This window comes from Pantherophis guttatus, chromosome 16 (assembly GCF_059756535.1).
Source record: "Pantherophis guttatus breed Tessera chromosome 16, ASM5975653v1, whole genome shotgun sequence".
NCBI lineage: Eukaryota > Metazoa > Chordata > Lepidosauria > Squamata > Colubridae > Pantherophis > Pantherophis guttatus.
In genome coordinates this window covers 3,256,000-3,396,534 of record NC_142078.1, presented here as the reverse complement: position 1 = coordinate 3,396,534, position 140,535 = coordinate 3,256,000, and the positions used below count along the sequence as shown (strand labels likewise).

The window sequence follows — 140,535 nt, the reverse complement described above, 5'->3', positions numbered from 1 at the left end:
AAGTGGAAGAGTGGAGCTAGAGAGAGAAAGAATTTCCATTTTATATAAAAGTCCACAACTGTGTAACATTCAAAATTTCTTTCTTGTGCACACTTAGTCTAACAGCTCTCTTTTCCAGAGCCGCTGTTATTTTCTTCTTTCCAGTTTTAATCGCCTTTCAACAATGCTTTTCTCAGCAAGACACCTGTATAAACAAACTGGTAGGCACTCTTTGATGTCCTTTTTAAATTTTATCTGTAAGTTAGCCAATTGACCTTGAAAAATAACACAGTTGCTACTTTTTTCCCTTTCCCCTCAGTTCAAAAAAACACCAAAAAGAAGATACAACGTTTCAATCCACTAGATGGCAGTCTCTTATTTCTTCCACTTTCACTTCTGCTTTCAATTAGCAATATAGCAAAAAGAATATTAAAAAAAATGAAGGTCTGCCAAAAACAAAAATGACAAATCTAATTCCAAAATTAGTGATCTCAGTCAACATCAAAAATTCAATAAAAAAGTAAGCCTCCTTTCCAGTCCAGTCCAGTCCAGTTAGGTTTAAAGTAAAACTTTCCGCAGATATCCACACATAGGAATAGTTTATATTTTAGGAAAATTAACTTAAATTCAGGCTCAATTCCGCCGCTAAATTACTTCTATATTAAATCCTAGTTGCATTTACTCTTCAGGGTGTTTGTAAAATCAAATTAGAAAAAAACTCTCACCAGATCGTAACATTTTCACTCATTCTCTTCCGTTCGGGGCTGTCCCAACTTCAGCAGCTTAATGGCTGCCTCTTCAGCGCTGGAAAAAAGAGCTTCTCCTGGATCAACCAGGGACTTTGCGGTGTCCCTAGGATCAACAGAATGTGCCCTCCTCTATCACTGTCTCAACAGGACAGTGAGATCCAATTTGGATCATCCCGCAGTGGAGATATCAGTGGTAGTTCCGGAGCCCCGAAAACTTCCCGCTGTCTCGTTGCGATGCCAGCCCCGCCCCCCACTTCAATCTGTAAACAAATTGATAGATAAAATAGGAGATTTTGGGAAAGTGGCTGGGTTGAAAATAAACAAAGACAAAACGAAGATGTTGACAAAAAATATGTTAAAAAAACAGAAAGAAGAATTGGCGGAAGTATCAAGGATGCAGGTCATGAATAAGGTTAAATATTTGGGAATACACTTGACAGCAAGATGTGGTACTCTTAAGGAGAATAATTATGATAAGCTTAAACAACAGATAGTGACAGACCTAACAAAATGGGAGAATTTGCAGTTATCATTAATAGGGAGAATTTCAACTATTAAAATGAATATACTGCCCAGACTTCTATACTTGTTTCAGACAATTCCAATTAAGTTGGGGAAAAAATATTTTGAAGATTTAAATAAAATGGTGTTAAAATATATATGGCAGGGCAAAAAGGCAAGGATAAAATTAAAATTGATGCAAGATGTTAGATTAAGAGAAGGTTTTGGTTTGCCGGATTGGGAATTGTATTATCAAGTTTGTAACTTGATGTGGATTAAAGAATGGATAACACTAAGGAATATTAGATCGTTGACCTTAGAAGGACATGACTTATTGTTGGGTTGGCACGCTTTTATGTGGTATAAAAGTACAAAAATACAGGGTTATTTTAGAAGACATATGATACGAGAGTCTTTGTTATTAAACTGGGAGAAGATCAAACAATGTTACTACTTAAAAATTCCAGTCTGGCTATCACCTATTGAAGCAGTCTCACACGCAGTAACGTTTAGGAAGGAACAAATTGTTAGATATGGTGAATTATTACATGAAAGGGGTGAACTTAAATCGAAGCAAGAATTAGAAGAACAAGAGCTTGAAATGGATTGGTTTTCATATATGCAAATACAGTCTAGATATGATGAAGATTCTGAAAAGGAGGGTTTTTATAGCACCTTGACAAACTTAGATAAAATTTTAATAGGTTCTGATGACCATGTGATTAAAAAATTGTATAGCCATTTATTAGAAGTAAAATTGGCAGAAGAACAAGTTAAAGAAACAATGATTGCATGGGGGAAAAATGTGGGTCATGGGATTGAGTTAGAGAAATGGGAAAAATTATGGTCACAGAATTATAAAATGACAATGTCAACAGCATATAAGGAAAACTTGTATAAGATGTTTTACAGGTGGCATCTACCCCCGGCGAGAATAGCCAGAATGTACAAGAACAAATCGGAGAAATGTTGGAAGTGTCATCAGTCTCCGGGCACATATTACCATATGTGGTGGACATGCGCAAAAGCTAAAAGATATTGGACTAAAATCCACAGGTGGTTGGAAAAAATGACAAAGAAACATATTGACTTTAAACCAGATATATTTTTATTGGGGATTTTACCAGAAATATATAACAGAGAAATGAGATATTTAATTGTGAATGTTTTAACGGCAGCTAGAATTGTATTTGCTAGAAACTGGAAAGGTGAGAAGATACCCACGGATGACGACGTTATCAAGAAAATCTTGGAGTGTGCTGAAATGAGTAAATTGACATTTGAAATTAGGGAACAAGAAGATTAACAATATTATTTGATATGGGATTTATTTTATCAATGGTTAGACAAGAAAGAATGGACATGAAATATAAAATGAAATGGATAAGATAATGAAATATATAAAGGGGTTTTTTTTCCCCCCTTACAGAGGATAATTTACTGTTAAATAATTGGTAAAGGAGAATAATAATGTAATAAACTGTTAAATAAGAAAATATGGGATAGAGGATTAAGCACAAAAGATTTGTAACCGATCAATACACTTTCTGTAATTGTAATGGATGACAATTGTTTTATGTTTTAAGTTTTGTTTAAAAATAAAAAAAAATTCAAAAAAATAAATAAATAAATGCCTGGAGTGTGGAAAGAGCTTCAGTCATAGCAGCGCCCTGTATACACATCAAAGGATCCTTTCAGGGGAGGGGAACCATATAAATGCCTGGAATGTGGAAAGAGTTTTAGATACAAGAGAAGCCTTAATAGGCATTAAAGAATCCATTCGTTAGTGGAACCAGTTGAAGTCCTAATGTATGAAAAGACATTCAATCACACTGGAAACTTTTATAAACATCAAAGGAGCCACACAAGAGAGAAACCACATAAATGCCTGGTAAGAAAGGTAATAAAATCCAATTAACGCTTTCACTTTTAATAAATTTAATATATTTTTTTCTTTTAATAAATTCCTTTAGTCTTCCAAGGCCATGCCCAGGGTCCCAGGCCTGAGTTTGACTGGGGATTGAGTTGAAATGCGAGTTGGAAACAGTGTGGGCAGTTGAACGGTTTTTCTACCAAATTGGGCTAGTTTTGCAGATTTGTTGCAGGAAAAAGTTTGACCTCTGTGGGTTCCAATTTGGAGGCTATTTTGGATTATTTTTAAAGCACTGTACAGATAGTCCTTGACGTACAACTATTTGCTAAGTGACTTAGTGAAGTTATAGCAACATTGAAAAAAGTGGCCTTGACCAGTTTTCACACTTACGACTGTTCCAGCATCCCTGTGGTCATGTGGTCAAAATCCAGGCGTTTAGTCACTGGCACGTATTTATGACGGCTGCGCTGTCCCAGGGTCACATCATCAGCATTTGTAACCTTCCCAGCTGGTGTCCCACAAACGCATTGGAGGATTCCCATAACAACTTCACAACTCACTTCACAACTGTAGGATATGACCTCCCAATTATGGCAAAAAATGGGGTGCAGCAACTGTCAAGAACAGAAATTTTTGTCTCAATTCTGATTGTAGATCTAGTTAGTACTACCTGTACAGTTTGGGGGCAATATATCCAACCGTCATGAACGATAACCGCAAAATACATCCCAGAGACACTAAGAGGATTAAGTCAGCCAGGCCCTCCCCCCCAGCTGCCTTGCCAGCCCCTCCACAGACCCCCCCCACACACATACACATACACACACACACATGGATTCATCTTCTCCTTTCTCATCCCTCCTCCTTTCTGAGGGGCCCCTTTGGAAAACTGCAGCAGAGGGGGAAATAACCTCCAATACTGACCCCTGCATATTTGGATTTTTCAACTTTTTTTGAGCCCTTGGATGCTCCATTTGACACACACATATATATTTTCCTCCTCCACCCCCTCCCCATTTGGAGGGGGCTCCTGCTGCTGCTGCCCAGGCCAGTGTGCCCTGCGATGTAGCCCTCCACCCACGGACTGGCACCTTTTAAATGGCTAACTTAAAATGACATATTAGCCCTTTTAACATGGCAGTCTATACCTCTTTTTTAAGGTTAAGAATGCTTGTTTTTTTCCCTTCTTGACGAAGGCTCTTTATTTGATATGAGAGAACTTGCTTTTTCAGCAACTACACAACAGAGTATTCCGAGTGTCTCTAAATACATCTGCAACTTCCAGGAAAGACACAAACCCAGCTGGGAAAGACTGACACAAAAATTGGTCACGTGTGGAATTTAATCCAGAATCAATGTTTTCTGTTTGCACTTCACAAGCACTCAATGTATTTTATGGTTTCATCATTTCTTTACTGACTTCTATGAGGAAATTCACCAGCAGGAACCATTGGCAGGAGGTTCTCCTCCTTAGCTCCTCTTTAACTGGAGATGGTCTCCTTTTCTGCATGAATTCCTAGTTCTTCTACCTAGGAACAAGAATTGTCCTGGATGAAATGGAGGCCATATAGATGCTTCTTAAAAACACATTTGCGAGTTGTAGGATCTTATTTATTAGAATCCTGCATTTATTTTTACAAATCGGGGGGATATTTTCCTTTGTTTCCAACAAAATAAAGGAATATTTGTAGCTCAGGGTTGAAATGCGGGGTCTTTTTAGCTCCCTGAGGTCCCCACACCCTTCCAGCAACTATGATGTTAGCTAGGAAGTAATGAGACGTGCAACGTGCCCTCCTCCTCTCTTCCCCCAACAACAACCCTGTGAGGTGGGCTGCACCGAAAGAGGGGCTTGAACTCCGGGTCTCTTGCTTTCTACCCTGGTGCCTTAATCAATGGACCAAACTGGGTTCCCTTTATAGTCTTCTTTAAGGTCGCAGCCCCAGAAGAGCCCCTGATCTCTGCCTGCCTCAATACAGAGCGGGGGGAGGGAGGGGAGATTGGATCCCAAATTTCAAGGGAAGCGGCTTGAATCGCCGAAAGAGGAGCCCGGATGATTCAGTTTGGTGCAGGGAATGTTGGGAGTTGCAGTCTTTGGGGGTCTCTTTTGGGTCCGCAAGAGGCGGGGTCTTGGGCCTGGGCCTCCCCTGTGGGGAAGGGGACGCAGCCGTGACCTTCTTCTCTTTCTCCCCTGCAGGAGGACGGAGGATGGCGGCGGATGCAGGAAAGAGGCGCCGCACGAGAGGAGGAGGAGGCGAGCAGGCCCTCAGAGCAGCAATGCCCGCTCCCGGCGTGGCTTCCCTGGGAGACAGCGGGGAAAGGCCAGGGGGCTCCGGGGCTGCAGGAGGGATGAGCCCAGGGGGAGCCTGGGAAAGGCAGCTGCCTAGAGGGCGATGCGGGGAGGAGGAAACGGGTGGAGACCCCGAGACGGGCCTGGAGGGCGGGGGCTCCTTCCGAAGACCCCGAAAGCCCCAGAGGATCCAGCCGGAAGGAAAGGAACATCAGTGCCTGGAATGTGGGAAAACCTTCAGAACAAATGGATGTTTTGAAAACCATCTAAAAAACCACTCAGTTGGAAACCGATATCAATTCCTTGAGTGTGGAAAGAAGTTCAATGGGAGAACAAATCTTGATCAACATCAAAGGATCCACTCATACGAATGCCTGGAGATTCAGTCTGAGGGGAAACCTTTCTAGCCATCAGAGGAGCCACACAGGAGAAAAACCTCATAAATGCCTGGAGTGTGGAAAGAGCTTCAGTCGGAGGAGCAGGCTTTATACACATCAAAGGATCCATTCTGGAGAGAAACTGAAGAAATGCCTGGAGGGCGGAGGGTCCTTCAGAAGACCTGGAGATCCCGAAAGGATCCAGGAGGGAGGAAAGAAACATCAGTGCCTGGAATGTGAAAAATCCTTCAGAACAAACTACCATCTTCAAAGCTACCTAAGAATCCACACAGGAGAAAAACCTCATAAATGCCTTGAGTGTGGAAAAAGATTCAGTCTGAGTGGAAATCTTTATAAACTTCAAAGGATCCACACAGGAGAAAAACCTCATAAATGCCTGGAGTGTGGAAAGAGCTTCAATCAGAGGGGAAACCTTTATACACATCAAAGGATCCATTCAGGGGGGAACCATATAAATGCCTGGAATGTGGAAAGAGTAATGTGGAAAGAGTGGAGACTAGATCCCAAATTTCAAGGGAAGTGGCTTGAATCGGCGAAAGAGGAGCCTGGATGTTGCAGTTTGGCGCAGGGAATGTTGGGAGTCGCAGTCTGTGGGGATCTATTTCGGGTCCGGAAGAGGTAGGGTCCTGGGCCTGGGCCTCCCCTGCAGGGAAGGGGATGCAGGCATCACCCTCTTCACTTTCTCCCCTGCAGGAGGACGGAGGATGGCGGCAGATAGAGGAAAGAGGTGCCGGCCGAGAGGAGGAGAGCGGGTCCCACGGAGCAGCCCTGCCCGGTCCCAGCACGGCTTCCCCTTGAGACGGCGGGGAAAGGCCGGGGGGCTCCGGAGCTGCAGGAGGGATGAGCCCAGGGGGAGCCCGGGAAAGGCGGCTGCCTGGAGGGCGATGAGGGGAGGAGGAAATGGGTGGAGTCCCAGAGATGGGCCTGGAAGGCGGAGGCCACACCTCCACCGGTAACCATAACAACAATCGACACCGCACAGGCGCCATCTGGCTGGTTGGTGGAAGAAGGACGGTGATTGGTCTCTCTGGGGCAGTTTGTCGATTGGCAGGAAGACTACTTGGGGCAGTCCCTGCGAAGGAAGAGGCGGAACTTATAGAGAAAAAACGGCATGAATCTTCCAATTCCGGAAACAAAACGGGCAATGAGGGAAGCTGCCTGAATTGGTGACAGAGAAACCAGGATGCTGGAGGTTGGCTGCAGGGAATGCTGGGAGTTGAAGTCCGGGAGGATCTTTCTGGAGAAGGCAGGCCCGGGCGCCCGAGTCCTAGTCTGGGGGGTGGGCAGGAGGCTAGGAGGGAGGCTGTGTCCGCCTGGAGCATCCCCGGGAGGCCCGTGGAAGGCAGGGGCTTGGGCCTGGGCCTCCCCTGTGGGGAAGGGGATGCAGCCATGACCCTCTTCTCTCTCTCCTTTGCAGGAGGACGGAGGATGGCGGCGGATGCAGGAAAGAGGCACCGCCCGAGAGGAGGAGGAGGATGAGAGCGGGCCCCGCGGAGCAAATGCATTGGTTACAATTGATGCTCCCCAACTTCGGATTCTTTTGCCTTTTGAACATCTCAGAAAGATTGGAAAAACCTCTCAAGAAACGCCAAGGTCCCCAGTGTATTTTCGATCCTCTCTAGTCTGGTCTCTTTGATGCCGCCCAGAACTGTCCCGAACTGCAGACCAAGACCACAGAAAAGGTTGAGAAGGGAGACCCCGATAACCCCATGGTCCTAGACCTGGACCAGATCAAGGAAGCCTTTGCCCAATGGGTGGGGCCCAAAGGCCTCGATGGGAACCAGTCCAGGCCATCTGCACAACTCAGTGAATCCAGCTGGCTGTGTTTTTAGGGTGCCTTTCCCCCCCAAAAAAACCTATGAGGGAGCCTCCCACTGTCGGGAGGAAAAGGGCCCTTCATGCAACCTGTATCTTGAGCCAAAGGATCCGGGCTCTTGGTGGAGGAGAAGCCCATCACTTGTGGTCATGGGAACCCAACTGCAGCAGCTCAGAAACCCTGATAACTACGGTGAAGGGCTGGCTCTGCTTCCCTGACTCCATCCCGTCCATCGAATGGCCAGCTTGATGAACGGAAGGGCCGAGGTGGGGGATTGTTCACCTTGCTGGTTGAGAATATCCAAAATTGTCTCCTCGCAAAAGCATCTTTGATCACATCCTACAAAGCCTCCAGTGGTAGAGGACGTGCCCTGAGGGTTCAGAGGGTCCCAATCCCCCTTTCTGGGCATAGCCACACCCGGAAAGCCTTTCTCCTCAGAGTCCGTGGGCAGTGAGGGAGGCATGGTGGCTGCTGGGGCAAACAGCCCCACCCTTTGCTTCATGCCACAGTAAGGGTCTCCGTGCCGCGAGGCCAAAGCCCCACTCCGCTTCTCTGCTGCAGAGGGGAAGGTCAGCTGGTGGAGAAGGCCAGGCCCTTCCCTTCCTCCAGGCTGGGGCAGAGCAGCAGAAGAAAAGCTGTTGCAGGGATCACCTTGGCTGCTATACTTGAAGGTATCGGTAATTTATTGTTTTTGAAGTGTGTCTTTTGTGATTTGTGGGAAGGACAGGTGGGGAAGGGAAGCAAAGAGTTTGAATTCTTTCCCTTCCCTCTGAGAAGTCAAAGAGCTGCCAAATTCATTCGAAAGAACAGAGATCTTGGAGTAGAGAGAGAAAATAAAGTTGTTGAATAAACTGTTTGTGAGCCAAGTTCTTTGGAAATTATTTTCTCAACCCTCCGGGACTAATGCAGGTGTAGGAAGGAAACGCAGGGAGAATAAAAAAGGGAGGAGATGCCTACACATCAACACCCAAAGTATGAAGAATAAACAGAGGGAACCTGACGTCCCAGAACATGAGAGCAAAGATGAGATTGCTGCCGTTACTGAAACATGGTGGGATGAAACTCAGGAGGATTTAATAAAAAGAGGTGGAGGTGGAGTTGCACTTAAACAGCTGCACCTTTGTAGAAATGCAAAAAGTAAAAAATGAAGAAAACCTCCTTGAATGCATTTGGGTTAATATGAAAGGAAAACGGAATGAGGTTGCCAGAGGTGTATACAATGGACTGCCCAATCGGAGGAACTAGATCAGGGGCGTCAAACTGAAGGGTGCTTGGATCTGGCCCGTGGGGAACAGATCGGACTGGCCCACAATGCCTCTGCCAGCGAAAACAGAGCTCGGGAGGGAAGCGTGTAGCCCTACCGGCCCCATTTTGAGCTGCAACGGTCGCCTGCACTCCTCTGCCAGCGAAAAGGTGGCCTCCACCCCCCAAGCTCCATTTTCACTGGCAGAGGATTAGAAAAAGAAACTAAAAGCAAAAGAAATGTTTCTCCTTTTGCATTTGAGCATCCAAGAAGGGACAGGAAAGTGGAAAGACAAAGAAGGAAAGGCAAGAAGGTAGGAAAGAAAAAGGAAAGAGGGAAGGAAAAAGAAAAGGGAGAGCAGGAGGAAGGAAGGAAGGTTATGAGGGAGGGAGGGTCTGAGGGAAATCCTGTCTTAGCACTTGGCCACCACAGGTGCCCACAAGAAGAGTGAAGATGAGCTGGCCACGCCTACCCAGGGACCCCCCCCTCAAACACAACACTTTTTTGAAACCTGAATGAAATAAGAGTTTGACACCACTGAGCTAGATGCACCTTTTGCTAAGCATTTAGCTGATGAACAGAAAGCAGAGGAATGGGGGACTTTCCCTATCCTGGCAACTGGGGAACACCCAGTCTCTGCACCTAGTGGGAGGACCAAACAGGTCCCCAATGAGTCTTCTTCATTTAAAACCTTCTTATAACTGCCCATCTTTCAGTCAACTCTGTGCAGCTCCCAAAAGGGTGTTTTCAAAAGTATCCAACACATTAAAACATAAAAGAAAACCATCAAAGAAAAACCTGGGGCCAATCCATGCCACCTTCTCCTTGTATGACCTCCCAGCGCCTGGGGAAAAGCCAGGGGTTTTAAGGCTAAAAGGGTGGGGGCTTTTTAAGAATATGGCTCATATCTCACAAAGCTTCCTTGGCCTTAGAGAGTCCCTTGTAGGGGTTTCTGCTGGAAGACAAGGGGACCATTCAGGGAATCCAACTGAGAGCTTCAGATGCTTGGGGATGGTCTTAATAGGTCCCCACATTTGGGAAATCCACATAGATTATATCAAACAATGACAGGGAGAAGCTCTTCAACAACCCCAACAATAAAGGCCAAATGAGTCCTAGATTCAGCCACAGCACACTTGCTCCAATGAGGATCTGAGTGGGAGGAGCATTCAAAGGCAATTTATTAGAATATTGTAGCAAAGAGATTTTCCTCAATGAAAAGAGGGAATCCAGGACACAAAGAGCGGCTGATTCAAACTCAGGGTCTCCGAAGGTCCCACAATAGACCCAACTGACTGCCCTTCATGGGCTGATATAAGGCTTCAACCCCTGACCTCCGCCGGCCTCAATACGGGGGGGGGGAGAGACCGGACCCCAAAATTCAAAGAAAGCCCCCCTCCCCTCCTGTCCTACCTCCGCCCCAGACCGTAACAAGCCACGGCACTGCGCAGATGCCATCTGCCTTGTCACAGGAAGAAAGACGCTGATTGGTCGCGCTCAGGATGTTGGCGATTGGCAAATGGACTCTGTGGGGCGGATCCTGCAAAGGAAAAGGCGGAACTAGTGGAGAAAAAGGGCGTGAAGCCTCCATTTCCAGAAACAAAACGGGCAAAGAGGGAAGCCGCCTGAATCGGCGACAGAAGAGGCCGTTTGATGCAGGTTTGCCGCAGGGGATGCTGGGAATCGTAGTCTGGGAGAGTCTCTTTCCGGTCCGCATGAGGGAGTGGGCTTGGGCCTGGGCCTCCCGTGCGGGGAAGGGAATGCTGGGTGTTGAAGTCCGGGAGGGTCTCTCCAGAGAAATGAGGCTTGGGATCCCGAGGCCTAGTCTTGAGGGTGGGGAGGGAGACGGGAGGCTTGGAGAGAGTCCGTGTCTGCCTGGAGAATGCCCGAAAGGCCCGTGGGAGGTTTGGCACAGCGGATGCTGGGAATCGTAGTCCGGGAGGGTCTCTTTCAGGTGCGCACAGGGGGGGGGGCTTGGACCTGGGCCTCCCCTGCGGGGAAGGGGACACAGCCGTGACCCTCTTCTCTTTTTCCCCTGCAGGAGGACGGAGGATGGCGGCGGATGCAGGAAAGAGGTGCCGCACGAGAGGAGGAGGAGGAGAGCGGGCCCCGCGGAGCAGCCCAGCCCGGTCCCTGTGAGGCTTCCCCAGGAGATGGCGAGGAAAGTCTGGGGGGCTCCAGGGCCACAGGAGGGAGGAGCCCAGGGGGAGCCCGGGAAAGGCGGCTGCCTGGAGGGCGATGCAGGGAGGAGGAAATGGGCGGAGACCCCAAGATGGGCCTGGAGGGCGGAGTCTCCTTCGGAAGACCCCGAAAGCCCCAAAGGATCCAGGAGGAAGCAAAGGAACATCAGTGCCCGGAATGTGGGAAATCCTTCAGAACAAATGGACGTTTTGAAAACCATCTAAAAAACCACTCAGTTGGCAACCCATATCAGTGCCTTGAGTGTGGAAAGAGCTTCAGTCATAGGAGCAACCTTTATAGACATCAAAGGATCCACACAGGAGAAAAACCTCATAAATGCCTGGAATGTGGAAAGAGCTTCAGTCAGAGGGGACATCTTTATAAACATCAAAGGAGCCACTCAGGAGAAAAACCACATAAATGCCTGGCAAGAAAGGTAATAACATCCAATTAAAAGTTTCGCTTTTAATAAATTTAATATATTTTTTTCTTTTAATAAATTCCTTTAGTCTTCCAGGGCCATGCCCAGGGTCCCAGGCCTGAGTTTGACTGCTGTCGGTCATCCTTATGGCAACTAGCAGAGCAGGCTGTCCTGGGAGGGGCGGGAGGCCTTGTATGAGTCTGGATGTCCATCTGTCAGTGGTTCGGGAAAGTTGGATTCTCAACTGGGCAGCTGTGGACGAGATCCCTGCCTGATCCCTGTCCAAGGGCTGCAGTTGAGGGCTGCTCCGATTGTTAGACTTTGAAGTTAAAGAATGGAATTCTGAGGCCTGCCCTCAAAAGAATATAGATATATATATATACCCATACATATGTACATACACATTAATCACAGCCCATTTAGATTACATAACAAGAGACTTGGGAGTTCACAAGGTGGATACTTCTTCATATGGAAGAAAACTGACTGAATCTAATGTGCTGCTTCGGATACCGCAGAGCCTCTTCCCAGCAGTTGTGGAGAGGATGTGTTGTGTCCCAGACAATCCTGCACAACCTGGTCAGGCATCGTTTCTAGCTGATTAGAAACCAGTTGAGTTTCTGGGACGGAAAGTTCTTCAGTGGGATGAGACATTTTATTGTGAATTTGAGAATTCCCATATTTATATCTTCTGAGTTTGCAAAACTTTATTGAACTTTATTGAGGAGAACATCAGGGTAAAGATCAAGAATGGCATTTTCTTTTCCTTGAAAAGCCAAACCGTGTCTAGGAGGAAAGTTTGGGGATTGAGTAGAAATGCGAGTGGGAAACAGTGTGGGCAGTTGAATGGTTTTTCTACCAAATTGGGCTAGTTTTGCAGATTTGTTGCAGGAAAAAGTTTGACCTCTGTGGGTTCCAATTTGGGGGCTATTTTGGATTATTTTTAAAGCACTGTACAGATAGTCCTTGACCTACAACTATTTGCTTAGTGACTTAGTGGAGTTATAGCTGCACTGAAAAAAGTGGCCTTGACCAGTTTTCACACCTACGACTGTTCCAGCATCCATGTGGTCAAAATCCAGGCGCTTAACCACTGGCATGTATTTGTGACGGCTTCGCTGTCCCAGGGTCACGCCATTAGATGGGTCCGCCCCAGGCGCCTGATGGATCCTGATAGGTTCCAGACGGAGCTTGGGCCTATTCCTGATGATCTGGCACACGACTCGGCTGAGGACCTAGTAGCTGCCTGGGATCGGGCGGCTGGTGGGGCCTTGGATCGAGTCGTGCCTTTGCGGCCTCTGACCCGGTGTCGATCCCTCGCGGCTCCTTGTTCACCGAGGAGCTGAGGGAGATGAAACGCCGGAAAAGACGCCTAGAGAGCAGTTGGAGGGCCAGTCACGCTGAATCTGACCGAACACTGGTAAGGTCGCATATTAAGACCTACCTAGTGGCGATAAAGACGGCAAAGTTTAATTACTTTTCCGCCTCTATTGCGTCATCAGGGAATCGTCCGGCTGCCCTGTTCAGGGTAACCCGCTCCCTGCTCCACCTGGGAGCGCGGGAGGTTCCCTTGGAAGGCAGGGCGGAGGATTTCGGACAATACCTGCATGACAAAATCGCTCAGATCCGGGGGGACTTGGATAGATCAGGGTAGGGTGACGAGGAATAGTCTTGAGAATGTTATCTGGGAGGAGTTTGATGCTGTGACTCCCGATGATGTGGACAGGATTTTGGGGAGACTTAGTGCGGCCACATGTTTACTGGACCCGTGTCCCTCCTGGTTGGTACTGGCCTCCCGGGAGGTTACACGAGGCTGGCTCCAGGGTGTTATCAACGCTTCGTTGAGTGAGGGTTACTTCCCCGCGGCCTTGAAAGAGGCGGTGGTGAGGCCTCTCCTCAAGAAGCCGTCCCTGGATCCGGCAATATTGGCCAACTACCGTCCTGTCTCCAACCTTCGCTTTCTGGCGAAGGTTGTTGAGAGTGTGGTCACGCGACAGTTCCCGCAATTCCTGGAGGAAACATCCTATCTGGATCCGTTCCAGTCTGGTTTCAGGCCTGGGCACAGCACGGAAACGGCATTGGTCGCGTTGGTTGATGATCTCTGGAGGGCTCGGGACAGGGGTTGCTCCTCTGTTCTGGTCCTGTTAGACCTCTCAGCGGCTTTTGATACCATCGACCATGGTATCATGCTGCATTGGTTGGAAGAGTTGGGGATGGGGGGCACTGTGTTACGGTGGTTCTCCTCCTTTCTCTCCGACCGGTCACAGTTCGTGTTGGCAGGGGGGCAGAGGTCGACCTCGAGGCCTCTTATATGTGGAGTGCCTCAGGGGTCGGTCCTCTCGCCCCTCCTGTTCAACATTTATGTGAAGCCGCTGGGCGAGATCATCCGTGGCTTTGGGGTGAGATACCATCAGTACGCTGATGATACTCAGCTGTACATCTCCACCCCAGGCCACCCCAATGATGCCCTTGAAGTGATGTCCCAGTGCCTGGAGGCTGTACGGATCTGGATGGGGAGGAACAGGCTCAGGCTCAACCCTTCCAAGACTGAGTGGCTGTGGCTCCCGGCATCCCGATATGGTCAGTTGACTCCATCACTGACTATTGGGGGCGAGTCTTTGGCCCCCACAGAGAGGGCTCGCAATCTGGGAGTCCTCCTGGATACGCAGCTGTCCTTGGAGGAACATCTGACGGCTGTAACCAGGGGGACCTTTTATCAGGTTCGCCTGATCCGCCAGTTGCGGCCCTTTCTTGATCGGGATTCCTTGTGCACAGTCACTCATGCCCTCGTAACCTCTCGCCTTGATTACTGCAATGCTCTCTACATGGGGCTCCCCTTGAAGAGCACCTGGAGGCTCCAACTGGTCCAGAACGCAGCAGCGCGGGTAGTGACGGGAGCAGCGTGGCGCTCCCATGTAACACCGCTCCTGTGTGAACTGCACTGGCTCCCGGTGGTCTTCCGGGTGCGCTTCAAGGTGTTGGTTATCACCTTTAAAGCGCTCCATGGCATAGGGCCTAGCTATCTTCGAGACCACCTACTGCCACCGACAACCTCCCACCGACCCATGCGCTCCCACAGAGAGGGCCTCCTCGGGGTGCCATCAGCCAAACAATGCAGGCTGGTGACCCCCAGGGGCAGGGCCTTCACTGTGGGGGCACCCACCCTCTGGAATCAGTTGCCCCCTGAGATAAGGAGAATCCATGACCTCAGTGCCTTCCGCCGTGCCCTTAAAACTTTCTTTTTTCAACAAGCCGGGCTGGCTTAATTTCTTTTTAAGGGTTTTTTAATTGTCTTGTTTTGTTTATCGTTTTAATTAATGGGGCCAAATCTATATATATATTTTAAATGTGTTTTAATATTTGTATTTGATGTTTTTATTTGGCTGTTCACCGCCCTGAGTCCTCAGGGAGAAGGGCGGTATACAAATTCAAAAATAAAATAAAATAAAAAATAAAATAAAATAAATCAGTATTGATATCTTTCACATCTGGTGTCTCACAAAGTCATTGGAGGATTCGCATAACAACTTCACAATTCACTTCACAACTGTAGGATATGACCTGCCAATTATGGCAAAAAATGGGGTGCAGTAACTGTCAAGAACAGAAATTTTTGTCTCAATTCTGATTGGAGATCTAGTTAGTACTACCTGGACAGTTTGGGGGCAATATATCCAACCGTCATGAACGATAACCGCAAAATACATCCCAGAGACAGTAAAAGGATTATGTCAGCCAGGCCCTCCCCACCCCCAGCTGCCTTGCCAGCCCCTCCACAGATCCCCCCACACACACACACATACACACACACACATGGATTCGTCTTCTCCTTTCTCATCCCTCCTCCTTTTTTTTTTTTTTTTTTTTTTTTTTTTTTAATTTTGATTTATATGCCGCCCTTCTCCGGAGACTCAGGGCGGCTTACAATGCGTTAAGCAATAGCCTTCATTCTTTTGTATGTTTTATACAAAGTCAGCTTATTGCCCCCACAAACTGGGTCCTCATTTCACCTACCTTAGAAAGGATGGAAGGCTGAGTCAACCTTGAGCCTTGGAGAGATTCGAACCGGCAGAAATTGCAGGCAGCTGTGTTAATTACAGGGTGCACTAAACCCCTGTACTATCAAGGCTTTCTGAAGGGCCCCTTTGGAAAACTGCAGCAGAGGGGGAAATCCCCTCCAATACTGACCCCTGCATATTTGGATTTTTCAATTTTTTTTCAGCCCTTGGAAACCTGATGCTCCAGTTGACACACACATATATTTTCCTCCTCCACCCCCTCCCCCTTTGGAGGGGGCTCCTGCTGCTGCTGCTGCCCAGGCCAGTGTGCCCTGCGATGTAGCCCTCCACCCACGGACTGGCAGCTTTTAAATGACTAACTTAAAATGACATATTAGCCCTTTTAACATGGCAGTCTATGCCTCTTTTTTAAGGTTAAGAATGCTTGTTTTTTTCCCTTCTTGACGAAGGCTCTTTATTTGGTATGTGAGAACTTGCTTTTTCAGCAACTACACAACAGAGTATTCCGAGTGTCTCTAAATACATCTGCAACTTCCAGGAAAGACACAAACCCAGCTGGGAAAGACTGACACAAAAATTGGTCCATGTGGAATTTTATCCAGAATCAATGTTTTCTGTTTGCGCTTCACAAGCACTCAATGTATTTTATGGTTTCATCATTTCTTTACTGACTTCTATGAGGAAATTCACTAGCAGGAACCATTGGCAGGAGGTTCTCATCCTTAGCTCCTCTTTAACTGGAGATGGTCTCCTTTTCTGCATAAATTCCTAGTTCTTCTACCTAGGAACAAGAATTGTCCTGGATGAAATGGAGGCTACATAGATGCTTCTTAAAAACACATTTGCGAGTTGTAGGATCTTATTTACTAGAATCCTGGATTTATTTTTACAAATCAGGGGGATATTTTCCTTTGTTTCCAACAAAATAGAAGAATATTGGTAGCTCAGGGTTGAAATGAGGGGTCTTTTTAGCTCCCTGAGGCCCCCACACCCTTCCAGCAACTATGATGTTAGCTAGGAAGTAATGAAACGTGCAACGCGCCCCCCTCCTCTCTTCCCCCAACAACAACCCTGTGAGGTGAGCTGCACCAAAAGAGGGACTTGAACTCAGGGTCCCTTGCTTTCTACCCTGGTGCCTTAATCCATGGACCAAACTGGGTCCCCTTTATAGTCTGCTATAAGCCCCAGAAGAACCCCTGACCTCCGCCTGCCTCAATACAGAGCTGGGGGGGGAGGGAGGGGAGACTGAATTCCAAATTTCAAGGGAAGCGGCTTGAATCGGCGAAAGAGGAGCCCGGATGATACAGTTTGGTGCAGGGAATGTTGGGACTCGCAGTCTTTGGGGGTCTCTTTCGGGTCCGCAAGAGGTGGGGTCTTGGGCCTGGGCCTCTCCTGTGGGGAAGGGGACGCAGCCGTGACCTTCTTCTCTTTCTCCCCTGCAGGAGGACGGAGGATGGCGGCGGATGCAGGAAAGAGGCGCCGCACGAGAGGAGGAGGAGGAGAGCGGGCCCCGCAGAGCAGCCCTGACCGGTCCCGGCGCGGCTTCCCGGGGAGACGGTGGGGAAAGGCCAGGGGGCTCCGGGGCTGCAGGAGGGAGGAGCCCAGGGGGAGCCCGGGAAAGGCGGTTGCCTGGAGGGCGATGCGGGGAGGAGAAAGCGGGCAGAGACCCCGAAACAGGCCTGGAGGGCGGAGGTTCCTTTGGAAGACCCAGGAGGCCGCAAAGGATCCAGGAGGAAGCAAAGGAACATCAGTGCCCGGAATGTAGAAAATCCTTCAAAAGAAACAGAGCTCTTCAAAGGCATCTAAGAATCCACACAGGAGAAAAACCTCATAAGTGTCTGGAGTGTGGAAAGAGCTTCGGTAGGAGAGAACGTCTGCACAGACATCAAAGGATCCATTCAGGAGAGAAACCGTATCAGTGCCTGGAGTGTGGAAAGAGCTTCAGTCAGAGAGGAAATCTTTCCGTGCATCAAAGAATCCATTTGAGAGAGAAACGATATCAGTGCCTGGAGTGTGGTGAGAGTTTCAGTCAGAGAAGAAAACTTTCCCAGCATCAAACAATCCATTTAGGAGAAAAAGCACATAAATGCCTGGAGTGTGGAAAGAGCTTCAGTACGAGAGGAAGTCTGCACATACATCAAACAATCCACTCAGGAGAGAAACCGTATCAGTGCCTGGAGTGTGGAAAGAGCTTCAGTCAGAGAGGAAATCTTTCCGTGCATCAAAGAATCCACTGGGGAAAGAAACCGTATCAGTGCCTGGAGTGTGGAGAGAGTTTCAGTCAGAGAAGAAAACTTTCCCAGCATCAAAGAATCCACACAGGAGAAAAACCTCATAAATGCCTGGAGTGTGGAAAGAGCTTCAGTCACAGCAGCAGCCTTTATATACATCAAAGGATCCACACAGGAGAGAAACCTCATAAATGCCTGGAGTGTGGAAAGAGCTTCAGTCAGAGGGGAGATCTTTATACACATCAAAGGATCCACACAGGAGAGAAACCTCATAAATGCCTGGAGTGTGGAAAGAGCTTCAGTCAGAGGGGAACTCTTTATAGACATCAAAGGATCCACTCAGGAGAAAAACCTCATAAATGCCTGGAGTGTGGAAAGAGCTTCAGTCAGAGGGGAGATCTTTATACACGTCAAAGGATCCACACAGGAGAGAAACCACATAAATGCCTGGAGTGTGGAAAGAGCTTCACTCTGAGGGGAAATCTTTATACACATCAAAGGGCCCACACAGGAGAAAAACCTCATAAATCCCTGGAGTGTGGAAAGAGCTTCAGTCAGAGGGGAGATCTTTATACACATCAAAGAATCCACACAGGAGAAAAACCTCATAAATGCCTGGAGTGTGGAAAGAGCTTCACTCTGAGGGGAAATCTTTATACACATCAAAGGATCCACACAGGAGAGAAACCTCATAAATGCCTGGAGTGTGGAAAGAGCTTCAGTCAGAGGGGAGATCTTTATACACATCAAAGGATCCACACAGGAGAGAAACCACATAAGTGTCTGGAGTGTGGAAAGAGCTTCAGTCAGAGGGGACATCTTTATGCACATCAAAGGATCCACACAGGAGAGAAACCACATAAGTGTCTGGAGTGTGGAAAGAGCTTCAGTCAGAGGGGACATCTTTATGCACATCAAAGGATCCACACAGGAGAGAAACCACATAAGTGTCTGGAGTGTGGAAAGAGCTTCAGTTGGAGGAACATCCTTTATGCACATCAAAGGATCCACACAGGAGAAAAACCACATAAATGTCTTGATTGTGGAAAGAGCTTCAGTAGGAGAGGAAATCTGCACATACATCAAAGGATCCACACAAGAGAGAAACCTCATAAATGCCTGGAATGTGGAAAGAGCTATACTAAGCATAGTAGCCTCAATCGACACCAAAGAATTCACATGGGAGAAAAATGATAAACACACCTGAGTGTGAGAAGACCTTCAGTCACGGTGTATCTCAGGAATTGAATTGAATTGTATATTTAATTTGGCCAAATGTGAATAGACACACTAGGAATTCACCTAGTGCATATTCATGATCATTATAATAATTCCAATAAGAGAAATTATTTATCTTTACTCCAAATGAGTAAAGAAGACAATAAGGGTAAATAATAACTGCCAAATAAGGGACTTTCTCAGGCTGAATAATAAAGGACTGTTTCAATTGTACATGCTAGATTTTTCAACTGGTCTAAATTGTACCTTTTCACAAGAGACATGGCATTTCCCATGTGAATGTTCTTTTAATGCAAGACCCATTTCAGTGGTTATGCTTAATATTATGGGATGTTACTGTGCATGTCTCTGATGTAACTGTAACTTGAGCAGGGTGATTTCTTCCATGCAATCAGCTCTTGTTTTTTATTTTTTTTCTACTGTATGGAGTATAAAATGAAACCCGATTCTGTGTCCTCGATTCCCTCTTTTCATTAAGGGAAATCTCTTTGCGACAATATTCTAATAAATTGTCTTTAAATTTACAGTCCCAGACTGTATCTCAGGAATTGAACTGAATTGAATTTTTAATTTCGCCAACTGCGAATAGATACACAAGGAATTTTTCTCCAGTTCACAAGCTCTCAGTGTATGTACAAAGGATCAGAATAATGATATAATTATAACAATTCGAATAAGAGGAATTATTTATCTTTTCTTCAATTAAGTAAAGAAGAGTTAATAATAACTGCCAAATAAGGGACTTTCTCAGGCTGAATAATAAAGGACTTTTTCTATTGTCCCTGCCATGATGGATCTGAAATGACAGGTGCTCTTTAATCGTATATTTATAAGCTGCTTAGAAGGTTTCACTTCCATTTTTACTGCTTGCCATTTCCCCTCACATTTAGAGGGTACAGATGCATTTCTTTCCAAAGAATCATACAGTTTGTAGTCTGCATACAGTATATTTGAAGAAAAATGGGGAAAAGGAATATTCCTGCCCTTGCTTTATGAGTTATCTCATGGTTACTGTGAAACTCTGTGGATGTATCAATGCAGTGCATGTTATTTCAGCTTGCGGTGCTTGGATTCATTGAATGAGTTTACCAAAAATGTAAATATTGCAGAATATACAGCTTCATGCTACATAACTAAGCTCCATTTCAACCTGAATAAACTAAATTATTAATGTATCTTAAATGGAAAATTATCTTTATGATTCTTGATGAACATATCTTTTCTTTTATGTACACTGAGAGCATATGCACCAAGAAAAATTCCTTGTGAGTCCGATCACACTTGGCCAATAAAAAATTCTATTCGAATTTATTCTAATAGAATAGAATAGAATAGAAATCCCAAGGGGATTTTTACACCAAAAGCACTTTATTAAAATAAATTTGATAAAAAATAACAAAAAAATCCCATTTAAATCAAAATTATTTTTTTTATTTATTTTTTTTAATCAATTTTTATCCACCCTTATTTCTTCCATGCAATCAACTCTTATTTTGTACTTTTTCTATTGTATGGAGTATAAAATGAAACCCGATTCTGTGTCCTGGATTCCCTCTTTTCATTAAGGGAAATCTCTTTGCTACAATATTCTAATAAATTGCCTTTAAATAGTCATCCCACTCAGTGCCTAAGTGAAGCAAGTGTGCTGTGGCTGAATCTAGGGCTAATTTGGCCTCCATTGTTGGGGGTGTGAACTGTCCATACCATGTAAGACCCTCCCCAGACATCAGAAACTCTTGTCAGTTGGATTCTCTCAACGGTCCCCTTGTCTTCCAGCAGAAACTGCTAAAGGGACTCTCTAAGGCCAAGGAAGCTTTGTGAGATACGAGCCAGATTCTCAAAGGGCCTCCAAAGGGCGACCAAACCAATCACTAAAGCTGCCCAGTTCTCATATTTTTGCACAAAAGGCAGACGGTTGTAGACTGCCTCTGTCAAGGGAAGCTCCACTTTTTTTTTTTGAGAAAAAAATTATTTTATTTTTAAAGAAACAATTCATCATTAATCAATCAGTGTAACATCTTGGTACAACATTTATTTAAAAATTTAAACAAAGTTTATCTTTGAACATTTTTGCCAATCTTTCCGGTGACATGTTTTATAGTTGGCAAATGTCACCGGAAATAGATTGGAAAAAATGTTCAAAGATAAATCAGCTAAATGTTGGAAATGCCACCAGACATCGGGATCGTACTGTCACATGTGGTGGACATGTCCAGAAGCGAGAAATTATTGGGCACAATAATCACAAAAACTGATACAGCAACACATTGATCTTAAACCGGAGCTGTTCCTGTTGGGTATCTTACCGGAGAAATTTAGTAGAGAAAATACATATTTGATTATACATGTAATAAAGGCAGCAAGAATGGTATTTGCACAAAATTGGGAAGCAGAAAAAATTCCTACAAAGGGAGAGCTAATTAAGAAAATATTAGAATGTGCAGAAATGAGTAGATTAATATTAGCAATTAGTGGGAAGGAAGAATCGGAGTGTACAGCATATGGGGGAAAATTTATCAATGGATAGAGACAATAGGCAATGTAAAAATAAGAAATATGGGGGAAATATATTTATTTCATACATTAAATTCACAATACATTAAATTCAAATGTAAGAAGAAAGATAATTATGTACTAAGAAAATGATGATACATGTTGAATATGATGACACGGAAGCTCCACTCATTAATGTAGCTCTGGATAAACTTCTCATCACACCCTTTGTGTTGTCATGTTGTTTTGTGCTTTTTTCCATCATCCCAGCTGAGCTCCCCCCATTATTTCTGCTTAGGTGAGGCATCTTTTTCTGAATCCCAAAGCAATACAGCAATCCAGAACAAAATCCTGTCTCCCTTGAACTACTTCTGCAAAAACAAAATATTGCATAGCTTTGAAGGGAAAAAATAATAAGGATATAATAAAGAATACTAGAATATGGTATACTGGTATACCAGATTCTGTAACCATTGAGGTTCCTGTAATACATATATGCCTTTGCATTTGTATATCACATATATTATGCCTTTATGTATCTCCTGTAACAAACACATTCTGTTATTAGGCCTCTGTAATGTCTCTGGTATTTGTCAAACATTTGTTCCTGCCATTTGATCTGAACCCATATCCATCTTCTTCCTGATTTTCTTTTTTTTTCTTGAAAAAGTTTTAAAACAAACACAATTTCCCCAGTTTAGTCTCTGCAACTGTACAGTCCGTAGTTATACCCAATAAGAACAACTGTGGAGTAAATTTCAGTCTCTTTTTAAGAATATTCTGCATTCTTCCTGTTTTTCTTGTGCCATCTAAGAGCATGGTAGGCATCTCAGCTGGAACTGCAGACATCATCATCCGAGGGATAATTTACACTTCAGCCCTAACTTACACCTTTGATCTGTTCCCTGCAGCCCAGGGGGCCAAATGAGCAATTGGGAGAACAAAGGAAGAGATAAGGCTAATTGGGAGGCTTCTATTCCCTTGCAGGGCAACAAGGAATACACAAAGCTAAACTAGGAGGCCAGAATTGGGTACTAAGCTGATGTCTCTGAGGGTGTAAAAGGACGCCATACTTTCCCCAAGGGGTGCCTATCTCCTCGCATGCATTGTATCTTATGTCCCGGATATAGTCCCACCCAGTATTTTGTTTTTGGCCATAAATAAAATCTGCTTTTTTTTGCAAGCCTCGTCTTGAGTCTCTGTCTTTTGCATTCTGGTGACTCAAGTATATTTTGGGACCTTACAGCTTAATGATGCTGAACCCACAAAGCACATGAGCCTTTTTTGGCCAAGTTCCAAATGTTGAGGGATCCAGCAGTTAAAGGGACCCAGAAAGAAACCAACTTGGATCCTATCAAAATTGCATGATTTCCTGCTCCCTTTTTCCCACAATAATGATTTGGAATGAGAGGAAATTGACCAGCAGGATCCATTGGCAGGAGGTTCTCATCCTTAGCTTGATTTTAACTGGAGTTGCTCTGCTTTTGTGCATGAATTCCTAGTTCTTCTACCTAGGAGCAAGAATTATCCTGGATCACACAGAGGCCATGTAGTTGCTTCTTAAAAACAAATTTGTCAGTTATTGAATCCATATAGAGAATTTATTAGAATCCTGGATTTATTTTTGCAAATAAGGCAGAGAAGACATGCAGACATGAAGGATTCTCCGCCCTCTAGGCCCATCTCGGGGTCTCCGCCTGTTTCCTTCTCCCTGCAGCTCCCTCCAGGCAGCCCCCTTTCCCAGGGTCCCGCTTGGCTCATCCCGCCTGCAGCCCTGGAGGTCCAGGCCTATCCCCGCGGTCTCCTGGGGAAGCGGTGCCGGGACTGGGCAGAACAGCTCCGCGGAGCCTCCTCTTCTCTCAGGTGGCGCTTCTTTCCTTCCTCCACCGGGCTCCTCCGTCTTCCTGAAGGGGCAAAAGAGAAGTGGGTCACGGCTTTGTCCCCTTCCCCAGAGGGCAGTTCCAGGTCCGCCTGGGAAGGAAGGCCGAAGCCTCCGCCTCTTCTGGACAGGCCAAGGCTGGCACAGCCTCCACCTCACCGTCTGCCCACCAGACCAGGCCTCGGGCTCCCTTCTCCGGGATCCTCTCTGACTGTGACTCCCAGCATCCCCTGCGCCCTGTCTAAGTCACAGAAGGTCAAATGAGCAGCAGTGAAGCCAATTTCAGAGTTGGCTGAGAGACCATATAGTACAATGATGGCTAACCTTTTTGCCATCATGTGCCAAAGGAAGGGGGCTGTCGTGCGAGTACGTGCCCACACCCATAATTCTATGTGGTCCACCACGCATACACACATGACCCCCCCGCTCTCCCCCCTCTTTTGACACATGATGGCACAGTGGGCCCAGTAGGGCTGTTTTTCACCCTCCCCAGGCTCCAGAGACTTTCTAGGAGCCTGGGGAGGGCGAAAATTGCCTTCCCCACCCCCACCCCGGAGTCCTTCCGGAGGCCAGAAATGTCCCATTTGCTGACTTCCGGTGAGACCGGAAGGCCCTTTTTTTGCTCTCCCCAGGCTCCAGAGCCTTTCTAGGGGAGGGGAAAAACGGTCTTCCCCACCCCCCCATGCTCCGTAGGCCAAAAACAATCTGCTTCCCTGCTTCCAGTGGGCCCAGAAGGCCCAAAAATCAGCTGGCCTGCACGCACATGCGTGCTGGAGCTGAGCTCACGTGCCCACCAATATGGCTCCACGTGCGAGGTAAGAAAGAAAGTGAGATAAGAAAGACGCAAAGAAAGCAGGAAAAGCCAATCATAAACAGAGGGCGAACATATTAATGAATGGAGATAAAACCCAGATATTTCAGATTCAAAACGGAGTGAGGCAGGGGTGTCCCCTATCCCCCTTACTTTATATTTTGGCGCTAGAGTTGCTACTTAGAAAGATCAGAGCCAATAAAGAAATTAAAGGATTAAAGATTAGGAAGGAAATATTTAAAACGCAAGCTTTTGCAGACGACGTAGCCCTCATAATAGAAGATCCATTAGAAACCGGTTTAAAATTAATGCAGGAAATACAGAAATATGGAGAAGTGGCGGGCCTTAAACTTAATAGGAAAAAAACTAAAATAATAGTGAAAAATATGACAGACACACAAAAAAGGAAGTGGAAGACTTATTAGGCCTCCAGGTAGTTAAGAAAATAAAATATTTGAGACTTCCGGCGGTGACGTAAGAGTCGTGGCGGCACAGAAGAGAAGCGCTCTCTCTCTGTTGCCGATTTTCCGAGCTTTGGTGCCTGTTTTTGGCGGAGACCGGTCCCGAAGAGACCGGGAATAAAGAGGGGAAGCTTTGGGGGAGGCGAGGAGAGGTGCGATCTCCCGCCGTACCGTAAAGAGCCCTCAATCCAGGCTCGGGAAGAAGTCGGCTGGCGCGGTGAGCACAGTCGGCCCGGAGACTCGAACGAGCCGATTGAGATCACTGGGAGTAAAGGAGGGAGTACAGTGCAGAACTACTGAGGTCGAACAGAAACAGAACTAATTTGGACTATTAATTTTGGCGCAAAACCGAGGAGAAAGTTTCTTTTCTTTCCGGAGGGACAGCGTGAAGAAGGAAGATCTCAAAGTGGAACCGGGCGGCAACTGAAAAGGCGAGCAAAGAGGAAGGGGCAAAATACGGAGCAGCGAAGAAAGTTTTAAAAACTTTAAAACAGACAAACGGAGGCGAGGAGAAATAACTTAAACAGAGGAGATTAAAAGAAGAATGGACTCTCTTTTTTTTTTTTTTTTTTACCCCCGCTGCTAGCTGCCTGAGCGGAAGGAGTGAGAAAATCTTGGCAAAGTAAGGATTACATACAGTGACTGTGCAGAATAGAGGCCGCCATACTGTAACCGGAAAAGACTTCAACAGTTGTAAAAGAACTTGTTTTTTGTTTTTTTTTTCCTCTTTATTGAAAACATACTGAGGCCAACAAAAACATTGAAAAGCACTGCTCCAACTTATTATTATTTTCTTTACTTAAGTATAGATGAATTAATATTAATGTTATTTATTGGAATTAATCAATTAAGAAATATAGAGTATACCTAATTAGTTTAGAAAATATTTATAATACATAGAGATTTAGAAGTATTATTATTAGAGCATTATATTACGATTAATTAATTAATTACTATAGATTAACTAGTATATATTATTAGAATATTTTATGTTTGTGGATTTTATTGAATAATTAATTACTAGATATTAAGATACTAAGAATTGATTAATTGTCTTTAATTGATTATAGTCTTTAATTAGATAAGATATTTATTTATATATATATTTATACTGGTAGCAATATTTATACTCATATTTATATTTATATTTATATTTATATCTATATTCTTATCACATTCTTAACTGAATTATATATAACTTTACATAGAGAGAATTAATTATTTAAAAGAATTTATCTATTTAAAGAAGGCTTATTGGATTGATCTTTTATAAGGAGAGGGGGGAAAAAGAGAAAAGAAAAGAAAGGAATTATAGAAATTATAGAAATTTGGATGGTGACTTGGGAGAAAGTTGATAAAATACTGGGAGAACAATACAAGATTTTGAAAGAAATGACTAGCACTACCACAACCACGTTGAAAACAGCTAAGAAGCCAACACCATTTTTAACAGGAACAACGGCCTCCCCAGTGACACAGAAAACCTTGGAGGGAATGTTTGCATCAGACAAGCAACCCAGCACACCTAATATGCCAACAATGCAGGCCACGCTCATAACAATTCAGGAAACTATGGCCAAAATGCAAGAGTGTATGACCAGAAACCATGAACAATCCAGAAAAGACATGGACGAGGTAAAGAGAGAAGTCAAGAATGACATTCAAAAGATTGATGGAAAAATGGACTTAATACAAGAAATCATTCAAAAAAATGACCAAAGGATAAAAGAAATAGAACAAAAAACTGAATTGACGGAAGAAAAACTAGAAGCATTAGATACAAAAATGACAGGATTAAATAAGGAACTTGAGAACACCGTGGCCCAATTAGAAATGGAGAAGGCAGCATTCTATTTGCGTTTTCAGAACGTAGCGGAAGACCGGGAGGAAGATCTGACGATGGTAATGGCTGAGATGATAGCAGAGGCACTCCAGAGAGAAAAAGACGAGATAATTAATGAACTAGACGAAGTTTACCGAGTCCACACTAACTATGCACGACAAAACAAACTCCCTCGAGAGGTACACATAAGATTTGTAAGAAGGAAGGTGAGGGATATTGTATATAAGATAACAAAGGATGAACCAATGTATTATAGAAATAAAGAAATAATCACCCTAAAGCAAGTACCTAAAAGAATACGAGATTTGCGAAGAGATTATTGGTTCCTGGCCACGTTACTAAACAGAAGATATATACCATTCAAATGGATAACCCCGGAAGGAATGTTAATAACGTGGCAGGGAAAGAAAATCAAGGTGGACTCGCACAGCAAAGCAAAAGAACTATATGACCAAATGATGGGTGCTGAAGCAACAAATGGTAATAGAGAAGAGGAAGGACGAAATATCAAAGGAAAACAGAAGAGAGATCGGGAAAGAACACTACAACAAGGAGGGAAAGTAGATGAAGAAGAGACCCAGGAAGAGGAAGGAGTGCAGACAAGAGGCAAAAAAAAGGAACAGGAAGAAATAAAGAAGAAACAACAGGAAAGTCAATAAAAAAAAAAAATGGAACGGACTTTAAAAATACTATCTGTAAATGTTAATGGACTCAACTCACCATCCAAACGACACCAAACTTACAAAAAAATTTTGAAACAAAAATCAGACATTGTGTGCCTCCAGGAGGTACATATAAGAAAACAGGATATTAAATATATACAATATAAAAAATTAGGTAAAGAATACGCTTCATTGGCAGAGGAAAAAAAAAAAGGAGTGGTGGTATATATTAAGGAAGGAATAGACAGTAATATGAGGTATGTGGATACAGAAGGTAGGATAGTCATGGTAGAGCTAAATCTTGACCTCAAAAAGATATTATTGGTAGTAATATACGCCCCAAATAGTCAACAATTAGAATTCTACAAAAAAGTGCATGAGAAAATTATAGAACAAAAAATGGAGAATGTCTGTTTGATTGGGGATTTTAATGCAATCTTAGATGTAAGAAAAGACTATGAATGTGGTCAGCAAAACAAAAATAAAAAAAATATATTACCTAAAACCTTTATGGATATGGTGGAAGAGTTAGATATGGTAGATAGTTGGAGATGTCTTAATCCCGAAGTAAGAAAGTATACATATTATTCGAATCCGCATAAATCATGGTCAAGGTTGGATATGGTTTGGGTAACTAAGATGTTAATAATGGAAATAGAAGAAGTATATATTTTACCAAATAATTGGGCTGACCACAACCCGATAACGATGAAGTGGAGAGGCCAGCAGAGAAAGAAGAATAGATGGACTATGAACACACAGACACTGCAAGAAAAAGAGTATAAGAATTATATAGAAAAGGAGCTAGAATGGTTTTATAAGGAAAACACAAAGCAACACACTTCCCTACAAAACCTATGGGATACAACCAAAGCATATGTAAGAGGCCTCACGATATCATATAATGTAAAACGGAGAAAAGAGAGAGAGAAAGAATATAATAAATTATTAGAAGAAATTCAAAATTGGGAATGTAATTTGCAAAGAAACCCAGGGGATGAAAAAACAAGGTTAAATTGGTTAACAGCAAAACATAACCTAAACATATTAGAGCAGGGGAATTATGTAACAGCATTGAAATATACAAGACAAAACTATTTCGAAAACGCAAACAAACCAGGGAGATGGCTGGCGTATAGGCTGAGGAAGGAAAGAGAAAAAAGAACAATTCAGAAATTACGAGATGATGAGGGAAGGATTCAATGGGCTCTAGAGGGAAAAAAAGACATAATAGTCCAATATTATCAAAAATTGTACGAAAAGGATATAGCAACAGAGGAGGAAATCGAATATTATTTAAAAGGGGAGGGATTGCAAATACTAACAGAGGAAGAAAGAGAATTATTAAATAAGGAGATTACGATGGGGGAATTAAAAGAGGCACTGAAGAGGCAAAAAAATAACAAAACCCCGGGGACAGACGGTTTACCAATAGAATTCTATAAGACATTTGGAGATCCATTAAATGGAATACTGTTAGAAATATATAATGAGGCCCTAATGGAGGCAAAGCTACCCAACACATGGAAAGAAGCATATATTTCCTTAATACCTAAAGAGGGGACAGATACCACATTAATAAAAAATTACAGGCCGATTTCTTTGTTGAATACCGATTATAAAGTTTTCATGAGTATAATTGCCAACAGGATGAAAATAATATTACAAAATAAAATACACCAGGACCAAAATGGTTTTCTGCCTACAAGGCAGATAAAAAACAATTTAAGAATAGCATTGGATGTTTTAGAATATTATGAGGTGCATCCAGAGAGACAGGTAGCACTGATCTTTCTGGATGCACAAAAAGCGTTTGACCAAGTCAACTGGCAATTTATGAAGCAACAAATCAAAAGTATGAATTTTGGAGAAAGATTCACTAAAATGATAACATCGATATATCAGAATCAGAAAGCATGTGTTTTGGTGAATGGTGACCCAACAAAATTTTTTGGAATAAATAAGGGAGTAAGGCAGGGATGTCCACTCTCCCCTTTACTATTTATTTTAACATTGGAAAATTTACTAATCAGAATTAGAGCAAATAAAGAAATTCAAGGACTAAAGATCAAGAGAGAGGATTACAAGGTCCAAGCATTTGCAGACGACCTTGTTTTTTTCGTAGAAAACCCATTAGAAAGAACACCAAAATTAATAAAAGAGATTGAAAAATTTGGAAAGGTAGCAGGTTTAAAAATTAATAAAGAAAAGACAAAAATGATAACAAAAAACATGACAACAAAACAGGTAGAGAAATTAGTAAAAGAATCCGGTCTGCAGACAGTTAAAAAAGTTAAATACCTAGGGATAAATTTGACGGCCAAAACGACAACAATAAAAGAAGACAATTATGATACTTTAGTCCAGAAAATAAAGGAAGATTTAGAAAAATGGGGGAAACTAAAATTGTCTTTATTGGGGAAAATAGCAGCAATAAAATCAAACATACTGCCAAGACTCCTTTATTTATTCCAAACAGTTCCAATAAAATTAGATAAGAAATTCTTTGATAATTTGGATAAAATAACAAAAAAATTCGTGTGGGGAGGGAAGAAATCAAGAATAAAATTGAATATACTACAAGATGATAAAAGTAGAGGTGGATTTGGACTCCCGGCATGGGATAAATATTACAAGGCCGCCAGTTTATTATGGATTAAAGATTGGATAACCTTAGATAATCAAAGATTGTTAAATTTAGAAGGGCATGATTTAATGAAGGGATGGCACGCTTTTATATGGAGTTCAGGAAATAAAATATATAAACATTTTAATAACCATACAATTAGGAGATCTTTAATTAACACATGGCTACAAATTAAACAAAAACACTACATGAAAATTCCTGGCTGGCTATCGACTATAGAAGCAATAACTCACCCCAACATATTATCAAAACAAAAGATTCTAAGATACAGAGAAATAGTAGATGTTCAGGGGAAATTGAAAACTAGGGAAGAGCTCAAAGAACAAGGAATAGGAATAGACTGGTGGCCCTACTCGCAAATAAAAGTAAGATTCAGAAAAGATCAAGAAGAAGAAGGAATAGATTTAAAACAAAATCGATTAGACAAACTATTAGAATCAAAAGAAGGGAAATTAATTTCAAAAATCTACAAATATTTACTCGAATTCGATCTGGCAGAAGAGTTGGTCAAAGGGCAGATGATAGCCTGGGCGAGGAACATAGGGCATAATATACAATTAGAAGATTGGGAAAGAGCATGGGAAGATAACTATAGAATGACAAAATCAGTATCATACAAAGAAAATCATTATAAAATGTGGTACCGATGGTATCTGCCACCCGCAAGGTTAGCAAAAATGTATCCAAATGTGAACCCGGCCTGCTGGAAATGTAAAAAAGCGCAGGGAACTTTTTACCATGCTTGGTGGCTTTGCCCAAAAATCAAAAAATACTGGAACAAAATAAAAACGTGGATATTAGAGATAACAAATCACGAAATTGAATTAACACCTGAAGTCTTTTTACTCGGTATGATCAATAAGAATATTAGGAAGGACATAAAATACCTAATACTCCACATTATAACAGCGGCAAGATTAGCGTTGGCACAACTTTGGAAAATAGACCGTTTGCCAACTGATCAGGAAGTAATACAGAAAATCTATGTATGCGCAGAGGTGGATAAATTAACCCTAAAATTACAGGATAAGGAAGATTCAAAATACTTTAAAATATGGAATAGCTGGTACCAGTGGATAAGTCAGAGAGAGGGAATGTTTAGAGATGAAAGTTAGGAGAAATTAATGTAAATAAACAACTGCACTGTCAGAGAGATATAGAAAGAAATAAGTCACCGTGTGTATATATATATATATATATATGTATATATAACATTAGAAAGTAGTTGATAGATGAAGTTGAGCATTATATATGTATAGTATATGTACTTGTAATTTGTGTGTTTGATTAAGAAAAACTTGTTCAGTTTTTCTTATAATTGTTTTAAATGTTCTTTTTTAAATACGAATAAAGTTTGTTTAAAAAAAAAAAAAAAGAAAATAAAATATTTAGGAATATGGATCACCGCGAGATTCTCATCACTAAAAGAAGACAATTATACCCCATTACTGCAAAAAATATATCAGGACCTAGAAAGATGGAAAAAGCTAAAACTCTCTCTGATTGGTAAAATAGCAGCAATCAAAATGAACATCCTACCTAAAATTCTGTATCTATTCCAAAATATTCCGATAACCTTAGATAAAAAATTCTTTCTGGACCTGAACAAACATATTAGAAACTTCTTATGGGAGGGTAAGAAATCGAGGATCTCCCTCAAGATACTGCAAGGAAAAAGAAATTTGGGAGGATTCGGGCTCCCCGATTGGGAAATATACCAAAAGGCGGTGAAAGTAATTTGGATTAAGGTGTGGATCACGTTACGAAATAGGAGAATCCTGACGTTAGAAGGACATGACCTATTAGAAGGATAGCACGCTCACCTGTGGGACACAAAGAACAAGCAAAAAATCCTACTTTCACAAACATAAAATTAGGGAGACACTCATACATACGTGGGAGGAAATTAGACAGAGGATTTATACTAAGGTACCTAACTGGCTTTCCATTATGGAAGCGTTGGCGGCCCCAAACAGGAGAGATGACTATAAATTGGGCACGTATAAAGATATTCTTGATGAAAAGGGGAAGCTCAAATCTTTGGATATATTGAGGGACCAGGGTTTTAACTTAGATTGGTGGAATTACTTGCAGATTAATTCAAGATTTCAGAAAGACAGAGACCAATTCGACATAGAATCTAAGTGTGGAAATTTTGATAAAATTATTTGGGGAGTAGACAAGAAAACGCTAGCAAAAATATATAACTTCTTACTAGATGAGGATAGGGCAGAGATTATAGCAAAAAATCAGCTAAATATCTGGAAAAAAATTTGGGATACAGATTAAATTTTAACGACTGGGAGGTAGCCTGGAATAGGAATTATAAAATGACGAAATCGGCAACATTCAGAGAAAACCATTATAAAATGCTACACAGGTGGTATTTAGCGCAAGCTAGGTTAGCGAAAATGTTTCCAAATCTCTCAGTCACGTGTTGGAAATGTGGAAAAGTGGTCGGCACCTTCCATCATCTATGGTGGACCTGTCCAGAGACAAAAAGGTTCTGGTCCAAAATTCGATATTGGCTATGTGAAATAACGGGACAGGAGATAGTTTTATCTCCAGAAATCTTCCTTCTGGGTATAATCGGAGACGGCTTTAACAACAACAAAACTCAACTCATAATCCAGATAACAGCAGCGGCTAGACTAGCCTTTGCGAAATACTGGAAAAATAAAATCATACCATCAGAAGAAATATTAATAAATAAAATCCTAGAGTGCGCAGAAATGGCAAAACTGACAAGTGAGATAAATAATGAGGAGACATCTAAATACTATGAAGTATGGGGAAACTGGTACAATTGGTTGAAGAACAAGACAAAAACATGATTTTAGGATATGATTTGTTACGCATTTGAAATACGAGCTATACTGTTTAGAATATTGAACAGCTAAGGATGAAGTTTATCTGATGTATGATTTCGTAAAATGTATAAACACTGTGCCTCTGATGGAGGTAGAGATTGTATATTCTTTCTTTATAACGGAAAAATTCAATAAAGTATATTTAAAAAAAAGAAAGAAAGAAAGTGAGGTAATAGGCAAAGAAAGCAGGAAAAGCCGAGCGGAAGGCTATCCTGTCGGCACAAGCTCTCAAAAGAGAAAGCGCCAGTAAGGGGGGAAAGGCAGAGGGGGGGATTGCAGAATAAATTAACCGAGGGGGGGGGATGGAACAGGCGTAGAGGCAGAGGAGAGCCAAGACAAAAAGAGCCAAAGGGGCAGGGAAACAAAAAAAGCAGGGCTGAGAGAGACCAGTGTGCTCCTTGTAAAAGGAACGGAAACTAAAAACGTGAATTGCCCCAACGCAAGACATCAACAGTCTGGAACCGCTGATCAGCAGGACTCAGCCTGAAGGGGACCAGAGGAACTTTTGAAGCGAGGAACGTCTTGCCCCCCCAAAAAACCCCGATTGACTAGTGGGGAGAATCCTGTCCCTTGTTTTGATAGATACTGTGTAGGGGACTGTCCTAGTCCTTCAAGGGCTACCCCCTCCCGAGGGACCCAGCGCTCTGCTTCATGATCCATGCATTCATTTAAGGACGGGGATAGGGCCAGTCATCAAGGGAACTGACAGAACCCAGGTCCTCTCTGTTCCTATCGTACAAAGTTAGCAGCCTCCCCTCTCCTAAAAGAAGGGAATACTTTGGAAGATATTTTTAAAAAGGCAGAATATTGTATTTCCCTAAAGGAGGAACATGCTCTTGGAGAGCAGCCCCCATCTTTCTTAATAGCCCCAGCAGGACTGGGCCAGCCTCTCTACAAGACAAAAGGCCCTCAGCTCCAGGGTGACGGGATTAGCCCTCACTCAAGATCCAAACCAGGACAAAGCCATTAAGACACAACAGGAATTGCCCCACACCCTTCCAGAGCACCAGCTTCTTCACTGCATTGCATCACCCAGCAAGCTTCAACCAAACCTCGGAGCTCAGACCACCTCAGCTGTAAGTCCTGCATTGCCCCATGGAAGTCTGACGGCAGCCAACAGAATACCTTGCACAGCAACAGGAAGCTCAGGTTCAAAGCCCAAGAGAAGATATCAATATGGAATTAGTTTTAAAATTATGGAATCTGCAGAAATGGACAAACTTACAAAGGAATTACAAGAAAAAGAGGAAAATGATTATAATTTAGTATGGGAGAAATGGTACACCTGGTTGGAGGGTAGAAAAGGAAAAAAGATAAGGAAATAAATGGAAAGATTTGAATCATAGATATGATTATAAAATACCAATTTATGTTAATAGTGAATTAAAAATGCTTGAATGCTCAAGGTTGACTCAGCCTTCCATCCTTTCTAAGGTAGGTAAATTGAGGAGCCAGTTTGTGGGGGCAATAAGCTGACTTTGTATAAAATATACAAAAGTATGAAGGCTATTGCTTAACGCACTGTAAGCCGCCATAAGTCTCCGAAGAAGGGCGGCATATAAATCAAATTAAATATATCTATCGAGTAAGAATATGTATAGAGATGATGTAGTAGGGATATAGATATGTTATAACAAGAAAGAATTAAAGGTATAAATAAGAATATAGAATACTGATGCGACAAGTTTGAAAAGAAGATGTATAGATGAATCTTTGTTTACTTGTTTTGTTTGTTTGTATTTTTCAAATATTTTTTTTGAAAAAAAATATGGAATTAGTTTCAAATTCTTCCTCTTCCTTCAACCTCAGGACTGTATATTCCCATCTCTACATCCCCCTTAGTGATGTCTTCTTCTTTTTTCTTCTTCTTTTAAGATGGACTCTAAATTCCTTCCAGGGCCATGCCCAGGGTCCCAGACCTAAGTTTGACTGCTTTTTTGGTCAATCACGAAGGGGTAGTAAAATTCTTGACAGAGAAGAATTTTACTACCCCTTCGTGATTGACCGAAAGCAGTGTTTAAACATTCCCCTTCCTGTGGCGTTTCAAGTAGCAATTCGCAAATCTTGGTTAGGTCTCTAAAGCTGCATCAAAAAGCTTTGTGGAGGGAAAGGTTGCATATGGCACTAGGAAACTACCAGAAAAGCAGCAGCTTTGGACACTGCAACCCGCATCTGGCTTCCTTGGCTTGTTGCCTACCAGCTGTGTTGGGACAGATGTGTTCCAGGCAAGACAGAAAGGCTGAGCCACCAGTGGCTTCTTCCAGGAAAAGGAGACAGAGGGACTGTCAGCTGCAGCTGCTCAGAGCTCAACCTCTGCTACTGAAAAGGAAAGACCGACTCTGGCCCACCTTGCTGAGTAATACTTTGAAATACAGCACTACTGACTGACTGAATTATTTATTTGTTCATTGATTGATTGATTGATTGGTTCGATTTATATGCCACCCTCAGGGCGTCTTACAATGCGTTAAGAAATAGCCTTCATACTTTTGTATATACCTGCTTAGTAGGGCTTTCGCCCCCCCCCCCAAAGCGGTGTTCTTTTTTTTTAATACAAAGTCAGCTTATTGCCCCCACAATCCGGGTCCTCATTTTACCTACCTCGGAAGGATGGAAGGCTGAGCCAACCTTGAGCCTGGTGAGATTTGAACTTGCAGTAATTGCAGGCAGCTAAGTGCTACTTTTACAGTACTTTAGTCCGCTGCACCACCAAGGCTCTTTAATTAAATTTGCCTTGGTGATATAGGAATGTACATTGAATACAGTCGAATTCACACCCCTTGCACAATTTCCAAAATGTGCACCCCTTGTAAGAAAACATGTGATCATGCAAAACAATTTTTAAATAATTTAAACAAGTTATACTATGAAGCAATAGAGAATAGCGCAATCACTAAAGAAACCATAATAAACAGTAAAATGGTCCTTTTCCTGAAGCAAGAGTAAACCTGAATCGATAGTTAACTGTGGTTATTGTTTTTTGCAGTCGAGGGGCTGTCCTACCTCGCAGGGTTGATTAATGGGGCAATAGGGAAGCCATGATCGTCTCCCGCAAAGCAGCCCAGGAAGAGACTCACCTGGGGGGAGGAGGGTCCTTTCGATGGCTCCCCAGCCGATTCCCCCCAAGATGCATCCCCCGGGAAGGGAAGCCCCCACGGCTGCATTTGCATGGCCTGCTCAGCTTGGCTGCTCTTAGGTTAACTTTGCTTGCAGGCAGCCTGTGAACCCAGCCGGGGCTCAGGATGCGCAAGGCCAGGAGTGGGAAGCATGTTGTGTGAACGGGGCCTCCGGTCCCACCGAGTCCTCTTTGAGGTCCTTTCAGGCGATGACCCAGTCCGCCTCTTTCCCAGTGGAAGGCCTGGGGCAACGATGCCTCCCTTGGCTTCCAGACTTCTCCTGCCGGCTGCAAGGATGGCACCGGGGGCTACTCTCCCTTCTGCTACAGAGACGGAGCCCTCCACCACTTCCACTCGTGGGCCTCTGGGGCCTTTCATGCGAGCCCTCCTTACGTGTGAACAGCTGCCAGGAGCCTTTGAGGCCTTTGCAAGCCAGTCTTCCCAATTGCTTCCGTACTTCTGGCCCCAGAGTCAAGGCTCATGGCCTGAAAATAGGGGCAGAGAATGATAAAGGAGAAGCTGTTGCCCCCCCCAACTGGCCACCCCCCCCTTGCCCCCAGTCTTCGGCTTCTCGGACCCCCAGAATTGAATACCTTATTTCTAGTGTGGGGAATGTATGTAAGTATGACATTTATACAACTACACGTGCTTTAATAAGAGTAGAAAAATAACATAAAGAGCCAATAAAGAGCATCCCAGATCCTCCAAAGGCAGCATATTCCCACTATCAGGCCTCCTGAAGGTCTCTGGAGCTTCTCCATCATCCAGGTCAGGGTTGTCCCGAAGGTGCTTTTTCAAGAGGCAGCTGGATTTCCTTTGAAGGCGTTTCGCTTCTCATCCAAGAAGCTTCTTTGGTGGTGAAGAACTGAAGAAGCTTCTTGGATGAGAAGTGAAACATCTTCCAGGAAAAATAAAGCCCAGTTCTCTTTTGAAAAAGCACCTTTGCGATGAGGCCTCCTGCTTGAGCAGGGGGTCAGACTAGAGGACCTCCGAGGCCCCTTCCCACTCGGTTGTTCTTATTCTGTTAGCTGACAAGGGAACTTCCTACATGCACCTAAAAACCCCTTGAGGACCTCACTGGGCTCCAGCATCACCTTACCCCAGGTATTTACTGCAAAAACAACATTAAAACCCCAGGTAAAGCAAGAACATTAAAATGATGTCATATCTTAAAAAGTTGCTCTTGGCCAGAGGGAGGGGGGGCATAAAACTTTAAAAACTTATGGAGTTGCTCAATCAGGATCCCCTCCCAGCCCAGGAGAAGCTGCAGTGCAAGAGGGGAGCAGGGCCAGGACCCCCTCCAGCCTTTGGGGCGCAGGATTTAAATAGGAAAAGCCCCCCCACCAACCCAAGGCGGTGGGGGTCCTCCAGCTATGGAGCATTTAAGGGGAGGGGGGCAGAGCTGGGGGGGCTGCAATGGGGGGGGAAAGGTGGGCCTTCCTGGAGGCTTCGACCTCAGGGGCTCAGCAGAGGCTGAGGGGGTCCACATATTAATGGGGGGGGTCCTGGGGGGATTTCCCCCCCTGCAGATTTGCAAAGGGGTCCTGGGGGGGGAGGCGGGAAAGGGGGGTCAGGAGCTGCAGGGAGGAGCCTCCTCGGTCTCTAAGCCTGGAGACCCCCAGGAGCCCCTTCAGCCCCGCCTGCCTGGGTGCCCCCCCATTTCCACTCCCCCCGCCTTGTCTAGGGAGAGACGCCGGTTGGGGGAGGGGAGGGAACGTCACAGCCCCAGAAGGGCCCCCAACCTCCGCCTGCCTGGATGGGGGGAGGGGGAGAACACCGGACCCCAAAGATCAAAGGGAGACCTCCCCCCCAGCCTCACCTTCGCGCAGGACCAGCAACCCCCTCGGCAGGGCGCAGGCGCCGTGGGCCTGATTGAAGGAAGGCGGACGCCGATTGGTCGCTCTGGGGAGGTTGGCGATTGGCAGGAGGACTCCGAGGGGCGGATCCCCCGAAGGAAAAAGCGGAACTAGTGGAGGAAAAAGGGCGCGAAGCCTCCACTTCCGGGAACAAAACGGGCAACGAGGGAAGCTGCTTCGATCTGTGACAAATGATGCAGGTTTGGCGCAGGGGATGCTGGGAGGGTCTCTTTCGGGTCCGCACAAGGGGGAGCTGGGCCTGGGTCTCCTCTGAGGGGAAGGGGAGGCAGCCTTGACCCTCTTCTCTCTCTCCCCTGCAGGAGGACGGAGGATGGCGGCGGATGCAGGAAAGAGGCGCCGCCGGAGAGGAGGAGGAGGAGGAGAGCGGGCCCCGCGGAGCAGCCCTGACCGGTCCCGGCGCGGCTTCCCCAGGAGACGGCGGGGAAAGGCCAGGGGGCTCCAGGGCTGCAGGAGGAAGGAGCCCAGGGCGAGCCCGGGAAAAGCGGCTGCCTGGAGGGCGATGCAGGGAAGAGGAAATGGGCGGAGACCCCGAGACGGGCCTGGAGGGCGGAGGCTCCTTCGGAAGACCCTCAAAGCCCCAAAGGATCCAGGAGGAAGCAAAGAAATATCACTGCCCGGAATGCGAAAAATCCTTCAAAAGAATTCACCATCTGAAAAGTCATTTAAAGATCCACACAGGAGAAAAACCTCATAAGTGCTTTGAGTGTGGAAAGAGCTTCAGTTGGAGGAGCAACCTTTATAAACATCAAAGGACCCATTGGGGAGACAAACCGAAGAAATGCCTGGAAGGCGAAGGGTCCTTAGGAAGAGCTGGGAGTCGCCAAAGGTTCCAGGAGGGAGGAAAGGAACATCAGTGCCTGGAATGTGGAAAAACCTTCAAAAGAAACGACCATCTTCAAAGGCATCTTAGCATCCACTCAGGAGAAAAACCTCATAAATGCCAGGAGTGTGGAAAGAGCTTCAGTCATAGGAGCAACCTTTATATACATCAAAGAATCCACACAGGAGAGAAACCTCAGAAATGCCTTGAGTGTGGAAAGCGATTCAGTCAGAGGGGACATCTTTATACACATCAAAGAATCCACTCAGGAGAAAAACCTCATAAGTGCCTGGAGTGTGGAAAGAGCTTCAGTCAGAGGGGACATCTTTATGTACATCAAAGGATCCACTCAGGAGAAAAACCTCATAAATGCCTGGAATGTGGAAAGAGCTTCAGTCAGAGTAGCCACCTGTATACACATCAAAGGATCCACTCAGGAGAAAAGCCTCATAAATGCCTGGAGTGTGGAAAGAGCTTCAGTCAGACGGGAGATCTTTCTAGACATCAAAGGATCCACTCAGGAGAAAAACCTCATAAGTGCCTGGAGTGTGGAAAGAGCTTCAGTCAGAGGAGCAGCCTTTATAGACATCAAAGGATCCACACAGGAGAAAAACCTCACAAGTGCCTGGAGTGTGGAAAGAGCTTCAGTCGGAGGAGCAACCTTTATAAACATCAAAGGACCCATTGGGGAGACAAACTGAAGAAATGCCTGGAAGGCGAAGGGTCCTTAGGAAGAGCTGGGAGTCACCAAAGGTTCCAGGAGGGAGGAAAGGAACATCAGTGCCTGGAATGTGGAAAATCCTTCAAAAGAAACGACCATCTTCAAAGGCATCTTAGCATCCACTCAGGAGAAAAACCTCATAAGTGTCTGGAGTGTGGAAAGAGCTTCAGTCAGAGGAGCGACCTTTATAAACATCAAAGGATCCACACAGGAGAGAAACCTCATAAATGCCTGGAGTGTGGAAAGAGCTTCAGTCAGAGGAGCGACCTTTATAAACATCAAAGGATCCATTCTGGAGAGAAACCTCATAAGTGCCTGGAGTGTGGAAAGAGCTTCAGTCAGAGGAAGGACGTTTTTAAACATCAAAGGATCCATTCTGGAGAAAAACCTCATAAGTGCCTGGAGTGTGGAAAGAGCTTCAGTCAGAGTAGCCACCTGTATACACATCAAAGGATCCACTCAGGAGAAAAGCCTCATAAATGCCTGGAGTGTGGAAAGAGCTTCAGTCAGACGGGAGATCTTTCTAGACATCAAAGGATCCACTCAGGAGAAAAACCTCATAAGTGCCTGGAGTGTGGAAAGAGCTTCAGTCAGAGGGGACATCTTTATAGACATCAAAGGATCCACACAGGAGAAAAACCTCATAAATGCTTTGAGTGTGGAAAGAGCTTCAGTCGGAGGAGCAACCTTTATAAACATCAAAGGACCCATTGGGGAGAGAAACCGAAGAAATGCCTGGAAGGCGAAGGGTCCTTAGGAAGAGCTGGGAGTCGCCAAAGGTTCCAGGAGGGAGGAAAGGAACATCAGTGCCTGGAATGTGGAAAATCCTTCAAAAGTAACGACCATCTTCAAAGGCATCTTAGCATCCACTCAGGAGAAAAACCTCATAAATGCCTGGAGTGTGGAAAGAGCGTCAGTCAAAGGGGAAACCTTTATGCACATCAAAGGATCCATTCTGGAGAAAAACCTCATAAGTGCCTGGAGTGTGGAAAGAGCTTCAGTCAGACGGGAGATCTTTATAAACATCAAAGGATCCACTCAGGAGAAAAACCTCATAAGTGCCTGGAGTGTGGAAAGAGCTTCAGTCAGAGGAGATATTTTTATAAACATCAAAGGATCCACTCAGGAGAAAAACCTCATAAATGACTGGAGTGTGGAAAAAGCTATACTGGGCGTAGTAGCCTCAATCGACACCAAAGAATTCACGTGGGAGAAAAATAAAAAACACACCTGAGTGTGAGAAGACTGAGTGTATATTTAATTTGGCCAAGTGTGAATAGACACCCTAGGAATTCACCTAGTGCATATTCATGATCATTATAATAATTCCAATAAGAGAAATTATTGCTCTTTACTCCAAATGTGTTAAAAATACAATAAGGGTAAATAATAACTGCCAAATAAGGGACTTTCAGGCTGAATAATAAAGGACTGTTTCAATTGTACATGCTAAATTTTTCAACTGGTCTAAATTGTACCTTTTCACAAGAGACATGCCATTTCCCATGTGAATGTCCTTTTAATGGTTATGCTTAATATTATGGGATGTTACTGTCCATGTCTCTGATGTAAGTGTAACTTGAGCAGAGTGATTTCTTCCATGCAATCAGCTCTTGTTTTGTATTTTTTTTTCTACTGTATGGAGTATAAAATGAAACCTGATTCTGGGTCCTGGATTCCATCTTTTCATTAAGGGAAATCTCTTTGCTACAATATTCTAATAAATTGCCTTTAAATAGTCATCTGACTCGGACCCAGACTGTATCTCAGGAATTGAACTGAATTGAACTTTTAATTTCGCCAACTGCGAATAGACACACAAGGAATTTTTCTCGGGTACACAAGCTCTCAGTGTATGTACAAAACATCAGAATAATGATATAATGATAACAATTCGAATAAGAGGAATTATTTATTTATCTTTTTTTCAATTGAGTAAAGAAGGGTTAATAATAACTGCCAAATAAGGGACTTTCTCAGGCTGAATAATAAAGGACTTTTTCTATTGTCCCTGCCATGATGAATCTGAAATGACAGGTGCTCTTTAATGTTATATTTATAAGCTGCTTAGAAGGTTTCACTTCCATTTTTACTGCTTGCCCTTCCCCCTCACATTTAGAGGCTGAGGGCACAGATGCATTTCTCTTCAAACAATCATACAGTTTGTAGTCTACATACAGTATATTTGAAGAAAAATGGGAAAAAGGAATATTTCTGCCCTTGCTTTATGAGTTATCTCATGGTTACTGTGAAACTCTGTGGATGTATCAATGCAGTGCATGTTATTTCAGCTTGCGGTGCTTGGATTCATTGAATGAGTTTAGCAGAAATGTAAATATTGCAGAATATACAGCTTCATGCTACACAACTAAGCTCCATTTCAACCTGAATAAACTACATTATTAATGTATCTTAAATGGAAAATTATCTTTATGATTCTTGATGAACATATCTTTTCTTTTATGTACACTGAGAGCATATGCACCAAGATAAATTCCTTGTGTGTCCAATCACACTTGGCCAATAAAAAATTCTATTCTATTCTATTCGAATATCCCAACTTTTTCTATTGTGTGGAGTATAAAAAGAAACCCGATTCTGTGTCCTAGATTCCCTCTTTTCATTAAGGGAAATCTCTTTGCCACAATATTCTAATAAGTTGCCTTTAAATAGTCATCCCACTCAGTGCCTAAGTGAAGCAAGTGTGCTGTGGCTGAATCTAGGGCTATTTGGCCTCCATTGTTGGGGGTGTGAACTGTCCATACCATGTAAGACCCTCCCCAGACACCAGAAACTCTTGTCAATTGGATTCTCTCAACGGTCCCCTTGTCTTCCAGCAGAAACTGCTAAAGGGACTCTCTAAGGCCAAGGAAGCTTTGTGAGATACGAGCCAGATTCTCAAAGGGCCTCCAGCCTTTCAGCCTTCAACACCCGGCTTTTCCCCAGGCGCTGGGAGATCAGACAAGGAGAAGTTGGCATGGATTGGCGCCTGGCTTTTCTTTGTTTTCATTTTCCATGTTTTAATGTGTTGTATTGTTTTTAAAACAGCTTTTGGGGAGCTGCAGTGAGTTGACTGAATGATGGGCAGCTAAAAGAATGTTTTAAATGACTCATTGGGGACCTCTTTGATCCCCCACTAGGTGCAGAGACTGGGTGTCCCCCAGTTGTCAGAATAAAGTCCCCCATTACTAGGCTTTCTCTTCATCAGCTAAATCGGCGTCCGCCTTCCTTCAAGCAGCCAGAGGGCGCCTGCACAAGTCCCGAGTCCCGCGTAGAGGTGAGACGGGGGGGCCCTCCCTTTGATCTTTGGGGTCCGGTCTCTCCTTTGGGGGGCCCCTCCCGCATTCTGACAGGCAGTGGTTGAGGGACTCTTCTGGGACTGGGACTCCCCCACCCCTTCCAGGCTCCCTTCCTAGGCAAGGTGGGGGGGGGAGGTTGGAGGGGCACCCAGGCAGGTAAGAGGCCAAATGGGCATTTTCACCCTTGCAATACAACTCTGGTAAATTGGCTGCAAATAGAGGGAAGATTTCCCAGAGTCCAGGAGCCCTTCAGAAACCAACCCACCTCTTGGAAGGCACCTTCACTCTGATAACTGACAGTAACTGGCAGTTGAGCCTGCATGGGTGAGGTCATGAAGCCCTCAGAATTCCCTCAGAGATGGCAGGCCTCCCTCGGCCTCCTCCCAAGGCTCACCTGCTCCGCCTTTTCCACACCCACCAGTGCCAGGCAAATATCTGAAGGAGGCGACCAAACCAATCACTCAAGCTGCCCAGTTCTCCTATTTTGGCACAAAAGGCAGACTGTTGGATATAGACTGCCTCTCTCAAGGGAAGCTCCACTCTCTCTCTCTTTTTTTTTTTTGAGAAAAAAAATATTTTTTTTTAAACAAACAATTCATCATTAATCAGTGTAACATCTTGGTACAACATTCATTTAAAAATTTAAACAAAGTTTATCTTTGAACATTTTTGCCAATCTTTCCGGTTACATGTTTTATAGTTGGCACATGTCACCGGAAATAGATTGGAAAAAATGTTCAAAGATAAATCAGCTTAATGTTGGAAATGCCACCAGACATCGGGATCGTACTATCACATGTGGTGGACATGTCCAGAAGCAAGAAATTATTGGGCACAATAATCACAATAATCACAAAAACTGATACAGCAGCACATCGAACTTAAACCGGAGCTGTTCCTGTTGGGTATCTTACCGGAAAAATTTAGTAGAGAAAATACATATTGGATTATACATGTAATAAAGGCAGCAAGAATGGTATCTGCACAAAATTGGGAAGCAGAAAAAATTCCTACAAAGGGAGAGCTAATTAAGAAAATATTAGAATGTGCAGAAATGAGTAGATTAATATTAGCAATTAGTGGGAAGGAAGAATCGGAGTGTACAGCATATGGGGGAAAATTTATCAATGGATAGAGACAATAGGCAATGTAAAAATAAGAAATATGGGGGAAATATATTTATTTCATACATTAAATTCACAATACATTAAATTCAAATGTAAGAAGAAAGATAATTATGTATTAAGAAAATGATGATACATGTTGAATATGATGACACAGAAGCTCCACTCATTAATGTAGCTCTGGATAAACTTCCCATCACACCCTTTGTGTTGTCATGTTGTTTTGTGCTTTTTTCCATCATCCCAGGTGAGCTCCCTCCATTATTTCTGCTTAGGTGAGGCATCTTTTCCTGAATCCTAAAGTAATACAGCAATCCAGAACAAAATCCTGTCTCCCTTGAACGAGTTCTACCAAAACAAAATATTGCATAGCTTTGAAGGGAAACAGGATATAATAAATAATATAATAATATAATAAAGAATACTAGAATATGACATACTGGTATACCAGATTCTGTAACCATGAGGTTCCTGTAATACATATATGTCTTTGCATTTGAATCACATATATTATGCCTTTATGTATCTCCTGTAACAAACACATTCTGTTATTAGGCCTCTGTAATGTCTCTGGTATTTGTCAAACATTTGTTCCTGCCATTTGATCTGAACCCATATCCATCTTCTTCCTGATTTTCTTTTTTTTTCTTGAAAAAGTTTTAAAACAAACACAATTTCCCCAGTTTAGTCTCTGCAACTGTACAGTCCGTAGTTATACCCAATAAGAACAACTGTGGAGTAAATTTCAGTCTCTTTTTAAGAATATTCTGCATTCTTCCTGTTTTTCTTGTGCCATCTAAGAGCATGGTAGGCATCTCAGCTGGAACTGCAGACATCATCATCCGAGGGATAATTTACACTTCAGCCCTAACTTACACCTTTGATCTGTTCCCTGCAGCCCAGGGGGCCAAATGAGCAATTGGGAGAACAAAGGAAGAGATAAGGCTAATTGGGAGGCTTCTATTCCCTTGCAGGGCAACAAGGAATACACAAAGCTAAACTAGGAGGCCAGAATTGGGTACTAAGCTGATGTCTCTGAGGGTGTAAAAGGACGCCATACCTTCCCCAAGGGGTGCCTATCTCCTCGCATGCATTGTATCTTATGTCCCGGATATAGTCCCACCCAGTATTTTGTTTTTGGCCATTAAAAAAATCTGCTTTTTTTTGCAAGCCTCGTCTTGAGTCTCTCTCTTTGGCATTCTGGTGACTCAAGTATATTTTGGGACCTTACAGCTTAATGATGCTGAACCCCCAAAGCACATGAGCCTCTTTTGGCCAAGTTCCAAATGTTGAGGGATCCAGCAGTTAAAGGGACCCAGAAAGAAACCAACTTGGATTTTATCAAAATTGCATGATTTCCTGTTTCCTTTTTCTAACAATAATGTATTGGAATGAGAGGAAATTCATTAGCAGGAACCATTGGCAGGAGGTTCTGACCCTCCAGTCCTGTAACTGGAGCTGGTCTGCTTTTATGCAGAGATTCTTATATCTAGGAACAAGAATTGTCCTGCATCAAATAGACTCCATGTAGTTGCTATTTAAAAGCACACTTCTGAGTCACACATAGCGACTTTATGTATTTATTTGGAGGATTTCCTGCCTCCTTTTTCCAAAGTTTTTGGAATGATAGCAGGAACCATTGGCAGGACGTTTTCATCCTTAGGTCCTCTTTAACTGGAGACGGTCTGCTTTTGTGCATGAATTCCGAATTAGAATAGAATCACAGAGTTGGAAGGGACCTTGGAGGTCTTCTAGTCCAACCCTCTGCTTAAGCAGGAAACCCTACAGCACTTCAGACAAATGGTTATGCAATCTCTTCTTTAAAACTTCCAGTGTTGGAGCGTTCACAACTTCTGGAGGCAAGTTCTTCCACTGGTTAATTGTCAGGAAATTTCTCCTTAGTTCTAAATTGTTTCTCTCCTTGATGAGTTTCCACCCATTGCTTCTTGTCCTGCCCTCAGGGGCTTTGGAGAATAGCTTGGCTCCCTCTTCTTCTATCTCGGAACAAGAATTCTCCTGGATCAAATAGAGGCCATGTAGTTGCTTCTTAAAAGCACATTTGTCAGTTATTGAATCCATATAGAGAATTTATTAGAATCCTGGATTTATTTTTACCAATAAGGCGGAGAAGACATGGAGCAAAATGAAGGGGAATATTTGGAGCTGAAGGTTGAACTGAGGGGTCTTTGGAGCTCTCTGAGCCCCCCTCCCTTCTAGCCATGAGGAAGGAAGCTACTTTGGGCAATGAAATGACTATACTCAAACTCATCTAAGAATCCACACAGGAGAAAAACCTCATAAGTGCCTGGAGTGTGGAAAGAGCTTTACTAACGGTGTAAATCTCCGTCGACATAAAATAATTCATACAGGAGAAAAACCACATAAATGTCTTGATTGTGGAAAGAGCTTCAATCGGAGAGGAAATCTTTACGTGCATCAAAGAATCCACTCAGGAGAGAAACCACATAAATGCCTTGAGTGTGGAAAGAGCTATATTGAGAGTAGTAGCCTCAATCGACACCAAAGAATTCACGTGGGAGAAAAATGATAAACGTGCCTGAGTGTGAGAAGTCACAGAAGGTGTCTCAGGAATTGAATTGAATTGCATATTTAATTTGGCCAAGTATGAATAGACACAGTAGGAATTTGTCTTGAGTGCAAAAGCTCTCAGTGTACCTACAAAGCAACAGAATAATGATATTCATGATAGTACTTATAATAATTCCAATAAGACGGTTGAATAAAGGTAATAAGGGTAAATAATAACTGCCAAATAAGGGACTTTCTCAGGCTGAATAACAAAGGACTTTTTCAATCGTACATGCTTGATGTTTCAACTGGCTGAAATTGTACCTTTTCACAACAGACTTTCGTGACTCATGATGCCATTTCCCATCTGAACATTCTGTTTTTAATTCAATGGTCATTTCGGTGGTTATCCTTAATATTATGGGATGTTACTGTCCTTGTCTGTAACTGACCAGGATGATTTCTTCCATACAATCAACTCTTCTTTTATACTTTTTCTACTGTATGGAATATAAAATGAAACCCAATTCTGTGTCCTGGATTCCCTCTTTTCAGTAAGGGAAAACTCTTTGCTACAATATTCGAATAAATTGCCTTTGAATAGTCATCCCACTCAGATCCTAATTGAAGCAAGTGTGCCCGTGGCTGAATCTAGGGCTAATTTGACCTGTAATGTTGTGGGCATGAAAGAGCTGCTCCCTGCCATTGTTTGATATAATCTATATGGGTTTTCCAAATGTCCGTGCCATGTAAGACCATCCCCAAGCATCTGAAAATTGGATTCTCTCAGTGGTCCTCTTGTCTTCCAGCAGAAGCCACTTAAGTCGAGACTGACTTAAGGCCAACAAAGGTTTGCGAGATACGAGCCAGATTCTCAAAGGGCCTCCATCCTTTCAGCCTTAAACACCTGGTGTCAGCCTTCCAGGAAACCCCAACTCCGAGTAAAGACGCAGAAGCAAGCATTTTCCAAAGTTCTCTTTACTAGAATAGGTACACTGGCACATCTGGGAAAACCCGAATCTGAAAGGCCCGGGTTTTCCCTCAGTAAGTCAAAGCCCCCCCCAAACCATCCCCTCACTCCCCAGTCGATCACATGCTCCAATCAACGTCCATCCCATCTCGACTCAGCCTCCTGACCTCTCCTTCTCCAGACGCTGGATCGTCCTGACCTTGACCGACAGGAAGAATGCTATTCTGTCTACTAACAACCCCTCTCCTGAATCCCCCCTCCTACTTTCCCACACAGGAGAAGGTGGCAGCATGGAAGCTTCCGGCCTAATATGGCTTCCAAAGCTGACACCTGGCTTTTCCCCAGGCGCTGCGAGATCGGACAATGAGAAGTTGGCATGGATTGGCGCCTGGCGTTTGTTTTTAAAATGGCTTTTGGGGAGCTGCAGTGAGTTGACTGAAAGATGGGCAGTTATAAGGACGTTTTAAATGAGTAAGTCTCATTAGGGACCTCTTTGATCTCCCACTAGGTGCAGAGACTGGGTGATCCCCAGTTGTCAGGATAATGAAAGTCCCCCATTTCTCTGCTTTCTGTTCATCAGCTAAATGATTAGCAAAAGGTGCATCTAGTTCCGTGATTTCAAATTTGATTTCATTCAGGGCCGCATCAGGATTGTTTGACCTGGGGGGGAGGGATTTCCGGGGTGGGCATGGCCAGCTCGTAGTCACTCCTGTTGGGGGGACCTGTGGTGGCCAAGTGCTAAGGCAGGACTTCTCTCAGACCCTCCCTCATTATAATCTTCCTTCCCTTTTCTTTTTCCTTCCCTCTTCCTTCCCCACTTTCCTCATTTTTCTTTCCTTGCTCTCTTCTTGTCTTTCCTTCTTTGTCTTTCTTCTTTCCCTTTCTCCTTTCCTGTCCATTCTTGGATGCTCAAAGACAAAAGAGGAAACATTTATTTTGCTTTTAGTTTCTTTTTCTAATCCTCTGCCAGTGAAAATGGAGCTTGGGGGGTGGAGGCCACATTTTCGCTGGCGGAGGAGTGCAGGCGGCCGTTGCAGCTGAAAACGGGGCCTGGTAGGGCTACACGCTTCCCTCCCGAGCTCTGTTTTCGCTGGCAGAGGCATTGTGGGCCAGTCCGATCTGTTCCCCACAGGCCAGATCCAAGCACCCTTCAGTTTGACGCCCCTGATCTAGTTCCTCCGATTGGGCAGTCCGTCGTATACACCTCTGGCAACCTCATTCCGTTTTCCTTTCATATTAACCCAAATGCATTCAAGGAGGTTTTCTTCATTTTTTTATTTTTTGCATTTCTACAAAGGTGCAGCTGCTTAAGTGCAACTCCACCTCCACCTCTTTTTATTAGGTGTTTTGAAAAATTTAAATCCTCCTGAATTTCATCCCACCAGTAACGGCAGAAATCTCATCTTTGCTCTCGTGTTCTGGGACGTCAGGTTCCCTCTGTTTCTTCTTCATACTTTGGGTGTTGATGTGTAGGCATCTCCTCCCTTTTTTATTCTCCCTGTGTTTCCTTCCTACACCTGCATTAGTCCCGGAGGGTTGAGAAAATAATTTCCAAAGAACTTGGCTCACAAACAGTTTATTCAACAACTTTATTTTCTCTCTCTACTCCAAGATCTCTGTTCTTTCGAATGAATTTGGCAGCTCTTTGACTTCTCAGAGGGAAGGGAAAGAATTCAAACTCTTTGCTTCCTTTCCCCACTTGCCCTTCCCACAAATCACAAGAGACACACTTCAAAAACAATAAATTAGCGATACCTTCAAGTATAGCAGCCAAGGTGATCCCTGCAACAGCTTTTCTTCTCCTGCTCTGCCCCATCCTGGAGGAAGGGAAGGGCCTGGCCTTCTCCACCAGCTGACCTTCCCCTCTGCAGCAGAGAAGCGGAGTGGGGCTTTGGCCTCGCGGCACGGAGACCCTTACTGTGGCATGAAGCAAAGGGTGGGGCTGTTTGCCCCAGCAGCCGCCACGTCTCCCTCACTGCCCACGGACTCTGAGGAGAAAGGCTTTCCGGGTGTGGCTATGCCCAGAAAGGGGGATTTGGGACCCTTTGAACCCTCAGGGCACGTCCTCTACCACTGGAGGCTTTGTAGGATGCGATCAAAGATGCTTTTGCTGAGAAGACAATTTGGGATATTCTCAACCAGCAAGGTGAACAATCCCCCATCTCGGTCCTTCCGTTCATCAAGCTGGCCATTCGATGGACGGGATGGAGACAGGGAAGCAGAGCCAGCCCTTCCCTGTAGTTGCCAGGGTTTCTGAGCTGCTGCAGTTGGGTTCCCATGACCACAAGTGATGGGTTTCTCCTCCACCAAGAGCCCGGATCCTTTGGCTCAAGATACAGGTTGCATGAAGGGCCCTTTTCCTCCCAACAGTGGGAGGCTCCCTCATAGGTTTATTTTTGGGGGAAAAGGCACCCTTAAAACACAGCCAGCTGGGTTCACTGAGTTGTGCAGATGGCCTGGACTGGTTCCCATTGAGGCCTTTGGGCCCCACACATTGGGCAAAGGCGTCCTTGATCTAGTCCAGGTCTAGGATCATGGGGTTATCGGGGTCTCCCTTCTCAACCTTTTCTGTGGTCTTGGTCTGCAGTTCGGGACAGTTCTGGGCGGCAGCAAAGAGACCAGACTAGAGAGGATCGAAAACACACTGGGGACCTTGGCGTTTCTTGAGAGGTTTTTCCAATCTTTCTGAGATGTTCAAAAGGCAAAAGAATCCGAAGTTGGGGAGCATCAATTGTAACCAATGCATTTGCTCCGCGGGGCCCGCTCTACTCCTCCTCCTCTTGGGCGGTGCCTCTTTCCTGCATCTGCCACCATCCTCCATCCTCCTGCAGGGGAGAAAGAGAAGACTGTCACGGCTGCATCCCCTTCCCCGCAGGGGAGGCCCAGGCCCAAGCCCCCGCCTTCCACGGGCCTCCCAGGCATGCTCCAGGCAGGCTCAGCCTCCTGTCTCCCTCCCCGCCCAATCCCCCAGACTAGGCCTTGGGCTCCCGGGCCTGCCTTCTCCAGAGAGACCCTCCCGGACTTCAACTCCCAGCATTCCCTGCGCCCAACCTGCATCATCCCAGCTTCTCTGTCACCGATTCAGGCAGCTTCCCTCGGTGACCGTTTTACTTCCGGAAGTGGAAGCTTCATAAGCTCCACCTTTTCCTTCGGAGGGACCGCCCCACGTAGTCTTCCTGCCAATCGACACCCGCCCCGCAGAGACCATTCAGCGTCCTTCTTCCTCCAACCAGCCAGATGGTGCCTGTGTGGTGTCGATAGTTATTATGGTTACCAGTGGAGGGGTGGCCTCCGCCTTTCAGGCCCGTCTCGGGGTCTCCGCCCTTTTCCTCCTCCCTGCATTGCCCTCCAGGCAGCCACCTTTCCCGGGCTCCCCCTGAGCTCATCCCTTCTGCAGCCCCGGAGCCCCCCGGCCTTTCCCCGCCGTCTCAAGGGGAAGCCGCGCAGGGACCGGGCATGGCTGCTCCGCGGGGCCTGCACTCCTCCTCTCGGGCGGCACCTCTTTCCTGCATCCGCCCCCATCCTCCGTCCTCCTGCCGGGGAGATAGAGAAGAGGGTGTCGCCTGCGTCCCCTTCCCTGCAGGGCAGGCCCAGGCCGAAGACCCCGCCTCTTGCGGACCCGAAAGAGACCCCCCCAGACTGCGACTCCCAACATTCCCTGCGCCAAACTGCAACATCCGGGCTCCTCTTTTGGCGATTCAAGCCGCTTCCCTTGAAATTTAAGATCCAGTCTCCCCCCCACCCCCCACCCTGTATTGCGGCAGGCGGAGAACAGGGGCTCTTCTGGGGCTGCGACCTTATAGCAGACTATAAAGGGGACCCAGTTTGGTCCATGGATTAAGGCACCAGGGTAGAAAGCAAGAGACCCGGAGTTCAAGTCCCTCTTTCGGTGCAGCCCACCTCACAGGGTTGTTGTTGGGGGAAGAGAGGAGGGGGGCGCGTTGCACGTTTCATTACTTCCTAGCTAACATCATAGTTGCTGGAAGGGTGTGGGGGCCTCAGGGAGCTAAAAAGTCCCCTCATTTGAACCCTGAGCTACAAATATTCTCCTATTTTGTTTTAAAACAAAGGAAAATATCTGCCTGATTTGTAAAAATCAGTCCAGGATTCTAGTAAATAACAGCCTACAACTCGCAAATGTGTTTTTAGGAAACATCTATATAGCCTCCATTTCATCCAGGACAATTCTTGTTCCTAGGCAGAAGAACTAGGAATTCATGAAGAAAAGGAGACCATCTCCAGTTAAAGAGGAGCTAAGGAGGAGAACCTCCTGCCAATGGTTCCTGCTAGTGAATTTCCTCATAGAAGTCAGTAAAGAAATGATGAAACCATGAAATACATTGAGTGCTTGTGAAGCGCAAACAGAAAACATTGATTCTGGATTAAATTCCACACGTGACCAATTTTTGTGTCAGTCTTTCCCAGCTGGGTTTGTGTCTTTCCTGAAAGTTGCAGATGTATTTAGAGACACTCGGAATATTCTGTTGTGTAGTTGCTGAAAAAGCAAGTTCTCACATACCAAATAAGGAGAATTCATCAAGAAGGGGAAAACAAGCATTCTTACCCTTTAAAAAAAGGTATAGACTGCCATGTTAATATGTCATTTTAAGTTAGCCATTTAAAAGGTGCCAGTCCGTGGGTGGAGGGCTACATCGCAGGGCACACTGGCCTGGGCAGCAGCAGCAGGAGGAGCCCCCTCCAAAGGGGGAGGGGGTGGAGGAGGAAAATATGTATGTGTGTCAACTGGAGCATCAGGTTTCCAAGGGCTGAAAAAAAGTCCAAATATGCAGGGGTCAGTATTGGAGGGGATTTCCCCCTCTGCTGCAGTTTTCCAAAGGGGCCCTTCAGAAAGGAGGAGGGATGAGAAAGGAGAAGATGAATCCATGTGTGTGTGTGTGTATGTGTGTGTGTGGGGGGGTCCTGTGGAGGGGCTGGCAAGGCAGCTGGGGGGGAGGGCCTGGCTGACTTAATCCTCTTACTGTCTCTACGATGTATTTTGCAGTTATCGTTCATGACAGTTGGATATATTGCCCCCAAACTGTACAGGTAGTACTAACTAGATCTACAATCAGAATTGAATCAAAAATTTCTGTTCTTGACAGTTGCTGCACCCCATTTTTTGCCATAATTGGCAGCTCATATCCTACAGTTGTGAAGTGAGTTGTGAAGTTGTTATGTGAATCCTCCAATGACTTTGTGGGACACCAGATGTGAAAGATACCAATACTGATGACGTGACTCTGGGACAGCGCAGCCGTCACAAATACATGCCAGTGGCTAAACGCCTGGATTTTGACCACATGGATGCTGGAACAGTTGTAAGTGTGAAAACTGGTCAAGGCCACTTTTTTTAGTGCTGCTATAACTTCACTAAGTCACTAAGCAAATAGTTGTAGGTCAAGGACTATTTGTACAGTGTTTTAAAAATAATCCAAAATAGCCCCCAAATTGGAACCCAGAGGTCAAACTTTTCCTGCAACAAATCTGCAAAACTAGCCCAATTTGGTAGAAAAATTGTTCACGTGTCCACACTGTTTCCCACTCGCATTTCAACTCAATCCCCAAACTGTCCTCCTAGACTCGGTTTGGCTTTTCAAGGAAAAGAAAATGCCATTGTTGATCTTTACCCTGATGTTCTCCTCAATAAAGTTCAATAAAGTTTTGCAAACTCAGAAGATATAAATATGGGAATTCTCAAATTCAAAATAAAATGTCTCATCCCACTGAAGAACTTTCCGTCCCAGAAACTCAACTGGTTTCTAATCAGCTAGAAACGATGCCTGACCAGGTTGTGCAGGATTGTCTGGGACACAACACATCCTCTCCACAACTGCTGGGAAGAGGCTCTGCGGTATCCGAAGCAGCACATTAGATTCAGTCAGTTTTCTTCCATATGAAGAAGTATCCACCTTGTGAACTCCCAAGTCTCTTGTTATGTAATCTAAATGGGCTGTGATTAATGTGTACGTAGCATATGTATGGGTATATCTATATTCTTTTGAGAGCAGGCCTCAGAATTCCATTCTTTAACTTCAGTCTAACAATCGGAGCAGCCCTCAACTGCAGCTCTTGGATCAGGGATCAGATGGACAGATGGACATCAGATGGACAGATGGACATCCAGACTCATACAAGGCCTCCCGCCCCTTCCAGGACAGCCTGCCCTGCTAGTTGCCATAAGAATGACCGACAGCAGTCAAACTCAGGCCTGGGACCCTGGGCATGGCCCTGGAAGACTAAAGGAATTTATTAAAAGAAAAAAATGTATTAAATTTATTAAAAGTGAAAGTTTTAATTAGATTTTATTACCTTTCTTACCAGGCATTTATGTGCTTCCTCTCCTGTGTGAATCCTTTGATGTTTATAAAGATGTCCCCTGTGACTGAAGCTCTTTCCACACTCCAGACATTTATGAGGTTTTTCTCCTGAGTGGATCCTTTGATGTGTATAAAGGTGGCTCCTCCGACTGAAGCTCTTTTCACACTCTAAGCATTTATGAGGTTTTTCTCCTGAGTGGATTCTTTGATGTGTATAAAGATCTCCACTCTGACTGAAGCTCTTTCCACACTCAAGGCATTTATGAGGTTTCTCTCCTGTGTGGATCCTTTGATGTCTATAAAGGTTTCCCCTCAGACTGAATCGCTTTCCACACTCAAGACATTTATGAGGTTTTTCTCCTGAGTGGATTCTTTGATGTGTATAAAGATTTCCCCTCTGATTGAAGCTCTTTCCACACTCAAGGCATTTATGAGGTTTTTCTCCTGTGTGGATCCTTTGATGTGTATAAAGAAGTCCCCTCTGACTGAAGCTCTTTCCACACTCCAGGCATTTATGAGGTTTTTCTCCTGTGTGGATTCTTTGATGTGTATAAAGATGTCCCCTCTTACTGAAGCCCTTTCCACACTCCAGGCACTTATGAGGTTTTTCTCCTGTGTGGATTCTTTGATGTGTATAAAGATTTCCCCTCAGACTGAAGCTCTTTCCACACTCCAGGCATTTATGAGGTTTTTCTCCTATGTGGCTCCTTTGATGTGTATAAAGATTTCCCCTCAGACTGAAGCTCTTTCCACACTCCAGGCATTTATGAGGTTTTTCTCCCGTGTGGATCCTTAGATGTGTATAAAGGCCGCTGCTATGAGTGAAGCTCTTTCCACACTCCAGGCATTTATAAGGTTTTTCTCCTGAGTGGATTCTTTGATGGTTATAAAGATGTCTCCTCTGACTGAAGCTCTTTCCACACTCCAGGCATTTATGATGTTTTTCTCCTGAGTGGATTCTTTGATGTTTATAAAGATCTCCCCTCTGACTGAAGCTCTTTCCACACTCAAGGCATTTATGAGGTGTTTCTCCTGAGTGGATTCTTTGATGTGTATAAAGATCTCCCCTCTGAGTGAATCTCTTTCCACACTCCAGGCATTTATGAGGTTTCTCTCCTGTGTGGATTCTTAGATGAGTTTGAAGGTTTCCGTTTCTTTTGAAGGTTTTTCCACATTCCGGGCACTGATGTTCCTTTCCTCCCTCCTGGATCCTTCGGTGCTTTGGGGGTCTTCCGAAGGAGCCTCCGCCTTCCAGGCCCGTCTCGGGGTCTCCGCCCGTTTCCTCCGCCCCGCATCGGGCTCCCCCTGGGCTCCTCCCTCCTACAGCCCTAGAGCCCCCCGGCCTTTCCCCGCCGTCTCCCGGGGAAGCTGTGCCGGGACGGGCTGGGCTGCTCCACGGGGCCCGCCCTCCTCCTCCTCCTCTCGGCTGGCGCCTCTTTCCTGCATCCGCCGCCATCCTCTGTCCTCCTGCAGGGAAGAAAGAGAAGAGGGTCATGGCTGTGTCCCCTTTCCCGCAGGGGAGGCCAGGCCCAAGCCCCCACCTCCCACGGGTCTCCCAGGTATGCTCCAGGGGGACACGGCCTCCTTCCCAGCTTCCTGTGTCCCTCCCCGCCCTCAAAACTAGGCCTCTGGCTCCCAGGCCTCTGGAGAGACCCTCCCGGACTTCAACTCCCAGCATCTCCTGCGCCCAACCTGCATCATGCTGGCTCTGTCACCAATTCAGGCGGCTCCCTCGTTGCCCTCTCTGTATTGATGCAGGCGGAGATCAGGGGCTCTTCTGGGGCTGCGACCTTATAGCAGTCTATGAAGGGGATCCAGTGATTAAGGCACCGGGTTGAAAGCAAGAGAGCAGAGTTCAAGTTTGAATCAGCCGCACTTTCAGTCTAGCCCACCTCACAGGGTTGTTGTTGGGAGAAAAGAGGAGGAAAGTGTCACCATTGGGAGAAGACCTTGTCTTCTTGCAGGCGTTCTCCTTTGTTTTGTTGCATATGTTCTCCACCTTATTTGTAAAAATAATAAAGGCAGGATCCCAATAAATACATAAACTCACTATGTGTGACTCACTCGTCTGTTTTAAATAGCAACTACATGGCCTCTATTTGATGCAGGAAAATTCTTGATCCTGGATGTCAAAATTCGGAATTCATGCAGAAAAGGAGACCATCTCCAGTTAGAGAGGAGCTAAGGAGGAGAACCTCCTGCCAATGGTTCCTGCTGGTGAATTTCCTCATAGAAGTCAGTAAAGAAATGATGAAACCATAAAATACATTGAGTGCTTGTGAAGCGCAAACAGAAAACATTGATTCTGGATAAAATTCCACACGTGACCAATTTTTGTGTCAGTCTTTCCCAGCTGGGTTTGTGTCTTTCCTGAAAGTTGCAGATATATTTAGAAACACTCGGAATACTCTGTTGTGTAGTTGCTGAAAAAGCAACTTCTCACATATCAAATAAGGAGCCTTTGTCAAGAAGGGAAAAACAAGCATTCTTAACCTTAAAAAAGAAGCATATACTGCCATGTTAAAAGGGCTAATATGTCATTTTAAGTTAGCCATTTAAAAGGTGCCAGTCTGTGGGTGGAGGGCTACATCGCAGGGCACACTGGCCTGGGCAACAGCAGCAGCAGGAGCCCCCTCCAAAGGGGGAGGGGGTGGAGGAGGAAAATATATATGTGTGTCAACTGGAGCATCCAAGGGCTCAAAATAAGTTGAAAAATACAGATATGCAGGGGTTAGTATTGGAGGGGATTTCATGTGAATCCGTCCGTGTTTGTGAGTGTGTGGGGTCTGTGGAGGGGCTGGTAAGGCAGTTGGGGGCAGGGCTGCGTGAATTAATCCTCTTACTGTCTTTGGGATGTATTTTGGGGTTATCGTTCATGACGGTTGGATATATTGCCCCCAAACTGTACAGGTAGTACCAACTAGATCTACAATCAGAATTGAGACAAAAATTTCTGTTCTTGACAGTTGCTGCACCCCATTTTTTGCCATAATTGGGAGGTCATATCCTACAGTTGTGAAGTGAGTTGTGAAGTTGTTATGGGAATCCTCCAATGCGTTTGTGGGACACCAGCTGGGAAGGTTACAAATGCTGATGATGTGACCCTGGGACAGCGCAGCCGTCATAAATACGTGCCAGTGACTAAACGCCTGGATTTTGACCACATGACCACAGGGATGCTGGAACAGTCGTAAGTGTGAAAACTGGTCAAGGCCACTTTTTTCAGTGTTGCTATAACTTCACTAAGTCACTTAGCAAATAGTTGTACGTCAAGGACTATCTGTACAGTGCTTTAAAAATAATCCAAAATAGCCTCCAAATTGGAACCCACAGAGGTCAAACTTTTTCCTGCAACAAATCTGCAAAACTAGCCCAATTTGGTAGAAAAACCGTTCAACTGCCCACACTGTTTCCAACTCGCATTTCAACTCAATCCCCAGTCAAACTCAGGCCTGGGACCCTGGGCATGGCCTTGGAAGACTAAAGGAATTTATTAAAAGAAAAAAATATATTAAATTTATTAAAAGTGAAAGTGTTAATTGGATTTTATTACCTTTCTTACCAGGCATTTATGTGGTTTCTCTCTTATGTGGCTCCTTTGATGTTTATAAAAGTTTCCAGTGTGATTGAATGTCTTTTCATACATTAGGACTTCAACTGGTTCCACTAACGAATGGATTCTTTAATGCCTATTAAGGCTTCTCTTGTATCTAAAACTCTTTCCACATTCCAGGCATTTATATGGTTCCCCTCCCCTGAAAGGATCCTTTGATGTGTATACAGGGCGCTGCTATGACTGAAGCTCTTTCCACACTCCAGGCATTTATTTATTTATTTTTTTGAATTTTTTTTTATTTTTAAACAAAACTTAAAACATAAAACAATTGTCATCCATTACAATTACAGAAAGTGTATTGATCCGTTACAAATCTTTTGTGCTTAATCCTCTATCCCATATTTTCTTATTTAACAGTTTATTACATTATTATTCTCCTTTACCAATTATTTAACAGTTGCTGCACCCCATTTTTTGCCATAATTGGCAGGTCATATCCTACAATTGTGAAATGAGTTGTGAAGTTGTTATGCGAATCCTCCAATGACTTTGTGGGACACCAGATGTGAAAGATACCAATACTGATGACGTGACCCTGCGACAGCACAGCCGTCATAAATACGTGCCAGTGGCTAAACGCCTGGATTTTGACCACATGGATGCTGGAACAGTCGTAAGTGCGAAAACTGGTCAAGGCCGCTTTTTTCAGTGCTGCTATAACTTTACTAAGTCACTAAGCAAATAGTTGTAGGTCAAGGACTATCTCTACAGAGCTTTAAAAATAATCCAAAATAGCCTCCAAATTGGAACCCACAGAGGTCAAACTTTTTCCTGCAACAAATCTGCAAAACTAGCCCAATTTGGTAGAAAAACCGTTCAACTGCCCACTCTGTTTCCAACTCGCATTTCAACTCAATCTCCAAAGTTTGAGAGGGTGGCTGAAGCCCCTGGAGGTTTATCTGTGTCCTCAGGGTCACCCGAGTGGTGCGAATGGTTCTTGCAGTCTGCAATTTTTCCCTCTGGAAATCCATTCACACCCCCACACCATGCAAAGGGGGTTCAGCCCAAATTGCATCGCTAAAAGTCTGTAGAGATTCTCCGTCATCCAGGTCAGGATTGTCCCAAAGGTGCTTTGCTCAGGAGGCAACTGGACTTTCGGGTTTTTTCTTTTTCTTTTGAAGGCGTTTCGCTTCTCATCCAAGAAGCTTCTTTGGTACTGAAGAACTGAAGAAGCTTCTTGGATGAGAAGTGAAACATCTTCAAAGAAAAGCAAATGAAGTCAAGTTGCCTCTTGAAAAAGCACCTTTGGGATGAGGCCTCCTGCATGAGCAGGGGGTCAGACTAGAAGACCTCCAAGGTCCCTTCCAGCTCGGTTGTTCTTATTCTGTTAGCCGAGAAGGGAACTTCCTACATACACCTAAAAACAGCTTGAGAAGCTCACTGGGCTCCAGCATCAGATCCCCTCAGGTCTTTGGTGCAAAACAAGAAGAACATTAAAAGGATGTCAAATTGCGGCCCCTTTAGCTCTCGCCTGCCTGAGCGTCCCTCTACTAGATCTCCACCCCCCACCTTCCCCAGGGAGGGACCCTGGATGGGGGGGAAAGCCAGAGACCCGGGGGGCCCCCAACCTCCAGAGGGCAACGGAGGGAAAGGTTTACCTTTGAGGGGGGTCAGCAAAGGCTGAGAGGCCCACATATTAATGGGGGGGGTCCTGGGGGGATTTCTCCCCCTCCTGCAGATTTGCAAAGGGGTCTTTTGGGGGGGAGCTCGAGGGGGGGTGTCGCTGCTTGGAGGCCACGGAGGAGCCTGGCTGGAGCCCCCCAGGAGGAAGGGGAGACCCCTCAGCCCCGCCTGCCTGGGTGCCCCCCCATATTTCCACCACCACCCCGCCTTGCCTAGGGAGAGACCCCGGTTGGGGGAAGGGTGGGAGAGTCAGAGACCCAGGGGGGCCCCCCAACCTCGGCCTGCCTGAATGCGGGGGGGAGGGGGCGGAGGGGGAGAAGAGGGACCCCAAAGATCAAAGGGAAAATCCCCCCCCAAGCCTCACCTGAGCGCGAGAACAGAAAGTGAGTCGGCACCGCGCAGGCGCACTCTCGGTGACTGAAAATGGAGGACGCCGATTGGTCGCTCTGGGGGACGGCGGCGATTGGCTGGAGGACTCCTTGGGGCGGTCCCTCCAAAGGAAGGGTGCCCCCCTCCCCCGCCCCTCGCTTATGGATAGACCTCCGATGGTGTGGGGGGGGGAAAGTCGCAGCCGCAGAAGGGCCCCCCAACCTCCGCTTGCCTGGATGCCGGGAGGGGGGAAAGCTGAACGGACCCCAAAATTTAAGCAGCCCACCTCCACGTGGAACCAGAACAACCCTGGGCAACGCGCAGGCGCACTCTGGTTCTTTGAAGAAAGGTGGACGCTGATTGGTTGCCCTGCGGAGGGCGGCGATAGGCAGGAAGACTCTTGGGGGGCGGTCCCTCCAAAGGAAGAGGAGGAGCCTCTGGCAAAAAGGGCGCGAAACCTCCACTTCCGGAAACCAATCGGGCAAGGAAGGAACTCCCTGTATCGGCGATAAGAGGAGCCCGGATGATGGAGGTTTGGCGCAGGGGATGCTGGGAGTCGCAGTCTGGGAGGGTCTCTTTCAGGTCCGCAAGAGCTGCCCCCCCCCCCCGGGGAGGATTAGGCGCCATCTAAGAAAATGAAATTGAAGGTTGAAAGAAAAAAAGGAGGTTCTACATTTAGGCAAGGAAAACAAAATGCTCAGGGAGAGTATAGGTGGCAGCTCACTCAACAGTGGTGACTCTGAGGGGGATCTTGGAGTCCTAGTGGACAGTCGCTGAAATAGGAGCCAGCCGTGTGCAGCAGCTGCCAAAAAGGCCAACACAGTTCTGGGCTGCATCAACAGAGGGAGAGAATCAAGATCACGCAAAGTGTTGACACCACTTTATGATGCCTTGGAAAGGCCACACTTGGAAGAATGGATCCAGTTTTGGTCGCCATGATGTAAAAAAGATGTGGAGACTCTAGAAAGAGTGCAGAGAAGAGCAACAGAGAGGATGAGGGGACTGGAGGCTAAAACGTATGACGAACGGTTGCAGGAACTGGGTATGTCTAGTCTGATGAAAAGAAGGACAAGGGGAGACAGGATAGGAGTCTTCCGATATCTCAGGGGCTGCCACAAAGAAGAGGGGGCCAAGCTATTCTCCAAAGCACCTGAGGGGGGCAGGACAAGAAGCAATGGGTGGAAACTAATCAAGGAGACCTCCAAGATCCCTTCCGACTCTTATTCTATTTTATTCCCGTGTGGGGAAGGGGATGGAGCCGTGACCCACCTCTCTTTCTCTCCTGCAGGAGGATGGAGGAGCCCGGTGGAGGAAGGAAGCGTCACCCAAGAGGAGGAGGAGAGCGGGCCACGCGGAGGAGCCCTACGTTGAGATGGCGGGGAAAGGCCAGGGGGCTCCAGGGCTGCAGAAGGGATGAGCCCAGGGGGACCCTGGGAAAGGCCGCTGCCTGGAGGGCAATGCGAGGAGGAGGAAACGGGCGGAGATCCTAAGACGGGCCTGGAGGGCGGAAGCTCCTTCAGAAGACTCGGGAGTTCCCAAATGGTCCAGAAGGGAGGAAAGGAATATCAGTGCCCGGAATGTGAAACATCCTTCACAAGAAATGGACATCTTCAAAGGCATATAAACACCCACACAGGAGAGAAGAAATACAAATGCCCAGAATGTGAAAAATCCTTCAGAACAAATGGCCTTCTTCAAAGCCATCTAAAAATCCATTCCGGAGAGAAACGTCATAAATGCCTGGAGTGTGGAAAGAGCTTCAGGCATTTGGGAAACCTTTATAGACATGAAAGGGCCCACTGGAGAGAGAAACTGAATAAATGCCCGGAGGGAGGAGAGTCCTTTGGAAGACTCAGGAATCTCCAAAGAATCCAGGAGAGAGAAAAAAAAGTTATCAGTGCCTGGAATGTGAGAAATCCTTAAAAACAAATGGACATTTTCAAAGGCATGTAAGGATCCACTTGGGAGAAAAGAAATTTGAATGCCCAGAATGTGAAAAATCTTTCAAAAGAAATGGACATCTTGTAAACCATCTAAGAATCTAAAAATGTTGATTGGATACCTCAATCAACATCAAATGATTCACTCAGGAGAGAAACCTTATAAATGCCTGGAGTGTGGGAATAGCTTCAATAGGAGGGGAAACCTTTATAAACATCAAAGAATCCACTCAGGAGAAAAACCATATAAATGCCTGGAATGTGGAAAGAGCTTCAGTCAGAGGGGAGACCTTTATACACCTCAAAGAATCCACACAAGAGAGAAACCTCATAAATGCCTGGAATGTGGAAAGAGCTTCAATAGGAGCGAACATGTTCATACACATCAAAGAATCCATTCATTAGAGGAACCAGATAAATCCCTGATGTATGGAAAGACATTCAATCACAGAGGAAACCTTTATACACATCAAAGATTCCACACAGGAGAGAAACCACATAAATGCCTGGACTGTGGCCAGAGTTTGTCTTCAAAGAGAAACCTTTATTCACATAAAAAAATCCACAGAAGAGAAAAACCATATAAATGCCTTGAGTGTGGAAACAGCTTTACCGAGGATGGAGACCTTCATTAACATCAAAGGATCCACATGGGGGGAAAACTACAAATGTGGCTGAGCATGGAAAGACGTTTAGTTACGATGTATGTCTGAGGAATTGAATTGAATAATTTGTTTAGCCAAATGTGGAATTTGTCTCCGGTGCAGAAGCTCTCAATGTACATGTAAAAAAACACAAAAATGATAACAGAAGGGACTTTGGAGGTCTTCTAGTCCAACCCCCTGCTAAAACAGGAGAATACTGCAATTTGAAAGAAGTGGCTGTCCACAGTCTATTCTTAAAAGCCTCCAGTGATAAAGCACCTACAATTTTTGGAAGGCAAGCTGTTCCACTGGTAGATTTCATATAATCATGTGATGGATATGGTGTCACTAAAAGAGCAACTATATTTAGGCTTATATACCTCCCCATAGTGTTTCCCAGTAGCTGGCGAGAAGCTTTCTGTAAGTGTTGGAAACTATCGTAATTTCACCGCAGCTGCACAGGAGCACTGCAGCACTAAAACAGGCACAACTTTCCAAATTTCGATCCCAAAGGAATATATGGGTCCTCTATTTTGGACGCATTCTATAGAGGTATATTGGTCCCAATCCAGGCTCACTGCTGTGTTTATTGAACGGTATGTACCACAGTGGCTGTCCTGCAAAAGAATAGTGGGAGACTCTGCTGCAGACCAATAGGTATATTTATACACTGCAGAAAAGAGGGGAAAATATCAGCGAAGGTGATGAGTACGTGTTCTTAAGTAATAAATCTCAGGTTGCTTTTCTGTTATCTACAGACGACTATGATTTTAGAAGAAACATTTGGATCTTGAGATTCAGGGGTTGCTACTGGAACCTTGTGGGGAAACTTACCAATTTCCATTTTGCCCACAGTTCTTTCCATGCACCTGGAAATTTCTCTCCTGGGTTCATTCTTCCCTTGAAAATAAGGCTCTTGACCCTCCTTCCATACATGCTCCTAGACTGGTGGGAGGGGGCTTAGGCTGTTCCTTCAGCCACAGGGGGGCTTCATTTTTAATATAATAAGAGTTTTGCCCAGGTGTACGTGTTTCTTCCTGTTTTATTTTTCCCTTTTGTAAGCCACCCAGCGTCATTAGCAGTTGGGCTGCTCTCCAAGTTTAATAGAAGGAGTCCTACCTAAATAACTGGGTACGTGTCTCAAATTTCCTGCCCTTGGATATCCCAGAGCACCACCCGAGAGGATCCTGGCTTCTCTTTCAGCTATGCATGACACGATCTGTAAAACTATTTCCAAGGTGGCTTCTCATCCTGGAGTCGTGATAGTGAAAAGCTTGGGGTGTAACCACCACTACGTGATTGCTGATAACTGGATTCCATCTTCTCCGGCGTAGATGGGAAAATGTAAGCATTCGGTTCTTTAGGGTTTGAGGCTTCAGCTGCTGACACTGGACTTAGTTTGTGGGAACTGTTCAGAAGTAAAATTAGTTGCGAGTCAAGGCAGCTGAAGTTTAGCCTGAAACCAGCACATGAAAATAGTCTTAAGAGTCTGCTTAATAGGTGGTTCTTACACTTCTAGGATAGAAGAAGGAAAGTGGTGTGTTTCATGTTAGGAACCAGAGTTTGATGGATTAAAAAAAAAAATTCCAGAAAATTGGGGTTTTATTTTGTTTCATATAAGCAACTTGGCCTCCTTACTAATGCCGATATCTTAATAATCCAGAGTTTGTTTCAGAGAACAGAAATCACTGACAAGTGATTTATAAGCTTGGCAGAATTCATAATCCACAAATTGTGCTTATTTTGAGCAATGTAAAGTGAGAATTCCTTCCCTGAGCAGAATGCCCTAGAAATCCTTTTATCACATTATTGTTGACTGAGTTCTTTTCTGAGGCTCATGAAGGGCTTGGCCTACGCTCCATCTCTGGGCAGCCTTGAATTTGGGAAGAGAAGAGACGTTCCTTCTCTATAAACCTCTCTGGTCGATTCCCTACTTTACCTCTCACAGTTCCCCATCACAGAGCAAAAGCTCTCCCAACCACAATGATCCAGGAATAGAAATAATAATTTTAGATATAAAGAATTGCTCTCTCTCCTTTGCTCTCTGTAGGGATTAGTATCCTGAACTCGGGACGTTGGTTCCTCTGGATAACTTTGAACATCAGGTCACAGATGTCCTACACAAGCCTCCTCCCCCCCATCTCCCCCCCTCCTCCTGCAAGAACCACCCCTGAGAAAAGGCCTAGAGCAGAGGAGGAGGAGACTGAGGCAAAGGCTAAGGAAGGAAGTGAATTCACAGCAAGTTTAACGGAAGTTAAACGCAAGTTTGCTTCATATTTTAGGCTTCATCACTAATTTAAAATGGCATATTTAGTCCTTTTAACATGGCATGTTACACCTCTTTTTTAAGTTTAAGATTGCTTGTTTTCCTCTTCTTAACCAAGGCTCTTCATCTGGTATGTGAGAATCAATGTTCTATGTGCACCAATGCCAGGCAAATATCTGTAGGAGGTGAACAAACCAATCACTCAAGCTGCCCATTTAGCACAAAAGGCAAAGCTCTTTGGATGTAGACTGCAATCTCTTAAGGGAAGTGTCATATCCCTAAAAGTGATACTGCCATTCAATCGGAGGAGGGGGGACACTTGGATTCGATTCCCTAGCATTGCCGGTGTCAACAGAGATTTTACAACCTATATCCTGGCGCCAAAGAGCCCTGAGATCTCCTTTACCTGCAGGGATTTTTAGGATAGCCATGTGGGTTTTTTCACTTTAAAGGATAATAGTGTGAATATATGTTTGTTCGGGTTCTCAGAGAAACTAGTAAAGAAAACATCTTCACACTTGTATATTGGCTTACATCTGCATTCTGACTTAAAGGGAGGGGTCTCTACCACTTTAATCCTACTGCCTTGCCTAAGGGTATTCAGATCTTGCTTTACCTGGATGGCTCTCACTTCTGCTTAATAAAAGAATCCTTTTGAACAACCACCTTTCAAGAGTTCTCACTTTCTTAAATTGGAAGGAGAGGCGAGCCTTACAGGAAGCACCACTCATTAACGTAGTTCTGGGTGAACTTCCCATCGCATTCCCTTTGGGTTGCCCTGCTGTTCGGTGTTTTGTTCCATCATCCCGGGTAAGCTCCCCCCATTATTTCTGCTTAGGTGAGGCACCTTTTCCTGACACCATATTGTTCGATGGTGCCAAGTTTAAGGACAGAAAGAGAGAGCGAAATTTTCTCCTCAAATTTTGAACTTGATTGAATTACCAGCAGGGTTGATCTCCTCTTGGGGCAGGCAGCACAGCAGCACTGGCTTTAGGCCGGGCGGAGGGAGGGCTGGATCCTGTGTCAGAGCAGCCCTCAACTACAGCCCTTGGACAGGGATCAGGCAGGGATATAAAATCCAATAAAATTGGATTTTATTACCTTTCTTGCCAGTTATATAAAGTTGAATCTGGTTTTCCCATTGACTTTTCTTGTAGGAAGGTCACAAAAGGTGACGAGACCTGGAACACTGCCGTCATAAAAAGGAGTCAATTTATAAGCGTCTGAATTTTGATCATGTGACATTAGTGTGAAAAAGAGCGTATGTCACTCTTTTCAGTGCCATTGTAACTTTGAACAGTCACTAAATGAAGTGCTGTAAGTCGAGTACTAACTATCTGGTTATTCTCCCATGTTGATTCGTTGATACTTATAAAGACTTCCGCTCTCCCAGAAACTTTCCATAGTCCAGTCACTGATATGGTTTTACTCTTGTGTGAAGCATTTGATGTCTATACAGAGAACCCCTCTGATTGAAGCTCTTTCCACATTCTAGGCACTTTTAATGTTTTTCTCCGGCATGGATCCTCTGATGTCTGTAAAGGCTGCTCCTATCACCAAAGCTCTTTCCACACTCCAGGCATTTATGAGGTTTTTCTCCTGTGTGGCTCCTCTGATGTCTAGAAAGGTTTGCCAACTGACTGAAGCTCTTTCCACATTCTAGGCACTTATTAGGTTTCTCTCCTGTGTGGATCCTCTGATGTCTAGAAAGGTTTGCCAACTGACTGAAGCTCTTTCCACATTCTAGGCACTTATAAGGTTTCTCTCCTGTGTGGATCCTCTGATGTCTAGAAAGGGTGCTCCTATCACCAAAGCTCTTTCCACACTCCAGGCATTTATGAGGTTTTTCTTCTGTGTGGATCCTTTGATGTTTATAAAGGTTTCCACTGTGATTGAATGTCTTTTCATACATCAGGACTTTATCTGGTTCCTCTAATGAATGGGTTCTTTGATGCCTATTAAGGCTTCTCTTGTATCTAAAACTCTTTCCACAAACCCGGCATTTATGAGGTTTTTCTCCTGTGTGGATCCTTTGATGTTTATAAAGGATGCTTCTACGACCAAAGCTCTTTCCACACTCCAGGCATTTATGTGGTTTTTCTCCTGTGTGGATTCTTTGATGTTTATAAAGGTTGCTTATATGACCAAAGCTCTTTCCACACTCCAGGCATTTATGAGGTTTTTCTCCTGTGTGGATTCTTAGGTGGCTTTGAAGATTGTAGTTTGTTCTGAAGGATTTTTCACATTCCAGGCACTGATGTTTCTTTCCTCCCTCCTGGATCCTTTGGGGATCTCCAGGTCTTCCAAAGGACTCTCCGCCCTTCAGGCATTTCTTCAGTTTCTCTCCAGAATGGATTCTTTGATGTTTATAAAGGGCGCTCCTATCACCAAAGCTCTTTCCACATTCTAGGCACTTATTAGGTTTCTCTCCTGTGTGGCTCCTCTGATGTCTAGAAAGGTTTGCCAACTGACTGAAGCTCTTTCCACATTCTAGGCACTTATAAGGTTTCTCTCCTGTGTGGATCCTCTGATGTTTATAAAAGTTTCCACTGTGATTGAATGTCTTTTCATACATCAGGACTTTATCTGGTTCCTCTAACGAATGGGTTCTTTGATGCCTATTAAGGCTTCTCTTATATCCAAAACTCTTTCCACATTCCAGGCATTTATATGGTTCCCCCCCCGAATGGATCCTTTGATGTGTATAAAGGCTGCTGCTATGACTGAAGTTCTTTCCACATTCCAAACACTTATAACGTTTTTCTCCGGAATGGATCCTCTGATGTCTATAAAGGCTGCTCCTATGACTGAAGCTCATTCCACACTCCAGGCATTTATTCAGTTTCTCTCCTGAGTGGATTCTTAGATGGCTTTCAAGATGGTCGTTTCTTTTGAAAGATTTTTCACATTCCGGGCACTGATATTTCTTTTCTCCTGTGTGGATGGTTAGATGCCTTTGAAGATCTCCGTTTTTTTGGAAGGATTTTTCACATTCGGGGCATTTGTGCCTCTTTCCTCTCCTGTCGATCCCTCCACCCTCCAGGCACTTATTGGATTCCTCTCCTGAGTGGATCCTTTGATGTTTATAAAGGTTTCCCCTCTGACTGAATCTCTTTCCACACTCAAGGCATTCGTATGGCTTCTCTCCGGAGTGGATCCTTTGATGTTGATCAAGATTTGATCTCCGATTGAACGTCTTTCCACACTCAAGGCATTGATATCGGTTTCCAACTGAGTGGTTTTTTAGATGGTTTTCAAAATATCCATTTGTTTTGAAGCATTTTTCACATTCCGGGCATTCGTATTTCTTCTCTCTTGAATGGATCGTTAGATGCCTTTGAAGATTTCCATTACTTTTGAAGCTTTTTCCACACTCCAGACATTTAAATGGATTCTTTCTTGCGTGGATCCTTAAGTGGCTGTGAAGATTTCCATTACTTTTGAAGGTTTTTCCATATTCTGGGCACTGATAGTTTCTTCCTTCCTCCTGGATCCTTTGGGGCTTTCGGGGTCTTCCGAAGGAGCCTCCGCCCTCCAGGCCCATCTCGGGGTCTCCGTCTGTTTCCTCCTCCCCGCATCGCCCTCCAGGCAGCTGCCTTTCCCGGGCTCCCCCTGGGCTCCTCCCTCCTGCAGCCCCGGAGCCCCCCGGCCTTTCCCCTCCGTCTGCCAGGGAAGCCACGCCGGGACCGGGCAGGGCTGCTCCATGGGGCCCGCTCTCCTCCTCCTCCTCTCGGGCGGCGCCTCTTTCCTGCATCCCCCGCAATCCTCCGTCCTCCTGCAGGGGCGAAAGAGAAGAGGGTCATGGCTGCGTCCCCTTCCCCACAGGGGAAGCCCAGGCCCAAGCCCCCGCCTCCCACGGGCCTCCCGGGCAGTCTCCAGGTGGACACAGCCTCCTTCCCAACATCCTGTCTCCCTCCCCGGCCACCCGGCCGCCCCCAGACTAGGCCTCGTGCTCCCAGGCCTCCGGAAAGAGCCTCCCGGACTTCAATTCCCAGCATCCCCTGCGCTAAATCTGCATCAAACGGCCTCCTCTGTCACCGATTCAGGCCGCTTCCCTCGTTTCCCGCTTTGTTTCGGGAAGTGGTGGCTTCACGCCCTTTTCTCTCCACTAATTCCGCCTTTTCCTTTGGAGGATCCGCCCCTCGGAGTCCATTTGCCCATTGCCGACATTCCAAGCGTAACCAATCAGCATCCTTCTTCCTGCAACAAGGCAGATGGCGCCTGCGCAGTGCTGCGGGTTTTTACGGTCCGGGGCGTAGGTGGGATGGGGGGGCATTCATATCAGCCCATGAAGGGCAGCCAGTTGGGGTCTGTTCTGGGACCTTTGGAGACCCTGAGTTTGAATCAGCCGCTCTTTGTGTCCTGGATTCCCTCTTTTCATTGAGGGAAATCTCTTTGCTACAATATTCTAATAAATTGCCTTTAAATGCTCATCCCACTCAGATCCTCATTGGAGCAATTGTGTTGTGGCTGAATCTATTGCTAATTTGAACTTTATTGTTGTGGGTGTTAAAGAGCTTCTCCCTGCCATTGTTGATAGAAAATTATCTTTAAATAGATTTTTACTCCAAAAGCATTTTATTAAAATAAATTTGATAAAAATAAAAAAAATGATTTAAGTTTTAAAAAAACTGATTTTCATATTTTAAAATTGATTTTTATCGACCCTGATTTTTTCCATGCAATCAACTTTTTACTTTTTCTACTGTTGTGGAGTATAAAATGAAACCTGATTCTGTGTCCTGGATTCCCTCTTTTCATTGAGCGAAATCTCGTTGTTACAATACTCTTAATAAATTGCCTTTAAATGGTCATCCCATTCAGAGCCTAATTGAAGCAAGTGTGTTGTGGCTGAATCTAGGGCTCATTTGGCCTTCATTGTTGGGGGTGCAAAGGAGCTTCTCCCTGCCATTGTTTGATATAATCTATGTGGATTTCCCAAATGTGGGGACCTATTACGACCATCCCCAAGCATCTGAAGCTGTCAGTTGGATTCCCTGAATGGTCCCCTTCTCTTCCAGCAGAAACTGCTAAAGGGATTCTCTAAGGCCAACGAACCTTTGTGTGATTGATATATATATATATGTATGTATGTATGTATGTATGTATGTATGTATGTATGTATATGATTATCAAATTTATATACCGCCCTTTTCCCGAAGGACTCAGCGCAGTGCACAGCCAAAGTAAAAACATAAATACAAACATTAAAATACAGTTAAATACGTTTGGCCCCAAAGTTAAAAAACAGTAACAAACCCATTAAAAACATTTTAAAAAATGTGTTAAGCCAGCCCGGCTTGCTGAAAAAGAAAGGTCTTAAGGGCACGGCGGAAGGCACTGAGGTCTAGGTTTCTTCGTATCTCTGGGGGCACCTGATTCCAGAGGACAGGTGCCCCCACAGAAAAGGCCTTTATTTTTAAGAATATGAGCCATATTCTTAAAAATCTCCCACCCTTTTAGCCTTTAAACACCTGGCTTTTCCCCAGGTGCTGGGAGGTCAGACAAGGAGAAGGTGGCATGGATTGGCACCAGGTTTTTCTTTGATGGTTTTTCTTTTATGTTTTAATGTGTTGGATACTTTTAAAAACACCCTTTTGGGAGCTGCATAGAGTTGACAGAAAGATGGGCAGTTACGAGAACGTTTTAAATGAAGAAGACTCATTGGGGACCTGTTTGGTCCTCCCACTAGGTGCAGAGACTGGGTGTTCCCCAGTTGCCAGGATAGGGAAAGTCCCCCATTCCTCTGCTTTCTGTTCATCAGCTAAATGTTTAGCAAAAGGTGCATCTAGCTCAGTGGTGTCAAACTCTTATTTCCTTCAGGGCTGCATCAGGGTTATGTTTGACCTGGGGAGGGGGGTCCCTGGGTAGGCATGGCCAGCTCATCTTCACTCTTCTTGTGGGCACCTGTGGTGGCCAAGTGCTAGGACAGGACTTCTCTCACATCCTCCCTCCCTCATAACCTTCCTTCCTTCCTCCTGCCCTCCCTTCCCTTTTCTTCTTTTTCCTTCCCTCTTTCCTTCTTTTTCCTTCCTTCCTCCCTTCTCGTCTTTCCTTCTTTGCCTTTCCTCTTTCCTGTCCCTTCTTGGATGCTCAAATGCAAAAGGAGAAACATTTCTTTTGCTTTTAGTTTGTTTTCCTAATCCTCTGCCCGTGAAAATGGAGCTGGGGGGGGGTGGAGGATACATTTTCGCTGGCGGAGGAGTGCAGGCGGCCATTGCAGCTGAAAACGGGGCCTGGTAGGGCTACACGCTTCTCTCCCGAGCTCTGTTTTCGCTGGCAGAGGCATTGTGGGCCAGTCCGATCTGTTCCCCATGGGCCAGATCCAAGCACCCTTCAGTTTGACGCCCCTGATCTAGTTCCTCCGATTGGGCAGTCCGTCGTATACACCTCTGGCAACCTCATTCCGTTTTCCTTTCATTTTAACCCAAATGCATTCAAGGAGGTTTTCTTCATTTTTTACTTTTTGCATTTCTACAAAGGTGCAGCTGTTTAAGTTAAGGTGATCAGACGTCCCGCTTTTGGCGGGACAGTCCCGATTTTTAGCAATTTGTCCCGCGATCCGCGGCGTTTTAAAAAAGTCCTGATTTTTCATTCTGCCTCCTTAGTCCCGGCTGCCTCCCGAGTCCCAGCTGATGGCTAGAGGGAAAAAAACTCTTTAAACTCTTGCCGCTGGGCTTCAAAGGGCCACCCTACAGGTGATCAGTGTAAAGAGTTCCTGGAGCAGATTTTTTTTCCCCTAGCTATGCTGAAAAAGCGAAAGCAGGGTCTTTGCTGCAAGGTGACAAAATGAGGCAGAGAGAGATTTCTTTTTCTTTTTCCTCACCAAAAAAGGTAGGTGCAAAACTGCAAACAATGGGAAATTTAGGAGGAGAGTTCAAGATTTTAAAAAACAAAAGAAAAAAAGCTCTATTTAACTAGGGAATTGTAATAATTGTGATACTATTAATTGTATATTGTGTTGAAAGCAGAAATGGTTAAGTTGTGGTTTGGAGGAATATATGGGGGAAATTATTTGGTTCATTATTATTGGTAAATATAATTAATTGATTTGTAAGAAATTGGAATGCATGGAAATAATTGGAATATTCATGTTCATATTGATATACAAAAAGGATAGTTATATAACTAATTGATTTATATTAAAATGTTGAATTTGTATTAAACAACTGTATTACATAATTACATAATTAACCAATGTGAGGATGGATATAAAAATAATGACAATGGGAAGGGGTATAATATAGAATAGAAGGGAAAAATTGAATTTGATTAAGATTAGAGATGAGGATGAAGGGTAATGTTGTTTTTTAAAAAAAATAGATGAGGAATAAATATGGCAAAAAGGAAATATAGAAATTGTAAATTTAATTGAAATGACTAAACACTGTTTAAATTTGTGAACCAGCCAAATATTCTGTTCAAAGAAAATACATTGTATGTTCGTATGTGTGTTTCTAATTATTGCTATTCATTCATATTTGTTCTCTTTTATTCTTTAAAGTTTAACAATTCATTCTTTATCTTAATATCTTAATATTTGTTTGGGGTTGGCTTTCTTCCCTTTCATCTTTTTTATTGTACAGCAATCTTTCTCCTCAAACCTACCACCTCTCTCTTTCCTTTCCTTCTTACTTTCTCTTCCTCTCCTTCTTCTTCTCCTCCCTACTTCTTCCTTTCTCCTTCTCCTCCTCTCTTCCTCCCTCTCTTACCCTCACTCCTACTCTAATTTCCCTTTCCTTCCTTCATCCTCTCTATTGCTGTATCCTTTTATGCATATGGACTACTCAGAGGGCTGAAAAACTTATTTCTGACTGGTCCTCACACTTTTGACCAGTCCTCGAACTTACGACTGTCCTCACATTTTACATTTTTGCCCTATCTTGTCACCATGGTGAAGAGAAGCAGTTGTGAAATGAGTGACACAGTTGTTAAGAATGCTGCACGGGCATAAATGATGACCAGTCATAACTGCGAAGACTGGTCAAAAGTGCGAGGACCTGTCAGAAATCACTTTTTTCAGCCCTATGGGTAGTCCTTTTGTGCACATGGACTACTCAGAGGGCTGAAAAAGTTATTTTTGACTGGTCCTCGCACTTTTGACCAGTCCTCAAACTTAAGACTGTCCTCACATTTTACTTTTTTTGCCCTATCTTATCACCATGGTGAAGAGAAGCAGTTGTGAAATGAGTTACATGGTTGTTAAGAATGCTGCACGGGCATAAATGTGAGGATGGTCACAAGTGTGAGGACCAGTCAAAAGTGCGAGGACCTGTCAGAAATGAGTTTTTTCAGCCCTCTGAGTAGTCCCTATACACATAGCCATGGCCACCCGGTCACATGACCAGCTAGCCACGCCCACCCAGTCACATGACCTCCAAACCATGCCCACAAAATAAGCCACGCCCACAATGGTGTCACTCTTTACCAATGTTAAAATCTGGTCACCTTAGTTTAAGTGCAACTCCACCTCCACCTCTTTTTATTAGGCGTTTTGAAAAATTTAAATTCTCCTGAGTTTCATCCCACCATGTTTCAGTAACGGCAGCAATCTCATCTTTGCTCTCGTGTTCTGGGACGTCAGGTTCCCTCTGTTTCTTCTTCATACTTTGGGTGTTGATGTGTAGGAGGAGGGATGAGAAAGGAGAAGATGAATCCGTGTAGGTGTGTGTATCTGTGTGTGGGGTCTGTGGAGGGGCTGGTAAGGCAGTTGGGGGCAGGGCTGCGTGAATTAATCCTCTTACTGTCTTTGGGATGTATTTTGGGGTTATCGTTCATGACGGTTGGATATATTGCCCCCAAACTGTACAGGTAGTACCAACTAGATCTACAATCAGAATTGAGACAAAAATTTCTGTTCTTGACAGTTGCTGCACCCCATTTTTTGCCATAATTGGCAGGTCATATCCTACAATTGTGAAATGAGTTGTGAAGTTGTTATGCGAATCCTCCAATGACTTTGTGGGACACCAGATGTGAAAGATACCAATACTGATGACGTGACCCTGGGACAGCACAGCCGTCATAAATACATGCCAGTGGCTAAACGCCTGGATTTTGACCACATGGATGCTGGAACAGTCGTAAGTGCGAAAACTGGTCAAGGCCGCTTTTTTCAGTGCTGCTATAACTTTACTAAGTCACTAAGCAAATAGTTGTAGGTCAAGGACTATCTCTACAGAGCTTTAAAAATAATCCAAAATAGCCTCCAAATTGGAACCCACAGAGGTCAAACTTTTTCCTGCAACAAATCTGCAAAACTAGCCCAATTTGGTAGAAAAACCGTTCAACTGCCCACTCTGTTTCCAACTCGCATTTCAACTCAATCCCCAAAGTGTCCTCCTAGAGAAAAAAAAAATAAAAAAAAATAAAAAATCCAAAATAGCCCCCAAATTGGAACGCAGAGGTCAAAATCTTTCCTGCAACAATTCAGCAAAACTAGCCCATTTTGGTAGAAAAGCTGTCCAGCTGCCCACAACTGTTTCCAACTCACATTTCCACTCAATCTCCAAAGTTTGAGAGGGTGGCTGAAGCCCCTGGAGGTTTATCTGTGTCCTCAGGGTCACCCGAGTGGTGCGAATGGTTCTTGCAGTCTGCAATTTTTCCCTCTGGAAATCCATTCACACCCCCACACCATGCAAAGGGGGTTCAGCCCAAATTGCATCGCTAAAAGTCTGTAGAGATTCTCCGTCATCCAGGTCAGGATTGTCCCAAAGGTGCTTTGCTCAGGAGGCAACTGGACTTTCTGGTTTTTTCTTTTTCTTTTGAAGGCGTTTCGCTTCTCATCCAAGAAGCTTCTTTGGTACTGAAGAACTGAAGAAGCTTCTTGGATGAGAAGTGAAACATCTTCAAAGAAAAGCAAATGAAGTCAAGTTGCCTCTTGAAAAAGCACCTTTGGGATGAGGCCTCCTGCATGAGCAGGGGGTCAGACTAGAAGACCTCCAAGGTCCCTTCCAGCTCGGTTGTTCTTATTCTGTTAGCCGAGAAGGGAACTTCCTACATACACCTAAAAACAGCTTGAGAAGCTCACTGGGCTCCAGCATCAGATCCCCTCAGGTCTTTGGTGCAAAACAAGAAGAACATTAAAAGGATGTCAAATTGCGGCCCCTTTAGCTCTCGCCTGCCTGAGCGTCCCTCTACTAGATCTCCACCCCCCACCTTCCCCAGGGAGGGACCCTGGATGGGGGGGAAAGCCAGAGACCCGGGGGGGCCCCCAACCTCCAGAGGGCAACGGAGGGAAAGGTTTACCTTTGAGGGGGGTCAGCAAAGGCTGAGAGGCCCACATATTAATGGGGGGGGTGTCCTGGGGGGATTTCTCCCCCTCCTGCAGATTTGCAAAGGGGTCTTTTGGCGGGGAGGGAGCTTGAGGGGGGGTGTCGCTGCTTGGAGGCCACGGAGGAGCCTGGCTGGAGCCCCCCAGGAGGAAGGGGAGACCCCTCAGCCCCGCCTGCCTGGGTGCCCCCCCCATATTTCCACCCCCCCGCCTTGCCTAGGGAGAGACCCCGGTTGGGGGAAGGGTGGGAGAGTCAGAGACCCAGGGGGGCCCCCCAACCTCGGCCTGCCTGAATGCGGGGGGGAGGGGGCGGAGGGGGAGAAGAGGGACCCCAAAGATCAAAGGGAAAATCCCCCCCCCCCAGCCTCACCTCCGCACGAGAACAGAAAGTGAGTCGGCACCGCGCAGGCGCACTCTCGGTGACTGAAAATGGAGGACGCCGATTGGTCGCTCTGGGGGACGGCGGCGATTGGCTGGAGGACTCCTTGGGGCGGTCCCTCCAAAGGAAGGGTGCCCCCCTCCCCCGCCCCTCGCTTATGGATAGACCTCCGATGGTGTGGGGGGGGGAAAGTCGCAGCCGCAGAAGGGCCCCCCAACCTCCGCTTGCCTGGATGCCGGGAGGGGGGAAAGCTGAACGGACCCCAAAATTTAAGCGGCCCACCTCCACGTGGAACCATAACAACCCTGGGCAACGCGCAGGCGCACTCTGGTTCTTTGAAGAAAGGTGGACGCTGATTGGTTGCCCTGCGGAGGGCGGCGATAGGCAGGAAGACTCCTGGGGGGCGGTCCCTCCAAAGGAAGAGGAGGAGCCTCTGGCAAAAAGGGCGCGAAACCTCCACTTCCGGAAACCAATCGGGCAAAGAAGGAACTCCCTGTATCGGCGATAAGAGGAGCCCGGATGATGGAGGTTTGGCGCAGGGGATGCTGGGAGTCGCAGTCTGGGAGGGTCTCTTTCGGGTCCGCAAGAGCTGCCCCCTGCCCCCGGGGAGGATTAGGCGCCATCTAAGAAAATGAAATTGAAGGTTGAAAGAAAAAAAGGAGGTTCCACATTTAGGCAAGGAAAACAAAATGCTCAGGGAGAGTATAGGTGGCAGCTCACTCAACAGTGGTGACTCTGAGGGGGATCTTGGAGTCCTAGTGGACAGTCGCTGAAATAGGAGCCAGCCGTGTGCAGCAGCTGCCAAAAAGGCCAACACAGTTCTGGGCTGCATCAACAGAGGGAGAGAATCAAGATCACGCAAAGTGTTGATACCACTTTATGAGGCCTTGGAAAGGCCACACTTGGAATAATGGATCCAGTTTTGGTCGCCATGATGTAAAAAAGATGTGGAGACTCTAGAAAGAGTGCAGAGAAGAGCAACAGAGAGGATGAGGGGACTGGCGGCTAAAACGTATGATGAACGGTTGCAGGAACTGGGTATGTCTAGTCTGATGAAAAGAAGGACGAGGGGAGACAGGATAGGAGTCTTCCGATATCTCAGGGGCTGCCACAAAGAAGAGGGGGCCAAGCTATTCTCCAAAGCACCTGAGGGGGGCAGGACAAGAAGCAATGAGTGGAAACTAATCAAGGAGACCTCCAAGATCCCTTCCGACTCTTATTCTATTCTGTTCCCATGCGGGGAAGGGCATGGAGCCGTGACCCACCTTTCTTTCTCTCCTGCAGGAGGATGGAGGAGCCCGGCGGAGGAAGGAAGGAAGCGTCGCCCGAGAGGAGGAGGAGAGCGGGCCCCGCAGAGCAGCTCTGCCTGGTGACAGCGGGGAAAGGCCGGGGGGTTCTGGGACTGCAGGAGGGATGAGCCCAGGGGGAGCCTGGGAAAGGCCGCTGCCTGGAGGGCGATGCGGGAAAGAGGAGACGGGCCTGGAGGGTGGAGGCTTCTTCGGAAGTCCCCGAAAGCTCCGAAGGATCCAGGAGGAAGCAAAGGAATATCAGTGCCCGGAATGTGAAACATTCTTCACAAGAAATGGACATCTTCAAAGGCATATCAGCATCCACACAGGAGAGAAGAAATACGAATTTGATTTTGATTCACACCCCTCTGCTCAGGCAGGAAATCCTCTACCGTTTCAGACAAATGGTTGCCCAATCTCTTTTGAAAAGACTTTAGTGATTGAGCACAACAACTTCTCTAGGCAAGCAGTTCCACTGCTTAATTTTTCTCACTGTCAGGAAATTTCTCCTGAATTCCAGGCTACTTGTCTCCCTGGTTATTTTCCATCCATTATTTCTTGTCTTCCCTTCTGGTGCTTTGGAAAATAGGCTGACCCCTCCCCTCTTCCTTGTGGCAGCCCCTCAAGAATTGGAACAGTGCTATCGTGTCACTGCTGCTCCTTTTTTTCACTATCGTCAGGATAGAGAATCAGAGCTGGAAGGGACCTTGGAGGTCTTCTAGTCCAACCCCCTGCTTAAACAGGAGACACTGCAATTTGAAAGAAGTGGCTGTCCAGTCTATTCTTAAAAGCCTCCAGTGATAAAGCACCTACAATTTTTGGAAGGCAAGCTGTCCCACTGGTAGATTTCATATAATCATGCGATGGATACGGTGTCACTAAAATAGCAATTGGATTTAGGCTTATATACCTCCCCATAGTGTTTCCCGGTAGCTGGCGATTAGCTTTCTGTAAGTGTTTGAAACTATCCAACTTTCACTGCAGCTGCACAGGAGCACTGCAGTGCTAAAACTTTCCAAATTTTGATCCCAAAGGAATATATGGGTCCTCTATTTTGGACGCATTCTATAGAGGTATATTGGTCCCAAGAATTGTCCTATTGTGCACTGTTTTGCCCAGTGTGAATCAAAAGGCACAACCGAAAGCAAATAATCCAGGTGTCAGGTTCCGATGTTATCTCAAATAAATTTCATTCTCAAACACAAAGTCTTTGATGAAATCTCTTATTTATTGAAGAATAACGATCTAGTCCTGAACTCATTTGCAGCCGAAACTGACCCTCTGATCCCAAACCCCTCCCTTTCCGGTCCTCAAATCTCAGTGTCTCATTGGCCATCTTCCAAGTCCATCTTTCATTTCAGTTACTTCAAGTCACAGGAATTCCCCCCTCTTCTCATCACCTAGGTGTCGTTATCTGCCGGAGTGGGGGGTGGGGGGGAGAACTGGGTGAAAAGTCAAGCTACTACTTCTAACAGGCTCTTTCCCACTCATTCATGTCAGCGCTGGGGAAATCATAGTTTGGAACACTGACACCAGGCTCACTGCTGTGTTTATTGAACGGTATGTACCGCAGTGGCTGTCCTGAAAAAGAATAGTGGGAGACTCCCCTGCAGACCAATAGGTATATTTGAGAAATGTGGTGGTACGAAAACTACCCCGATACCTGGATGAAGTTGTCTATCTGGATCCGTTCCAGTTGGGCTTCAGGTCATGATACAGCACGGAAACGGCATTGGTCGCATTGGTGCATGATCTCTGGAGGGCTCGGGACAGAGGTTGCTCCTCTATCCTGGTCCTATTAGATCTCTCAGTGGCTTTTGATACCATTGACCATGGTATCTTAATGCACCGGCTGGAGGGGTTTATTTATTTATTTATTTATTAATCAAATTTCTATACCGCCCTACTCCCGAAGGACTCAGGGCGGTGAACAGCCAAGATAAAATACAGATAATACAAATATTAAAAGTCCCTTACAATTATTAAATATTTTGGCCGAAACACAGATTAAAACACCGAATTTATAAAATCAAACGAATTAAAAATTTAAAAGAGGAGAGTTAGGCCAGGCCAGCCTGCTGGGTTAGGAATAGGGGGCACGGTGTTTCGGTGGTTCTCCTCCTTCCTCTCTGACCGTTTGCAGTTTGTGTTGGCAGGGGGGCAGAGGACGACCTCGAGGCACCTTATTTGTGGGGTGCCGCAAGGGTCAGTCCTCTCACCCCTTCTGTTCAACATTTATGTAAAACCGCTAGGCGAGATCATCCGTGGTTTCGGGGTGAGTGTTCATCAGTATGCTGATGACACACAGCTATACATCTCCACCCCAGACCACCCCAATGATGCCCTTGCTGTGATGTCCAGTTGCCTGGAGGCTGTGCAGATCTGGATGGAGAGAAATAAGCTCAGACTCAACCCCTCCAAGACCGAGTGGCTGTGGCTTCCAGCGTCCCGGTATAGTCAACTGGTACCATCACTGACAATTGGGGATGAGATCTTGCTCCTCACAGAGAGGATCTGCAACTTGGGTGTCCTCCTGGATTCACGGCTATCTTTAGAAGATCATTTGACGGCCGTGGCCAGGGGTGCCTTTTATCAGGTTCGCCTGATCCACCAGTTGCGTCCCTTTCTGGATCGGGACACCTTGCGCACGGTCACTCATGCCCTAGTTACCTCCCGTATGGACTACTGTAATGCTCTCTACATGGGGCTCCCCTTGAAAAGCACCCGGAGGCTCCAACTGGTCCAGAATGTAGCCATGCGGGTGATTATTGGTGCAGCTCGTTGCGCCCATGTAACACCTCTCCTACGCAAGCTGCACTGGCTCCCGGTGGTCTTCCAGGTGCGATTCAAGGTGTTAGTTATCACCTTTAAAGCGCTCCATGGCTTAGGACCTGGGTACCTACGAGACTGTCTTTTGCCACCAATAGCCTCCCACCGACCAGTTCGTTCTCACAGGGAGGGACTACTCAGGGTACCATCAGTCAAATGATGCCGACTGGCGACTCCGAGGGGGAGGGCCTTCTCTGTGAGGGCTCCAGCCTTTTGGAGTGAAGTGCCCCCGGAGATACGGAATATCCCCGATCTCCGTGCTTTCTGCCGTGCCCTCAAGACCCTGATGTTCCAACAGGCGGGGCTAAACATGTGAATGATTTTTAAAATGTTATCTAATTCTGGGTTTTTAATTTAATTGGGCCAAATAATAATAATTTTAATTTAGCAATTTTATGATGTTTGTGTATCTATATTTTTCTTGACTGTACACCGCCTTGAGTCCTACGGGAGAAAGGCGATATAGAAATATAATAAATAAATAAATAAATAAATAAATAAATAAATAAATAAATATTTATACACTGCAGAAAAGAGGGGATGACAAGTACGTGTTCTTAAGTAATGGATCTCAGGTTGCTTTTCTGTTATCTACTATGTTCGTAGAAGAAGAAACACTTGGATCTTGAGATTCAGGGGTTGCTACTGGAACCTTGTGGGGAAACTTACCAATTTCCATTTTGCCCACAGTTCTTTCCATGCGCCTGGAAATTTCTCTCCTGGGTTCATTCTTCCCTTGAAAATAAGGCTCTTGACCCTCCTTCCATACATGCTCCTAGGCTGGTGGGAGGGGGGTTAGGCTGTTCCTTCAGCCACGGGGGGGGGGGTTCATTTTTAATATAATAAGAGTTTTGCCCAGTTTTTTCCTCTTTTATTTTTTCCTTTTGTAAGCCACCCAGCGTCATTAGCAGTTGGGCTGCTCTCCAAGTTTAATAAAAGGAGTCCTACCTAAATAAATGGGTACGTGTCCCAAATTTCCTGCCCTTGGATATCCCAGAGCACCACCCGAGAGGATCCTGGCTTCTCTTACAGGAATGCAGGACACGATCTGTAAAACTATTTCCAAGGTGGCTTCTCATCCTGGAGTCGTGATAGTGAAATGCTTGGGGTGTAACCACCACTTCGTGATTGCTGATAACTTGATTCCATCTTCTCCGGCGTAGATGGAAAAATTAAGCATTCGGTTCTTTAGGGTTTGATGCTTCAGCTGCTGAAGGTGGACTTAGTTTGTGGGAACAGTTCAGAAGTAAAATTAGTTGCGAGTCAAGGCAGCTGAAGTTTAGCTTGAAACCAGCACCTGAAAATAGTCTTAAGAGTCTGCTTAATACGTGGCTCTTACGCTTCTAGGATACAAGAAGGAAACTGATGTGTTTCATGTTAGGAACCAGAGTTATATGGATTAAAAAAAAAAAAATTCCAGAAAATTGGGGTTTTATTTTGTTTCATATAAGCAACTTGGCTTCCTTACTAATGCCGATAGCTTAATAATCCAGAGTTTGTTTCAGAGAACAGAAATCACTGACAAGTGATTTATAAGCTTGGCAGAATTCATAATCCAGAAATTGTGCTTATTTTAAGCAACTTGCAAAGTGAGAATTCCTTCCCTGAGCAGAATGTCCCAGAAATCCTTTTATCACACTATTGTTGACTGAGTTCTTTTCTGAGGCTCATGAAGGGCTTGGCCTACGCTCCGTCTCTGGGCAGCCTTGAATTTGGGAAGAGAAGAGACGTTCCTTCTCTATAAACCTCTCTGATCGATTCCCTACTTTACCTCTCACAGTTCCCCATCACAGAGCAAAAGCTCTCCCAACCACAATGATCCAGGAATAGAAATAATAATTTTAGATATAAAGAATTGTTTTCTCTCCTTTGCTCTCTGTAGGGATTAGTATCCTGAACTCGGGACGTTGGTTCCTCTGGATAACTTTGAACATCAGCTCACGGATGTCCTACACAACAAGCCTCCTCCCCCCATCTCCCCCCCTCCTCCTGCAAGACCAACCCTTGAGAAAAGGCCTAGAGCAGAGGAGGAGGAGACTGAGGCAAAGTCTAAGGAAGGAAGTGAATTCACAGCAAGTTAAATGGACTGTGTGATGCTGTTGCTTCATATTGTTTCATCATTTGTTTCCTGACACTGAATGTATGCACCATTTGTTTCTGTGCCCTCTTAAAAACATGAACCCCCCTCCCTTAGTAAATGTTTTTGCTTGGCTTGGATTATTTGAGGATCTGTATTTTCAGGTGGACAAAGAAACCCCTTTGCTTCTCTTGAAGTCTCTCAAATCAGGTCATCAAGTTCTTTTCAGCTCCACACCAAACTTGGTGCCTGAATTTGGAGATGAAGACATGATTTAAATCCATCAGCCAACAATAAAAAGTAACAGGGAAAATGGCTGGGTGTTCTCACTTGCTCTCTGCTTCCCTTTCCTAAGAAGGGGCCAAATGAGCGTTTTCGTCCTTGCAATACAACTCTGATAAATTGGCTGCAAATAGAAGGAAGATTTCCCAGAGTCCAGGAGCCCTTCTGAAGACTGACGAACCTCTTGAAGGCACCTTCACTCTGACAACTGACAGTAACTGGCAGTTTAGCCTGCATGGATGAGGTCATAAAGCCCTCAGAGTTCCCTAAGAGATGGCAGGTTCCCTATGAAACTTCACCTGCTCCACCTTTTCTATGTGCACCAATGCCAGGCAAATGTCTGTAGGAGGCGACCAAACCAACACTCAAGCTGCCCGTTTCTAACCTTTTTGCACAAAAGGCAAAGCTCTTTGGATGTAGGCTGCATTCTGTTCAGGGAAGCGCCACTCATTAACGTAGCTCTGGGTGAACTTCCCATCGCATTCCCTTTGGGTTGCCCTGCTGTTTTGTGTTTTCTTCCATCATCCCGGGTGAGCTCCCTCCATTATTTCTGCTTAGGTGAGGCACCTTTTCCTGACACCATGTTGTTAGATGGTGCCAAGTTTAAGGACAGAAAGAGAGAGCGAAATTTTCTCCTCGAATTTTGAACTTGATTGAATTACCAGCAGGGTTGATCTCCTCTTGGGGCAGGCAGCACTGCAGCACTGGCTTTAGGCCAGGCAGAGGGAGGGCTGGATCCTGTGTCAGAGCAGCCCTCAACTGCAGCCCTTGGACAGGGATCAGGCAGGGATCTCGTCCACAGCTGCCCAGTTGAGAATCCAACACTCCTGAACCACTGACAGATGGACATCCAGACTCATACAAGGCCTCCCGCCCCTCCCAGGACAGCCTGCTCTGCTGGTTGCCATAAGAATGACCGACAGCAGTCAAACTCAGGCCTGGGACCCTGGGCATGGCCCTGGAAGACTAAAGGAATTTATTAAAAGAAAAATATATATTGAATTTATTAAAAGTGAAAGTTTTAATTGGATTTTATTACCTTTCTTACCAGACATTTATGTGGTTTTTCTCTTGTGTGGATTCTTTGATGTGCATAAAGGTTGCTGCTCTGACTGAATCTCTTTCCACACTCCAGGCATTCGTATGGCTTCTCTCCCGAGTGGATCCTTTGATGTTGATCAAGATGTGATCTCCGATTGAAGTTCTTTCCACACTCAAGGCATTTATGAGGTTTTTCTCCTGTGTGGATCCTTTGATGTCTATAAAGATGTCCCCTCAGACTGAATCTCTTTCCACACTCCAGGCATTTATGTGGTTTTTCTCCTGAGTGGATCCTTTGATGTGTATAAAGGTTTCCCCTCAGACTGAATCTCTTTCCACACTCCAGGCATTTATGTGGTTTTTCTCCTGAATGGATACTTTGATGTGTATAAAGGTTTCCCTTCTGACTGAATCTCTTTCCACACTCCAGGCATTCGTATGGCTTCTCTCCCGAGTGGATCCTTTGATGTTTACAGAGGGTGCTCCTATCATGAAAGCTCTTTCCACACTCCAGGCATTTATGAGGTTTTTCTCCTGAGTGGATAATTAGGTGGCTTTGAAGATTTCCTTTTCTTTTGAAGGATTTTTTGCATTCTGGGCACTGATGTTCCTTTGCTTCCTCCTGGATCCTTCGGGGCTTTCGGGGTTTTCCGAAGGAGCCTCCACCCCCCAGGCATTTTTTCAGATGGATCCTTTGATGTCTGTAAAGGTTGCTGGTATGACTAAAGTTCTTTCCACACTCCAGGCACTTATAAGGTTTTTCTCCCGTGTGGATCCTTAGATGACTTTGAAGATGGTCATTTCTTTTGAAGGTTTTCCTACATTCCGGGCATTGATGTTTCCTCCCTCCCTCCTGGATCCTTCGGGGCTTTGGAGGTCTTCCGAAGGAGCCTCTGCCCTCCAGGCCCGTCCTGGGGTCTCTGCCCGTTTCATCCTTCCCGCATCGCCCTCCAGGCAGCCGCCTTGCCCGGGTTCCCCCTGGGCTCCTCCCTCTTGCAGCCCCGGAGGCCCCAGGCCTTTCCCCACCGTCTCCCGGGGAAGCCATGCTGGGACCAGGCAGGTCTGCTCCGTGGGGCCCGCTCTCCTCCTCCTCCTCTCGGCCGGTGCCTCTTTCCTGCATCTGCCGCCATCCTCCGTCCTCCTGCAGGGGAGAGAGAGAAGAGGGTCAACTACAGCCCTTGGACAGGGATCAGGCAGGGATCTCGTCCACAGCTGCCCAGTTGAGAATCCAACATTCCTGAACCACTGACAGATGGACATCCAGACTCATACAAGGCCTCCCGCCCCTCCCAGGACAGCCTGCTCTGCTAGTTGCCATCAGAATGACCGACAGCAGTCAAACTCAGGCCTGGACCTTGGGCATGGCCCTGGAAGACTAAAGGAATTTATTAAAAGAAAAAAAATTATTAAATTTATTAAAAGTGAAAGTTTTAATTGGATTGTATTACCTTTCTTGCCAGGCATTTTTGTGGTTTTTCTCCTGAGTGGATCCTTTGATGTCTATAAAGGTTTCCCCTCAGAGTGAATCTCTTTCCACACTCCAGGCACTTATAAGGTTTCTCTCTTGTGTGGATCCTTTGATGTGTATAAAGGGTGCTCCTTAGACTGAATCTCTTTCCACACTCCAGGCATTCGTATGGCTTCTCTCCCGAGTGGATCCTTTGATGTGTATAAAGGTTTCCCCTCTGACTGAATCTCTTTCCACACTCAAGGCATTTATGTGGTTTTTCTCCTGTGTGGATCCTTTGATGTATATAAAGTGTTCCCCTCTGACTGAATCTCTTTCCACACTCAAGGCATTTATGTGGTTTTTCTACTGAGTGGATCCTTTGATGTCTATCAAGGTTTCCCCTCAGATTGAATCTCTTTCCACACTCCAGGCATTTATGTGGTTTTTCTCCTGAGTGTATCCTTTGATGTGTATAAAGGTTTCCCCTCTGACTGAAGCTCTTTCCACACTCCAGGCATTTATGAGGTTTCTCTCCCGAGTGGATCCTTTGATGTGTATAAAGGTTTCCCCTCTGACTGAAGCTCTTTCCACATTCCAGGCACTTATGAGGTTTTTCTCCTGTGTGGATAATTAGGTGGCTTTGAAGATGTCCATTTCTTTTGAAGGTTTTTCCACATTTCGGGCACTGATGTTCCTTTGCTCCCTCTTGGATCCTTCGGGGCTTTCGGGGTCTTCCGAAGGAGCCTCCGCCCTCCAGGCCCATCTCGGGGTCTCCACCCATTTCCTCCTCCCCGCTTCGCCCTCCAGGCAGCCGCTTTTTCCAGGCTCCCCCTCGGCTCATCGCTCTTGCAGCCTGAGGGCCCCCGGCCTTTCCTCGCCGTCTCCTGTGGAAACCGCGCCGGGACCGGGCAGGTCTGCTCCGTGGGGCCCGCTCTCCTCTTTCTCTTGGCCAGCACCTTTTTCCTGCATCTGGCGCCATCCTCCGTCCTCCTGCAGGGGAGAAAGAGAAGAGGGTCACGGCTGCGTCCCCTTCCCCACAGGGGAGGCCCAGGCCCAAGCCCCCGCCTCCAATGGGCTTCCCGGGCATTCTCCAGGCGGAGATGGCCTCCTTCCCAGCCTCCCGTCTCCGTCCTTCCCGCCTACCAGACTAGGCCTCGGGCTCCCAGGCCTCCAGAGAGACTCTCCCGGACTACGATTCCCAGCATCCCCTGCACCAAACCTGCATCAAACGGCCTCCTCTGTCGATGATTCAGACAGCTTCCTCATTGCCCGTTTTGTTTCCAGAAGTGGAGGCTTCATGCCCTTTTTCCTCCACTAGTTCCGCCTTTTCCTTTGGAGGATCCGCCCCTCGGAGTCCATTCGCCAATCGGCAACATCCCGAGCGCGACCAATCTGTGTCCTTCTTCCTGCAACAAGCCAGATGGTACCTGCGCAGTTCCGCAAGTTATTATGGTCCGGGGTGGAGGTGGGACAAGGGGGAGGGGGGGCTTCCTTTGAACTTTGGGGTCTGGTCCCCCCCCCTATATTGAGGCTGGCAGAGGTCAGGGGTTGAAGCCTTATATGAGCCCATGAAGGGCAGCCAGTTGGGTCTATTGTGGGACCTTCGGAGATCCTGAGTTTGAATCAGCCGCTCTTTGTGTCCAGGATTCCTTCTTTTCATTGAGGGAAATCTCTTTGCTACAATACTCTTAATAAGTTGCCTTTAAATGCTCATCCCACTCAGATCCTCATTGGAGCAAGTGTGCTGTGGCTGAATCTAGGGCTCATTTGACCTTTATTGTTGGGGGTGCAAAGGAGCTTCTCCCTGCCATTGTTTGATATAATCTATGTGGATTTCCCAAATGTGGGGACCTATTAAGACTATCCCCAAGCATCTGAAGCTGTCAGTTGGATTCCCTGAATGGTCCCCTTGTCTTCCAGCAGAAACCCCTACAAGGGACTCTCTAACGCCAAGGAAGCTTTGTGAGATATGAGCCATATTCTTAAAAAGCCCCCACCCTTTTAGCCTTAAAACACCTGGCTTTTCCCCAGGCGCTGGGAGATCAGACAAGGAGAAGGTGGCATGGATTGGCCCCAGGTTTTTCTTTGATGGTTTTTCTTTTATGTTTTAATGTGTTGGATACTTTTGAAAACACCCTTTTGGGAGCTGCACAGAGTTGACTGAAAGATGGGCAGTTATAAGAACATTTTAAATGAATAAGACTCTTTGGGGACCTCTTTGATCTCCCACTAGGTGCAGAGACTGGGTGTTCCCCAGTTGCCAGGATAGGGAAAGTCCCCCATTCCTCTGCTTTCTGTTCATCAGCTAAATGATTTCTTATTTCATTCAGGGCTGCATCAGGGTTATGTTTGACCTGGGGGGGATCCCTGGGTAGCCGTGGCCAGCTCATCTTCACTCTTCTTGTGGGCACCTGTGGTGGCCAAGTGCTACAACAGGATTTCCCTTAGAACCTCCCTCCCTCATAATCTTCCTTCCTTCCTCCTGCCCTCCCTTCCCTTTTCTTCTTTTTCCTTCCCTCTTTCCTTCTTTTTCCTTCCTTCCTCCCTTCTCCTCTTTCCTTCTTTGCCTTTCCTCTTTCCTGTCCCTTCTTGGATGCTCAAATGCAAAAGGGGAAACATTTCTTTTGCTTTTAGTTTCTTTTCCTAATCCTCTGCCCGTGAAAATGGAGCTGGGGGCGGAGGAGTGCAGGCGGCCGTTGCAGCTGAAAATGGGGCCGGTAGGGCTACACGCTTCCCTCCCGAGCTCTGTTTTCGCTGGCAGAGGCATTGTGGGCCAGTCCGATCTGTTCCCCACAGGCCAGATCCAAGCACCCTTCAGTTTGACGCCCCTGATCTAGTTCCTCCGATTGGGCAGTCCGTCGTATACACCTCTGGCAACCTCATTCCGTTTTCCTTTCATATTAACCCAAATGCATTCAAGGAGGTTTTCTTCATTTTTTACTTTTTGCATTTCTACAAAGGTGCAGCTGTTTAAGTGCAACTCCACCTCCACCTCTTTTTATTAGGTGTTTTGAAAAATTTAAATCCTCCTGAATTTCATCCCACCAGTAATGGCAGAAATCTCATCTTTGCTCTCGTGTTCTGAGACGTCAGGTTCCCTCTGTTTCTTCTTCATACTTTGGGTGTTGATGTGTAGGTGGAGAGATGAGAAGGAGGAGGGATGAGAAAGGAGAAGATGAATCCATGTGTGTGTGGGGGTGTCTGTGACTAGTTTTGAGGATCAGACTCAATAAGAAACACAGATTCGTTATTCAATTAAAGCAAAGGTCTTTATTAATTGACATGTCCTTTTCTATTCACAGGTTACTTCTGGAAGAGTGCAGGATCAGAGTGGGATGCCCCTTTTATACTGAAGGGGCGGGACCAGAGGTAAGGAGTGGTTTGAGGAGAAAGTGGGAGGAGGGAGTGTATATGTTAAATTCTTATTGTATGAGGCATCTATTTATATGACAAATCCCCCTTTAGATGCCGAATATGTGAGGGTTACATTTATCTCTTGTCCATAGATTTACATGTGAATGCATAACTTAGGCACTAAATAAGCATGTTGCTTATTTGGTAAAGGTTTCGTTAAAATGTCTGCTATTTGTTCTTTTGTGTCACAATGTACCACCTTAATGAATCCTGGTTTTGATAATTGTCTCACATGCTTATGCTTTATGTCTATGTGTCTAGACCTTTGTCCTATGGCTTCTGCCTTGGAGATTTCAATTGCGGCTTTATTATCCTCATGTATGATTATGGGTTGCGATGGTCTTGACCAAATACTGGTGAGCAGGTCCTCAAACCAAATGAGATTATTGGCAGCCTTTGAAAGACATATATATTCTGCTTCTGTTGTTGAAGTTGCAACTAAGTTTTGTTTTCCTGTATACCAGTGTACAGGACTGGTATAATTTTAAATGGGTTATTTTAAGGGTAATGGGTTTTAATATTTTGGGAAGCCAATTTGATTTAATTCTGCTTTTAAATTATTTTAAATTTTGTATTGTATGTATTTTAATTTTGGCTGTGCACCGCCCTGAGTCCTTCGGGAGAAGGGCAGTATACAAATTTAAATAAGAAAGAAAGAAAGAAAGAAAGAAAGAAAGAAAGAAAGAAAGAAAGAAAGAAAGAAAGAATAAAGAATATATACCCCGACGTACTCTTCCTGCTTTTTACATCTCCAGCCCAATCGGCATCTGCATAACATGTGAGCATGACTTCGTTAAGTTTGTTTGGTCCTAAGTATAAGCAAGTGTCAGAGCTGCATTTTAGATATCTTAGTACCTTTTTTACAGCTTCCCAGTGATATACAGTTGGTTTACCCACGTGTCTTGACAATAAATTCAAAGGCAAAGCTATGTCAGGTCTAGTCCAATTTGCTATATATAGGAGAGATCCAATGGTACATCTGTAGAGTGTATTGTCCTTGAATTCGGGTGACAGGTTATGCATATTTTTCAAAAAGTCTGGTTGCATGGGAATATCACATTGTTTGGCATCGGACATATTGCACTTGTGTAACAGTTCTATAATTTTTTCTTTTTGTGAAAGACAGAATTCTTTTGGTGTTCGGGTGATTTGTACCCCTAAGTATTTATTTATTTTCCCTAATGATTTCAATGATTTTCTAATTTGCTGGCAAAGGCATCTCGTTTTTCTTTATGTTTTCCAATGTATAAAATGTCATCCACGTATATCAGTACGTATTCTGGTGAATCTCCCTCTCTTTTGGTGAACAAACAGTTGTCTGCTGAAGTCGTTGTAAAACCTATTGATTCGAGTACTTTAACTAGACATTCATACCAGTGTTTTCCCAACTGTTTTAAACCGTATAAGCTTTTATTAAGTAGCCATGTGTCACCTTCGTTCCTATCCTTACTAGGTGGTGCCCTTATGTAAATTTCTTTGTCTAGATTTGCATGTAAGTATGCTGTTTGGATGTCATATTGGTATACTTCTAGGTTTAGTACTGAAGCCATTACTAATGCAGTCTTAATGCTTTCTGCTCTTACTGTTGGTGAATATGTATCAGTATAATCTTCTGGATACCTTTGAGCGAATCCTTGCGCTACCAATCGTGCTTTGTATAACGTTTTACCTCCCTCTAGATTTTTGATTTTGAAAATCCATCTAGTCCCTATTGTGGTTTTATCTTTTGGTACTATGGCGGGGGTGAATACATTTAATTCTTTAAGGCTTTCCATTTCCTTTGACATAGCTAACTCCCATTTTAATCTTTCTTCAAGGGGAAGTTTCATTACTTCTCCGTATGAATTTGGTGGAATTGTGTTGGAATGTACATGCATTATGTAATTTTCAAATCTTTTGGGTAATTGATTTCTATTGGCCCTGACTGGTCTATTTGGTGTAGAGTTATTGTCATGTAAATATTTTGTTTCCCTTTGTGTGAGTGAATCTACTCTGATTTTTGGGCATTCACCTTTCCATTCTTTAGTAGTGTTTCTTAGCTGTGTATCCTTAGGTTCCCTTTCTTTTGTGATGTTTTGAATGTCCTACCTTTCATGATCTTGTGTGTTGTATCTTAACGCTTGTCTAGGGTGTATCTCATTAAGGTGTATCTTAGACCGATTCGCTTGTTCATGGAACACGGCTGTTCTGGATATCTGTACCCTTTGGTACCTGGTTCATAGCCCATGAACCTTAGTCTTCTAGATATTTTATCCCCCTTGTGTCTTAACTGTTTCGGAATGTGGACGTCCGCAGTGACTCCGAAGATATGTAGATGTGCTATTTTTGGCTTCTTGTTATACATTAGCTCATAAAGTGTTTTATCTATAACACTGGACCAGGTTCTATTGAGTGTGTAATTGGAGTATACTAAAGCCTCAGACCAGAAGTGTTTACCTAATCCTGCATCTTCCAGGGCGCATCTTATCATGGTTTGCAGGGTGGAATTTCGTCGTTCTACGACGCCATTTTGAAAGGCTGAGAACGGACAAGAAGTGAAGTATAGCACGCCCTTAGATCTAAGCCAGCGGATGAATTCCCCTGACAAAAATTCTGATCCCCTATCAGTCATTATTTGTTTCAATTGTATGTTATGTTGAGTTTCTACTCGCTTGTAGAATTCCTTGAATTTTTGAAAGGCTTCGCTTTTGTGTCTTAATGTATATACGAAGCCGTAGCGACTATAGTCATCTACGATGGTGAGAAAAAATCTTTTTTTATATTTTATAGACGGTTTCAGGGGTCCTACCAAATCCATGTGCGCTAGATTGAATATGTGAGTGGTGGTTCGTGATGCTTTCTTTGGTCTAGGCTTAGTTTTTAACTTTGAGCATTTGCATACCGAGCATTCAAGATAGTTTTCACAATCTTTTATTTTAACATCTTCAGCAAAGTTACTCATTTTCTGAACTACAGGGAAGCTGGCATGTCCTAGTTTCCAATGAAGCATGTGTGCACATTCATCGTGTAGTGGTTTGCCTATTAGTGGTTTTCCCTTAGACGTATCTCTATCATCATTCCCTGTTTCTGTGCTATCTGATTTGATAGCTTCATTATTGTTATTTTCAATGGTGTTGTCTGTCTCTATGCTTGCATTTACCTTAATCGGATAGTGTTTGCCTGTGTATAAGTAGGGTAATCCTTTCTTGATTGTGATTCTATTTATATTCTCTTTATCCTTACTTAGGAATACCTCTCCTTTTGTGAATGTTATTTTTACGTTTGAGTCTTTGCTAAGTTTGAGTGCACTAAGAATGTTGTGTGGTATTTCCGGGACTAGTAACACCCCCTCTATTTTTCCTATTCCCGGCAATAGTATGTTTCCTTTCCCTGTCACTCTTACTTCATTTTGATTCGCTACCTTTATTAGGAATTGTTCTTCTGTGAATGATGATAGAAACTGTCTGTTACAAGTAGTGTGATTATTGGCCCCAGAATCTATGAGCCATAGGTTGTCTTCTCTATCCTGATTGGTTAATTTTGTGGGTTCCTCTACCCCATATAGTGATCCAGATCTACTGTCCCTGGAGTTGTCTCTGCTTTCTCTCGTGTGCCTGGGGTTGGGGGAGTCTCTACGCTTGTATTTTTCTCTTGATGATTGTCTGTATCTCTCACTAGAGTTTCTAGGGCAATCTCTCTTATAGTGTCCCCTAGATCCGCAGATGTAGCAGATTTGTGTCTTGGTGTCTATCTTGGAAGAATACTTTCTTCGTTGGCTTGTGTTCCCTAAGTGTGTTATTGCGACTCTTTCTTAAATTGTCCTCAGCTATAAGTTTGTTTGAAAGGCTTTCTATGGATAGGTGACCTAAGCTGAGAGTATCTAAGTGTGTGATGAAATTGTTCCAAGATGGGTCTAGGGAGTTGATTATTACATTCTTCATGGTTTGGTCAGATATGATTTCTCCCCTAAGGTGTAACTCGGTTCTTTTGGCGTTTAACATTAAAAGGTGTTCACTTATGGATGTTCCTGGCCTAATTCTGGCAGAAAAGAAATCCTTTGAGATTCTGGTCGTGGTTGCCACGCTTTCACTATAAAAAAGCCGAAACATACTTTGTATAATTTCTTTTTTTTTTTTTTGTAAATATTTTTTATTTATTTTTTCAAATTTAAACATAAATTTAAAACATATTGCATCTGCAGAGAACCGCCCAGCTGCGCTGTTTAGGCTGACCCGCTCCCTACTTCAGGTGGGGGTATGGGAAGATCCCTTAAAGGGTCGAGCTGAGGATTTTGTACAATTCCTGCATGATAAAGTCGCTCAGATTCGGGAAGGCCTGGACTCCGATTGGGTAGATCCAGGGGAGGAGACGGGGGCAGGTCTTGAGAGCGTTATCTGGGAAGAGTTTGACTCTGTGGCTCCTGAGGACGTGGACAGGATTCTGGGCAAGCTTAACGCTGCCACATGTTTATTGGACCCGTGTCTCTCCTGCTTGGTACTGGCCTCCCAGGAGGTTACACGAGGCTGGCTCCAGGGGATTATAAATGCTTCTCTGAGTGAGGGTGTCTTTCCCGCCACCTTGAAAGAGACGCTTGTGAAGCCCCTCCTCAAGAAGCCTTCCCTGGACCCAGCTATATTATCAAATTATCGTCCAGTCTCCAATCTTTGCTTTGTTGCAAAGGTTGTTGAGAGTGCGGTGGCGCGACAACTACCCCGATACCTGGATGAAGTTGTCTATCTGGATCCATTCCAGTCGGGCTTCAGGTCACGATACAGCACGGAAACAGCATTGGTCGCGTTGGTGGATGATCTCTGGAGGGCTCGGGACAGAGGTTGCTCCTCTATCCTGGTCCTATTAGATCTCTCAGCGGCTTTTGATACCATCGACCATGGTATCTTACTGCACCGGCTGGAGGGGTTAGGAATAGGGGGCACCATGCTTCGGTGGTTCTCCTCCTTCCTCTCTGACCGTTTGCAGTTTGTGTTGGCAGGGGGGCAGAGGTCGACCTCGAGGCACCTTATTTGTGGGGTGCCGCAAGGCTCAGTCCTCTCACCCCTTCTGTTCAACATTTATGTAAAACCGCTGGGCGAGATCATCCGTGGTTTTGGGGTGAGTGTTCATCAGTATGCTGATGACACACAACTATACATCTCCACCCCAGACCACCCCAATGATGCCCTTGCTGTGATGTCCCGTTGCCTGGAGGCCGTGCGGATCTGGATGGGGAGAAACAAGCTCAGACTCAACCCCTCCAAGACCGAGTGGCTGTGGCTTCTGGCGTCCCGGTATAGTCAGCTGGTACCATCACTGACAATAGGGGATGAGATCTTGCTCCTCACAGAGAGGGCCCGCAACTTGGGTGTCCTCCTGGATTCATGGTTATCTTTAGAAGATCATTTGATGGACCAACTGGTCCAGAATGTAGCCGCGCGGGTGATTATGGGCGCAGCTCGTTACGCCCATGTAACACCTCTCCTACGCAAGCTGCACTGGCTCCCGGTGGTCTTCCGGGTACGATTCAAGGTGTTAGTTATCACCTTTAAAGCGCTCCATGGCTTAGGACCTGGGTACCCACGAGACCGTCTTTTGCCACCAATAGCCTCCCACCGACCAGTTCGTTCTCACAGGGAGGGACTACTCAGGGTACTGTCAGTCAAATTATGTTGACTGGCGACTCCCAGGGGGAGGGCCTTCTCTGTGGGGGCTCCAACCCTTTGGAATGAACTGCCCCCGGAGATACGGAATATCCCTGATCTCCGTGCTTTCCGCCGTGCCCTCAAGACCCTGATGTTCCAACATGCGGGGCTAAACATATGAACATGTGAATGATTTTTTAAATGTTATCTAATTCTGGGTTTTATTTAATTGACCAAACTAAGTAATAATTTTAATTAGCAATTTTATGATGTTTGTGTGTCTATATTTTTCTTGACTGTACACCGCCTTGAGTCCTACGGGAGAAAGGCGGTATAGAAATAAAATAAATAAATAAATAAATAAATAAATAAATAAATAAATAAATAAATAAATAACTTTCAAGAGCAAAAATCTTGACCCAGTCATAGATGGTTACCACGCTTACATTCCTTTCACAAGCTCAATTCAAAATTTCCATTATATCTTTTATAAAGAAAAAAAAAGAAAAAAAAGAAAAGAAAGAAAAAAGAAGAAGATAAAAAAGAAATTCAAAACTTAAGAAAAAACCAATTTTACCTCAAATTTCACATTGGACTTCCAGTTGGCGCCGCGGGGACATAGACAGGGAAATGGCGAGCTCCGCTGAGCCCTGCCAAATCCCCTCTGCTAAGCTGCCGCCGATAGGTCTGCGGACCTCCCCTGTCTTGTAGGGACAGGGGGACAAGAAGGAATGCCTTGGGCGGCTGAGAGGAATGGGCGGGTTCCTCGGGGCCGGAGGCTTCTCCTTCACGCTGGCGGCAGCGGGACAGCAGCCATGGTGGCTGCCCTGAAACTGCGGCAACCGGGAACAAGGATTGTGCTGGAGGAAGAAGATGAAGAAAGAGCAAAAATCAAGAAGCCGGGTGGGTGACATCAAGCCAGGCAATAACGTACCTATTTGGAATTATTGGAAAATAAGACCCCAAAATTAAAAGCGGCTATTGGACTGCGGGGCTTAAAGATTGAAAAGGAAAAAAAAATGGGTAAAAGACCCAAATTGAATTTTGTTGCAGTAAACTTAAACTGGATGATTTGGTATTAATAAATTTCTGAAATTTGACTATGCCTTTAACTGGAGTGGAGAGGAGAAATGGATATTCCTGAGAATTAATGCCTCTAAAAGAAAATGAAGCTAATAAAGATAGAGATGGATGGCTACAAAATAGCCATGGAGTCTGCAGTGATTAAACAGAGAAGTGGATTAAAGAGATTTCCCTTTCTGGGTGGAAAAGAAACATGTTAATTGGCTTTTTACCCTGGATTACTTGAAATTAATATTGGATATAAGGATTTTGGAGATTCCTACTCTGTCCCAGATGATTTTAAGGAAGAAGAAAGAAGAAAGAAAGAACATTTTGGATTTTAACAATGGAGACTGACAAAACTAGGTGTGGCGTAGTTAACAAAGACAGGAAGCTGATGCACTACGCTTGGATCAGACATTTTAAAAGTTTTAAAGGGACATACAGAAATTCTTTACTTTGAACTGATGAACCTTGAAATAAAGCACTTTGGACAGAAAGGAAAAGGAAGAAAAGGAAGAATTAAAGTGGAAAAATTTAAATGTGACTAACTGAAATGTAAAGTTTAAAAGCCTATGTATATATGATAAAGTTTAAAAGCCTAGGTATATATGATTTTGGGATAAAAACAGGAAGGGTTGTGAAATAATAAAAATAGAAAATAAGAGGTGGCTACTAAAATAGTGGATGATATCAAGAGGATAAAAATAATAAAGAAGAATATATTTTGAGGCAGGAAAATTTTAAGAAAATGTACCGTTTGATGTAATATGTTTTAATTTTAATTTGCAAACAAATGTTAAACTGATGCATAAGGATTGATTGAACAAAATACAAAATACACAGATGCTAGTGATTAGTCTTGAATTAAGGTAATACAAGTTGGAAATGATGACTATTATGAAATATACTGAGATTTAAATTGAAAGAGCAGGATGGAAAAATGATATAAAACAGATAATTATATTACAGTTAAAATATGTGGGATGGATACCAACTAGATAAGAGTTTGAGACTCGGTGGAAATATGTTGGAAATTAATTCAAAATGCTGGAAACAGCCAAACAAATAGGAGGAGAGTTGGAGGAGACTATGCTGGTAATCAGCCAAACAATGGAGGGAGTCAAGGAGAATTTTCTATTCACAGGTTGCTTCTGGAAGAGTGCAGGATCAGAGTGGGATGCCCCTTTTATACTGAAGGGGCGGGAACAGAGGTAAGGAGTGGTTTGAGGAGAAAGTGGGAGGAGGGAGTGTATATGTTAAATTCTTATTGTATGAGGCATCTATTTATATGACAGGGTCTGTGGAGGGGCTGGCAAGGCAGCTGGGGGGGAGGGCCTGGCTGACTTAATCTTCTTACTGTCTCTGGGATGTATTTTGCGGTTATCATTCATGACGGATGGATATATTGCCCCCAAACTGTACAGGAAGTGCTAACTAGATCTCCAATCAGAATTGAGACAAAAATTTCTGTTCTTGACAGTTGCTGCACCCCATTTTTTGCCATAATTGGCAGGTCATATCCTACAATTGTGAAGTGAGTTGTGAAGTTGTTATGTGAATCCTCCAATGACTTTGTGGGACACCAGCTGGGAAGGTTACAAATGCTGATGATGTGACCCTGGGACAGCGCAGCCGTCATAAATACATGCCAGTGGCTAAACGCCTGGATTTTGACCACATGACCACGGGGATGCTGGAACAGTCGTAAGTGTGAAAACTGGTCAAGGCCACTTTTTTCAGTGCTGCTAGTGAAGCACTAAGCACTTCACTAAGTCACTAAGCAAATAGTTGTAGGTCAAGGACTATCACTACAGTGCTTTAAAAATAATCCAAAATAGCCCCCAAATTGGAACCCACAGAGGTCAAAAATTTTCCTGAAACAATCCGGCAAAACAAGCCCATTCTGGGAGAAAAGCTGTCCAACTGTCCACAACTGTTTCCAACTCATATTTCCACTCAATCCCCAAACTTTGAGAGGGTGGTTGAATCCCCTGGAGGTTTATCTGTCTCCTCAGGGTCACCTGAGTGGTGCGAATGGTTCTTGCAGTCTGCAATTTTCCCCTCTGGAAATCCATTCCTGCTCCCACACCATCCAAAGGGGGTTCAGCCCAATTGCATCGCTCAAAGTCTGTAGAGATTCTCCGTCATCCAGGTCAGAGTTGTCCCACAGGTGCTTTGTTCAGGAGGCAGCTGGACTTTCTGTTTTTTTCCTTTGAAGGCGTTTCGCTTCTCATCCCAGAAGCTTCTTCAGTTCTGAAGAACTGAAGAAGCTTCTTGGATGAGAAGTGAAACGTCTTCAAGGAAAAATGAAGCCCAGTTGCTTCTTGAAAAAGCACCTTTGGAATAAGGCCTCCTGCATGAGCAGGGGGTTGGACTAGAAGACCTCCAAGGTCCCTTCCAGCTCGGTTGTTCTTATTCTGTTAGCTGAGAAGGGAATTTCCTAGAAACTTCTAAAAAGACCTCCAGCATCAGATCACCTGAGGTCTTTCGTGCAAAACAAGAAGAACCTTAAAATGATGTCAAATTGTGCCCCCCCAAGACCTCCCCCCACATTGCCCAGGGAGGGACCCTGGATGGGGGGAAAGTCAGAAACCCAGGAGGGGCCCCCAACCTCGGCCTGCCTGAATGCGGGGGAGGGGTCAGAGGAGAAGACGTGACCCCAAAGATCAAAGGGAGACCCCCCCAGTCTCACCTCTGGGCAAGAACAGAAAGGGAGTCAGCACCACGCAGGCGCACTCTCGGTGACTGAAAATGTAGGACACCGATTGGTCGCTCTGGGGACGGCAGCGATTGGCTGGAGGACTCCTTGGGGCAGTCCCTCCAAAGGATTCCCTGTTCAGGAATTTGCAGACCAACCCTTGAGTAGCAAGGGTGTGCACATGAAAGCGATTGAGAGTAGTTACGAATAAAACACAGCCAACACACAGATACTATGAGTTGTGTTTACTTTTAGGAAAATAGTAATAAGGCACAGTCCAATAAACAGTCCAGGTCATACACATATAAAGTAGTAGATAGTAAAACAATACTATCCTAGGAATAGCCCAATATCAAAGTCCAGTCGTTGTAGTCATACACATTAACAGTTGCAAACAGTAGCAAACACAGGAAGAAGCAGTAAAGATCAGCAAAGAGTTCAGCAAAGGGTGTAAAGAGAAACCAACTAGGTTTCTGGCTCCCTCTTAAGGACATTGGCTATAGAGCTAACCAATCAGGACACAGTAGGATGCAATACAGCAATACAGCAGTCTTAAAGCTATATCGATGGTTTATATATTGCCAGCCCAACAAGTTAGGTAAAACCATTTCCTAACATGCCGCCCTCCGAATCTTGCCTATGGGGAATCCTCCAATGTTGTGGGGGAAGGTTGCAGCCGCAGAAGGGCTCCACAAAGTCCGCTTGCCTGGATGCGGGGAGTGGGGGGAAGCAGAACGGACCCCCAAATTTAAGCGGCCCACCTCCACGTGGAACCATAACAACCCTGGGCAGTGCGCAGGCCAAGCTATTCTCCAAAGCACCTGAGGAGGGCAGGACAAGAAGCAATGGGTGGAAACTAATCAAGGAGACCTCCAAGGTCCCTTCCAACTTTTATTCTATTCTATTCCCGTGTGGGGAAGGGGATGGAGCCGTGACCCATCTCTCTTTCTCTCTTGCAGGAGGATGGAGGAGCCCAGCGGAGGAAGGAAGGAAGCGTCGCCCGAGAGGAGGAGGAGAGCGGGCCCCGCAGAGCAGCCCTGCCTGGAGACGGCGGGGAAAGGCCGGGGGGCTCCGGGTCTGCAGGAGGGATGAGCCCAGGGGGAGCCTGGGAAAGGCGGCTGCCTGGAGGGCGATGCGGGAAAGAGGAAATGGGCGGAGACCCCGAGACGGGCCTGGAGGGTGGAGGCTTCTTCGGAAGTCCCCGAAAGCTCCGAAGGATCCAGAAGGGAGGAAAGGAATATCAGTGCCTGGAATGTGAAACATTCTTCACAAGAAATGGACATCTTCAAAGGCATATAAGCATCCACACAGGAGAGAAGAAATACGAATTTGATTTTGATTCACACCCCTCTGCTCAGGCAGGAAATCCTCTGCCATTTCAGACAAATGGTTGCCCAATCTCTTTTGAAAAGACTTTAGTGATTGAGCACAACAACTTCTCTAGGCAAGCTGTTCCACTGCTTAATTTTTCTCACTGTCAGGAAATTTCTCCTGAATTCCAGGCTACTTGTCTCCCTGGTTACTTTCCATCCATTATTTCTGGTCTTCCCTTCTGGTGCTTTGGAAAATAGGCTGACCCCTCCCCTCTTCCTTGTGGCAGCCCCTCAGGTATTGGAACAGTGCTATCGTGTCACTGCTGCTCCTTTTTTTCACTATCCTCAGGATAGAGAATCAGAGGGACCTTGGAGGTCTTCTAGTCCAACCCCCTGCTTAAACAGCAGAACACTGCAATTTGAAAGAAGTGGCTGTCCAGTCTATTCTTAAAAGCCTCCAGTGATAAAGCACCTACAATTTTTGGAAGGCAAGCTGTCCCACTGGTTAGATTTCATATAATCATGTGATGGATACGGTGTCACTAAAATAGCAATTGGATTTAGGCTTATATACCTCCCCATAGTGTTTCCCAGTAGCTGGTGAGAAGCTTTCTGTAAGTGTTGGAAACTCTTTTACTTTCACCGCAGCTGCACAGGAGCACTGCAGCGCTAAAACAGGCACAACTTTCCAAATTTCGATCCCAAAGGAATATATGGGTCCTCTATTTTGGACGCATTCTATAGAGGTATATTGGTCCCAAGAATTGTCCTATTGTGCACCGTTTTGCCCAGTGTGAATCAAAAGGCACAACCCAAAGCAAATAATCCAGGCTCACTGCTGTGTTTATTGAACGGTATGTACCACAGTGGCTGTCCTGCAAAAGAATAGTGGGAGACTCCACTGCAGACCAACAGGTATATTTATACACTGCAGAAAAGAGGGAAAATATTAGAGAAGGTGACGAGTACGTGTCCTTAAGTAATGGATCTCAGGTTGCTTTTCTGCTTTTCTGTTATCTACTATGTTCTTAGAAGAAGAAACACTTGGATCTTGAGATTCAGGGGTTGCTACTGGAACCTTGTGGGGAAACTTACCAATTTCCATTTTGCCCACAGTTCTTTCCATGCGCCTGGAAATTTCTCTCCTGGGTTCATTCTTCCCTTGAAAATAAGGCTCTTGACCCTCCTTCCATACATGCTCCTAGGCTGGTGGGAGGGGGGTTAGGCTGTTCCTTGAGCCACAGGGGGGGCTTCATTTTTAATATAATAAGAGTTTTCCCCATGTATTTTTCCTCTTTTATTTTTCCCTTTTGTAAGCCACCCAGCGTCATTAGCAGTTGGGCTGCTCTCCAAGTTTAATAAAAGGAGTCCTACCTAAATAACTGGGTACGTGTCCCAAATTTCCTGCCCTTGGATATCCCAGAGCTCCACCCGAGAGGATCCTGGCTTCTCTTACAGGAATGCAGGACACGATCTGTAAAAACTATTTCCAAGGTGGCTTCTCATCCTGGAGTCGTGATAGTGAAATGCTTGGGGTGTAACCACCACTTCGTGATTGCTGATAACTTGATTCCATCTTCTCCGGCGTAGATGGAAAAATGTAAGCATTCGGTTCTTTAGGGTTTGATGCTTCAGCTGCTGAAGGTGGACTTAGTTTGTGGGAACAGTTCAGAAGTAAAATTAGTTGCGAGTCAAGGCAGCTGAAGTTTAGCCTGAAACCAGCACCTGAAAATAGTCTTAAGAGTCTGCTTAATACGTGGCTCTTACACTTCTAGGATACAAGAAGGAAAGTGGTGTGTTTCATGTTGGGAACCAGAGTTCGATGGATTAAAAAAAAAAATTCTAGAAAACGGGGTTTTTATTTTGTTTCATATAAACAACTTGGCTTCCTTACTAATGCCGATAGCTTAATAATCCAGAGTTTGTTTCAGAGAATAGAAATCACTGACAAGTGATTTATAAGCTTGGCAGAATTCATAATCCAGAAATTGTGCTTATTTTGAGCAACTTGCAAAGTGAGAATTCCTTCCCTGAGCAGAATGTCCCAGAAATCCTTTTATCACATTATTGTTGACTGAGTTCTTTTCTGAGGCTCATGAAGGGCTTGGCCTACGCGCCGTCTCTGGGCAGCCTTGAATTTGGGAAGAGAAGAGACCTTCCTTCTCTATAAACCTCTCTGGTCGATTCCCTACTTTACCTCTCACAGTTCCCCATCACAGAGCAAAAGCTCTCCCAACCACAATGATCCAGGAATAGAAATAATAATTTTAGATATAAAGAATTGCTCTCTCTCCTTTGCTCTCTGTAGGGATTAGTATCCTGAACTCGGGACGTTGGTTCCTCTGGATAACTTTGAACATCAGGTCACAGATGTCCTACACAAGAAGCCTCCTCCCCCCATCTCCCCCCCTCCTCCTGCAAGACCAACCCTTGAGAAAAGGCCTAGGGCAGAGGAGGAGGAGACCGAGGCAAAGTCTAAGGAAGGAAGTGAATTCACAGCAAGTTAAACGGACTGTGTGATGCTGTTGCTTCATATTGTTTCATCATTTGTTTCCTGACACTGAATGTATGCACCATTTGTTTCTGTGCCCTCTTAAAAACATGAACCCCACTCCCTTAATAAATGTTTTTGCTTGGCTTGGATTATTTGAGGATCTGTATTTTCAGGTGGACAAAGAAACCCCTTTGCTTCTCTTCAAGTCTCTCAAATCAGGTCATCAAGTTCTTTTCAGCTCCACATCAAACTTGGTGCCTGAGTTTGGAGATGAAGGCATGATTTAAATCCATCAGCTAACAATTAAAAGTAACAGGGAAAATGGCTGGGTGTTCTCATTTTCTCTCTGCTTCCCTTTCCTAAGAAGGGGCCAAATGAGCGTTTTCGTCCTTGCAATCCAATTCTTGATAAATTGGCTGCAAATAGAAGGAAGATTTCCCAGAGTCCAGGAGCCCTTCTGAAGACTGACGAACCTCTTGAAGGCACCTTCACTCTGACAACTGACAGTAACTGGCAGTTTAGCCTGCATGGACGAGGTCATAAAGCCCTTAGAGTTCCCTAAGAGATGGCAGGTTCCCTATGAAACTTCACCTGCTCCACCTTTTCTATGTGCACCAATGCCAGGCAAATGTCTGTAGGAGGCCAACAAACCAACACTCAAGCTGCCCTTTTCTAATCTTTTTGTACAAAAGGCAAAGCTCTTTGGATGTAGACTGCATTCTGTTAAGGGAAGCGCCACTCATTAACGTAGCTCTGGGTGAACTTCCCATCGCATTCCCTTTGGGTTGCCCTGCTGTTTTGTGTTTTGCTCCATCATCTCGGGTGAGCTCCCCCCATTATTTCTGCTTAGGTGAGGCACCTTTTCCTGACACCATGTTGTTAGATGGTGCCAAGTTTAAGGACAGAAAGAGAGCGAAATTTTCTCCTCGAATTTTGAACTTGATTGAATTACCAGCAGGGTTGATCTCCTCTTGGGACAGGCAGCACTGCAGCACTGGCTTTAGGCCGGACGGAGGGAGGGCTGGATCCTGTGTCAGAGCATCCCTCAACGGCAGCCCTTGGACAGGGATCAGGCAGGGATCTCGTCCACAGCTGCCCAGTTGAGAATCCAACATTCCTGAACCACTGACAGATGGACTTCCAGACTCATACAAGGCCTCCCGCCCCTCCCAGGACAGCCTGCTCTGCTGGTTGCCATAAGAATGACCAACAGCAGTCAAACTCAGGTCTGGGACTGAGTGGATCCTTTGATGTCTATAAAGCTCTCCCCTCTGACTGAATCTCTTTCCACACTTCAGGCATTCGTATGGCTTCTCTCCCGAGTGGATCCTTTGATGTGTATAAAGGTTTCCCCTCTGACTGAATCTCTTTCCATACTCAAGGCATTTATGTGGTTTTTCTCCCGAGTGGATCCTTTGATGTGTATAAAGGTTTCCCCTCTGACTGAATCTCTTTTCACACTCCAGGCACTTATGAGGTTTCTCTCCTGTGTGGATAATTAGGTGACTTTGAAGATGATCTTTTCTTTTGAAGGTTTTTCCACATTCCGGGCACTGATGTTCCTTTGCTCCCTCCTGGATCCTTCGGGGCTTTCGGGGTCTTCCGAAAGAGCCTCCACCCTCCAGGCCAATCTCGGGGTCTCCGCCCCTTTCATCCTCCACGCATCGCGCTCCAGGCAGCCGCCTTTCCCAGGCTCCCTCTCGGCTCATCGCTCCTGCAGCCCCAGAGCCCCCGGCCTTTCCCCGCCGTCTCCTGGGGAAGCCGCGCCGGGACCGGGCAGGTTTACTCCGTGGGGCCCGCTCTCCTACTCCTCCTCTTGGCCGGCGCCTTTTTCCTGCATCTGGCACCATCCTCCGTCTTCCTGCAGGGGAGAAAAAGAAGAGGGTCATGGCTGCGTCCCCTTCCCTGCAGGGGTGGCCCAGGCCCAAGCCCTCACCTCCCATGGGCTTCCCGGGCATTCTCCAGGCGGACATGGCCTCCTTCCCAGCCTCCCGTCTCCGTCCCTCCCGCCTACCAGACTAGGCCTCGGGCTCCCAGCCCTCCAGGGAGACTCTCCCGGACTACGATTCCCAGCATCCCCTGCACCAAACCTGCATCAAATGGCCTCCCCTGTCGCCGATTAACCAGCTCCCACATTGCCCGTTTTGTTTCTGGAAGTGGAGGCTTCACACCTTTTTCCTCCACTAGTTCCGCCTTTTCCTTTGCTTGAAGGAAGGTGGACACCGATTTAGCTGATGAAGAGAAAGCCTAGCAATGGGAGACTTTCAGTCAACTCACTGCAGCGCCAAAAAAGCTGTTTTAAAAACAATATAACACATAAAAACATGGAAAATGAAAACAAAGAAAAGCCAGGTGCCAATCCATGCCACCTTCTCCTTGTCTGATCTCCCAGCGCCTGGGGAAAAGCCGGGTGTTGAAGGCTGAAAGGCTGGAGGCCCTTTGAGAATCCGGCTCGTATCTCACAAAGCTTCCTTGGCCTTAGAGAATCCCTTTAGCAGTTTCTGCTGGAAGACAAGGGGACCGTCGAGAGAATCCAATTGACAAGAGTTTCTGATGTCTGGGGAGGGTCTTACATGGTATGGACAGTTCACACCCCCAACAATGGAGGCCAAATTAGCCCTAGATTCAGCCACAGCACACTTGCTTCACTTAGGCACTGAGTGGGATGACTTATTTAAAGGCAATTTATTCGAATATTGTAGCAAAGAGATTTCCCTTAATGAAAAGAGGGAATCCAGGACACAGAATCGGGTTTCATTTTATACTCCATACAATAGAAAAAGTACAAAATAAGAGTTGATTGCATGGAAGAAATAAGGGTGGATAAAAATTGATTAAAAAAATAAATAAATCATAATTTTGATTTAAATGGGATTTTTTTTGTTGTTTTTTTATTGAAAAAGTTTTTCAAATACAGATTTTCCCCCTTCCCCCCCTCCCTAACCCCCCTCCCCCTCCCCTCCCCCCATGGCTTCTCCAAGATGAAATCCAAATTAAAATCACATTATATAATACTTTACCACCCTTTTACACCACCCCCTATGTGCTAAACATTTCTTCCTAACATTATTATAATGTCCCCTGTATACTATACATTTCAAAACAGCATTCGGCTATAAAACTATGTAATAGAGCCTAATTTGGCATTTATTCTACTCATAATCTACCCATTTCCTCCACCCCCATACATATATCTCTTAATTCAAATCTTTTAAGTATATTAATATCTAAACATAACATCCCTTTTCCTAAACTAAGCAATCAATAACCTAACCTATCACCTTGTACCATATCAATTTTATTTCACCCACTTTCCTACAGGTCTACCATACATAATATATTTAATGTCTTTATTCTTCTGCCCGTATCACTAAAAGATATTTCCATATATAAATAAAACCCTCAAATGACTTTAAATTTGTATTTCATATAGTATCTTCTATAATGTCTTTCAACTAGATTGTTGATTCCATCGACCATGTTAGGGTAACATCGAATCCTGCTTCCAACAGTGTATTCAGTGTCTTCAATTACCATCTGCCCCCGTCATTAATAAATATTTCTGTATGTAAAAATCCCCCCGAGTGACTTTATATTTATATTCCATATAGTATCTTCTGTAATGTCTTTTGTCTAGATTATTAATTCCAACAACCACGTTAGGGTAACAACCAGATCATCTGCATGCCCCTATTCCATAGTTCTCTTGCCTTATAGCTCAACGTATGCGTAGTCCATCTTTCATAGAGTCCATAATAGAAAGTTCCAGTCCGCTCAATCACAGGCCATCTTCCACAGCCCAAAACACCAGCACTGCAGAGATCTGTTATTCTTCTCAAAATATATAATTTGCCTCCCGTTATATTTTCATGTATCTGCCTTCTATAAGTCCCGCTTATTATGTTCAATAGTCTCTTAAATAACTGGCATTAGTCTGTTGGCTGAAAATTTATCACAAATTTTATAATCCATTTTCAAAAAAAAATAAAAAAAAAATTTGGTTTAAAATTTTTTAGTTTTGTAGAACCTGCTTCTTCTTTTCTTAACTTGTTGTGGCTTAGATCTCCACCATGGTTGCCTTTCTAAGACTTGTATGTTAGCTGATTGAATTACATGCTGGTCTTTAACTTGGTAAGACATCCAATCAAGATCCAAAGCCGCTTCTCTTGTATTTATAGGTGATCCGGCTATAGCCTCTGAGGGAGAATCCAAAAGCGGCTCATCCAAAAAGATTATAATCAATATCTTGAATTGAACCCAGAAACAAACTGGCACCCAATGCAGCTCGTGCAGCAAAGTTATGAAATGCACCATTCTTTGGGTGCTCAAGATTGTGTTTGCAGCCACATTCTGTTACCAGCTAAACCTTCCAGATATTTTTCAAGGATAGCCCCATGTAGAGCCCATTGCAATAATTCAAAGGAGAGATAGTCCAAACAGGAGATACACGGAGGATAATGGGGAGTTATAATTGAAAATACCAGACATGCTAGAAAATGACCAAGGTTTTAAAAGCTCTGAGTTTAATTCTCCTCAATAGAAGATAATATTTGTGTCTCAGGGTTGAACTGTGCGGTACTTGGTGCTCTCTGAGCTTGGTTGTTTTTAATTCTCATCATTTTCCATGTTTAAAAGCCAGCCCAGATGGTAAAAGCATCTTTCTGCCTGAATTGCTAGAGCTGTTGCTAATCAAACCAGATTATATTGGTTTATGCACACCAAGGCAGCTTCCGGACTGCCTGCACTTCCACACTGCATCTGTGTATCCCTCCACCAATTTGATAGAAGTGGGCTTTCTCTGCACAAACCCCTTTCATTAGCTCTGTTAAGGGTGACTTTAAATGCTGAGGGCCATAAACAGCTGCATTCCACAGCTGCAAAGCAATTTTAGGAAGTAAAAGGCCATCATTTCTGTGTCACACTCTGACCTGGGCTCAGTAAAAGTCAGTCCAGAGAAAAGCACACACCAAACCTCACTCCACAACTCGGGGATGAATCAAATAGCACTGCAAAATTGACAGTGGGCACTGGAAAACGCCCACATTCAAACTCTGCCCCTGTGAAATGTAGCTACAACTAAACCAATTACATAACAGGAACAGGGAGATCTTGCAGAGACGATTACAGATATGAAGATTACGGATGACGTTTTAGATGGGAAGAATGTTCTCAGATACCAGGGGGCGAAGCTGAGAGGGAAGATCAAGCAGAATTGAGGTTGCTTTATAAAATACTGCTTCGCTGCCTCCCATCCCCAAAACTGAAGTTTTCTGCCCAAAAGCACATTTCGACAACAGGAAGTGGTGACTTTCCTCCTGCACGTTGCAATCTCTTTAATCACAAAGACATAATTCCAAGCATGATGGTTATTAAAGATGCAACAGGCAAAAGGGGATTTAATGAATTCATCTTCCACAGGGATGGAAGATGGCAGGTGGAGGTGGCAGGCAGCAGAAGAAAGGAGAGCTAGTCCATTGAAAAGGATATGAGCAATGGGGGTGCGGAAATAAAACAGGGATTGCTGAAGCAATTAAGTAAATAAAGGTACGTCTATGTGAAATCCCCTTGAAGAAATATAAAAGTGTTTGCACCTTTTTTTTTTTCCTGTTTAGCAGGTATGCTGTAACTTCCAAGGGTTGCTAAGCAACTGATCATAAGTCAAGGACTAGCTGAATAATACTTTAAGACTGAGAGACAAGCTATTCAAAACAGACCGCACATCATTCATTCATTGAATTCGCTGCCATGAAAAGCAGTTACTCTATAGATAGCTTTGAAAGGGTAGATTAAATCACAGAACCTCCGTATTACTTAAAAGCACTCTATCCCTGAGTTTTAGCAACTAGGATGCCACTGTAGAAGAGCTGGTTCCTTTCTGTCCATTTTTTGGGACTGTTCTAAGAGGCAGATAAGAAGGACATTGAGAAGAACAGAAGCTTTTGAAGCTCAAACCCACACAGGCCTTGAAATTCTCCCCAAAACTTAAGACAAATGGTATTCACATAAATTTTGGTCCTGAAAGCTATGAAAAGTACCAGGTTCAGAAGAACTACTAAAATGAGTGCTCTAAGTAGGTCTGGCTATAAGGCCTCTGTCAGATGTAAATGCCTTATTCCCTAATGTGTAAATAATGTATATATGGGATATCAGGGGTTAACTTATTCTTTGTTTCTTAATGTATTCATAATTCACCACTCCCACTCTTGGCTCCACCCTTTGTATATATAAGGAGCCACCTTCGCCATTTTCCTTGCTTCTATCTGTAAATATTCAGTGAATATAGAATGCCTACTCTAATTAAAGAGAAATATATTTGAACCTCTAACTCTCATTATTATTATTGAGTCTGATCCTAAAAATATTGCAACAAACTGGTAGCAGAGGATGGTTAATTGACTCAATAAATAAATAAAAATGTCTAAGAAAGACAGGCCCAACACAAGGGCCTACAGCAAAGAAATAGAAACTGAACAAGAAATAATCAACGAATCCACAAACGCGATTTCGAGAGAATCCGAAGAATACACTACTGAAGAAGAAGAACTAATAAATGAAAATGATGGCCAGGAGGAAATCGAAATAGAAAATAACGAACTCAGGTCAGAGATACTGAAGATTTTAAAAAGCCAGAAGAATGATGAAAGCCTCATCGCGAACCTCCAAGAAATGCTGAAGAACAGCGGAGCAGCGAGAGAGAAAAACATCGCTAAAGAGAAACCCAAAGACCAAAAAACTGTGAGTGATATGACTACAGAAAAAGTCGTTATGAAAAAGAAAAGATGTGATCCCGCGCGAAATTTTGAATGGCAGCCATCTTGGTTTCAACAAGCCTCCAAAGTGAGCGAAGCAGAGCCAATCAAAATGCTCAGTTCAAAATTTCTGGCGCGAAAAACGTTATCAGACAACGAAAGTGAAAAGGAGGATTCAAACTCTTCGGAAGAGCCAGAATCAGAAAATGAAAACGACTTAACGAAATCCCAAGTAAAGTCAGCAATGAAGACGCTTTTTGCTGCATTCGGGCCAAAATTAAAGATTTCCAAAGCGCCAGCGAAGAAGCAAGCAAACAAGCCGATACCTCAAGACCTGCACGCTCCCATCCTGACTTCGAGAACGACGACGCCCGAGCCCAGAGAGCCATGTCGATTCCGCCCTACACCGCAGACCGAAGCAAGTGCCAACGCACCCAAAAGAAAGAGAAGAACAGTCGCCGCCACCAGAACTCCTAAGACCGAGCCAGAGACCGACTCGTCTGAAGAGGAACGGAGCGAGCGAGCTGCAATAGAGAGAACCTTCCACGACGGCGTCGAAGAAGAAATGAACAACGCGCATGTGCGAAACTACGTAGACGGTCCGGAAAGACTTGAACTGGCCAGAGAACCGTGCAGACTCGTTGCGAGCATTCCCATGCCGTTTTGCAATTTTCTACACTTGCGAGACCACGGACTGCCTCAGGTTGTAAGTAATGGACAAAATAATGTGGGTAATTTACCCAGTGACTTCCCAAAACTTAGAGTTGATGGCATTAATTTACAAGAATGGTATCAACAGCTCCAGGTTGTCTTTATGAAAGAAAATTTACTATTCTTTATCACTAGTCCCCCAAGAAGACCTTGGACTTTAAAAATAGATTGTTTACACCATAAGGCATTTTTCTTAATAATATCTAGCGTGTCTCCTGCAATGTATCATAGCATCAAACCAAATCTAACTGTTTCAGAAATAATTCAATGCATGTTTAATTTGTTTCACAGCGATAGTGTAGCTACCACCACAAGAATGTCTAAGAACTTCTTTTCTTCCAGAGTAAAACCAGGGGTTTCCATAAGTGAGCATTTAATATCTTTAAACAAAATAAGAGCTGAGCTGCATTTGAGGGGGGAAGTGATTTCAGATCAAACTATGAAAAGTGTTATTATCAACTCACTTGATTCATCATGGGATAGTTTTATGTCACACTTAGACACCATCAATCTAGGATATTTGTCAATAGAAAGTTTGTCTAACAAATTGATAGCAGAAGACAATTCAAGAAAAAATCGTTATAGCAATCACACAGAACACAAAACTTTTAGGAAGGTAGCTTTCCAAGAAAAATATAATGAAACTTTTAAATGCCACAGCTGTGGGTCCAGAGAACACAATAGAAGAGATTGCCCCAAAATTCCAAAGGAAAGACATAGGTCAGAATATAGGAATAAATACAATTATAGACAGTCTTCCACAGATAGACATAAATATAGAAGCCCACCAAATTACAGAGAAAATAGAGGGGGCAGAGAAAACTCAAAAGAGAGAAAATCTGGTTCACTGAATGGACTAAATAAACAAGATAACACCAAAACGCAACCAAATGAGAACAATAATTGGCTTATTGATTCTGGAGCAACCAATCACACCACCAATAACAAAAATATATTGTCTTCATTTACAGAAGATAAGTTTGTAATAAAGGTAGCTAATCAAGAAAAAGTTCAAGTACTAGGCAGAGGGAATGTGACCTTGCCTGGTCTAGGAAAAATAGAGGGGGTATTGTTAATACCAGAAATACCTCATAACATACTAAGTGTCATAAAATTAAGTAGAGATTCTGACATCAATATAGTTTTCTCAAAGGGAAAAGCAACTTTAGAGAAGAATGAAACAAATGTAGGCACTGTAATGATTAAAGGAGGCCTACCCTATCTGATAACAAAAGAAAGATGGTTACATAACATTGATTCAAATATGGAAGATTGCATTGAGGCAGATGATGAAAATATTAGTAACAGTGACAATGATGAATGTAAAATATCTCATGATCACACAGATACACACAATGAGAAGAAACCAAAAATAGGTAAACCAATTCATGACGAGTGTGCTCATATCTTACATAGGAAATTAGGACATGCAAGTTTTCCTGTAGTACAAAAAAATGACTGAACACGCAGAAGGTGTCAAAATAAAAAATTGTGAAAATTATTTGGAATGCTCAGTATGTAAATCTACTAAATTAAAAACTAGTCCCAGACCAAAAAAATCCACCAGATCAACTAACAAAATTTTTGACTTAGTACACATGGACTTAGTTGGTCCATTAACTCCATCAATCACTTATAGAAAACGTTACTTCCTAACAATAGTAGACGATTACAGTCGCTATGGTTTTGTTTACACATTAAAACACAAGGATGAAACCTTTCAAAAATTTAAGGAATTTTACAAACGCATAGAAACACAACATAATATCAGAATAAAACAAATTATGACAGATAGGGGATGTGAATTCATGTCTAAGGAATTCTCCCAATGGTTAAAGGATAGAGGAATGTTACATTACACGTCTAGTCCATTTTCTGCGTTCCAAAACGGGATTGCAGAGAGAAAGAATTCCACATTACAAACCATGATTAGATGCACATTAGAGGATGCTGGTTTAGGCAAACAATTTTGGTCAGAAGCCCTACATTATTCAAATTACACTCAAAATAGAACTTGGTCCAGTATTGTGAATAAGACACCGTATGAGGTGATGTATAATAGGAAACCAAAATTAGCACACATGCACATATTTGGGGTCACTGCAGACGTACACATACCCAAACAATTGAGGAGAAAAGGAGAAAACGTATCCAGAAGATTAAGATTTATGGGATACGAAACTGGCACAAAAGGGTACAGATTCATTGATAATAATAATAAATTTATAGTTTCCAGAACAGCTGTGTTCCATGAACAGGCCAACTGGTCTAAATTACATCTTAATGAAATATTTCCGAATAAATGCAAGGATACCAAACCTCGTGAGGAAGGGACGATAGAAAATCAAAATATTAACAAAAGTAAAAGCAAAACTAAAACATGGACAAATAGTCAACACAAAATAAAGACAGACACATTAACAAAAAAGGAAGCAAGATATTTGCATGACTACCATAGCAAACCAGAAAGAACTGTTAGGAACAACAGAAATCAAACACCAAATAAATACAAAGATTACATAATGCATATGGATGGTGAACAAATAACACCTAATACATATGAGGAAGTATTAAAACTACCTTGTGAAGAAAAAGAAAAATGGGAACTAGCTATGAAAAAAGAGATGGAGAGTTTGCAAGGATTAAATGTATTCACACCTGCGATTGCACCCAAAGATAAAACAATTATTGGTACCAGGTGGATTTATAAAATTAAGAATCTAGAAGGAGGCAATACCTTATACAAAGCTAGATTGGTTGCACAAGGTTATGCACAAAAATATCCGGAGGACTATACTGACACATACTCCCCCACAGTAAGAACAGAGAGTGTTAAAACAGCTCTAGTAGTAGCATCCACACTCAATCTTGATGTATTTCAATATGACATACAGACTGCGTACCTACACGCAAAACTAGATAAGGAAATATACGTAAGAGCACCTCACAGTCAATACACTAATAAAAATGATATTTGGCTATTGAACAAGAGTTTATACGGATTAAAGCAATCTGGCAAAAGATGGTACGATTGCTTGGTAAAAGTACTTAAAACCATGGATTTCAACGCTACCACTGCTGATAATTGTTTCTTTGTCAAAAAGAGTGATGATCACGTTGAGTTTGTATTGATTTACGTAGATGATATTTTATATATAGGAAAACACAGAGAGAGAAGAGAAATCTTTGTAAACAAGTTAAATGAACACTTCTCATTGAAATCTCTAGGTAAAGTAAACAAATACCTTGGTGTACAAATTAACAAAACTAGAAGGGGTTTCAAACTTACTCAGAAAGATAAGATGATTGAACTTTTAAACAAATGTAATTTAAACAACGCCAAACCCTGTGACACTCCTATGCAAACTGATTTCCTTAGAAATACTGATGAATCTTCCCCTGAATTCAAGGATAATACATTTTATAGATCAGTCATAGGTTCACTTCTTTATATATCTAATTGGACCAGGCCAGATATTGCATTACCACTCAATTTATTATCAAGGCACGTTAGTAAACCAACAATGTATCACTGGGAAGCTGTCAAAAGAATTTTAAGATATCTGAAAAGAACATTAGACTTTTGTCTAGTATTAGAGCCTAGTGATAACAAAGAACCAAGACTTACATGTTACGCAGATGCGGATTGGGCTGGAGATACATCATGCAGAAAAAGTACTTCTGGTTATATTTTCCTGTTAAATGACTGTCCAGTTTACTGGTACACTGGTAAACAAGAATTGGTAGCCACTTCAACCACAGAAGCAGAATATGTTTGTTTATCCAAAGCTGCAAATAACCTTGTATGGTTTAATGATTTGATTTCAGATGTTTGGAAAAAACCTACTTTACCTTTTGTTATGCATGAAGACAATAAAGCGGCCATTGAAATATCTAGATCCGATGCCATTGGACAAAGATCCAGGCATATAGATATAAAATTTAAGCATGTGAGACAATTGTCCCAAGATGGATTTATCAAAGCAATACATTGCGATACTTCTGAACAATTAGCTGACATATTGACGAAGCCTTTACCTTCCAAACAGCACAAATACTTAACTTCCAAATTGTATGTATTATATTGTCCTGAATCTGAATGCAATTGGTGTTGTATAGCGAACCGGCATTTAGAGGGGGATTTGTCAGATGTAAATGCCTTATTCCCTAATGTGTAAATAATGTATATATGGGATATCAGGGGTTAACTTATTCTTTGTTTCTTAATGTATTCATAATTCACCACTCCCACTCTTGGCTCCACCCTTTGTATATATAAGGAGCCACCTTCGCCATTTTCCTTGCTTCTATCTGTAAATATTCAGTGAATATAGAATGCCTACTCTAATTAAAGAGAAATATATTTGAACCTCTAACTCTCATTATTATTATTGAGTCTGATCCTAAAAATATTGCAACAGCCTCTCTTGGAGGCATCCAGAGGGATCTGGCAGGTTGACTGTGTTGGAAATAGTCGTATCTTGTGCACACAGAGCCCAACCTCATAACTTAAGATATCTTTATTTATTTAATAGATTTATACGGCGGCTGCCCATTCCGGCTGCTCACAACAGCAATTAAAAAAAAAAACAATGAAAGGAATAAAAGCAAAAACCTGGCACTTCACCTACCCTTCTCTAATGCTTCCAATGAAACTATCACCAGGCTCCAACCTCACTCTGTCCCAATGCTTGGAAAGAGTCAGCCCTCTAGGTCCTCCCAGGAGGTTAAAGGGGGGATGGGGCTGTCGAATCGTAAAGGAAGGACACTCCAACGGCAAGGACTGTGATGGAAGAGGCAGGCTTCCTAGGTTCTGCTAGATGGCAACATTTAAGGGGGAAAAAACCCAGAATGCACCCATAATTTTCAACCTGATGTGATAGGCAGAGAGGGAAAGGCAGTTTCAAATATGATCTTATCCCATGCCATGTCAGGATTCAAAGGGGACAACCAGCATCCTGAATTGCAACTGGAAGCCAATGTAGTTCACAAACAGCAGTGTAATATGGGTGAAACAAGGGGCACTGCGTGCTATGCCACATTCTAGACTAGTTATAAAATCAAGAGCAGCTCTATCTAGGGTTTATTGTAGTAGTCTAGGCAGGAAGTGATCAAGAATAGAATAGAATAGAATAGAATAGAATAGAATAGAATAGAATAGAATAGAATAGAATAGAATAGAATAGAATAGAATAGAATAGAATTATTTATTGATCAAGTGTGATTGGACACACAAGGAATTTGTCTTTGGTGCATATGCTCTCAGTGTACATAAAGAGAATAAAATACATACATCAAGAATAAAAAGATACAAGACTTAGTAATAGTCAAGGTTACTAATAAGCTATCAAATCGTACTAGGAAACAAATAAAAACAATATAAACTGAAAGATACAAGAAACATGGTTATAGTAATAAGTGGAAAGAGATACTAGTAAGGAAGAGAAGAATAATAGTAATACAGTCTTAGTAAATTATTTGACAGTGTTGTGGTAATTAATTGTTAAGCAGAGTGATCAAGGCATGACTGATTATGAACAAGGCCTCTTGGTCCAGGAATAAGTATGGTATAACTGGCATGCAAGAGAGATGCAAAGCCCCCTCCCCAGGTATGGCTGTCTCCTGCTCTTTGAGCAGAAGCTGCAAGTCCAGGAGAGTCCTCAGATTGTGCACCAGTGCAAGTCAGAGATAACACATCACTAGATCTTGAGATAGGAGTAAAAACCCAAGGGGTTGGTTGAGTCAGAGCTGGTTCCTCCCCATCACAACCTCTAGGCCCGTGATGGCGAACCTATGGCACGTGTGCCACAGGAGGCACCCAGAGCCATATGGGTGGGCACACAAGCGTTGCCCTAGCTCAGCTCCGTCATGAATGCGCGGGCCGGCCAGCTGAGTTTTGGGCCTCCGGAGGGCCTCCAGGGGGGTGGGGAAGGCTGTTTTCGCCCTCTCCAGGCTCCAAGAAAGCCTCTGGAACCTGGGGAGGGCGGAAAACAGGCCTACCAGGCCCACCGTGTTATTTTTGTTATTTTTTATCAAATTTATTTTAATAAAATACTTTTGGGATAAAAATCCCATTGGGATTTCTATTCTATTCTATGCTCTGCTCTGCTCTGCTATGCTATTCAAATAGCATAGCATAGCATAGCATAGCATAGCATAGCATAGCATAGCATAGCATAGCATAGGAGTTTTTTATTGGCCAAGTGTGATTGGACACACAAGGAATTTGTCTTGGTGCATATACTGTCAGCGTACATAAAAGAAAAGATACGTTCATCAAGAATCATAAAGATAATTTTCCATTTAAGATACATTAATAATTTAGTTTATTCAGGTTGAAATGGAGCTTAGTTATGTAGCATGAAGCTGTATATTCTGCAATATTTACATTTCTGCTAAACTCATTCAATGAATCCAAGCACCGCAAGCTGAAATAACATGCACTGCATTGATACATCCACAGAGTTTCACAGTAATCATGAGATAACTCATCAGGCAAAGGGCAGGAATATTCCTTTTCCCCATTTTCCTTCAAATATACTGTATGTAGACTGCAAACTGTATGATTGTTTGGAAAGAAATGCATCCGTACCCTCAGCCTCTAAGTGTGAGGGGGAAGGGCAAGCAGTAAAAATGGAAGTGAAACCTTCTAAGCAGCTTATAAATATAACATTAAAGAGCACCTGTCATTTCAGATCCATCATGGCAGGGCCTGTGAGAGGGCATCCACTCACCTGCTGCCAGCCACGTCCCTCACCTGGTTGTGTCACTGATGCATCACCAGCCGCCCTATTAAAATAAATGGGACTGTCGGCGAGTCAACAGCGGCTCAGAGGAGGAGCTGGTGCGGGACAGACATGACAGTTGTTTTTAAAAAATTATGATTTAAAAAGTTGATTTAAATCTTTTTAATAGCGGTTTACATAATGATTTAAATTGACATGATTTAAATCAACGTGATTTAAATGAAATCCACCTTGGAAGAAATCATCCTGCTCAATTACAGTTATATCAGAGACATGGACAGTAACAACCCATAATATTAAGCATAACCACTGAAATGAGCCTTGCATTAAAAGAACATTCACATGGCATCATGCGTCTCTGTTGTGAAAAGGTACAATTTCAGCCAGTTGTACAATCTAGCATGTACAATTGAAAAAGTCCTTTATTATTCAGCCTGAGAAAGTCCCTTATTTGGCAGTTATTATTTACCCTTATTGTCTTCTTTAATCATTTGGAGTAAAGAGCAATAATTCCTCTTATTGGAATTATTATAATGATGATGAATATGCACTAGGTGAATTCCTAGGGTGTCTATTCACACTTAGCCAAATTAAATATATAATTCAATTCCCGAGATACACCGTGACTGAAGATCTTCTCACACTCAGGTGTGTTTATGATTTTTCTCCCACGTGAATTCTTTGGTGTCGATTGAGGCTACTATGCTCAATATAGCTCTTTCCACACTCCAGGCATTAATGTGGTTTTTCTCCTGAGTGGATCCTCTGATGCTGGGAAAGTTGTCCTTTCTGACTGAAACTCTTTCCACACTCCAGACATTTATGTGGTTTTTCTCCTGTGTGGATCCTTTGATGTCTATAAAGAGTTTCTCTCCTAATGAAGCTCTTTCCACAATCAAGACATTTATGTGGTTTTTCTCCTGAGTGGATCATTTGATGCTTGGAAAGTTGTCCTTTCTGACTGAAGCACTTTCCACACTCCAGGCACTGATACGGTTTCTCTTCTGAATGGATTCTTTGATGCATGTAAAGATTTCCTCTCTGATTGAAGCTCTTTCCACACTCCAGACATTTATGTGGTTTTTCTCCTGTGTGGATTCTTTGATGTATGTGCAGACTTCCTCTCCTACTGAAGCTCTTTCCACACTCAAGGCATTTATGTGGTCTCTCTCCTGTGTGGATCCTTTGATGTCTATAAAGAGTTCCTCTCCTACTGAAGCTCTTTCCACAATCAAGACATTTATGTGGTTTTTCTCCTGAGTGGATCATTTGATGCTTGGAAAGTTGTCCTTTCTGACTGAAACTCTCTCCACACTCCAGGCACTGATACGGTTTCTCTCCCCAGTGGATTTTTTGATGCAGGTAAAGATTTCTTTTCCGAGTGAAACTCTTTCCACACTCCAGGCATTTATGTGGTTTCTCTCCTGTGTGGATTGTTTGATGAATGTAAAGATTTCCTCTCTGATTGAAGCTCTTTCCACACTCAAGGCATTTATGTGGTTTCTCTCCTGTGTGGATCCTTTGATGTCTATAAAGAGTTCCTCTCCAATTGAAGCTCTTTCCACAATCAAGACATTTATGTGGTTTTTCTCCTGAATGGATTGTTTGATGCTGGGAAAGTTGTCCTCTCTGACTGAAACTCTTTCCACACTCCAGGCACTGATAAGGTTTCTCTCCCCAGTGGATTTTTTGATGCACGTAAAGATTTCCTCTCCGAGTGAAACTCTTTCCACACTCCAGGCATTTATGTGGTTTTTCTCCTGTGTGAATTGTTTGATGAATGTAAAGATTTCCTCTCTGACTGAAACTCTTTCCACACTCCCAGCACTGATACGGTTTCTCTCCTGAATGGATTCTTTCATGTCTGTGCAGACTTCCTCTCCTACTGAAGCTCTTTCCACAATCAAGGTATTTATGTGGTTTCTCTCCCCAGTGGATCCTTTGATGTGTATAAAGGTTGCTCCTCCAACTGAAGCTCTTTCCACACACCAGGCACTTATGAGGTTTTTCTACCCAATGGATCCTTTGATGTTTATAAAGATGTCCCCTCTGACTGAAGCTCTTTCCACACTGAAAGCATTTATGAGGTTTTTCTCCTATGTGGATCCTTAAATGACTTTCAAGATGGCCAATTGTTTTGAAGGATTTTCCGCATTCGGGGCATTGATGTTTCCTTCCTCCCTCCTGGATCCTTCGGGGCATTGGGGGTCTTCCGAAGGAGCCTCTGCCCTCCAGGCCCGTCTTGGAGTCTCCGCCCATTTCCTCCTCCCTGCAACGCTCTCCAGGCAGCCGCCTTTCCTGGGCTCCCCCTGGGCTCCTCCCTCCTGCAGCCCCAGAGCCCCCCGGCCTTTCCCCGCTGTCTCCCGGGAAGCCGCTCTGGGACAGGGCAGGGCTGCTCCACGGGGCCTCCTCTCCTCCTCCTCCTCTCGGCCGGGGCCTCTTTCCTGCATCCGCCGCCATCCTCCGTCCTCCTGCAGGGGAGAAAGAGAAGAGGGTCACGGCTGCCTCCCATTCCCCACAGCGTAGGCCCAGGCCCAGGCCCCTGCCTCCCACGGGCCTCTTGGGCATTCTCCAGGCGGACACGGCCTCCTTCCCATCATCCCGCCTCCCTCCCCCCCGCCCCCAGACTAGGCCTCAGGCTCTCAAGCCTCCCTTCTCCAGAGAGACCCTCCCAGACTTCAACTCCCTGCATCCCCTGTGCCAAACCTGCATTAAATGGCCTCCTCTGTCGCTGATTCAGGCAGCTTCCCTCTTTGCCCGTTTTGTTTCTGGAAGTGGAGGCTTCACGCCCTTTTCTCTCCACTAGTTCCGCCTTTTCCTTTGGAGGATCCGCCCCTCAGAGTCCTCCTGCCCAATGCCGACATCCCGAGCGCGACCAATCAGCGTCCTTCTTCCTGCAACAAGGCAGATGGTGCCTGCGCATTGCCGCCGGTTATTACGGTCCGGGGCGGAGGTGGGACGGAGGGGGGGGAGGATTCATATCAGCCCATGAAGGGCAGCCAGTTGGGTCTCTTGTGGGACCTTCGGAGACCCTGAGTTTGAATCAGCCGCTCTTTGTGTCCTGGATTCCCTCTTTTCATTGAGGGAAATCTCTTTGCTACAATATTCTAATAAATTGCCTTTAAATGCTCATTCCACTCAGATCCTCATTGGAGCAAGTGTGCTGTGGCTGAAATCTAGGGCTCATTTGGCCTTTATTGTTGGGGTTGTTGAAGAGCTTCTCCCTGTCATTGTTTGATATAATCTATGTGGATTTCCCAAATGTGGGGACCTATTAAGACCATCCCCAAGCATCTGAAGCTCTCAGTTGGATTCCCTGAATGGTCCCCTTGTCTTCCAGCAGAAACCCCTACAAGGGACTCTCTAAGGCCAAGGAAGCTTTGTGAGATATGAGCCATATTCTTAAAAATCCCCCACCCTTCTAGCCTTAAACACCTGGCTCTTCCCCAGGCGCTGGGAGGTCAGACAAGGAGAAGGTGGCATGGATTGGCCCCCAGGTTTTTCTTTGATGGTTTTTTTTTAATTACATTTTAATTACATTTTAATTTATTTTATTTTTATTACGTTGGGGGGGAGGAGGGAAGGGAGGGGGCTCCCTTTGAACTTTAGGGTCCGGTCTCCCCCCTCCCCACCTCCGTATTGAGGCCGTCGGAGGTCAGGGGCTCTTCTGGGGCTGCAGCCTTATACCAGCCCATGAAGGGGAGCCAGTTGGGTCTATTCTGGGACCTTCGGAGACCCTGAGTTTGAATCAGCCTCTCTTTCAGTCCAGCCCACCTCACAGGGTTGTTGTTGGGGGAGGAGAGGAGGAAGCTGTGCTGGACGTGAGGGGGGAGGGGCTCCTGGGGGCTTCTCTTCTTACAGACGTTTCATTGCCCAAACTAACATCATCTTTGCTAGAAGGGAGAGAGACCCCTCATGGCAACCCTCAGCTACAAATATTCCCCTTCATTTTCTTGGATTTGTTCTCCACCTTATCAGTAAAAGTAAGAAAGGCAGGTTGCAAATAAATAACTATACTCTATCCATGTGACTCTCTCAAGTGTGTTTCTCAGCAGCATCAACTATTTGATCCAGGACAATTCTTGTTCCTAGGTAGAAGAACTAGGAATTCCTGCACAAAAGCTGAGCAGCTCCAGTTAAAGAGGACTGGAGGCTCCGAATCTCCTGCCAATGGTTCCTGCTGGTGAATTTCCTCATAGAAATCAATAGCTCATTGTTGGAAAAATGAAACAAAATCGTGCAATTTTGATAGGATCCAAGTTGGTTTCTTTCTGGGTCCCTTTAACTGCTGGATCCTTCAGCATTTGGAACTTGGGCAAAAGAGGGTCATGTGCTTTGGGGGTTCAGCATCATTAAGCTGTAAGGTCCCAAAATATACTTGAGTCACCAGAATGCCAAAGAGAGAGACTCAAGACGAGGCTTGCAAAAAAAAGCAGATTTTTTTTATGGCCAAAAACAAAATACTGGGTGGGACTATATCCGGAACATACAGATACAATGCATGCGAGGAGATAGGCACCCCTTGGGGAAGGTATGGCGTCCTTTTACACCCTCAGAGACATCAGTTTAGTACCCAATTCTGGCCTCCTAGTTTAGCTTTGTGTATTCCTTGTTGCCCTGCAAGGGAATAGAAGCCTCCCAATTAGCCTTATCTCTTCCTTTGTTCTCCCAATTGCTCATTTGGCCCCCTGGGCTGCAGGGAACAGATCAAAGGTGGAAGTTAGGGCTGAAGTGTAAATTATCCCTCGGATGATGATGTCTGCAGTTCCAGCTGAGATGCCTACCATGCTCTTAGATGGCAGGAGAAAAACAGGAAGAAGATGGATATGGGTTCAGATCAAATGGCAGGAACAAATGTTTGACAAATACCAGAGACATTACAGAGGCCTAATAACAGAATGTGTTTGTTACAGGAGATACATAAAGGCATAATATATGTGATTCAAATGCAAAGGCATATATGTATTACAGGAACCTCATGGTTACAGAATCTGGAATACCAGTATATCATATTCTAGTATTCTTTATTATATCCTTATTATTTTTTCCCTTCAAAGCTATGCAATATTTTGTTTTGGTAGAACTCGTTCAAGGGAGACAGGATTTTGTCCTGGATTGCTATATTGCTTTGAAATTCAGAAAAAGATGCCTCACCTAAGCAGAAATAATGGAGGGAGCTCACCTGGGATGATGGAAAAAAGCACAAAACAACATGGCAACACAAAGGGTGTGATGGGAAGTTTATCCAGAGCTACATTAATGAGTGGAGCTTCTGTGCCATCATATTCAACATGTATCATCATTTTCTTAGTACATAATTATCTTTCTTCTTACATTTGAATTTAATGTATTGTGAATTTAATGTATGAAATATATTTCCCCTATATTTCTTATTTTTACATTGCCTATTGTCTATATTCAGTCTCTATCCATTGATAAATTTTCCCCCATATGCTGTAACACTCCGATTCTTCCTTCTCACTAATTGCTAATATTAATCTACTCATTTCTGCACATTCTAATATTTTCTTAATTAGTTCTCCCTTTGTAGGAATTTTTTCTGCTTCCCAATTTTGTGCAAATACCATTTTTGCTGCCTTTATTACATGTATAATCAAATATGTATTTTCTCTACTAAATTTCTCCGGTAAGATACCCAACAGGAACAGCTCCGGTTTAAGATCAATGTGTTGCTGTATCAGTTTTTGTGATTATTGTGATTATTGTGCCCAATAATTTCTCGCTTCTGGACATGTCCACCACATGTGATAGTACGATCCCGATGTCTGGTGGCATTTCCAACATTTAGCTGATTTATCTTTGAACATTTTTGCCAATCTATATCCGGTGACATGTGCCATCTATAAAACATGTCACTGGAAAGATTGGCAAAAATGTTCAAAGATAAACTTTGTTTAAATTTTTAAATAAATGTTGTACCAAGATGTTACACTGATTGATTAATGATGATTGTTTAAAAATAAAAATAAAAATTCTCAAAAAAAAAAAAAAGAGAGAGTGGAGCTTCCCTTGACAGAGGCAGTCTATATCCAACAGTCTGCCTTTTGTGCCAAAATAGGAGAACTGGGCAGCTTGAGTGATTGGTTTGGTCGCCTCCTTCAGACATTTGCCTGGCACTGGTGGGTGTGGAAAAGGCGGAGCAGGTGAGCCTTGGGAGGAGGCCAAGGGAGGCCTGCCATCTCTGAGGGAATTCTGAGGGCTTCATGACCTCACCCATGCAGGCTCAACTGCCAGTTACTGTCAGTTATCAGAGTGAAGGTGCCTTCCAAGAGGTGGGTTGGTTTCTGAAGGGCTCCTGGACTCTGGGAAATCTTCCCTCTATTTGCAGCCAATTTACCAGAGTTGTATTGCAAGGGTGAAAATGCCCATTTGGCCTCTTACCTGCCTGGGTGCCCCTCCAACCTCTGCCCCCCCCACCTTGCCTAGGAAGGGAGCCTGGAGGGGGGGGGAGTCCCAGTCCCAGAAGGGCCCCTCAACCTCTGTCAGAATGAGGGAGGGGGCCCCCGAAGGAGAGACCGGACCCCAAAGATCAAAGGGAGGCCCCCCTGCCTCACCTCTACGCGGGACTCGGGACTTGTGCAGGCGCCCTCTGGCTGCTTGAAGGAAGGCGGACGCCGATTTAGCTGATGAAGAGAAAGCCTAGTAATGGGGGACTTTATCCTGACAACTGGGGGACACCCAGTCTCTGCACCTAGTGGGGGATCAAAGAGGTCCCCCATGAGTCATTTAAAACATTCTTTTAACTGCCCACCATTCAGTCAACTCACTGCAGCTCCCCAAAAGCTGTTTTAAAAACAATACAACACATTAAAACATGGAAAATAAAAACAAAGAAAAGCCAGGCGCCAATCCATGCCTCCTTCTCCTTGTCTGATCTCCCAGCGCCTGTGTCACTCCCTAGGACACAGAATCAGGTTTCTTTTCATACTCCATACAATAGAAAAAGTTGGGATATTCGAATAGAATAGAATAGAATATTTTATTGGCCAAGTGTGATCGGACTCACAAGGAATTTGTCTTGGTGCATGTGCTCTCAGTGTACATAAAAGAAAAGATACGTTCATCAAGAATCATAAAGATAATTTTCCATTTAAGATACATTAATAATTTAGTTTATTCAGGTTGAAATGGAGCTTAGTTATGTAGCATGAAGCTGTATATTCTGCAATATTTACATTTTTGGTAAACTCATTCAATGAATCCAAGCACCGCATGCTGAAATAACATGCACTGCATTGATACATCCACAGAGTTTCACAGTAACCATGAGATAACTCATAAAGCAAGGGCAGGAATATTCCTTTTTCCCATTTTTCTTCAAATATACTGTATGTAGACAGCAAACTGTATGATTGTTTGGAAAGAAATGCATCTGTACCCTCAGCCTCTAAGTGTGAGGGGGAAGGGCAAGCAGTAAAAATGGAAGTGAAACCTTCTAAGCAGCTTATAAATATATGATTAAAGAGCACCTGTCATTTCAGATCCATCATGGCAGGGACAATAGAAAAAGTCCTTTATTATTCAGCCTGAGAAAGTCCCTTATTTGGCAGTTATTATTAACCCTTTTTTACTCAATTGAAGAAAAAATAAATAAATAATTCCTCTTATTCGAATTGTTATAATTATATAATTATTCTGATGGTTTGTACATACACTGAGAGCTTGTGAACTGGAGAAAAATTCCTTGTGTGTCTATTCACAGTTGGCGAAATTAAAAATTCAATTCAGGTCAATTCCTGAGATACAGTCTGGGACTGTAAATTTAAAGGCAATTTATTAGAATATTGTAGCAAAGAGATTTCCCTTAATGAAAAGAGGGAATCCAGGACACAGAATCGGGTTTCATTGTATACTCCATACAGTAGAAAAAAAAATACAAAACAAGAGCTGATTGCATGGAAGAAATCACCCTGCTCAAGTTAACACTTACATCAGAGACACGGACAGTAACATCCCATAATACTAAGCATAAGCATTAAAAGAACATTCACATGGGAAATGGCATGTCTCTTGTGAAAAGGTACAATTTAGACCAGTTGAAAAATCTAGCATGTACAATTGAAACAGTCCTTTATTATTCAGCCTGAGAAAGTCCCTTATTTGGCAGTTATTATTTACCCTTATTGTCTTCTTTACACATTTGGAGTAAAGACAAAAAATTCCTCATATTGGAATTATTATAATTATCATGAATATGCACTAGGTGAATTCCTAATGTGTCTATTCACAGTTGGCCAAAATAAATATACAATTCAATTCCTGAGATATACCGTGACTGAAGGTCTTCGCACACTCAGGCGTGTTTATCATTTTTCTCCCACGTGAATTCTTAGGTGTCGATTGAGGCTACTATGCTTAGTATAGCTCTTTCCACATTCCAGGCATTTATGTGGTTTCTCTCCTGAGTGGATCCTTTGATGTATATAAAGATGTCCTCTCTCACTGAAGCTCTTTCCACACTCAAAGCATTTATGAGGCTTTTCTCCTGAGTGGATCCTTTGATGTGTATACAGGTGGCTACTCTGACTGAAACTCTTTCCACACTCCAGGCACTTATGAGGTTTCTCTCCTGAGTGGATCCTTTGATGTATATACAGGTGGCTACTCTGACTGAAGCTCTTTCCACACTCAAGGCATTTATGTGGTTTCTCTCCAGAATGGATCCTTTGATGTTTATAAAGGTCGTTCCTCTGACTGAAGCTCTTTCCACACTCCAGGCATTTATGAGGTTTCTCTCCAGAATGGATCCTTTGATGTTTATAAAGGTCGCTCCTCTGACTGAAGCTCTTTCCACACTCAAGGCATTTATGAGGTTTTTCTCCTGAGTGGATCCTTTGATGTGTATAAAGGGTTCTCCTCTGACTGAAGCTCTTTCCACACTCAAGGCACTTATGAGGTTTTTCTCCTGAGTGGATCCTTTGATGTGTATAAAGGTTGCTCCTCCGACTAAAGCGCTTTCCACATACCAGGCACTTATGAGGTTTTTCTCCTGAGTGGATCCTTTGATGTGTATAAAGGTTGCTCCTCTGAGTGAAGATCTTTTCACACTCCAGGCACTTATGAGGTTTTTCTCCTGAGTGGATCCTTTGATGTCTATAAAGATGTCCCCTCTCACTGAAGCTCTTTCCACACTCAAAGCATTTATGAGGCTTTTCTCCTGAGTGGATCCTTTGATGTGTATACAGGTGGCTACTCTGACTGAAGCTCTTTCTACACTCCAGGCACTTGTGAGGTTTTTCTCCTGAGTGGATCCTTTGATGTGTATACAGGTGGCTACTCTGACTGAAGCTCTTTCCACACTCCAGGCACTTACGAGGTTTCTCTCCAGAATGGATCCTTTGATGTTTATAAAGGTCGCTCCTCTGACTGAAGCTCTTTCCACACTCAAGGCACTTACCAGGTTTCTCTCCAGAATGGATCCTTTGATGTGTATTAAGGTTGCTCCTCTGACTGAAGCTCTTTCCACACTCAAGGCATTTATGAGGTTTTTCTCCTGAGTGGATTCTTTGATGTGTATAAAGGTTGCTCCTATCACTGAAGCTCTTTCCACACTCCAGGCACTTATGAGGTTTTTCTCCTGTGTGGATAATTAGATGCCTTTGAAGATTTCCGTTTGTTTTGAAGGTTTTTCCACATTCCAGGCACTGATGTTTCTTTGCTTTCTCCTGGATCCTCTGGGGCTTTCGGGGTCTTCCAAAGGAGCCTCCGCCCTCCAGCCCCGTCTCGGGGTCTCCGCCTGTTTCCTCCTCCCCGCATCGCCCTCCAGGCAGCCGCCTTTCCCGGGCTCCCCCTGGGCTCCTCCCTCCTGCAGCCCCGGAGCCCCCCGGCCTTTCCCTGCCGTCTCCCGGGGAAGCCACGCCAGGGCCCGCTCTCCTCCTCCTCCTCTCGGCCGCCGCCTCTTTCCTGCATCCGCCGCCATCCTGCAGGGGAGAAAGAGAAGAGGGTCATGGCTGCATCCCGTTCCCCGCAGGGGCAGCCCAGGCCCAAGCCCCCCCCTCGTGCGGACCAGAAAAACTCTCCCGGACTACGATTCCCAGCATCCCCTGCGCCAAACCTGCATCAAAGGGCCTCCTCTATCGCCGATTCAGGCAGCTTCCTTCGTTGCCCATTTTGTTTCCGGAAGTGGAGGCTTCCGGAAGTGGAGGCTTTTTTCTCCACTAGTTCCGCCTTTTCCTTTGGAGGAACTGCCACTCAGAGTCCATTTGCCAATCGTCGACATCCCAAGCAAGACCAATCAGCGGCCTTCTTAAACTTTGGGGTCGGGTCTGATCCCCCCCCCCCCCCGTATTGAGGCTGGCGGAGGTCAGGAGTTGAAGCCTTATATCAGCCCATGAAGGGCAGCCAGTTGGGTCTATTCTGGGACCTTAGGAGACCCTGAGTTTGAATCAGCCGCTCTTTGTGTCCTGGATTCCCTCTTTTCATTGAGGGAAATCTCTTTGCTACAATATTCTAATAAATTGCCTTTGAATGCTCCTCCCACTCAGATCCTCATTGAAGCAAGTGTGCTGTGGCTGAATCTAGGGCTCATTTGGCCTTCATTGTTGTGAGTGCGAAGGAGCTTCTCCCTGCCATTGTTTGATATAATCTATGTGGATTTCCCAAATGTGGGGACCTATTAAGACCATCCCCAGCATCTGAAACTGTCAGTTGGATTCCCTGAATGGTCCCCTTGTCTTCCAGCAGAAACCCCTACAAGGGACTCTCTAAGGCCAAGGAAGCTTTGTGAGATATGAGCCATATTCTTAAAAAGCCCCCACCCTTTTAGCCTTAAGATACCTGCCACTTCCCCAGGTGTTGGGAGGTCAGACAAGGAGAAGCTGGCATGGATTGGCCCCCAGGTTTTTGTTTGTTTCTTTGTTTTTAAAATGGCTTTCTGGGAGCTGCACAGAGTTTAACTTCAAAGTCTAACAATTGGAGCAGCCCTCAACTGCAGCCCTTGGACAGGGATCAGGCAGGGATCTCGTCCACAGCTGCCCCGTTGAGAATCCAACATTCCTACAGATATCTGCAGTGCTGGTGTTTCTGGATGCGGAGAAGGCCTTTGATAGAGTGGGTTGGAACTTTCTATTAAAGATTTTGAGAAAAATGGACTTTGGGGATCAGTTTACACAGGCGGTTTCAGCAATTTATCAACAACAAATGGCACAAATTATTATTAATGGAAGTCTGACTACAAATTTTAGTATTGAAAAAGGAACAAGACAAGGTTGTCCGTTATCCCCATTGTTATTTATTCTAACATTAGAAGTCTTGTTGAATACAATGCGGGATTCAAACTTATTACATGGCATAGCTATTAGGCATGAGGATTATAGGACCAAGGCATTTGCAGATGATCTGGTTTTTACCCTAACACAGCCGATGGAATCAATAATTCAGATGAAAGACATTATAAAAGAATATGGTATGATATCAGGATTTAGACTGAACCAGAAAAAGACTAAGATGATTGTTCAAAATATGACACAAGATCGTAAGCAGGAACTTGAAAGCAAGGCAGGCTTTGAAATAGTATCAAAAGTTAAATATTTAGGAGTACAAGTTGCAGACTCAAATATAAAATTATTTCAAAATAATTATGAGGTGTTGTGGCGAGAGGTACAAAAGGATTTGGAGACGTGGAAAAAACTGCAACTGTCGTTGCTTGGAAGAATAGCAGCAGTTAAGATGAACGTTTTGCCTAGATTTCTCTTTTTGTTTCAAATGATTCCGGTGCTTAAAAGTGATAAGCAATTGAGAGAATGGCAAAATGGACTGAATAAGTTTGTCTGGAATGAGAAAAAGCCAAGAGTCAAACTGAAAATTATGCAAGATGTTCCAGAAAGGGGAGGCCTTAAACTTCCAAACCTACAATTGTATTATGAAGCAGCAGCTTTGACGCAAGCAAGTGATTGGTTTGGAAGGATAAAGACTGGAATATTGAATATAGAAAGTCATGATCTTGAATTTGGTTGGCATGCATATTTATTCTATGAGAACAAAGTGGATAAAGTATTCAAAAGCCGCATTCTTAGGAACTCTTTGATGAGAGTTTGGAAGAAGCACCGATTCAAATGGGATTACAAAATACCATTATGGCTGGATCTTGGTCATATCATGTGGAATACAAATATAATGTCACTCGGGGGGGGGGGTTATACAAAGAAGTTCTTTTTATGGATGGGGGCAGATGGCAATTAAAGACATTAGAAATACTGTTGGAAGAAGGGATTAATTTAACTTGGCTACAGTATAATCAACTTCAACTGAGATGGAAAGAAGATAAAAAAAACTGGTATAATGATGCATGAAGAAGAATTGGTTAGACATATAAGAGAGAAAGGTCCAATGCATATTAAGAGGGTTTGCTAGAAAGGGATTCGGAAAATGAATTGGTTAAAGATTGTATGATAAAGTGGGCACAAAATTTTGTAGAACCAGTGATGTTGGAAACATGGGAAAAAATATGGGTCTAGAATGTTAAATTTACACAGTTGCAGAATCTGAGGGAAAATTTTTATAAAATGTTTTATAGGTGGCATTTAGATCCTAAGAAATTATCGTGTATGTATCCTAATGTTCAACCAAAATGCTGGAGATGTGATTGCATAGATGCCACATATTATCATATGTGGTGGACTTGTAAGAAAGTGAAGGCTTTTTGGATAAAAATTTGGTGGGTTATGCAAAATGTTTTGAAGAAAAAACTTCAGTTTGCTCCACAACTGTTTCTATTGGGTATAGTTAAGGGTTTTACTTTGGGTGAAACAAAGCTGATATTGTATATGGTGACAGCAGCGAGATTATTGATAGGTCAATACTGGAAAAATGAAGCTATGCCCACTATTGAAGAATGGACTTTGAAGATGGCCAGTTTTGCAGAGATGGCGAAGATTTCAGCATATTTAAAAGACCGAACTCAAGAGTCTTATGTATGGAAGTGGAAAAAGTGGATAGATTATGTGCAGAATAAATATCAAACTAGGAAATATCAGATAGCTTTTAGCTGAATGAATGTATTATGTAGGGATAGATTAATTGAGTTTTATGAAGGTATAAATAGTATACAGGGGGTGGAGGGGTTTAAGTTTCATAAAATGTATTTCTGATTAGGATTTTATTTTGTGGAAGTCCTGGGGGGGAAAGGGGAGGGTTAGGGAGGGTTTGGGGGGGTGGAAATTGGGGAGAAAATGTATTTGTAAAACTTTTTAAATAAAAAAAAAGAGAGAGAGAGAGAATCCAACATTCCTGAACCACCATCCAGACTCATACAAGGCCTCCCGCCCCTCCCAGGACAGCCTGCTCTGCTAGTTGCCATCAGAATGACCGACAGCAGTCAAACTCAGGTCTGGGACCCTGGGCATGGCCCTGGAAGACTAAAGGAATTTATTAAAAGAAAAAAATGTATTAAATTTATTAAAAGTGAAAGTTTTAATTGGATTTTATTACCTTTCTTGCCAGGCACTTATGAGGTTTTTCTTCTGTGTGGATCCTTTGATGTCTATAAAGATCTCCCCTCTGACTGAAGCCCTTTCCACACTCCAGGCATTGATATCGGTTTCCAACTGAGTGGTTTTTTAGATGGTTTTCAAAACGTCCATTTGTTCTGAAGGATTTTTCACATTCCGGGCATTTAAATGGTTTCTCTGCTGTGTGGATTTTTAAATGGTTTTCAAGATTTCCGTTTGTTTTGAAGGTTTTTCCACATTCCGGGCACTGATGTTCCTTTCCTCCCTCCTGGATCCTTTGAGACTTTCGGAGTCTTCCGAAGGAGCCTCCGCCCTGCAGGTCCGTCTCGGGGTCTCCGCCCGTTTCCTCCTCCCCTGGGCTCCTCCCTCCTGCAGCCCCGGAGCCCCCGGCCTTTCCCCACTGTCTCCCGGGGAAGCCGCGCCGGGACCGGGCAGGGCTGCTCTGCAGGTCCCGCTCTCCTCCTCCTCCTCTCAGTCGGCGCCTCTTTCCTGCATCCGCCACCATCCTCCGTCCTCCTGCAGGGGAGAAAGAGAAGAGGGTCACGGCTGCATCCCCTTTCCCGCAGGGGAGGCCCAGGCCCAAGACCCTGCCTCCCATGGGCCTTTCAGGCATTCTCCAGGCGGACACGGACTCTCTCCCAACCTCCCGTCTCCGTCCCCGCCCTCAAGACTAGGCCTCAGGCTCCCAGGCCACTGGAGAGACCCTCCCGGACTTCAACTCCCAGCATCCCCTGTGCCAAACCTGCATCAAACGGCCTCCTCTATCGCTGATTCAGGCTGCTTCCCTCGTTGCCCATTTTGTTTCCGGAAGTGGAGGCTTCACGCCCTTTTCTCTCCACTAATTCCGCCTTTTCCTTTGGAGGATCCGCCCCTCGGAGTCCTCCTGCCCATCGCCGACATCCCGAGCGCGACCAATTAGCGTCCTTCTTCCTGCAACAAGGCAGATGGCTCCTGCGCAGTGCCGCAGGTTATTACGGTCGGGGAGGAGGGGGGACGGAGGGGGGGGGAGGATTCATATCAGCCCATGAAGGGCAGCCAGTTGGGTCTCTTGTGGGACCTTCGGAGACCCTGAGTTTGAATCAGCCGCTCTTTGTGTCCTGGATTCCCTCTTTTCATTGAGGGAAATCTCTTTGCTACAATACTCTTAATAAATTGCCTTTGAATGCTCCTCCCACTCAGATCCTCATTGGAGCAAGTGTGCTGTGGCTGAAATCTAGGGCTCATTTGGCCTTTATTGTTGGGGTTGTTGAAGAGCTTCTCCCTGTCGTTGTTTGATATAATCTATGTGGATTTCCCAAATGTGGGGACCTATTAAGACCATCCCCAAGCATCTGAAGCTCTCAGTTGGATTCCCTGAATGGTCCCCTTGTCTTCCAGCAGAAACCCCTACAAGGGACTCTCTAAGGCCAAGGAAGCTTTGTGAGATACGAGCCATATTCTTAAAAAGCCCCCACCCTTTTAGCCTTTAAACCCCTGGCTTTTCCCCAGGCGCTGGGAGGTCAGACAATGAGAAGGTGACATGGATTAGCACCAGGTTTTTGTTTGATGGTTTTTTTTTAATTACATTTTAATTACATTTTAATTTATTTTATTTTTATTACGTTGGGGGGGAGGAGGGAAGGGAGGGGCTCCCTTTGAACTTTAGGGTCCGGTCTCCCCCCTCCCCCCACCTCCGTATTGAGGCCGTCGGAGGTCAGGGGCTCTTCTGGGGCTGCAGCCTTATACCAGCCCATGAAGGGGAGCCAGTTGGGTCTATTCTGGGACCTTCGGAGACCCTGAGTTTGAATCAGCCTCTCTTTCAGTCCAGCCCACCTCACAGGGTTGTTGTTGGGGGAGGAGAGGAGGAAGCTGTGCTGGACCTGAGGGGGGAGGGGCTCCTGGGGGCTTCTCTTCTTACAGACGTTTCATTGCCCAAACTAACATCATCTTTGCTAGAAGGGAGAGAGACCCCTCATGGCAACCCTCAGCTACAAATATTCCCCTTCATTTTCTTGGATTTGTTCTCCACCTTATCAGTAAAAGTAAGAAAGGCAGGTTGCAAATAAATAACTATACTCTCTCCATGTGACTCTCTCAAGTGTGTTTCTCAGCAGCATCAACTATTTGATCCAGGACAATTCTTGTTCCTAGGTAGAAGAACTAGGAATTCATGCACAAAAGCTGAGCAGCTCCAGTTAAAGAGGACTGGAGGCTCCGAATCTCCTGCCAACGGTTCCTGCTGGTGAATTTCCTCATAGAAATCAATAGCTCATTGTTGGAAAAAGGGAGCAGGAAATCATGCAATTTTGATAAAATCCAAGTTGGTTTCTTTCTGGGTCCCTTTAACTGCTGGATCCCTCAACATTTGGAACTTGGCCAAAAGAGGCTCATGTGCTTTGTGGGTTCAGCATCATTAAGCTGTAAGGTCCCAAAATATACTTGAGTCACCAGAATGCGAAAGACAGAGACTCAAGACGAGGCTTGCAAAAAAAAGCAGATTTTATTTATGGCCAAAAACAAAATACTGGGTGGGACTATATCCGGGACATAAGATACAATGCATGCGAAGAGATAGGCACCCCTTGGGGAAGGTATGGCGTCCTTTTACACCCTCAGAGACATCAGCTTAGTCCCCAATTCTGGCCTCCTAGTTTAGCTTTGTGTATTCCTTGTTGCCCTGCAAGGGAATAGAAGCCTCCCAATTAGCCTTATCTCTTCCTTTGTTCTCCCAATTGCTCATTTGGCCCCCTGGGCTGCAGGGAACAGATCAAAGGTGGAAGTTAGGGCTGAAGTGTAAATTATCCCTCGGATGATGATGTCTGCAGTTCCAGCTGAGATGCCTACCATGCTCTTAGATGGCAGGAGAAAAACAGGAAGAAGATGGATATGGGTTCAGATCAAATGGCAGGAACAAATGTTTGACAAATACCAGAGACATTACAGAGGCCTAATAACAGAATGTGTTTGTTACAGGAGATACATGAAGGCATAATATATGTGATACAAATGCAAAGGCATATATGTATTACAGGAACCTTACAGAATCTGGTATACCAGCATATCATATTCTAGTATTCTTTATTATATCCTTATTATTTTTTCCCTTCAAAGCTATGCAATATTTTGTTTTGGTAGAACTCGTTCAAGGGAGACAGGATTTTGTCCTGGATTGCTGTATTACTTTGGGATTCAGAAAAAGGTGTCTCACCTAAGCAGAAATAATGGAGGGAGCTCACCTGGGATGATGGAAAAAAGCACAAAACAACATGACAACACAAAGGGTGTGATGAGAAGTTTATCCAGAGCTACATGAATGAGTGGAGCTTCCGTGTCATCATATTCAACATGTATCATCATTTTCTTAGTACATAATTATTTATTTATTTATTTTTATTAAATTTGTATACCGCCCTTCTCCTAGTGGACTCAGGGCGGTGCACAGCCAAGTAAAAAACATCCAATACAAAATTTAAAATTTAAAAATTTAAAAGAATTATACCCATTGGCCGAAAATTTAAGAACCTTACTACTAAAACCCATTAAACAATTAAAAATCTAATATCTCAAAAACGGCGGCGGGGGGGGGGGGTTCACGCCAGCCCTGCTTGATGGAAGAGAAAAGTTTTGAGGGCATGGCGAAAAGCCCGGAGATCTGAAATCCTTCGTATCTCCGGGGGCAAATCGTTCCAGAGGGCGGGGGCTGCCACAGAGAAGGCCCTCCCCCTGGGGGTCCCAACGACATTGCCTGGCTGACGGCACCCTGAGGAGTCCCTCTCTGTGGGAGCGTACTGGCCGGTGGGAGGCTATCGGTGGCAGAAGGCGGTCCCGCAAATACCCAGGTCCGATGCCATGGAGCGCTTTAAAGGTGGTAATTATCTTTCTTCTTACATTTGAATTTAATGTATTGTGAATTTAATGTATGAAATAAACATATTTCCCCCATATTTCTTATTTTTACATTGCCTATTGTCTATATTCAGTCTCTATCCATTGATAAAATTTCCCCCATATGCTGTAACACTCAGATTCTTCCTTCCCACTAATTGCTAATGTTAATCTATTCACTTTTGCACATTCTAATATTTTCTTAATTAGCTCTCCCTTTGTAGGAATTTTTTCTGCTTTCCAATTTTATTTATTTTATTTATTTATTAGTTCAATTTATATGCCGCCCTTCTCCAAAGACTAAGGGCAGCTTACAATGCACTATAGCAATAGCCTTCCTTCCAATTTTTTTAACAACCAGTTCTGTGGGCGTGGCTTAGTTGGGGGTGTGTGGCTTGGTGATCATGTGACTGGGTGGGTGTGGCTAGCTGGTCATGTGACCGGGTAGGCGTGGCTATATGCATAGGGACTACTCAGAGGGCTGAAAAAAGTCATTTCTAACTGATCCTCGCACTTTGACTGGTCCTCGCACTTATGACCATCCTCACATTTATGTCCGTTGCGGCATTCTTAACAACTTCTCTTCACCACGGTGACAAGATAGGGCGCAAAACGTAAAATGTGAGGACAGTCGTAAGTTCAAGGACTGGTCAAAAGTGCGAGCACCTGTCAAAAATACCTTTTTCAGCCCTCTGAGTAGTCCATATACACATAGGGTCTACCCAGAGGGCTGAAAAAAGTGATTTCTGACAGGTCCTCGCACTTTTGACCAGTCCTCGCACTTATGACCTTCCTCACATTTATGTCCGTTGCGGCATTCTTAACAACCGTGTCAGTCATTTCATCACTACTTCTCTTCACCACAGTGACAAGATAGGGCGCAAAAGGTAAAATGTGAGGACAGTCGTAAGAGCCTTGATAGTACAATGGTCTAAGCACCCTGTTATTAACACAGCTGCCTGCAATTACTGCTGGTTCGAATCTCTCCAAGGCTCAAGGTTGAATCAGCCTTCCATCCTTTCTAAGGTAGGTGAAATGAGGACCCAGTTTGTGGGGGCAATAAGCTGACTTTGTATAAATATACAAAAGTATGAAGGCTATTGCTTAACGCATTGTAAGCTGCCCTGAGTCTCCGGAGAAGGGCGGCATATAAATCAATTAAAAAAAAAAAAGTTCAAGGACTGGTCAAAAGTGAGACGACCGGTCAAAAATAACTTTTTCAGCCCTCTGAGTAGTCCATATGCACATAGGGACTACCCAGAGGGCTGAAAAAAGTGATTTCTGACAGGTCCTCGCACTTTTGACCGGTCTTCGCAGTTATGACTGGTCATCATTTATGCCCGTGCAGCATTCTTAACAACTGTGTCACTCATTTCACAACTGCTTCTCTTCACCATGGTGACAAGATAGGGCAAAAATGTAAAATGTGAGGACAGTCGTAAGTTCGAGGACTGGTCAAAAGTGAGACGACCGGTCAAAAATAACTTTTTCAGCCCTCTGAGTAGTCCATGTGCACATAGGGACTACCCAGAGGGCTGAAAAAAGTGATTTCTGACAGGTCCTCGCACTTTTGACCGGTCATCATTTATGCCATCATTTATCTTCTAGTCCAGAGATCTCCAGCCTTGGCAACTTTAAGCCTGGCAGACTTCAACTCCCAGAATTCCCCAGCCAGCTATGCTGGCTAGAGAATCCTGGGAGTTGAAGTCCACAAGTCTTAGAGCTGCCAAGTTTGAAGGCCTCTGAGCTAGGGCTTTGGGGCCAGCCTTTTGGGGAGGGGGTCCCATTCGGAGAGACCCCCTGCCGCCTCTCAGGAAGCATCAGGCCCAGGCAGAGAAGGTTGCCAAGGTTGGAGACCTCTGGACTAGAAGACCTCCAAAGGTCCCTTCCAACTCCCTAATTCTGGTATTGGCAAGCAAGCCCAGTTCAGCTCCTGAAATCCTCCAGAGCCTGAGAAGATGGGAAAGCAAAGCCCCCCCCACCCCCCGGCTTTCCGCCCAGAGCCTTTTCCTCTCTTCCTAAGGCTGCATCTCCCCTAGTTTTGGAGGAACTTCGGTGGCAACACTCAGAGCGCGATCTGGATTGGGATCTGCCTTGATGTGGCGCAACTTCAGGATCGCCCCCTCTTTCTGCGCTGAGGCAGCAGCTCAGGATTGGGGGGGGGGGCTGAGCCAGCCTAACTTGGCTCCAATCAGCGGCCCAAGCGGCAGTTCTGGCCTCTCGCAGGTCGGCGGGCCTGGCTCTCTCCGCAGATTCGCTGCCTCGCTTCGGTCGATCCATCCACCCGGCCCCGCTTTCTCCCGGCCTCCGCGGTGGAGCCGACTCCGACCTCGCTTCGGCGTCCCTCAGCGCTGCCCCTCAGCAGGCAAGGGAACGCCATGGCGCCCCGAGAGAGCCGCCCCGATTGTGGCCGCCGGAGGGATTCCGTTTGCCCGCTCCTGCCACCGCCTGAGGAACGGCGTCCCTGCCTGACGGGGGGAGACGGCGTGGGAAGGGGGGGAAACCCACCTCCGCCCACGCAAAAGAGGCCGACTCGGAAGCGGCCGCTTTACGTTGGTCAGAGCCAGCGGGAAATTAATTCCCCCTCGGTTTCTGGGATGGGAAGGAAGGAAGGAAGGACAGGGAGACGTTTCTCGGGAAATAGCCGCGGCTGCTTATTCCATACAAAACAGAGGCCTTCAAACTCTGCAGCTTTAAGACTGGTGGACTTCAACTCCCAGAATTCTCCACGACTGGGCCAGGCGGGAGTTGAAGTCCACAGGTGGCCTAAGAGCCACAATTGCCCCGCCCTGGGCTAGGATAGGCCGACGCCGCGCGGGTGGGAGGGGCGAGGGGCGGGGCGAGCCAGCAATTTAACAAACGGTTCGGTGTGCTGCGAGGCCAATAAATTACAAAACAAAACACCAATTTAAGATCAATGTGTTGCTGTATCAGTTTTTGTGATTATTGTGCCCAATAATTTCTCGCTTCTGGACACGTCCACCACATGTGATAGTACATCCCCATGTCTGGTGGCATTTCCAACATTCAGCTGATTTATCTTTGAACATTTGAACAGATAAACGTTGTTTAAATTTTTAAATAAATTTTGTACCAAGATGTTACACTGATTGATTAATGATGAATTGTTTGTTTAAAAATAAAAAGAAGTTTTTTTCTCAAAAAAAAAAACCAAAACAAAAGTGGAGCTTCCCTTGACAGAGGCAGTCTATATCCAAAAATCTGCCTTTTGGGGAAAAATAGGAGAACTGGGCAGCTTGAGAGATTGGTTTGGTCGCCTCCTTCAGACATTTGCCTGGCACTGGTGGGTGTGGAAAAGGCGGAGCAGGTGAGCCTTGGGAGGAGGCCAAGGGAGGCCTGCCATCTCTGGGGGAATTCTGAGGGCTTCATGACCTCACCCATGCAGGCTCAACTGCCAGTTACTGTCAGTTATCAGAGTGAAGGTGCCTTCCAAGAGGTGGGTTGGTTTCTGAAGGGCTCCTGGACTCTGGGAAATCTTCCCTCTATTTGCAGCCAATTTACCAGAGTTGTATTGCAAGGGTGAAAATGCCCATTTGGCCTCTTACCTGCCTGGGTGCCCCTCCAACCTCCCCCCCACCTTGCCTAGGGAGGGAGCCTGGATGGGGGGGGGAGTCCCAGTCCCAGAAGGGTCCCTCAACCTCTGCCTGTCAGAATGCGGGAGGGGACCCCCGAAGGAGAGACCGGACCCCAAAGATCAAAGGGAGCCCCCCCTGCCTCACCTCTACACGGGACTCGGGACTTGTGCAGGCGCCCTCTGGCTGCTTGAAGGAAGGCGGACGCCGATTTAGCTGAAGAGAAAGCCTAGTAATGGGGGACTTTATCCTGACAACTGGGGGACACCCAGTCTCTGCACCTAGTGGGGGATCAAAGAGGTCCCCCATGAGTCATTTAAAACATTCTTCAGTCAACTCACTGCAGCTCCCCAAAAGCTGTTTTAAAAACAATACAACACATTAAAACATGGAAAATAAAAACAAAGAAAATCCAGGCGCCAATCCATGCCAACTTCTCCTTGTCTGATCTCCCAGCGCCTGGGGAAAAGCCGGGTGTTTAAGGCTGAAAGGCTGGAGGCCCTTTGAGAATCCGGCTCGTATCTCACAAAGCTTCCTTGGCCTTAGAGAGTCCCTTTAGCAGTTTCTGCTGGAAGACAAGGGGACCTTTGAGAGAATCCAACTGACAAGAGTTTTTGATGTCTGGGGAGGGTCTTACATGGTATGGACAGTTCACACCCCCAACAATGGAGGCCAAATTAGCCCTAGATTCAGCCACGGCACACTTGCTTCACTTAGGCACTGAGAGGGATGACTATTTAAAGGCAACTTGTTAGAATATTGTAGCAAAGAGATTTCCCTTAATGAAAAGAGGGAATCTAGGACACAGAATCGGGTTTCTTTTTATACTCCACACAATAGAAAAAGTTGGGATATTCGAATAGAATAGAATAGAATATTTTATTGGCCAAGTGTGATCGGACTCACAAGGAATTTGTCTTGGTGCATATGCTCTCAGTGTACATAAAAGAAAAGATATGTTCATCAAGAATCATAAAGATAATTTTCCATTTAAGATACATTAATAATGTAGTTTATTCAGGTTGAAATGGAGCTTAGTTATGTAGCATGAAGCTGTATATTCTGCAATATTTACATTTTGGGTAAACTCATTCAATGAATCCAAGCACCGCAAGCTGAAATAACATGCACTGTATTGATACATCCACAGAGTTTCACAGTAACCATGAGATAACTCATAAAGCAAGGGCAGGAATATTCCTTTTCCCCATTTTTCTTCAAATATACTGTACATAGACTACAAACTGTATGATTGTTTGAAGAGAAATGCATCTGTACCCTCAGCCTCTAAGTGTGAGGGGGAAGGGCAAGCAGTAAAAATGAAAGTGAAACCTTCTAATTTTAAAAGAGTTTTTATTGAATATAAATATTAAAAAAGACTTACGTAACATATACACAACGAACATTTATACAACATATACACAAAAAGAATATAATTTCTTCTTAAGCATTTTTTCAGAGTGACGTTCTACAATTCTACTTATAATATATTCCTTCACCTTTCTGTAATCTAATAATATTTTTATTACATATATATGTATCAATCGGTAATATATCCCCTATATTTTTTGTATATTTCTAATTTTTAACCAATTATGGATAGGTTAACCAAACAATTACAAGAAAAAGAAGAATCAGACTATTATAAAATATGGAAAAATTGGTATAATTGGTTAGAAAGTGAAACCTTCTAAGCAGCTTATAAATATACGATTAAAGAGCACCTGACATTTCAGATCCATCATGGCAGGGACAATAGAAAAAGTCCTTTATTATTCATCCTGAGAAAGTCCCTTATTTGGCAGTTATTATTAACTCTTCTTTACTCAATTGAAGAAAAGATAAATAAATAATTCCTCTTATTCGAATTGTTATAATTATATCATTATTCTGATGCTTTGTACATACACTGAGAGCTTGTGAACTCGAGACAAATTCCTTGTGTGTCTATTCGCAGTTGGCGAAATTAAAAGTTCAATTCAGTTCAATTCCTGAGATACAGTCTGGGACTGTAAATTTAAAGGCAATTTATTAGAATATTGTAGCAAAGAGATTTCCCTTAATGAAAAGAGGGAATCCAGGACACAGAATCGGGTTTCTTTTTATACTCCATACAGTAGAAAAAGTTGGGATATTCGAATAGAATAGAATAGAATTTTTTATTGGCCAAGTGTGATCGGACTCACAAGGAATTTGTCTTGGTGCATATGCTCCTTTCTTACCAGGCATTTATGTGCTTCCTCTCCTGTGTGAATCCTTTGATGTTTATAAAGATGTCCCCTGTGACTGAAGCTCTTTTCACACTCAAGGCATTTATGAGGTTTTTCTCCTGAGTGGATTCTTTGATGTGTATAAAGATCTCCACTCTGACTGAAGCTCTTTCCACACTCAAGGCATTTATGAGGTTTCTCTCCTGTGTGGATCCTTTGATGTCTATAAAGGTTTCCCCTCAGACTGAATCGCTTTCCACACTCCAGGCATTAATGTGGTTTTTCTCCTGAGTGGATCCTTTGATGTTTATAAAGGTTTCCCCTCTGACTGAAGCTCTTTCCACACTCCAGGCATTAATGTGGTTTTTCTCCTGAGTGGATCCTTTGATGTTTATAAAGGTTTCCCCTCTGACTGAAGCTCTTTCCACACGCCAGGCATTTATGTGGTTTTTCTCCTGAGTGGATCCTTTGATGCTGGGAAAGTTGTCCTTTCTGACTGAAACCCTTTCCACACTCCAGACATTTATGTGGTTTTTCTCCTGTGTGGATTCTTTGATGTATCTGCAGACTTCCTCTCCTACTGAAGCTCTTTCCACACTCCAGGCATGTATGTGGTTTCTCTCCTGTATGGATCCTTTGATGTATCTGCAGACTTCCTCTCCTACTGAAGCTCTTTCCACACTCCAGGCATTTATGTGGTTTCTCTCCTGTGTGGATCCTTTGATGTCTATAAAGAGTTCCTCTTCTACTGAAGCTCTTTCCACAATCAAGACATTTATGTAGTTTTTCTCCTGAATGGATTGTTTGATGCTGGGAAAATTTTCCTCTCTGACTGAAACTCTCTCCACACTCCAGGCACTGATACGGTTTCTCTCCTGAGTGGATTGTTTGATGAATATAAAGATTTCCTCTCTGATTGAAGCTCTTTCCACACTCAAGGCATTTATGTGGTTTTTCTCCTGTGTGGATTCTTTGATGCAGGTAAAGACTTCCTCTTCTACTGAAGCTCTTTCCACAATCAAGACATTTATGTAGTTTTTCTCCTGAATGGATTGTTTGATGCTGGGAAAGTTGTCCTTTCTGACTGAAACTCTTTCCACACTCCAGGCATTTATTTGGTTTTTCCCCTGAATGGATTGTTTGATGCTGGGAAAGTTGTCCTTTCTGACTGAAACTCTTTCCACACTCCAGGCATTTATTTGGTTTTTACCCTGAATGGATTGTTTGATGCAGGTAAAGATTTCCTCTCCGAGTGAAACTCTTTCCACACTCCAGGCATTTATGTGGTTTTTCCCCTGTGTGAATTGTTTGATGTTCATACAGAGTTTCTCTCCTACTGAAGCTCTTTCCACACTCCAGACATTTATGTGGTTTTTCTCCTGAGTGGATTGTTTGATGAATGTAAAGATTTCCTCTCTGATTGAAGCTCTTTCCACACTCCCAGCACTGATACGGTTTCTCTCCTGAGTGGATCCTTTCATGTCTGTGCAGACTTCCTCTCCAATTGAAGCTCTTTCCACAATCAAGACATTTATGTGGTTTTTCTCCTGAATGGATTGTTTGATGCTGGGAAAGTTGTCCATTCTGACTGAAACTCTTTCCACACTCTAGGCATTGATACGGTTTCTCTCCCCAGTGGATTTTTTGATGCAGGTAAAGATTTCCTCTCCGAGTGAAACTCTTTCCACACTCCAGGCATTTATGTGGTTTTTCTCCTGTGTGAATTGTTTGATGTTCATACAGAGTTTCTCTCCTACTGAAGCTCTTTCCACACTCCAGACATTTATGTGGTTTTTCTCCTGAGTGGATTGTTTGATGAATGTAAAGATTTCCTCTCTGATTGAAGCTCTTTCCACACTCCCAGCACTGATACGGTTTCTCTCCTGAATGGATCCTTTCATGTCTGTGCAGAGTCCCTCTCCTACTGAAGCTCTTTCCACAATCAAGACATTTATGTGGTTTCTCTCCCCAGTGGATCCTTTGATGTGTATAAAGGTTGCTCCTCCAACTGAAGCTCTTTCCACACACCAGGCACTTATGAGGTTTTTCTACCCAATGGATCCTTTGATGTTTATAAAGATGTCCCCTCTGACCGAAGCTCTTTCCACACTGAAAGCATTTATGAGGTTTTTCTCCTATGTGGATCCTTAAATGACTTTCAAGATGGCCAATTGTTTTGAAGGATTTTCCGCATTCGGGGCATTGATGTTTCCTTCCTCCCTCCTGGATCCTTCGGGGCTTTCGGGGTCTTCCGAAGGAGCCTCCGCCCTCCAGGCTCATCTCGGCGTCTCCGCCCGTTTCCTCCTCCCTGCATCGCCCTCTAGGCAGCCGCCTTTCCCGGGCTCCCCCTGGGCTCCTCCCTCCTGCGTCCCCGGAGCCCCCCGGCCTTTCCCTGCCATCTCCCACGGAAGCCGCGCCGGGACCGGGCAAGGCTGCTCCACGGGGCCCGCTCTCCTCCTCCTCCTCCTGGGCGGCGCCTCTTTCCTGCATCCGCCACCATCGTCCATCTTCCTGCAGGGGAGAAAGAGAAGAGGGTCACGGCTGCGTCCCCTTCCCTGCAGGGCAGGCCCAGGCCCAGGCCCCTGCCTCCCACGGGCCTCTTGGGCATTCTCCAGGCGGACACGGCCTCCTTCCCAGCCTCCCGTCTCCCTCCCCGCCCTCAAGACTAGGCCTCAGGATCCCTGGCCTGCCTTATTCAGAGACACTCTCCCGGACTTCAACTCCCAGCATTCCCTGCGCCAAACCTGCATCATCCGCGCTACTCTGTCGTCGATTCAGGGAGCTCCCTTTTGCCCGTTTTAATTTTCTCTCCAAATACTTCACTTCTTCGTCCAGAGGATCGGCCCCACGGAGTCACCCTGCCAATCGCTGCCTTCCTCAGAACGACCAATGGGCGTCCTCCTTTCTCCAATCAACCAGATGGCGCCTGCGCAGTGCCAAGGACGTGGAAGTGGGGTGGGGCGGGGAGCTCCCCTTCAACTTTGTGGTCTGATCTCCCCCCCTCCCCCGCTCTGTATTGAGGGAGGGGGAGGTCAGGGGCTCTTCTGGGGCTGCGACCTCATAGCAACCTCTGAAGGGGAGCCAGGGATGAAGGCTGGGAGGGGAGAAAGAAGAGACCCTGAGTTCAAGGGTTGCACAGC

The 140,535-nt window shown here is 44.6% G+C and overlaps 11 protein-coding genes, 1 long non-coding RNA gene and 1 pseudogene across 30 annotated transcripts in view; 5 read left to right on the top strand and 8 right to left on the bottom strand.

Annotated features, from left to right (window-relative positions):
* LOC132710122 (uncharacterized) overlaps window positions 1-11,443 on the bottom strand; it is an 84,931-nt gene extending 73,488 nt beyond the window's left edge. Inside the window, exons 1-2 of one of the 3 annotated variants that reach the window (XR_015730161.1) lie at window positions 10,260-11,443; window positions 3,493-3,716 (exon numbers count right to left, since the gene is read on the bottom strand). Coding sequence is in view for 2 of the 3 variants with exons in the window: in XM_087879818.1 (XP_087735944.1) it covers window positions 10,260-11,247 (988 nt within the window). In the remaining variant the exon portion in view is untranslated. The remainder of the gene's footprint in view (window positions 1-3,492; window positions 3,717-10,259) is intronic. The other 2 variants (XM_087879818.1, XM_087879817.1) reach the window with 2 other exon arrangements.
* Window positions 1-22,613, top strand: part of LOC132711931 (uncharacterized) — a 28,514-nt gene extending 5,901 nt beyond the window's left edge. The window contains 1 exon segment of the mRNA XM_087879863.1: window positions 17,589-22,613. Within this exon segment, the coding sequence (XP_087735989.1) occupies window positions 17,589-18,892 (1,304 nt within the window). The 3' untranslated portion in view covers window positions 18,893-22,613.
* LOC148111763 (uncharacterized) lies at window positions 5,650-6,585 on the top strand. Its single transcript, XM_087879910.1, has 2 exons — window positions 5,650-6,394; window positions 6,481-6,585. Exons 1-2 carry the CDS (start codon window positions 5,714-5,716, stop codon window positions 6,583-6,585), a joined length of 786 nt encoding a protein of 261 aa, XP_087736036.1. The 5' UTR covers window positions 5,650-5,713.
* Window positions 21,493-37,635, bottom strand: LOC148111762 (uncharacterized). 2 transcript variants are annotated; one of them, XR_015730206.1, is made up of 3 exons: window positions 37,539-37,635; window positions 35,681-36,204; window positions 21,493-23,334 (listed from the first exon to the last, which is right to left on the bottom strand). It is a non-coding gene; the product is annotated as an uncharacterized LOC148111762 (long non-coding RNA). The 2 variants fall into 2 exon arrangements; XR_015730205.1 differs by having other exon boundaries at window positions 36,113-36,204.
* A 7-nt stretch (window positions 37,636-37,642) lies between these two features.
* Window positions 37,643-44,325, top strand: LOC148111761 (uncharacterized). Its single transcript, XM_087879764.1, has 2 exons — window positions 37,643-37,775; window positions 37,896-44,325. Exons 1-2 carry the CDS (start codon window positions 37,767-37,769, stop codon window positions 40,281-40,283), a joined length of 2,397 nt encoding a protein of 798 aa, XP_087735890.1. The 5' UTR covers window positions 37,643-37,766; the 3' UTR covers window positions 40,284-44,325.
* Window positions 44,326-48,629: 4,304 nt separating this feature from the next.
* Window positions 48,630-74,953, bottom strand: LOC148111760 (uncharacterized). The gene is made up of 5 exons (XM_087879767.1): window positions 74,478-74,953; window positions 58,980-67,609; window positions 51,624-51,825; window positions 50,111-50,303; window positions 48,630-49,884 (listed from the first exon to the last, which is right to left on the bottom strand). The coding sequence occupies exon 2, from the start codon at window positions 67,586-67,588 to the stop codon at window positions 65,336-65,338; it is 2,253 nt and encodes a 750-aa protein (XP_087735893.1). The 5' UTR covers window positions 67,589-67,609; window positions 74,478-74,953; the 3' UTR covers window positions 48,630-49,884; window positions 50,111-50,303; window positions 51,624-51,825; window positions 58,980-65,335.
* On the top strand, window positions 59,510-80,821 carry LOC148111759 (uncharacterized). Its single transcript, XM_087879850.1, has 3 exons — window positions 59,510-59,566; window positions 75,771-76,237; window positions 80,487-80,821. Exons 1-3 carry the CDS (start codon window positions 59,531-59,533, stop codon window positions 80,491-80,493), a joined length of 510 nt encoding a protein of 169 aa, XP_087735976.1. The 5' UTR covers window positions 59,510-59,530; the 3' UTR covers window positions 80,494-80,821.
* Window positions 80,822-81,965: 1,144 nt separating this feature from the next.
* On the bottom strand, window positions 81,966-84,541 carry LOC148111758 (uncharacterized). The gene is made up of 2 exons (XM_087879770.1): window positions 83,453-84,541; window positions 81,966-83,145 (listed from the first exon to the last, which is right to left on the bottom strand). Exons 1-2 carry the CDS (start codon window positions 84,539-84,541, stop codon window positions 81,985-81,987), a joined length of 2,250 nt encoding a protein of 749 aa, XP_087735896.1. The 3' UTR covers window positions 81,966-81,984.
* A 157-nt stretch (window positions 84,542-84,698) lies between these two features.
* LOC148111757 (uncharacterized) lies at window positions 84,699-100,202 on the top strand. 14 transcript variants are annotated; one of them, XM_087879839.1, is made up of 5 exons: window positions 84,699-84,906; window positions 86,757-86,823; window positions 94,693-94,759; window positions 97,206-97,690; window positions 99,868-100,202. In XM_087879839.1, the coding sequence occupies exons 1-5, from the start codon at window positions 84,699-84,701 to the stop codon at window positions 99,872-99,874; spliced, it is 834 nt and encodes a 277-aa protein (XP_087735965.1). In that variant the 3' UTR covers window positions 99,875-100,202. The 14 variants fall into 14 exon arrangements, 8 of the variants coding, with proteins under 8 accessions (XP_087735965.1, XP_087735961.1, XP_087735964.1 ...); XR_015730171.1 differs by adding an exon at window positions 95,062-95,252 and having other exon boundaries at window positions 84,743-84,877; window positions 97,206-100,202; XR_015730170.1 differs by adding an exon at window positions 95,029-95,252 and having other exon boundaries at window positions 84,743-84,877; window positions 97,206-100,202.
* On the bottom strand, window positions 98,380-102,262 carry LOC148111756 (uncharacterized). Its single transcript, XM_087879823.1, has 2 exons — window positions 102,144-102,262; window positions 98,380-101,914 (listed from the first exon to the last, which is right to left on the bottom strand). The coding sequence occupies exons 1-2, from the start codon at window positions 102,187-102,189 to the stop codon at window positions 100,890-100,892; spliced, it is 1,071 nt and encodes a 356-aa protein (XP_087735949.1). The 5' UTR covers window positions 102,190-102,262; the 3' UTR covers window positions 98,380-100,889.
* Window positions 98,380-117,373, bottom strand: LOC148111755 (uncharacterized). Its single transcript, XM_087879784.1, has 2 exons — window positions 116,966-117,373; window positions 98,380-116,730 (listed from the first exon to the last, which is right to left on the bottom strand). The coding sequence occupies exon 2, from the start codon at window positions 116,717-116,719 to the stop codon at window positions 114,995-114,997; it is 1,725 nt and encodes a 574-aa protein (XP_087735910.1). The 5' UTR covers window positions 116,720-116,730; window positions 116,966-117,373; the 3' UTR covers window positions 98,380-114,994.
* Window positions 117,374-122,035: 4,662 nt separating this feature from the next.
* Window positions 122,036-128,653, bottom strand: LOC117671289 (uncharacterized). 3 transcript variants are annotated; one of them, XM_087879772.1, is made up of 3 exons: window positions 128,471-128,653; window positions 127,709-128,244; window positions 122,036-124,200 (listed from the first exon to the last, which is right to left on the bottom strand). In XM_087879772.1, exons 2-3 carry the CDS (start codon window positions 128,231-128,233, stop codon window positions 122,587-122,589), a joined length of 2,139 nt encoding a protein of 712 aa, XP_087735898.1. In that variant the 5' UTR covers window positions 128,234-128,244; window positions 128,471-128,653; the 3' UTR covers window positions 122,036-122,586. The 3 variants fall into 3 exon arrangements, with proteins under 3 accessions (XP_087735898.1, XP_087735899.1, XP_087735897.1); XM_087879773.1 differs by lacking the exon at window positions 128,471-128,653 and having other exon boundaries at window positions 122,036-123,805; window positions 127,826-127,828; window positions 127,939-128,333; XM_087879771.1 differs by lacking the exon at window positions 128,471-128,653 and having other exon boundaries at window positions 127,709-128,449.
* A 7,868-nt stretch (window positions 128,654-136,521) lies between these two features.
* LOC132711155 (uncharacterized) lies at window positions 136,522-140,013 on the bottom strand (annotated as a pseudogene).
* Between the last annotated feature and the right edge of the window lie 522 nt (window positions 140,014-140,535).

Bases quoted from the DNA above. Each gene is read 5' to 3' on its own strand.
- LOC148111760 (XM_087879767.1), bottom strand. From the start codon at position 67,588: ATGCAGGAAAGAGGCGCCGCCCGAGAGGAGGAGGAGGAGAGCGGGCCC.
- LOC148111755 (XM_087879784.1), bottom strand. From the start codon at position 116,719: ATGGCGGCGGATGCAGGAAAGAGGCCCCGGCCGAGAGGAGGAGGAGGA.
- LOC148111756 (XM_087879823.1), bottom strand. From the start codon at position 102,189: ATGTGGGAGCTGGTTAATCGGCGACAGGGGAGGCCATTTGATGCAG. The intron at 101,915-102,143 runs GTTTGGTGCAGG...TCTCCCCTGCAG, and splicing joins GGGGAGGCCATTTGATGCAG to GAAGACGGAGGATGGTGCCA.
- LOC148111759 (XM_087879850.1), top strand. From the start codon at position 59,531: ATGCTGGGAGTCGCAGTCTGGGAGGGTCTCTTTCAG. The intron at 59,567-75,770 runs GTCCGCAAGAGC...TCTCTCCTGCAG, and splicing joins TCTGGGAGGGTCTCTTTCAG to GAGGATGGAGGAGCCCGGCG.
- LOC148111758 (XM_087879770.1), bottom strand. From the start codon at position 84,541: ATGCCCGGGAAGCCCATTGGAGGCGGGGGCTTGGGCCTGGGCCTCCCC. The intron at 83,146-83,452 runs GTAATACAATCC...TCTCCCCTGCAG, and splicing joins AAAAATGCCTGGCAAGAAAG to GAGGACGGAGGATGGCGGCA.
- LOC148111763 (XM_087879910.1), top strand. From the start codon at position 5,714: ATGGGAGAACAAATCTTGATCAACATCAAAGGATCCACTCATACGAAT. The intron at 6,395-6,480 runs GTCCGGAAGAGG...TCTCCCCTGCAG, and splicing joins TCTGTGGGGATCTATTTCGG to GAGGACGGAGGATGGCGGCA.
- LOC148111757 (XM_087879835.1), top strand. From the start codon at position 84,699: ATGATTCAGACAGCTTCCTCATTGCCCGTTTTGTTTCCAGAAGTGGAG. The intron at 84,907-86,756 runs GTCCGGGGTGGA...TTCTATTCACAG, and splicing joins CAGTTCCGCAAGTTATTATG to GTTACTTCTGGAAGAGTGCA. The intron at 86,824-94,692 runs GTAAGGAGTGGT...TTCTATTCACAG, and splicing joins CTGAAGGGGCGGGACCAGAG to GTTGCTTCTGGAAGAGTGCA.
- LOC117671289 (XM_087879771.1), bottom strand. From the start codon at position 128,341: ATGCCTGAAAGGCCCATGGGAGGCAGGGTCTTGGGCCTGGGCCTCCCC. The intron at 124,201-127,708 runs GTAATAAAATCC...TCTCCCCTGCAG, and splicing joins ATAAGTGCCTGGCAAGAAAG to GATGGCGGCGGATGCAGGAA.